The sequence below is a fragment of the Camelus dromedarius genome, chromosome 9 (assembly GCF_036321535.1).
Source record: "Camelus dromedarius isolate mCamDro1 chromosome 9, mCamDro1.pat, whole genome shotgun sequence".
Classification (NCBI taxonomy): domain Eukaryota; kingdom Metazoa; phylum Chordata; class Mammalia; order Artiodactyla; family Camelidae; genus Camelus; species Camelus dromedarius.
This window is the reverse complement of record NC_087444.1, coordinates 72242973-72364868: the sequence shown is the minus strand read 5'-3', so window position 1 is coordinate 72364868 and position 121896 is coordinate 72242973. Positions and strand designations below refer to the sequence as shown.

Sequence of the window (121896 nt, the reverse complement as noted above, 5' to 3'; positions counted from 1 at the left end):
TGAGTGTCCATGCTCTCAGTGTCTAGGACCAAATGTAGGAGTTTAACATGAGTTTGTGGCATGAATAGGACTTCAGACTAGAAGGGTGGGAGGGTGCAATGCTTTCTGAAGTAGGTGGTGTGAAGGCTGGGAGGATTTGAGAAAGGAGAGTTTCCAAGAGACCCAGGAAGGAGGTCCGCAAGGACACTCATGCCTGGGTAGTGGGTCTTTCAGATCCTGGGTAAATAATGTCCAGCTTGGCCTGGTCCCAATGCCTCAGGTCCTGCAAAATATCATCACAAGCTCTCAAAGCTCCTTTCCAAGCAGGTCTAGGGCTAGAGCTCGCAGTGATGGAATGATGAGGAATAGCTCACCATCAGGGGCCAGCAGCATCTGGAGCTGGTCTGGGGCCCAAATCATGCTCTTCAACAATAGTAGAGGGGCGGGAGGTACAGCTCAGTGGTAGAGCACATGCTTAGCATGCAGGAGGTCCTGGGTTCCATCTCCAGTACAACCTCCCGTTCAATCTTTAAGAAAGAAAATGACATATCATTCTAAGTGAAGTCAGTTAGAAAGAGAAAGAAAAATACCATATGATACTGCTTATATGTGGAATCTAAAAAAAGGAAACAAATTACAAAACAGAAACAGACTTACAGACATAGAGAACAAACTTATGGCTACAGGGGGAGGAAGGGGGTGGGAAGGGATAAATCAGGAATTCGAAATTTGCACCTCTTGGGGAGTGAAGGAAATGTTAGCTATCTTGATTGTGGTGGTGGTTTCATTGGTGTATACATCTATCAAAATTCACCAAATTGTACATCTGAAATGTATGTCATTTACTGTACAGGAATCGTACCATAATAAAGGTGTTTAAAAAAAAAGAAAATGACAATAACAACATTAATGATAGTAGTTAACTTTGAACATAAGATCTCATTTGATCTTCAGCACCCAAGGAGGTCTGAGCTCTGAGCTTTTATTATTCTTCCCATTTTATAGATTTTTATAGATGTGGAGACAGGCTCATGGAGGCTGTGACTTGCCTCAGGCCCCACAGCTGCTTCAGAAGGAAGCTTCTTCGATGATCACTATCTGTAGTCTTTGAGCAAGTGTGAACACCTGATAATGTTGTCAGAGAACAGGCCAGGTGCAGAAAGAATTAGAATTTTAATACAGCCAACAGGAGTAGGGAATCATAACTGATTCCCTTTAAGGAAGCAGCAGAGGAAGTCTGGTTAGGCCCTTGAGAGGCAGGCTTGCAACACCTGGCCTCCCCAGGTGGGGCCTCAAGCCATGAGACTTCCCCTGGTCGCCATAAGCTCCAGTTTTGCACATCTGGAGAATGGGTATAATAGCAGGGACCAACCTCACCAAGCAGTTATGAGGATTCCAGTGAAATCAGGCATATGTATTTGTCAAAACCCAGCAAATGTCACTCAAGGCTTGTGCATTTTGTGAGAAAAAGAGGACCCCACATACAAATATTGAACTTCCGATTCATAAATGCATAATGAAGTGTTTGGAGGCAAAGTGCACTGATATCTGCAACTGACTTATACGTTAAAAGACAGTGAATGGGTGGCTGGATAGAGAGATAAATGGATAGAAGTATGATGTAGAAATATGGTGAAATCATTGTAAGTTCTAGGTGGTGGACATATGGATGTCCACTGTAAACTTTTTTTTATGTTTGAAATTTTTCATAGTTAAAGGGAAATACTTGGTGAAAGCAAAATCATTAGCACAGTCATTAAACGGAATTATAATTCTTAATGGATGAATTGCAAATTGCATATCTAAGGGGAAGTGGATTACAATCTTAATATAATAATAGCCAGTAATTGATGCATGTGGGGTTCTGAACTGTGAACATTTATTTTAAAAATGATTAGCATGATTAAATAAATCACTCCATCTCATTTAAATCTTACACCAGTCACGTGAGGGATCTGCATTTTACATTCGAGAATTGAAGTTCTGAGAAGGGACAAAAGACCAGAATTTAGGGCAGGAAAAGAGTTCCAGGCTAAACTGATTTGCAGATGAGCCACCCGCGGATCACCCGCACTTTCTTGGCGATTCTCGCGCCGGAACTTTTGTAGTTTACGCACACCAACCCTCAACCTCAACGCCCCGCTCCCTTAGTACCCGCCCCGCTGGCCCCGCCCCTGGACAGAGCCATTCTTATTCTGCCTTCAATCGGGGTGACTTGGCCCTATCTCGGCCTAAGCCCTGCCGCTGGAGGGCTCTGAACCAATCGGCGTGGGCGGGTATGTCCCTGATCTCTCAAGCCTCGCCCCCGGGCTCTTTATCCAGGCAGCTTCCGCCAAAACGCCTCAGAGCCACGCGGCGCTCCATGAGGTCCGTTCTTGGCTAACAGCTGTTACCTCTCGGGATCCCGGACCGCCGCCGCCTTCGGCACCCAGGGGACTGGTTCTTCCCTCCCCGGCCCAGAAGCCTGGCTCCGCTCTTCCTGGAGCTCTGTCCTCCGGCCCCCAGACAGGCTCCCCAGCCTTCGGTTTCCAGGACCCAGGCACCCCGGGTCCCCGACGCCCGGATCAAGGAGTCCCGGATCTGCGCCACCGAGACATAACTAGCCTCTTGAAGACCTCCGCCTCCTTGACGTCTTCAGCCTTCCGGTGCCAAGGACCCCAGGTTCCAGCTTGAGAAACTTAACCCCGAGTGCCAAGAACCCCAGGTACTCCCACCTCCCAGCTTTTGAGCGCCAAACACAGCCTGGAAGAGTAGAGGAGCCCCAGCGTCCAGCCTAGTGAATTTCAAACACTCCAGCTTCCGAGAGCCAAGGAACCTAGGCTCTGTGAACTCACAACTCCAAGGAACCCTCCGAAGTTCCAGCCTCCAGGCTCCGTTAACTCAGTTCTAGGGAAAGTCAGCGTCCCGGGAAGGAGCCTTAAGCGCTCTTAAGCGCTCCTAAGCGCTCCTAAGCGCTCCCAGCTTCCAGGCGCTAAGGAACCCCGGGGCGATCATCATGGTGGCCGATTCACCTAAAGGAGACTCCAAAGCGTACGCGGCGGCGGCGCCCACCGCCAACGGTGCCTCGGCGTTGGTTCCTCTAGAGGACCCAGGCGCAGCAAAAGGCGGCAGCTGCGGCTCCCGGAATCAGGTGTGCCGCTGCCTTCGAGCCAACCTGCTGGTGCTGCTGACGGTGGTGGCGGTGGTCTTGGGCGTGGCGCTGGGGCTGGGGGTGTCGGGGGCCGGCGGCGCACTAGCGCTGGGCCCCGCACGCCTGGCTGCCTTCGCCTTCCCTGGCGAGTTGCTGCTGCGCCTCCTAAGGATGATCATCTTGCCGTTGGTGGTGTGCAGCCTGATCGGTGGCGCCGCCAGCCTGGACCCGAGCGCGCTCGGCCGTCTGGGCGCCTGGGCGCTGCTATTTTTCTTGGTCACCACAATACTAGCTTCTGCGCTCGGCGTGGGTTTGGCGCTCGCGCTGCAGCCGGGAGCCGCTTTCGCAGCTATCAACGCCTCGGTTGGAGCCTTCGGCTCGGTGCAAGAAGCCCCCAGCAAGGAGGTGCTCGATTCGTTCCTGGATCTTGTGAGGTCAGACCCTGCCCCCTCCGCGGAGGAATAGGGGGAAGGGGGTGCTTCAGCCACGTGGGGAGGGGACGTGTGTTAGAGTTGGCGGGAGTCTCCAAGTGGACTGGAGCGAGGTTTGGGGATATTCCTCAGGGCCTCAGGAAAACGGGGTGGAATAGTTGGGGGAGGTCTGGCCCCTTGAGGGTCAGGATACAGAGGGTGAGACAGACTCCTAGAGGAGGCTTCTTAAGGCAGGATCTTGCTACATAATTGGGACCCCACAGGAGGGCGATAGGCAAGGAAGTCTTATAGAGGGAGAAGGAATAAGGCTTGAGGGGTTGGGGGTACATAAGAGGGTCACTCCTGTGAGGGGAGAGGATCCAGAGGGGAACTTGGAAGGGGATCTGGGGTGGCTAAGAGCCCCAGGTTGGGGCTTCTGGATAAAGATTTAAGTCCAGTGTCTAGATAAAATTTGGGGAGCCCTGGATGAGGAGCAACTCCCAGACACTCTTCCCAGTCTCAGGGTTCCCGACACCACGTGTCACCCTGAAAAAGCCAGGTCCTTTTCTCAGCCTCCTTTCCTCACCCAGTTCAGCTGGGCTGGACCCTTTATATGTCCCTGGTAGTCTGTCCACCTCTGCAAACTTCATCCCATTTCCGACTCTGTCTGGTCCCCGGCCACCCTCCCCCACACTAGGCTGCCCAGAATGGGGGTAGATACTTTTCCTTCTGGCTTCTGCTCCCCTCCGCCAAAATGGCTCTCCCCGCTTCTAAGGAGGGCATTCTGCTGGGTCCAGATGGCCTTTCCTTTGAGGCTTACTGATTCAGTGTCTCCAGGTGGGTTGGGGACTTCCTGAAAGTAGGGGAAGGAAATGATATGTCATGGAACAGGGTTCCCCCAGCCTCTTGGGGCACCAGTGCAGGCTGAGATGGGAGACTCCAGGGAGGCTTGGTGTCCAGAAGTTACAGTGGGTGGGCACCTCCTGGATGAGGGAGATTAGCTGGGTCCTGACCCAGCCCTGGTTGTCCTAGGGGGTTACAGGGCAGACAGGCACACCCTCTCGAAGGCTGTTTGTGTGTACAGGCTATCCCCTTGTGCCAAAAGAGATGTCATTCTCTTGGCCAGCCACTTAATGACTTAGCTGGAACATCCCTCAGAGCCACACAGCTTTATAAGCAGCTGACACGCAGCTGGACACACTCAGCGACAGCTGTGGCATCTCACACTGACTCGCGAGCTTATACTAACACACACACACAGGAAACTAACACCTCTTTAGCACAAATAGCCACTCATAGATGGGCACATACATACTCACATACACACCAACCAGGCCACACACCACAGGGTTGCACATATCTGGACACTAAACCGCATCCCCCCAACCAGATACCAACCCTTGACAAACTGTTAACCAACCACCACTGACAGCTGTACACCCGCCACATTGGTCGAGCAGGGTGTTGAGGTTAGGATTATAGAGCCAGCTGGCTGGGTTCAAGTCCCAGCTCTGCCACTTCCTAGCCAGGCAGTTTTCTTCACCTTCAGTGCTTCAGTTTCCTTTCCTGTGAAATGGGGATAATGGTACATGGTCCTGAGGGCTGTTGCGGGGATTCAATGAGTTGATTTATTTAAAGCACTTAGCACAGCGCCGGGAGATACCTTTGCTGTTATTTTTGTCTCACCCCGAGACACACGGGGTCCTTGTCGCTCAGTGGGGATGAATGCACGCCACTGCACACGTAGTCACACTCAGACACCCTCATACGAAAGCCGCGTAAACACAGACGCACATTCATGACAACACAGCCATACTTGTGGCTTTCTTACTACCCCTTCCTGGCACACTCAGATCTTCCCCACACCCCGCCAGCCACCAGCCAGCCCTTTTCTGACGCCTCCAGGGGGAAGTAGCTGATGCAAGATGTCCAGGGTGTTAAGTGTGCTGCTGGGGTGGAGCTGAGGCCCCGTAGCCCTGCCCCGGCCTACCTTGGGAAGCTAACATTCCTCACCCTCAATCAACCTTCCCTTGAGGCTAGAACACGAGCCTCCTGGGACCCTAGGAGTCCAGCTCAGACTCCCCACACCTGGAAAGAGGTGCAGATCCAGGTCCATCTCTGCCAGGCCGAACCTGGCTGAGGCATTAGGGGGAGACACATTTGGGTACAAATGGGGCCTTCAAGTTTCTCCCCAACCAGAGGCAAACCCAGCCCCCCTGACCCCCCTGACCTCCTCCTGTGGTATCTAATACTCCCCCCATGTCTATCTCTGCAGAAATATCTTCCCCTCCAACCTGGTGTCCGCAGCCTTTCGCTCAGTGAGTCCTCGGGGGTGTCCCTCAGGGTGGAGGGTGGGCAGGGAGGGAGACGGCCAGTTGCAGCCCCTCGGTGCCTGATTTGGGGCAGTACCTGGAAAAACACACAGGCCCAGATATTTATGGGCAATATTGCAGGGTTCCTGGGTGACTTCTGAATGAAACCCATCCACGCCCCTCTGGAGTTCTAATTCTAGCTGTGTGACCCTTAGCAAATGCCTTTACCACTGTGTGCCTCAGCTTCCGCCTCTAGAAAATGGGGGTATGAATTATCCTACCACAGCAGGGTTGCCAGCGGGATAGAATGAGGTCACATTTAAGGGATGCTTAGGGCAGACTTGGAGCATCATCAGTGCCAGGATGGAGTTGGGGGAGCCTTGAAGACAGTTGATACTGACTCTTTCCAACCCCTCCTCCCCTCTGCAGTATGCTACCTCCTATAAGGAGATACCATTTGATGAAACCCTGGTGAAGGTAAGAGCAGTGGATGGGTGGTGGGGGCCCCACCCTATGGCCCATCCTCTTGATTTTTTCATTTTGTTCTTATCCCAGTCTTATCTGCCCTTGGGGTATTCTGACATTTGCTGTGCTATTTGTTTTAAACTCTCTGCAGCCCCTCCCCAATTCCTATCTTTTCTTCCTTTCTAGAATCTCCATTTTGCTCTCTCTTCTCCCTCCCCACAGCCACGCCTGGGTCCAGACTCTTCTTTTCCCCTTTTCCCCGACCCTAACTTGCCCTGGCCTCCTTCCTGATCTGCTCCAGGCCCCCCCCCCCCCCCCGCCCCAACCCCTACTTCAGCCTGGCAGCTCCAGTGGTCTTTTCAAAGCACGGACCTGACCCGGCCCCTCTCACGCCTAAAGCCCTGACATGCTCCCTGGTGCCCTTGGAAGAAAGCCCAGGCTCCTCACCACAGTCCACAGGGCCCTATGAGGTCCGGCCCCGCCCAGCTGCCCACCCAGCCTCATCTTGTGACTTTGCTCGGCCCATTCCACTCCAGCCACTGTGAATTTCTGTTCTTTGAGCACCTAAGTTAGAGTCATTTCTAGGTTGTCGCATATTGTTACCTCTCTCTAGAATCTTCTAGACCCCTCTTTTTATCTGATTTACTCTTACTGTTCTCCAGGTCTCAGCCCCTGCCTCCGGAAGCCCTCCCTGATTGCCCTCCAAGCTTGGCAGTACCACCCTCCTCAGTTCCTACATTCCCTTGGGTTCTCCCATTCTAGCCCTTCCCACTCTGGGTGGTCCTTGGTGACAGGTCTATTTCTCCTGGACCTGGACCTGGGAGGAAGGAGCCCGAAGAACTGTCTTATCACTGCTGGGTCCCAGCAGTGCCCAGGACAGGCCCTCGGTGACTGTATTGGTTGACTGATCGGCCCCTCCCGTCCCCATCTGTTCTTGCCCAAAGGTGCCTGTGGGGGGTGAAGTGGAGGGTATGAACATCCTAGGACTGGTGGTGTTTGCCATCGTCTTCGGCGTGGCCCTGCGGAAGCTGGGGCCTGAAGGAGAGCTGCTCATCCGTTTCTTCAACTCCTTCAATGACGCCACTATGGTGCTGGTCTCCTGGATCATGTGGTAGGTGGCGGGGTCTGGGGGTGTGGGGTGGGGCGACCCTCTGTCTGCTCCTTGGAGCCAGATGGCCTAAATTCAAACCCTGCGTCGACTCTTCCTTGGCTGAGGAACAAGTGACTTTGGACAAGTGACTTAACTCTCTCTGTGCCTCCATTTCCTCGTCTATAAAATGAGAACTGTATTCCATGAGAGCTAAGACTGAACTTGGAAGCTTCTTGATCCTATGGGAGGGTAGGACAGCTGAGTTGTGGCCACAGCCTGGCTAACGCATCTGTTTTCGAGATTTCAGTGTCATCAAATGTTTGCCTTTGGATTGACGATTAAAAATATTGCCTGCTTTATAGGGTTATCATGCAAATGAGACGAGTGACTAAGGCACAGGTAAAGCACTTAGAAAGTGCTTTAAATGTCTAGCACCTACTAGGCATTCACTTAATGTTAGCTATGATTATTACCATCATGTATGAGCTTTCTTAAATAACCTCAGATAAGACGAGAAAGAAAAAAAAAACAGGTACAGAAGCCTCTGGCTTCACCCTTGGCAACTCTGCCTGTCTCATCTCCACATGGTGTCACACTGATTCTCAGGACCCATCCTGGGTCTCGCAGGTCAGAAATCAGGAGATGGGTTAGGGCTGCTGTGTTTTTCACAAATCTCACCCCTCATCTGGTATAATCCCGGATTCTGGTGTAGCTGACGTCTGATAACTTGCTGGGTAGAACAAGGAGCACTTTGTCGCAGAGGCGGGGTGGTGTGTGGGGAAGACCAGGCTGTGCCACTGGGCAGCCTGGGTTCCCATCCCGGCGCTGCCACATCCTAGCTGTGTGCCTACGACAAGTGGCTTTCCCGCTGGACCTCGGTGTCCCCATCTGGAAAATGACGTTGATAGTACCAGGTACAGGCGAGTTAATATGTGTAAAGTTCTCGGGACAATGCCTGACCTATAGCATGCCTACAGTAAACAGACTTAGCTAATATTTATCAAGTACTTGTATCATTTCTGGGCATGTCACACTGGCCAGAACTTGGGCGTTTGGCCAGACCTAGCTGCACAGGTGGCTGGGAAATGGTACCTTCCTTCTGTTACTAAAGAGGAGAATGGATTTGAAGACAAGTCGCCGTAGCGATCAGGCAGTCAAGGAGGTGGTGTTGGGAGCCCTCCTGGCTGGGACCCTTGAGATCTTTACTCCAGGAGAAGATGATAATAATTCCAGCTGAAGTCTATAGATTGCTTATTGTGTACAAAAGGCTTTCAACTCCTTTCAACTGGCATCTCATTTCATCCTCCCAGCATTCCTATGAGGTTGGGAGCATTATGGTCTCTGTTTTACAAGCCTATTCAATTTTGTTTAATTCAGCAATGCCTGCCAAGAGGCTCAAAATAGGAGCTCCCTCATAGGGTTGTGGTGAAGTCACAGTCAGGCTCAGCTTCATACCTGGGAGTTGTCCTCAAGACATGAGCCATGGTCTTTATTTTTCATGATACAGTGAGAGACTGTATGGATTTAAGTCACACTAGCTGCTATAACAAACAAACCCAGAAAACGTACATGATATGCATGGTGGGTGTTTATTTCCTGATCATGTGTTAGGTCCCAGTCTGGTGGGTGAGTACTATTCCGTGTGGCTACGGAAGCACCCAGGCTTCTTTGATCTCCCAGCTGCACTATCTTCAAGGAAGTGCTGTGGGCGCCTCCTGACTTCAAGGGAGGCTGAGAAATGTGGTCAGGTCATGTGCTAAGCACCGTGCCTGGCCCTGGGTGCCCCTGTGATCAGTGGTGGCACTGTCTCTTGGGGAATTAGGTATGCTCCTGTGGGTATCATGTTCCTGGTGGCCGGCAAGATCGTAGAGATGGAGGACGTGGGGATGCTCTTCACCAGTCTTGGCAAATACATCCTCTGCTGCCTGCTCGGCCACACCATCCACGGGTTCCTGGTGCTGCCCTTCATCTACTTCCTCTTCACTCGCAAAAACCCCTACCGCTTCCTCTGGGGCATCATGACGCCGCTCGCCACTGCCTTCGGGACCTCCTCCAGGTGGGGCCTTGGGGCAGAGTTTTTAAATTTAAGGGACCTGGAGCAGGCATCAGATGTCTAAAGACCCCTGAAATGTTGTCTTTGGGGACATTGAATCTGGGTTGGGGCCATATGTACTTTCATAAGTTTCTCATAAGGCCCTGGACCCCCTCCCGCTGTTAGGAAACCACTGCCTTAGAGATCTATTTCTCCCTTCCTGAGACACCCCTCCCCGCCCCAAGGCCTGGCCTTGGGGGACTCTAGTGCTTTACCCTGGATCCAGTCACTCAAAGCTCCTTCCACCTCTCCTGGGTATTTTGTTCATCTCTGCTGGCCCTGTCCCCTCAGAACCCCACCCTCCCTATGGCAACATCCCCAAGAATATAGTCATCTTAGTCGAGGTCTATTATTAGTAGAGATTGGGAGGTCGTCAGTGAGACCTCAGACGTTCTGGAATTTAGGTATGAATTTTTGTGTGCATTTTGAGGAGTAGCAGTCAGTACTCTCCCGAGGGTTCAAAACGCCAGACATTTTGGAATGCCTCCATTTTGTGGGATCACTCTGGCTCCAGGAAGAGAAGGGCACGGAGAGCTGGGGAGGGCTGAGGGCCAAGGGGTGGGGGAGGGGAGGCCTAGGGATGTGGGAAGGGGGCGGGGTCTAGACTGATGGGCGGAGCTTGCAGAGGGTTGTGGCGCTGTGTGGGCAGGGCCAGGACCAGGGAATGACGGGGGTGGGGGTGGGGATAGATGGGGGCGTGGCTTGAGTGGTGAGTGGAGCCAGTGAGAGCTAGAGCTAACTGGGACTTCTGGTTCCTTGCAGCTCAGCCACTCTGCCGCTGATGATGAAGTGCGTAGAGGAGAAGAATGGCGTGGCCAAGCACATCAGCCGCTTCATTCTTCCCATCGGTGCCACTGTCAACATGGACGGAGCTGCGCTCTTCCAGTGTGTGGCTGCAGTGTTCATTGCACAGCTCAACCAGCAGTCATTGGACTTCGTGAAGATTATCACCATCCTGTGAGTGTGGGGTGGCTAAGGCTAGGACGCTCGATCTACCTGACCCCTCCCCTGAGAATGGACACATGCTGGGAGGAGCAGGTCCCTCTCCCTCCTGATAGCTTCTCCCACTCCTGAAGGGCCTCACCTGACCTTCTTTCTCCTCCCCTAGGGTCACCGCCACAGCATCCAGTGTGGGTGCAGCGGGCATCCCAGCTGGAGGTGTCCTCACTTTAGCCATCATCCTTGAGGCAGTCAACTTGCCGGTTCATGACATCTCCTTGATCTTGGCTGTGGATTGGCTAGTGTGAGTAGGGGTTCGGGGCTTCAGTGGGGCTCAGGGGTACTCCTGGGAGAAAGAGGATGAACAAGAGAGTCACTGAGAATCTCTGGGCAGAATAGGAAAGGAAAGAAGGAGTTCTAGAAGAAAGGAGATAGGACCTTGAGTGTTCCAATCAGAGGGAAGGCAGGAATCTTTGGGGTTCTAAGAGGAACCCCAGAAAGGTAGCATGTCCCAGTGGTTAACAGCAGACTCTTAGGCCAGGCTCAAATCCCAGAGCTACTGTTGCTAGCTATTATGACCTTGGGCAAGTACTCCTGTGTCTCAGTTTCTCCACCTGTAAAATGGAGAGAATAGTTTCTCCTTTAGGATTAGATGACTTAATCCATGCAGTTCTCTTAGAACAACTACTCAGAACAGTACGTATTAAGTGCTACATAATTGTTAGCTATTATGATGAAGCTGCTAAGAACATAAATAATTGGAAAAGTTTGGTTTCAGAAGTTAAGTAGAAAGTTACCGTGTGTCTCAGCAATACAATGCCTAGGTATAAACCCAAGAGAATAAAAAAACGGTCCACTAAGACTTGTGTATGAAGATTCACAGCAGCACTATTCATAATAGCAAACTGGTGGAATCAACTCAAATGCCCACATCAGCTGATGAATGCATAAACAAAATGTCATCTCTCCATCCAAAGGAATATTATTCTACAATTAAATGGAATAAAGCAGTGATACATACATCCTGTAACATGGATGATCCTTGAAAACATGCTGAGTGAAAGAAGCCAGACACAAAGGAACACACTGTATATGATTCCATTTATAACTGTTCAGAATAGGCAAATCTATAGACAGAAAGTAGATTAGTGGTTGCCTAGGGCTGGGAGGATGGGAGAAAATGAGGGATGACTGCTTAAGGGGGACGAGGGTTTCTTTCTGGAGTGATGAAGTCTTCTGGAATTAAATAGTGGGGATGGCTGCACAACTCTGAATAAATGAAAAATCACTAGGTTGTATGCTTTTAAAGGTGAATTTTACAGTATGTGAGTTACAGCATGATTTTTTATAAATGACACACAAACACATCCCCACAAAAAGTATAAAGAGGAAGGAAAATCCTTAGGGTTCCAGGGAGGAGAAAGGCCTGAGGGAGAACTTAGTATTTCAGACAAGATCAGGCACATTCTGGGTAGTACGGCTGTAGACGAGAATTTAGTATTTCAGAAGGAATAGGAGGCACCAATGGGTTTTCTGGGGCTCCAAGAAAAGGGAGGGATGAATTTTGAGGTTCTAGAAGGAACAAATCTTGTGTTTTGTTGGAAGAAGGATCATTAAGGGATCCAGGCGAGGAGAAGACCTTTGGGGTTCTAAGTCAGAGAAAACCTAATGGGACACTTTGGGATTTCAGGGAAAAGACAGTGGTTAGGGGGCTTCTGGGATTCTAGAGAAAAAGATCTTTTGAGGTTCTAGACGAAGGGATATTTGGGATCCTAGGAGAATGGAGGGGTGAGTTTCTGGGTCTAGGAGGAGTAGCACAGGGGCCTGACCCCTCCTTTCCCATTTATTTCCTTCTCTTTCCCCTTCAGGGACCGGTCCTGTACTGTCCTCAATGTGGAAGGTGATGCCTTTGGGGCGGGACTCCTTCAAAATTACGTGGATCGTACAGAGTGTCGTAGCTCAGTGCCCGAGCTGATCCAGGTGAAGAGTGAGACGCCCCTGCCTGTCCCCGCCGAGGAAGGCAACCCTCTCCTCAAACACTATCCGGGACCTGCTGGGGATGCTGACCCCTGTGAGAAGGAATCAGTCATGTAAATCCCAGTAGGACCGTCCCTGCTCTGACAGGAGGTGCTTTGGACATTGGAATCATACAGGGTGGGTGAACAGACAAACAGGGGCTCTTGGGGGAGCCCTGCACACACACTTGGGGAGCCACCAGCCTCAGCCTCTCTCCCTGACATCCGATGTGAGGGGCCTCGCTGCTGGGGTCTAAGCATATGCATGTATGTGTGAGTCTGTCCCCAAATCTCCCCAATCTTCGACTCCTGTCCCCACCTGAGGCTAGGAAACAGCAAGATGGAGTAGTGTCCTCCCCATCCCACCTTGTGAACCTGCCTGGCCTCCCTGTCTCGGGGCTCAGGGCATCATGGGAAATTCTGCCCTCTTTGAGCAGAAGGATGTTTTGACAGGTTGCTGGTTCCTTTGCTGGTTATTTTGGTGGCTGTAGCTCTAGCTCTGTATGTGTGTGTTCTGTGGCTCTCCATGGTACATTCCACCTTGTCCCCAGGCCATCTGTTCCCTCCACAGTAACAGAAACACTCCTAGGAAACTGAGGACAAATACTGGTTTCTCCAGAGGACATTTTTAGCAATAAAATGGTCACGTATATCTAATCAGATGTGTTTAAGAATTCAACTACAAGGGCTAGCCATGCAGAAAACAACAAACAACAACCCAAAAAACGTGATCAATTGGACTTCACTGAAATAAAATATCTGTTCATCAAAAAACACCATTGGGAACCACCATGAGATGGCACTCACTTATTGGAATGGTAACAAACAAAAACAATACAATGTAGGGATGAGGATGTGGAATCGTGGAATCGGGCCGAGCTCATGCACTGCTAGTGGGAATGCAAAATGGTCCAGTCACTTTGGAAATCACTGGGTAGTTTATAAGAGCTGGGCACTTTAACATCAAAGTGTACATTAAAGTATCTACTTACCATGGTGCTCAGGAGTCCTGCTCCTGAGTATTTATCCAAGAGAAATGAGACATTCTGTTCACACAAAAAGTGGTCCATAAGTGTTTATAGCTGCTCTCTGTAATTGCCAAAATTTATAAGTGAATCAATTGGATTAGCTGGTATAATTCATTCATTTGATGGAAGACTGCTTGACAAAAAAAGAAAGAAAAAGTATGGATATACTCAACTTGGATGTAGCTCACAGATAGTATTTTGAGTGAAAGGAGCCGGAAACAGTACAAGCAGGATAATTCTATTTATATGAAGGTCTAGAACAGGCGAAGCTGGTCTATGGTGAGGGAAATCAGAACCATGGTGACCTGTGAGGATTTATAGACTGGGAGAGGGCACAAGGGAACTTTCCACAGCAGCAAATGTTCTGTTTCAATAGAGCTGCTGCTGACCCAGATGTAAACATTCAATTAACTGGGGTACATAAGATGTGTGCACAATATACCCTATGCATGTGATCTTCCAGTAAAAAATTTTGTACAATCCATGACAAATTCATTTCCCACTGTAACCACCTCCGCGGGAAGGATCCCTTGATAGTTTAACTCTCCCTATCCTAGTAGCCCCAGTAATGACTTGCTCTTTTTTTTAACTCCCAAGTTTGTTGTTTGAATCAAAAACCTGCCATGGAGGGCGGGGAGATAGCTCGGTGGTAGTGTGTGCTTAGCGTGCACGAGGTCCTGGGTTCAATCCCCAGCATCTCTGTCAAGATAAATAAGAGCCTAATTACCTGCCCCCACCCAATAAGTAAATACATAAATAATTGGGAGGGGAGGGTAGAGCTCAGTGGTAGAGTGAGTGCTTAGCATGCACAAGGTTATGGGTTCAATCCCCAGTACCTCCATTAAAAATAGATAAATAAATAAACCTAATTACCCCCCCCATCGAAAAATAAATAAGCCTAAGGGGGAGGGTATAGCTCAGTGGTAGAGCGCATGCCTACTATGCACAAGGCGCTGGGGTCAATCCCCAGTACCTCTATTAAAAAAATAAACCTAATTACTATTACCCCCAAATAAATTAACCTAATTGCCTCCCCTCCCAAAAAAAATTCCCTGCAATTGTTTTCAGCCTTGAGTGCATCATGGATGCGGCCGACACCCGCTACAGCTCACCTGTCCTAACAGGTTCGTGTCTTGCATGCAGTTGAAGTGTGTTACATGTTACTGATACTATGTCCCCCTCCGTAGGTCTCTGTTGACTTCCGCCAGGTGCCTGGAAGCACCACCAATCTGGGGCCAATTAGAGATGCTATCTTGTAGCTCAAGCATCTTTTTGGGGGGTTTATTTAGTTACCACTCACGGTGGCTGTGTGGCAGAGAAATAGAATTCATATCTGATTCTGGGCAAAGTTCTTGGGCATTGCACACACAGCCACTAATGAGTTCGTTAAGTGTTGGAAAATTAAGTAATTGGTGTTTTCCATGCTTTCTATTATGCCAGAACCTGGTAGGTTGTTATGTAAGTGTTTAATAAGAGTGTTGAATGATATTTGGGGAAATTGGTTGGAGTTTTAGGATGGAGTTGGTGTACATTATTTTCCCCGCTTGAAATGGTGTATCCTCAATTTCCTATTTAATGCTTTTCTGGGGGAATGAATTAAATTTAGATTATGAGATATCTGTTTAAAGAGGTATGTATTACATCCACACTATTTTGCACGTACAATCTGTAGAGACGTTGTACGTACAAAGAATAGGTAACTGGTCCAAATTCCACCAAACAGTACTTACCCAATTTTTTTCTACTTTTAAAATGTGCTGAGCACATGCCACTAGTGCCTATAATGCTGGCCTAGGTCGTATAGAAAGACCGGAACCATCTTAAACCTCCTTGGTGTGCATAGGGCCTTAAGGGGCTCCCAGACCTGGTCCCTACTAGGCTGTGCCCTCCATGAGGGAGCCAGCTTTGTCCTGTTCACCGCTATACGCCCGGAGCATGGCCTCAGGCCTGGCACATAGTAGGTACTCAACATTTACAGAATGAATGAATTGGACTCCAGCTACAGAGCTGTCTCGTTATAAAAGGCTGTTACCCTGGTGCAGATCCTGCTTCTGCTACCTACCAGCTGTGTGACTTTGGGCGGGTGCTGCCAGATGTCCCCTCTGGCAACAATGGCTCTGTTACACCTCACCCAAAGGCCACTGATAAGAGCAGAAGAAAAAGCACCTGGGCGGCCACTGCCTGGAGCCCAGCCCCTACCTATCTCTCCCTTTCTCCCTGCCCCATCCACTCCTATTACTGGGACACCCCGCTTGCTCTTTTGAAGGAGCCAGGCTGGGGAGGGAGGGCTGGGGCTGGCCTTGGATTGGGCTTGGGCCTGGGTTCAAGCTCAGAGTGATGGGATGAGGGGGAGGCAGGGTAAGGACTCAGCTTTGTCTTCGAGTGACAGATTAGTGTTTCTAGGCCTGTGGGACCCTCTCTTCTGCTTTTTGGGAGTCAACCTTATTGAGGTGTTCATTTACATACAATAGACTGCATCCATCAAAGCAGATGATGGGGAAAATGTTAAAAATTTTAAAAAAAATTTTAAGTAAAAAAAAATCCAAAAAACCAAAAAACCCCCAAAAACAAAATGGAAAAAAGCAGACAGGATGACTTTTGACAGATACGTAGACTTGTGAAAAACCACTACCGCAATCAAAATACACAAGTCATTCTCTCTCTTCTAGAATTTCACTTTTGTGGAATCATATAGTAATGTAGTTTTTTTTTCCCCCTTTCTTTTGGTAGGGAAAGGTAATTAGGTTTATTTATTTATTTTAAACTGTTTTTAATGGAGGTACTGGGGATTGAACCCAGGACCTCATGTATGCTAAGCATGGACTCTACAACTGAGCTATACCCTCCCTCACAGTGTATAGCTTTTTGTGTCAGCTTTTACTCAGCATAATGCTTTTGAGATTTAGTCATGTTTTTACATGTATCAGCAGTTCATTCCTCCCCCTCCCCCCTTAATCTCTGGGGAGAATTCCCTGGTCTGGATGTGCAAGACATACAGTTCATGTCATGTGTTAATGGACCTTGGGTGGTTTCCAGTTTGGAGGTATCGTGCATAAAGGTGCATCTGTCAACATGTCTTTGCACGCCATCCACTTTTCGCAACAAATATTTTACAATGTCTGCAAAATATTTACTACTTGGTAAGCGCATCAGCCCATGCAACAGCCTATGGGACATGGAGCCCCTTTCCCTCCCACTGTGCCTAGTGTTAACCCCTGGGCTGCTGGGTCAGGGGGAGGATCAGGAGGTCCCCAGGGAGAGCCAGGAGGGTGCTAACAGGGGACTCCTGGTAGTGACCATTACCAACAGATTAATAACTGTAATTTAATATTTTTGTGTCTAGAGCACAGGCGTGGCCACACCAGTGCATGTGCTGGCTTGAATGTCAGCTCTGGGAAAGTCCTCTTGACTCTCTCAAAATGAAGTTCATGGGTAATATAACCCACTTGCACATGATATTAAAAATGGTCCCTTACTGTCCGAACTGAAAGAAAAAGGAGAAGTAAAAGGATAGTAATTTATAATACGCATTTCAAAATGCAGATGTGTGAGGCCACCTACCCTGAACCCAAGGAGGCAGCCAAACATTTACACCTCTAGTGCTGGCAGCTCCTGGCAACGCTGTAAACATGTGGTGGGAGGAGGTGTCGGATTACCAAGAACCAGGCGGAATGAAGTTTTCTGAAACTGTTGACAATCCTGGGCCAAGGTTTGAACAAAATACAGTACAAGCGTCCCTCGTTTTACATGGTAGTTGCACTTCCTAGAAAATTGAGAACCTATGAAAACCTTACAAAAAGGACTTTGTGTTTGCACGAGGAGAGAGTTAAGTTCTGGGCTCAGATCATTCTTAACCAGGTTTTTCCAACTAAGGCTAAAATTTCGCCAGTTTGCACTAGTTATGGATGTGCTGGTTAAAATATTGAAATACTTCTGGCTGGTTAATAGAACAAGAGTCATTTTAAAATGGTGAAAGTCAATAATACTACTGTAACAAACTAATTAGCTCAAGTTAATTGTGCTGGGTTTCCTGTCATCTCATTACTTAGTTGATAATATTGAATATACAAAACTGTCAGTCAATATTATAAGGGCTGGAAAAGTTTTAACATAATTGCTGTTAGTTCAGGAACAGCAGAGAGAAGAAAACACCAAAACACTGTGGTTGATGCCAAGAGAAATTTTTTATCTATTTAGTCTCAAGTCCCTAATGATTTTCAATTTAATAGGAAGTTGCCAGAAGTATTTGATGTGGTTCCCTTATGAAATCACAGCTAAGACAAGGTTATTTTAAATAAATATACAAACATATATATAGATAATGTTATTTATGTATATACATATACAGCTGTTTCAATCAAGAAATCACACCAACAATTTCTAAATGAAACAAAACCATTACAATAATTGAAGAATGATTTGAGGGGGTTAGGGGCATAGGTCAGTGGCAGAGCGCATGCTTAGCATGCACGAGGCCCTGGGTTCAATCCCCAGTACCTCCATTAAAAGAAAAAAAAGAATGATTTGAGCTTCAAGTTATGTTCTTGGCAACAACTTAAATATGTATAGATAGATAATTTTGATTATTTTGAGAATTTAAAAATATTTTTTAAAGTGATGCATACATTGATATATGTATTTATATTACCATACCAGTGGGAAAATATTTTGAACATCACTTATCCTACATGAATATTCAATGGGACATTTTAAAACTGTACGTGACAAGGGACACTGCTTCATTGTGGAGGTGCCCTGTATGTATTGTAAGACATCTCCATCCTTGGGCCATGCATTCTGAGAGCACTGTCTGATCACAGTGATAACCCAAATCATCTCCATGTTTCCAGAATGCTCCCTGGGAACCTAACAGACTGCAAGCCATTGGCAGGTTCAGTGGTTAAGAACAGAGTCTGTGTTATAAGAAGTCAGGATTGAATGTCTGAGCCTCAGTGGGAGGAAGTGGCAGCGCTGGGATTTGAACCCAGGCCTCTCCCACTTCAGAGCCTGTGGTCTCAAAGCCAGGTGCATAGACCCAAGGGCTCTGTGCCAGAAGTCATTGAGATGAGGCAGCTAAATGAAGACCTCTCTATTTCTTTTTAATTTTAAAGTGGAATAATTTAACCCTTATTACTAATATACAGAAAGAGTAGTACCTGGATATAGTTTATAAATAAATACATATATTGGAGGTACATGCCCAAACAGTATTTTCTCTTAGGTGCAAGATCACAAGAGGAAGGCCATCGCTTTACCTGCTAAGTGGTTTGGCTTCCCAAAGCCCGTCTACCATGACTAGGGAGGGGCATAGTGGACAACTTCAGTGCAGGCTCTAGACTGGCAGCCTGGGTTCAAGTCCCTGCTCTGACACTCTCCAAGCTGTCTGACCTTGGACTGGTGACTTTACCATCCTGGCCTCAGTTTCCCTATCTGTCAAATGAAAATAACAGCAGCTCTCACCTCGGAGGGTCCAGGCGAGGGATGTCAGTTACACCATATGAAACACTGAGACGATGCGTGATACACAGTAAGTGCACAGTAAGTGTGAGCTAGGGTTAGCGTTTAGCCCACCTTGTGAGTGGGCCAACAGGTGCAGAGACCTCAAATAATGAGGTACAACAGTTAAATGGAGTCGGGCTGGGATCCAGAATCTGATACTTAACCACATTGGCATCTCAGAGCTTTGAGCTTGTTTCCTTTTCTGCAGGTGGGGTTAAGAGCAGCATGCACCTCACAGGGCTCTCCCAGGAGGGAAGGAGGTTCTCTGAACGAAGGGAAGATAGTCATCCTGTCTGGCCAGGCGCAGGAGACTAGATAGAAGACCAGAGGCTCAAGAGACTGCGAAAGCCGTAAAGCAGCGGTCCCGGGTAACCGTCACCTGGGCCTCAAACTAGGGCAAAGACGCCCTCTAGTGGTAGAATCAACACCAACAGCCAAGTGTCCTGGGGCTCTTTGTGTGCTAGACACTGACGGCCCACACTGAATTCTGGAGGAAACCGAGGCACAGAGAAATTGGGACACTTGCCCAGGCCCACCTACCTAGTAAGTGGAAGAGCCGTGGCCTGAATCGCGACAGTCTGACCCCATAACCTACCCTCGTTCTCCCTCTCTTTCCAAAACTCTGTCCCAGCCCCGCAGTCCCAGTTCTGGAACGCTTGAGCACGGCGCGTCTTTGATGTCCAGGACTGTGCTGGGCCCTGCAAGGCGGCTTGGCATCCCTAGCCCGTCCACCAAATGCCAGCGGCACCAAGACAAAGGACAGTTCCCTGTGCTCGAATGTTCTCCCGACCCCAGGAGCAGGCGCTGGAGCTTCAGCTGCTTCCCGTTAAACTCAGGAGAGCCGGATTGGGGTACTCTGGGTTCTCAATGACCCCGGGGCCGAACTTGAGCTCCAGGAAGCGGCGGTAGTTGTTAGGCGCCTGCGCCACGAAGCCGGCAAAGGGCAGGGGCACGAGAGGCTGCAGGAAGTGTTCGGGGAACTCGACATCCTGCCGGTGGTCCAGCCACGTGTCCTTGGTCATGACCCCGTTTCGGGGGTAGAAGGGCCACAGGTCCACGTGCAAGTGGTTGCTCTCGCTGTACTGCACGCGGAAGAAGTCGCCCTCTACCGCCTTCTCCCACACGAAGCCGCGCTCGTCCACCATGGAGCCCGCCTCGGCGCCCCGCAGCTGCTCGCAGTTGCCCACGTCCTCCAGGTAGATGCCCAGGTCCACGTCGTAGTCCCACGGGATGATGTCCCCGTGGCGGGCCGCCCCCAGCAGCGAGCCGCCCTCCAGCCAGTAGCGCACGCCGGCGGCCTCCAGCACGCCCACCACGTAGCGGGCGGTCTCGCGCAGCGCGCGCAGGCAGCACGGGGGTGTCCAACGCTCCTCGTACAGGTAGGCCGGCGTGTCGCCCACCACTGTCCCGAAACAGCGTGGGGTCTCCTTGCTGCAGCCGAACCACTCGAGCCGCCCACTCTCCCAGCTCACCAGGCGGATGCCCAGCGCCCGCAGCAGCGCGGTCCGCCGCGCCCGCCCCTCGCGCTCCGCCTTCCAGCGCGCGTGGGCCGTGGCCAGAGGGGGCTGGCGCGCCGCCGCGAAGGGCAGGTCCAGCAGCTGCATGGTCCAGCCATGAAGCGCGGTCTGTAGGAAGAGGCCGGTACCCACCGGCCGGGCCAGGGGTGCTGAGAGGTTGAAGAGGTCCCGTGCGCGCAGGAGAAGCACGGCGTCTCCTTCCAGGGCATCGCAGCGGGATGCAGAGGGCGCCGGGCCGTAGCGGGCGGTCCACTCCCGCAGGCTGACGTTCAGGGCCAGGCACCGGGCAGGGTTGGCCGAGGCGACGGGGGCGGCTACCAGGCGTGAGCCTCCGGCTCGGAGCACCTCCACCATGCGCTCTAGCTGGCCAGGCGCCTCGGCCCTCGCCCCGTCGGGCACCAGGGCCACGTACTCTGTGGCCACGTAGGTCTCGGGGCGCGAGGCTGCGGCCGGCCGGTCTAGGGCAGGCTGGAGCAGCGCCAGGCGAACGTTGGGGATGCGGGGCAGGGCCAGGGGCGGGTAAGGGAGCGTGTCGGCTACCACCACTACCGGCTGGGCAGGGTCCAGCTGCAGGAAGGAGTCCACCAGCTCTGGCACCGCGTTGTCAAAGGCTTCGAACTCTCGCACCAGGACGGTGACGCGGGGGCCCGAGGCAGATACACGGCGGGAGCCCCGGGTCCGGGAATTCCTGGGCAGGTGTTGCAGCCACGAGACATAGAACAGCACCAAGAGGTTGAGGGTGATGGCGGCTGCCAGAGCAGCCTGGCAGCGGGTGAGCCGCATGGGGCTGTAGTCAGGCCCTAGCTGGGCTTCGCGGGTATCCTGGGGAGGGGGGAAGGAAAGGGGAGGCTGGAGCTGGTTGTCAGAAACTCCCCGACCCATCCTCAGCCTTGCCTCCCTCTCCTAGCCCTTTCCTTATTTGGTTTCAGTTCTGACTCTTCCTCCTCTGGGAAGCCCTCCTTAATCCCAGGCTGGGTCATGCAGCCCCCTCAGGGCTCCTTCAGCCCTCTGGGTCCCGCGGGTCTAGCCTACCATTCTAATTCATTACTGAGTAGGGACCAGTCTGTGTCCTCCCACTGGACTGTGAGACCCATGAGGGCAGGTCCTGAGCCTATCTTGGTCACTGTTGGTTCCCCAAGGCCACCCAGCACAAAGCCAGGCACACATTAGATGCTCAGGAAGTTTTTATCAAACGAATCATCTTCCCTTCTTCCTTGTTCAATACCACCCTTCTATTCACTGTCAACTTCTCATTCAGACTCAAATTCAGTTATAAATGCAAGGACCCCATTCCCAAGGCCAACTTGCACCTTCTTGACCATTCCCTGCTCCAGGAAGCCACCCCTGATCTCTCCCTCCCATACCCTGGCCCTGGGTCAGAGCCTTGGTCACCAGGACCCTCCTTGCTGCCTCCTTTTCAATTCCTCAAATCCTGGACCATCTAGCCATGTCTTTCCTGGTGGCCAGCCAGATGGTTTTGGTTTTGCAAGAAAAGCTAGAAATGTTTTTTTTTTAAGCTGGAATTATTCCAATTTTGTTCTGTTTTGTTTTGGGGGGGAGGTAATTAGGTTTATTTATTTATTTTTAAATGGAGGTACTGGGAATTGAACCCAGGATCTCGTGCATGCTAAGCATGTCCTCTACCCCTGTACTATGCCCTCCCCCCTAGAATTATTCCAATTTTTAATGTTGGCTGCTAGTTAATCTTTTTTTTTTTTAATGGGAAGGGTCAAATTCATAAAAACAGGGGCTGTGGGGAGGGAGAAATGGGGAGTTGTTGAATCAGTATAGCGTTTCGGTTTTGCAAGATGAAAAAGTTCTGGAGATTGCACAGTAACACGAATATACTTAACACTACTGAACTATACCCCTAAAAACTGTTAAGATGACAAAATTTTGTTATGTGTATTTTATAACAGTTAAAAGCTCATTTTTATTAAAGTCGTGTGGGCTGCAGCATCAAAAGAGGCTGTTATCAGTAGGGTGCCCCCCCACCTCTATTCATTGGCTACACTCCTAAACAACCCCCAGATGGCGCTATCTCCCTGTCCCCAGCAGAATTTAAAGATTTGGCTGGTCTCCAGTACGGAAGGAATCACTAACCTTGGGTTCTAAGCAGATACTCAGAAAAAGTTTCCCCATGAAGGATCTTCATAGGTTCCGCCTCTCCCTGAGAGGAGGACATCAGAGACCCAGCTAATCCTTCTACCTCCTAAATATTCTGACCCCCATCTCCAAACTTCCCCCTTCAACCTGGATCCACCCAGATCCCCACTTAGCCTCCCCCTGGTCTCCTTCATGGCAGCCAGAGGGGTCTTCATAAAGTACAAATCTGACATCTCCCTCCCTGCTCAGAATCTGCCATGGCTCCCCAGTGCCCCAGGGAGAAAAGTGTAAGTTTCTTACAACATCCCACAAGGCCTTGTGTGACCTGGCCCTTGCCTGCCCACCATTCCAGCCCCATCTCCTGCCATGCCTCCTCGAACTCTATGCCTCAGCCATCTTGGACTTTTCTTCAAACAGGTTTTATTTCTAAGCCTTTGCATATTCTGTTCCTTCTGCCTGGAAGAGTCTCCTCTTGAACATCCCTTCTCTTTATGCCTCTTTTCTCCTGGAGAACTCCTACTCATGCTCAGGCTTCAGCTCAGACGGCCCCTCCTCCAGGAAGCCCTCCCTGAACTGCAGGCTGGGTCAGAAGTCCCCTCTGGACTCCTGGAGTCCCTGCGCTGCCTGTTCTTATTTGGCACTGTCTGGGGCTGGGGCTGTCTGCTCCACTGGACTGTGAGACCCAAGAGGGGAGATCCAGGCTGTCTTTATCATCACTGTGTTCCCAGTACATGGCTGGGCACTGAAAATGCAATTGGTGAAAAGATGGTGACCAGAGGCAAGGCTTCTGTAAAGCCCACTCAGGTCCCCAGAGCCAAATTCTTTGCTGAGGCTGTGAGCCTGGGGCCCTGCCCCGGTCTGCCTGTCTCCTCTCTCTCTCCCACAAAGAATGCACTGCCACCCCTCTTCACCCATCCCAGGCCTGCTTGCCCTTCTCTGACCCAACTCAGATGTCACCTAAGAACCTGAGTTGCACTTTGAGGGCGACTTCTTATTCTTTAGTGCCTTGGGATTGCCTTCTGGACTGTAGATTGATCCCTCCTCCCTTCTGTCCTTCAACATCTATTTGGGGAACTCCTACAACATACCAGGCACTGTCCTAGGCATGGGAGACACGACAGTAGACACATAACACAGAGATCAACAATTCCCCTGACCCCCCATGCAACTCACGTTACTGTGGGGGGAGGAACTTTAGAACCACAGAATCTTCTGGGTCTTAAAAATCTTAGAACCTTAGTGCTTAGGTACACAGAAGCACAGAAGAGACCCTTAGATTCTAAAAGGACCATCCTCCTGCTTCACCTTTGTTCCTTACAGTCTGTTCCCCACTCAGAGCCCAGCGGGATCCTGTTAAACCCTGAATTAGATCCCGTCCTGCATCTGCTCAAACCTTCTGTGGCTCAAGACTCACTCAAAGGACAGGCCAAAGTCTTCACTGTGACCCACAAGGCCCCACATGATCCCCCATGTTCCTGTGCTCACTCACTCAGCAGCAGCCACATGGGCCACCAAACACCTGAGAGACTGCTGTTCCCTCTGCCTGGACACTCTCCCCCCAGGTTATCTGTATGGATCCTTCCTTGGCCTCCAGGTCTTTGCTCAAATGTCACCTGTCCACTACGCCCTTCCTTTGGCCACCCTCCTTAAAACTGCATCTCCCCATCACTCACATACTTCCTATGCCCCGTCCCTGTGTTGTTTTCCTCCCTTAGTAGTTATCATGTAGATTTCACTTGTTCTATTTATTGTTTGGTCTCTTTTGTTCCCTGCCATATATCCAGAACACAGCACACTACCTGGCACTCAGCAGGGGCTCAGTAAATTTGTGTGGGATGAATGATTGACTCCCATTATTCAGAGGGGGATCCTGGGGCTCAGAGAGAGAAAGGAAGCAGAAGCCAGGTCTCCACCCCCAGGCCCTGGCTCTCCCCACATGCTGTCTGGCCAATTCTGGGCCAGGAGGTAACCGACAGGACAGAGGGCAGAAACCAGTTTCTCAAAGATCAGCAGGTATCAGAACCAGATGAGGAGGTGGGGGGACCAGAGAAGGAAGAGTGAGGAATCATCCGGTACACTGACAAGGTCAGTCTTGGCTTTCCCAGCTGTAAGGGGCAAAACTCCTTCATTGGGACAAAGTGGATGAAATGATGATTTTGAAGGATAGTAATAGGATAATGTCAACAATTCTAGCCACTCATGACGTGCCAGACCCTGTTCTAAGCACTTTGCCAATATTAACTTGTTTAATCTTCACATTGTGAGCACCTTTAAAGATGAGGAAACTGAGGAACAGAAAGGTGAAGTCACTTGCTCAAGGTCACATAGCTGGGAACTGGTGGCCCCAGGAGTTGACCCTGCAAGCTGGCACCAGAGTTGTGCTTTCAACCAGTAAACTCTGCTGTCTCTCTTGGGTACACAAAGACAGCCCAACTCCCAGCCCATCTTCAGTGAGACAAGCCCTTTCCCCAGCCCTAACCTGACAGGTGCTTTCAGACTGGAATACCGCACACTGATTAATTAATTCAACTCATTAACTCAACAAACAGATATTTATTGTGTGCCCTCTGTGCCAGATTCTGTGTTCTGGGGACCCAGGATGACCCGGGCAGTCATTGGGCAGGCCTTCCAGAGGTGGGAAGACAGACAAAAACCACCCAAACAACTTACAGATACGGCAGAAAACCAGCAGGGGGCGTGAGAGAAAAAAGGTGGTCAGGGGAGGAGAGGGTAGTTAAGCTGAGACTGTCTCTCTATTGCCCACAAAACCATGTTAAGTTCACCCCGATTCATTTCAGGCCAGAGTTCACCTGGCCTGAGTCTCAGTTGCTGCATCTGTAGAATGGGAATGTGACGGGTAGAGAAAGTGAGTGATATGTGGAAAAACCTTTTGGGGACAAGGGCAGCTTCCACATGAGTGCTGGTGACACTGAGGGGCTTCTTACCTCCTAGGTTGCAGGCTGAAGGAGCTCCAGGGGGACAGTCCCAGCCCAGCTCAGCTGCACTTCTGAGGAAAGGAGAACCAGAAAACTCCAAATCAGCCAATTTCACACAATAGAGCACCATTTCATCTTACCTACAAAGTGGGAATGAGAAGGTCAGGGAATCATTTCTCTTTAAGTCCCATACGCTCAGGCACCACCTGAAGCATCTTATGAATGGGAGGTAAGGATGTCATAGGGATATAACCATCCCTTCTTTCATAAATGTGTACAGAAAGGTAGGGCTAGAAGTGACAGAAGGTGTTACCATGACAACCTCTTGCCTAGACACACTCCATCCTGAAACAATCCTAAACTGTCTTCAACCTTGGTGAGCCTGGTTCCTAGGGTCACTGGAAAGGGGACTGCCCCCATCACCAGAGCAACCAGGACTTTGCCTTGCCTGTTTCTCATCAACCTGGGGATGGTCCAGGCCTTGTAACCATAGTAACTACTCCTCAGCAGAGCATCTCCTCCTCTAAATAAAAACACCTGGTTGGTTTGGTCCCTGGACCTCCCACGATGGGAAAGGGGGAGATAGTTACCATGGTAATGCCAACTGGGTGGCTGGGGGAGGGGTTGGGAAAGAGGTTTCCCTCAGCAATCAGTGTCCTTGGGGCTGGGTTCCTTTCTACCTGAGTGCTAGGTGGAGTTGCCATAGTAACCAATGAGAGGAGGGGCAGAAAGGACCACCCAGGGACTTGGGTTACCTTGGCAACCTCCTCCTGGTGCTCGGCCAGGAGAGGTTTGGAGCTCCATAACCACAAAGATGGGGGAAGGGGGGGCTAAGGGTGTTCCAGACTGGGGAAGGTTACCATGACAACCGACCTGGGCCAGGAATCAGAAAGGATGAGGCCATTGCTGAAACCATCCCTGGTGGTCGCCCTTTCTCTCAAAGAATGATAGTGACTGTCGAGAGGAGGTATTTGGGTCTGGAGAGGGCTAGAATCTTTCTTTGGGGCGAAGCCGGAGGAGGAGGACCGAAGGCCTCCCCTCCCAAAGTCCCGCGCTTTCCAGGGGCGACCCTCTCTCCGGGCCTGGGTCGCGTTTGCCCTCCCTGGGGCGCGCGCTCCCGCCCCGCCCCTTTCAGCCCATCCCGCGCGCGCTTTCGGGGCCGACCCGGGTGGGCGAGGCGCGCGCCCGACTTCGTTCCCGTCACCGACCGCCCCGGTCCCCGCCGAGCGCGCGCGCGAGTGTTGGCGCGGCCGCGCAGGCGCGCGAGGCACAGCGGGCGCGCGGGCCGGCCCCGGGGCCTCCATGATGGAGGAGCGAGCGGCCGCCGTCGCCGCCGCCGCCGCCTCCTCCTGCCGCCCGCTCGGCTCCGGCGCGGGTCCCGGCCCGACGGGGGCGGCCCCGGTCTCTGCTTCTACCCCTGGACCCGGCCCGGCTGCTAAAGGAGGCGGCGGCGGAGGCAGCCCCGGTCCCACGGCGGGACCAGAGCCCCTGAGCCTACCCGGGATCCTACACTTTATCCAGCACGAGTGGGCGCGCTTCGAAGCAGAGAAGGCCCGCTGGGAGGCCGAGCGCGCCGAGTTGCAGGTGAGCGCCGCCCCGGGACCCCAGACCCCCAGCCCGGCCCGGCCCGGCCTCACCCGCCGCCGCCGCCGCCGCCATCTTGGAGCAATGGCCGCCGGGACGGCCGGGGGGGCGGGAGGGGACCGCGACCGGCCCGGAGCGAGAGTGAGGGGCCGTCCGAGGGGGGTCCTAAGGGCACCCGGGCGGCTCGTGGCTGGAGGGAGACCCCGGGGCAGGAGGGCCCGATCGCGGCTGCCGAGAGAAGGGACTCAGGGACCAGAACCGGCTGGAAGTGGGGAGTGGGAGTGATCTGACCGGCCGAAGGGTTGCTGAGAGAGTGGCCTCGAGGCCCCGAGGGGACCCCAAGAGAAGTCAGAAAAAGGGTGATGAGAGGGGTTGGAGGAGTCTTGTATGGGAGTGAGCAAAAAACTCGGAGGGTGCCCAGGGACTCCCGTTTCGTCCCCGACCAGGTGCGAGTTGGAGGTAGAACCGGATGGACACTGGGTGGGAGAGGGGGCTTCGAGGGGTGGGGGTACTTGGGACCCGCTGGGAGCGAGCGGGTCGGGGCGGGGAACCCGTGTGAGTAGGGAGAGGAAGTCGGGGAGCTCGGGACGGGTGTGTTTCGGAGCGTTTGGACCGGAGGGACTGAAAGATGGCTCTGTGAGGACCCTGGGGAAGAGAGCAAGGTCTGGGGGCGGGGATGGGCGCCAGTTGAAAGTGTGTGCCCTAACCTCTGAGGAGGAAACTTTGGGGAGCCCTAGCATGCGTCGCTATCGAGTGCAGGGAAGGGGTCTCGGGTGGAAGCATGGACGGGGCCAGGACGGGCACTCGGAGGCTGTGTTGGAAGCGCTTGAGAGCCGAAACTCTTTAGGGGTGTGAAGGAGTGGGGGCTACTGCCCTGAGATGGGAAATGTGTGGGATGTCAGGTGGAGAACCCCTAACTGGAGTCAGAAGTGGCAGCCAGACATGTCCAACTGTGGAGATGGGAGGTGGATGAAGATAGTGCGGAGGAATGGGGGTACCTGGAGGATGGCAGGGGAAGCATTTTATAAAGCAGGAAGGCACCCAGAGGAAGGATTCTGGCGGGGGTGGGGGGTGGAGGGAGGGTGGGATGCGTTTGTGGAAGTTTTTGGGAAGGGACCCTATGGTTTGGTTGCTTCGGAGAGGATTTGTGCTCTGGGATGATGTTTGAAAGAAGCTGAGGAGGTGGGCTGGGTTTTGTGACCTTGAGAAGTGTGGGTCAGCTTGCAGAATGTCCTGGGGAGCCTGGATAGCAGAGTTGTGAGGATTTAAAGGGGTCCAGGCATGGGCTGAGAGGAGTCTGAGGGTTCCCCAGGCTGAGGTATTATTAGCAGAAGTCAGTACCTGCTTCTAGCAGCCCATCTTTCCCCTTCTGATCTGCTGGTTCCTATCTAGTTGAAGTGGGAACCCAAATAAAATATCTGATTAGAATTTTGTCCTTAGGATGAATAAAGAAAGCAGCCTACAATTCTCCCTTGCCAATAGGGATCTTAGCTACATGATAGCTGAGGCTTGTGTTGGAGTGGGAGAAATCCTTATGTAAGTACCTCTCGCTTTTGTGTCCCATCTCTGCTTCTGGAGGTCTTTCTCAGGGGACATCTTATTAAATCTTCTCAGTACTCCATCGTGTAGGCAGGGCCAATGTCATTGCCCTCATTCTGCAATCGTGATAGCAGCTGCTGTTTATTGAGCACATATTATGTGCCAGGGACTGTATTAGGCACTTCACATACATGGTATCATTTAATCCTTGCAGCATTCGGGAGGGTGAGTGATATTATTCTCCCACCCCACCCCCCTTTTTAATAATCAGCAGAGGAAATGGAGACTTTGAGAAGGTCAGTGATTTATCTAGGATCACAGCCTGTGGGCGGCAGGGGTGGTCTGTGGGCTTTCAAGCCCATGCTCTATACCTCTCCGACGCCCAGGACAAATGAGATGCCTGTTGGAAGGAAACTCAGTGGCCTCCCCAGGATCATCCAAGTAATCAGAGCAGAGCAGGGATTGAATCTTGGTCTCTGGGACTTCATGCCAGTGCACCCTACAGCACCCACCACCCCATCTCCTCATTTTTGAGACAAGCAAGAGAAAAAACGTGTCTGTTCCCACACTTAGTGGCCCTTCTTGGAGTCTGAGAGGAAGTTGTGGATAGCACCTAGTTATGCTCTCCCTTGTCCAGGCTCCAGCATCACTTACTTTGTACTTCTGTTTTCTTTTTACCATAGTAAAAATTCAAAGATCTCTGAGGTGTCTGTGGGTATAAGTAAAAAAGGAAAGCCCCGCCACCCTGCTTCGTCCGTTTCCTCCCCTTCTCTCCTCCCTAATTGTTATTGCTTTAAAAGTAGTTCAGCTCTATGTGCATAATATACAAAATCATATTTCATGCATCATTTTGTGACTTTTCACATTCTCATGTGTCTTGATGTTCCTTTCATATCAGCATGAGAGCTCTTTCTCATTATTTTCGAAAACTACATTCTGCCGTTGTTTGTACCATAGCTCATTTAGTTTGAGCCCTCTTGGTGGATTTTTAGGTTGTTTCCAATTTTTGCCCGTCAAATGGCTGCAGTGAATATCTGTATATTCCCATGTGAGTATACAGCAGATTAGATGGGTGGAATGGTAGAATAGATGTATTTATAAAACGGTGATTAGTTCTGCCAAATTGCTCCACATTTACACTCCCAGCAGCACCTCTTTTTATGCACCTTTACTCAAACACTTATCACTTAGAGAGGTGTGACTTCTGTGACATCCTTTAAGGCCTGGACTGTGTCAGATTTTCCTGATAAACTCTGAATACCTTTTCTCCAAATAGCCGCCTTCAGCTGTTCCTGGCACAGGACCCACTGTGGCTCTGCAGTCAGTGCTCAATAAGTGTGTGGGAATGGCAGGAGAGACAGCCTCCCATGAGGTCCTTCCAGGAGATGCCCAAAGATTGGAGCGGGGAGGTGGCATAGACGCAGCCTGATGGTAAGCAGGACTTTGCCAGGTTGGTGTATTGCGAGAAGGAGATGATGCGGTTTCCGCCCTTCAGAAACTTCCAGGCTAATAGAGGAGGCTGGTCTGCACAGGAGGCGACAGAGAATGCTACACGTTCACATGCAGTTGAGTTTTCCATTGTGTGGCTCTGCCCACGATTTGCGGCACTTCTGGGAAGGGGAGCGAGTTCTTTGAGGACAAGAGGAACCTGGGGTGGGGGGTGGGGGACAGAATCTGGAGATGCAGCAAGTGAGCTGCCAGTGGAGAAGGTACAGAGCTGGCACCTCCCACCTGCAGCCTCACAAGGGGCCCTGAGGGGTCCATGGGGACTCAGCCCTGCCCGGAGCCACCAGAGCTTGGGAAGGAGGAGTACAGGACATGCAGGGCCAGATGGGACCGAAGCCCGCCCAGGGAGGGGGCTGGGACAGAAGGTTGGGATGCAGAGAGTCAGCAGTCCTGGAGGACTGAGATGCTGAGGCCCCTCGGGAAAGGTTTTCCAATGTCGCCTAGGTGGAAAAGGAACAGCCGGAGGAGAGGCGGCAGCCCTGTCTTGGAGTGGTTCCGGGGGCGTGTGTATTCCAACAGTCTGGCCAGAGGGAATGGCAGTGGTGGAGATGGTGGGTAGAGAACTTCCAGATCGCAGCCTTACCTGCTGGCCCACCACGTACTGGCAGATTGGGCAGCGGTGGCTGCTGGTGTTTGCAGGGTGGGAGGGACTGGTCACCGACACTTCCCCTTTCTGTGGTATTCCACCAGCTCAGGACACTTCAACCACCCCCATGTTTCTGGTTCTCTTTTCTCCCTTCTTTGCCAGAGGAACTGGGAAGGGGACCACAGAGCAGAATGGGCCGAGTGTGAGCCTCACATAGTCATCAGGAGAGGGGAGATCAGGGCTTAATGTGGGGGTAGGGAGATGAAGCGGAGAGGCCGAGCCAGTGCAAGGGCTGGGCGTGATCCTGGATTCAACAGATGAGGGTCACCGGGTATTATCAGTCCCACCTCCTCATCACCTTAACCCACTTAGCCCCCTCACTGCCTAATCCTAGTTTGGGCCACTGTCATTTCTCCCTGGGATTTCTGGAATTGCCTCCTTTGTGACTGGTTTCTCTGCTGGTTTAGCTCTCATTCCCCCACCCCAGCTATCAGTTCTCCACATTGTAGTTTGTGGAATTACCTCTGTAACATGTGACTCTGATTACATCTCGCCTTAGCTTGGAAAGAACCCTGCCATAGCTTCCCCTCTGCTCTTGGGATAAATTTCAAACTTGCTCACAGAGTCTGCGATCCTTTATCAGGCCTACAAGCTTCTTTGACTTTCCTCACTAACCCTTTTACACATTCTAATGTGGCCATGCTGGCCTTTTTAGAGTTCTTTAAGCCCGCCACCATGCAACTCTTATCTCTGTCTTCTGCCAGCTACACTCCATCCCTGTGGCTGGTCCCTCCTTCCATAACATCCTCTGCTCCCTCCCCAGGGCCCTGGTCACCATATATGTTAGTTGTCGCCTACTCTGCTCTTGCCTGCACTGGACTGAGAGCTCTGTGGGGACTGGAGGCACTCGTCTTCTCTATTACTTCCCCAGTGCCTCAGGCAGTTCCTGGCCTGTCACAGGCAGTCACCGGTGTTGGATGTTGAATGAATGTCGCTCAGCAGGCTGTACAGGGGCTGAGAAGCAGACGCTCACTAACAGAGAAGCCCAGAGGGCAGAATCACAGGAAGGTGGTAACTTGGGGCTTGTGTTTAGTGATCCACCCTTTCTTCCCCGCCGCTCCCCCGCTCCCCCGACCTAAAATGACTCACAGGCAGAGTAGATTGGGGTGACTGAGAAGGCACACGAAGGACAGAAATTCAAACTTCTGAGATGTTGATCACATGTGAGTCCACCTGTCTGGCCTTAGGTATTTATGTACATATGGGTTGATTTAAAGTGGAGAGAGAAAAACATCTTGGGCAGGGGGAGTCCCTTTTTCTCAATGGACAGATGGGGTTTGTTTCCCAAAGCATAACTGTGGTATGTATGTTGTTTGTTGTTTGTCCCACACTCTCTAGAATATAATAAACTCATCGTATTCAGTGGTGTATCCTCTGTCCATCTGATACATAGTTGGGGCTCAGTAAATATTTGTGGAGTAAATGAATGAATGAATGATCCTTTTGTCATACGTTAACGTATGTATATCCCTTTTTATTTTTTCAAAAGGAGGCCTACCATTGCCATTATGCCCATAGGTTAAATTCCTAGAAGTGGAGCTGCTGGGACAAAAGGAATGTGTGGTTAATATTTTTGTGGATGTGGCCAGATTGCCCACTGGAAGGGTTTGTCAGTTTATGGCTCCACCGACCATGTCTTGAGTGCGCCTGTTTCCTGGTCCCCGGCCCTGGCCAGTGCTCGTCATTACTTAGCACACGTTTGGTTCTCTGCTGACCTGAGGGAGAGACCTGGTCCCTGGAGCAGGACAGAGTTGATGGTAGGCCTGTGGGCAGCGGGCCATGGTGTGCTCTGAGTGCCAGGGGCAGATAGGTCAGGGCCCTTTGAGCCCCAAGGACAGGGAGAGGCATGTTTGTGGGCATCTGAGAGGCCATCAATGATGGACAGTTCTGGAGCAAGCCTTTGGGAAGGGGCACAGCCTGGACAAGGTGTCTAGGGTGACTGGGGGCTTCTGGTGGAGCTATTGAAGTTCTTCAGTAAGCACATGACATGGTAGTGTTGGCTCCAGGAAGACGCAGCTGCTGGTGGGTCAGAAGGCATCTCTGCTCGATGAGTCTAAGAAATAGGAGGTGGCCTTTATTAGCTCTTCTTCTGTGCTAGGCCTTGGACTGAAAAGGACTTAACACATGAGGGGCAGGTGCTCTGATGAGCCCCATTTTCTAGAAGAGGAAACAGGTGAGGAGAAGGCCAGAGACCTGCCTAAGAATGTGCAGCGCATAAGTGGCCAGGCCTGGAGCTTAGGCAGTCCCAGCCTGGAACAGAGGCGCACTTGGGGAGAAGCCAAGGATGAGCCCTGCACTCAGGGCTTTGGCACAGGACTTTCAGAACATGGTCAGAGTCCAAGATCCTGCCTCGAAGGCAGTTGGCCCGGTGTCTCCGAAAGACCTGTTGAGAAACCAGAGCAGACTGGGGCAGTGCATGCCAGCAGACAGTGTGAAGTGGTTGGCAGGGGTCCTGGGTCGTGTCTGTGGCACATCTCCCTCACCCTGGACAGACTCCAGTGGGACGGTTGGTCCCACCGTGGGGGTCGGGCAGTAAAGCCTTTGCATGCAGCGGGAGCTGAGCCGAGCCACCCACTCTTGTCCCTAAACTCCAGAAGTAGCTTCCTACGCCTCCCAGAGACAGATGCTCTGGTAGGAATAGTGCGATGCCACCTCCACCAGCAACCTCAGGGATAGCACCTGCCTGGGGCTGGGGGAGGAGGAACCCAGGGCTGTTAATGCCTACCTCCCCTGCCTTCATCCCTGATCCGACTTCCCCCGAAAAGGCGGGGACCAAGTTAGGCCCAAGCTGTCCTCATTTAATTTCAGGGCTTAAGGCCTTCTCTTCAGCTCTCCCATTGTGGGCGGCATGGAAACAGATCCAGCATATCTTCTCACCGCTCCATTAACCCCAGCTCTGGGTCTTCATGCCTGAAGTGGCTCCGCATGTCATTGCAGGGGTGGGGCTGCAGTTTATTGTCCCTGAGTGAGAGAGGGACACACATCAGTGAGCCTGAGCCCTGCTGTCTTCTTGTCTCCTTCTGTCCCGTCCCCCCCCCCCCCCCCCCCGCAGGCTCAGGTGGCCTTCCTCCAGGGAGAAAGGAAGGGGCAAGAGAATCTCAAGACCGACCTGGTGCGCCGGATCAAGATGTTAGAATACGCACTGAAGCAGGAGAGGTGAGCCCTGCTGTCCGTGGTCCTGCCTTCAAGGCAGGGCCAATGGGAGGTTTGGAGCTGGCAGTACTGCCTTCCAGCTGAGGGAGACTTGGGATCAAGCATTCTCTTCCCCATCACCCAGTTCTGCATGGCTCTAGGAGAGGAGGACACAGCAAGACGTAGTAGGTGGGATTCAGGGTAAACAACTAGTAACTGTATTCATAACACCAAATACCGGACATTCCTTGTCTCACTTGTCCCTTCCAGTAGGGTGAGGGCGAGAACTTCTTCAAGGGCTCTGGAGCTGGGATGGCAGCCCAGTTTGCCTGACTCCAAGGAGTGGGCTCTTCGCAGTGCCATCTGTGACGCCTCCTCCGCTGGGGCTGCTTCCTAATCGGGCAGCTCAGCGTCAGAGGCAGGAGAGCGGATAAGAGGGCAAACCTGGGATTTGGGATTCCTGAGACAAGGGCTGGCCCTGTCTACTCTCCTGTGTTTCTCATTTGTTAATTGTTTGTTCTTTTAGGGCCAAATATCATAAATTGAAATTCGGGACAGATCTGAACCCAGGGGAGAAGAAACCAGAACTGTCAGAACAAGGTACTCACCCCTCATCCTCCCTGCTTGCCTACCGCCCCCCTCCCCCGCCCCGAACAGAACCAAATGTGTTACAGGAGAGCGGAGATGGGCCACCTCTTTCTCTCTGCTCCCCAGAAAGCAGGGTGGGCCAGGCTGGGGCAGGGCGGGGTCTCACTCTCAGGGCCCTTCCTGTGGGCTGCTCTACCAGATACTGCTGGGTGCTCAGGGGACAGAGAGGGTGGGTGAAGAATCCTGGAAGTCCTGCCTGCTGTCCCTCTGTGACATAGACATAGACACATGAGGTCCCTGACAGTCTAAGCTCCTTGAAGGAGGCATTAGTTCACTGCAGGAGGCAGGGAAGGCTTTCCAGGTCCGGGGAGGAGTGTCCCAGAGCACCGGGACTTGGGGGGGGGTGTGAGCCAGGTGAGGGCCTGGGTGACCTGTGATCACTGTTCTTCATGTCGGACTTCTCCTGCCAGACTGTGAGTTCCACACGGGCAGGGATCTTTATTGACTGGGCATGTAATAGATGCCCCATAAATATTCAATGAATAAAATAAATAGATTATCTCATTTAATCCTCACAACAATCCCAAGAGTAGGGGCTATGATGATTAACTTCATTTCTCAGAAGAGGAAACTAAAGCTCAGATAGGTCACCTAACCTGCTCAGGGTCACACAGCTGGGAGTCGCTGAGCCAGACTTGAACCTAGTGAGTCTGCCCATTCTCTCAGAACTGAGCCTGTTTCCTGTGTGGGGAAATAACAGAACTAGATCTGGGTCTGAAAATAGTCTGGGACTGGTTTGGGGAGGTGTACAGAGGGGAGAGGGTAGGCTTCAAACACTCTCAAGAAGTGACTCTGTAGGACCTGTGACAGTGACTGACTGGGGTTTGAGGGTGAGGAGGATGGGGGAGGTGGTGGTGCGTGGTGGCGCTCTAAGCCTGCCTTCCTTCTCTCCACCCTCCAGTCTCCAATGGCCCTGTAGAGTCAGTCACCCTGGAGAACAGCCCGCTGGTGTGGAAGGAGGGGCGGCAGCTTCTCCGGCAGTGAGTGTACAGGGGAGGGGGGTGGGAGGGGGAGGGGAGACGCATTTGGCTTGGGATATAAGCCCGAAGACTCCAGTGCTTCCTGTCCCCACTGGGAACCCTGACCTATCAGGATCCCTGCTGGCTACAGCTGAGATGACCTGTCACCCTGTAGGGGGAGCCCTGCCTGGGGGAGTGAGGGAGGCAGATGTGGGGCCCCCACTCTCGGAAAGCAACTCCAAATGCCTCCATGCCATTTTTCCCCAAGGGTAATGTGAAATTACTTTTTATTAAAGAGACTTGGGTGTTTTAGAAAACTTGGGAAACATAAAAAATAAAAATCACTCATAATTCCATCACACAGGAATTTCATGCCCCTGTAAACATTTTGGCACATAGGTTATCTCGTTTGTGGATATGTATTTGTGCGTGCATGCGTGAGTGAGTGTGTGTGTGTGCGTGAGTGTGTGTGTATTTTATAGAGCAGGGGCTTCCCCTTCACAGTGTTTCGTAATGCATTGCTTTTGCTAAGTGTTGTGAACATCTTTCCACGTAAATTAGTTATGTTGCATCATTGAAAGACCTGTATGAAGTCTGTCACTGTAATCATAATCATAACTTCCTACGGTCAGTCTCTTCTTTTGTATTTCACTGAAAGTGTTTTTAATAGTGTGACAAACACCAGGAAGTTACCTGTCCATATGCTTGCTTTCCTTAAGCTAAATATCTGGAAGTGCAATCACTAGATTCAGGTGTGTGCAAACAGTGACCACTCACCCCACCCCCCACCAAGAATAATCGCCATAGGCTGCCTTTGCCAGGTTCCAGGTATGTGCCGGGCAGCGTGCTAAACATTTTGCACACGGGGGTTCCTCACATCGATCCCCATGTGGTATGGCTGATAGCATTTCCCTCATTTTCACAGATGAACAACCGAGGTGCAGAGAGGGTATCTGTGATCTGTCAGGTCACAGCTAATAGGCGGCGGGGAGGCCTCGGACACACACAGGCACCAGACATGGCAGGCAGGCAAAGGCAGATGCCGTCTGCTGCCTGGGCCCCCAGAGGGATGAGGACAGGGTCAACAAAAAAGACTCTAGCGGTGCCTCCTGAGGACCAGCAAGGGACTCTTGTCCCCTAGTCCTTTGAAGCCAAAGATACCGATTGTTGATTTTTTTTTCCTTTTTTTTAGCTTTTAGACTAGTCCCAGCTGGCTTTGGGTTTTTAAATTGCAGGAGTAATAAATGCTCATTTGTAAGAGTAGAGGAAATTGCAAAAGTTCCTGTTAATATCCCTAATCCCATTCTCCAGAGGTCACTGCTGTTAAACGTGTAGTGTGTATCCTTCTAGGCCTGATGGGAGCAGAGTACAAATGTGTGTGTGTGTGTGTGTGTGCACTCTATACTTAATGCATGTTTTTTTTTTAAATACCTGAACTGTAAGGAACACATAACAGTCTTCGGTAAGATGTTTATCATAGCCATCTCTCCTTGGCACTCTGCCTCATTTATCTTGTGCTTAGTGTCCCATCAGTAATTTGCTTCCATAGTCCTTGTCAGTGGCCATGTAGGTTGGCCCCTGGGTTTTGGCTCTCCCGTACGGTATGTCTACAAGCATCTGTGACAGCAAGGTGCCTGTGTATAAAGGCTCCCACTGGAAGTAGTCTCGGAAGTGAAACGGCAGGGTCCGGGAAATGCTTATTTAAACTTTTGGTGTATAGTCTTAAGTTGCTTCTCCAAAAGGACTGTCACAGTTTGCATCTGCCCCCGCAGTGTATCAGGAAGCTGGGAGGCACCTAACTCGCACTGGTTCTGCCTCCCTGCAGGTACCTGGAAGAGGTAGGCTACACGGACACCATCCTGGACATGCGGTCCAAGCGTGTGCGGTCCCTACTGGGCCGATCGCTGGAACTCAACGGGGCTGTGGAGCCCAGTGAAGGGGGCCCCAGGGCCACGCCGGGCCCCGGGGGACTCAGTGGTGGCGAGTCGCTGCTCGTGAAACAGATCGAGGAGCAGATCAAGAGGTGAGCCCTGGAGCCTGGTGGGTGCACCCCTCTGTGCCTCTTCCCTCCTGATAAAGGCTGGTGTCAGAAAGTCAGCATTTGGGGCTGTGGTCTGGTGAGGCTGAAATGGCAGGAGTCACATTAAATAGGGCCTCATGGGCCACGATAAGGAGCTGGAATTCTACTCTCTAAGAATTGTGGGAAGCCAGTGGTTTTGAGCAGGGGTGCGACATCACCTGATATACTTGGTCTCCTTCGAGAAGGAGGGCTGGTGGAGGGCCAGGGAGGCTGGTTAGGAGACTCTTGCAAATGTCAGGGAAGAGAGGATGGACATGCGTGGTAGAGGGGGCATACCTCTAGTTCACTAGCACCTGGGACTCGGCAGTCACTGGGGCAGGGAGTATAGATGGTGCAGAGAGGAGGTCTGAGGGCTGAGCCCATCTAGGGGCCCGGGAGGGGAGCAGCACTGGAGGCCTGTCCGAGGCAGCTAGTGTCGTGAGAGGAAATGCAGGGAATAGTGTCCGGCCACTGAGCTGGGACACTGCACAAATAGGAGGCCGGGAAGTGAGAACTGTATTGGCAACTCGGAGGAAAGCTCTCTCTCCCGGGGCTGCAACCATACACCTGCGCAGTTGACAACTCTCTAGAGCATCAGCCAGTGGCAGAAAAGGAGGATGTTTGCATTTATCTGAACTTCGAATTCTGTTCCCCTTTCTATCCTGGTGTCAGGTTTGGCAAATACCTCCTTGGCTAAAACCTGTCATCTCGTAGGAGCCAGTAGTGTGGACAGTAGTGTGGACGCGGACACTGGAGCGCTGGCTGTCAGCGGGGCGGGTGTGGGCTCACCCATGGCCGGGCAGGTGGTCAGGGGCCCGAGTGTTCATAAAGGGACCGGTTCCTCTTTCCTGCTGAGTGTTTCCCTGCCGCTCGCCTGGCCTGCGCTGTGGTTTGACCGGGCTGTGGGAATGGGGCGGCTGAGTCAGGGGCACTTTCTCGCCTGGCTCCCCTTCTGACTCAGCACAAGCGGGGAGATGTGTAGTCAGGGCTGGGGGCTCGTCCTCTGGAACTCGGGGGGTGGGTCAGAGCTCAGTAGGGAGTTAGGTGCAGTCTGGGGTCCCAGTGAGGGTTCAGGCTGTAGGGAGCATCTGTCAGCCAGAGGCTGGGCTTGGAGCCTTGGGTATGATCAGAGTTGAGGCTCCTCTGGGGTCCAGGTGGCTCTGCCCCTCCTCTCAGAGCTGTGTCCAGGCTCTGGCCACCAAGCCTTGGCACCCTCCCATCTGAGCTTTGTCACCTGGCAGGACTAACGCTCCCTCTGCACCCCTGTCGTGGGCAGGAATGCGGCAGGCAAAGACGGCAAAGAGCGCTTGGGCGGCTCGGTGCTGGAGCAGATCCCCTTCCTGCAGAACTGCGAGGATGAGGACAGTGACGAGGATGACGAGTTGGATGGCGTGCAGCACAAGAAGCAGCGTGTGAAGGTGAGCTCGGGAGCCAGCGGGGCGCCCTCCTAGCCCTGCTCCGAGGAGTGAACCAGCACCAGAGCGCTCCTGCGAGCGCTCTCGGGGCTACTCTAGGGCCTGGTCTGTCCATGGCCTGATCACATCTCTTCCCAGAGTCCCCATCTCCTATCCAGCCACGCCGTTGCCTTAGTAACCTTCAGAGGTGCCTAGAACTATCCTGTCAGGGCCACCTCTTCTCCACCTGCACCCTGTCACTCTCTCCATCCTCCCGTCTTCGACTCAGATGTTCCCGAGAGGCCGTTCTAAGCTAGGCCAGCCCTCCCACAGTGCTTTCTCCTTCAGGCTAGCCTGACCACAGTCACACTTGGAAATTTTTTGACATAGCTCTGGCTCTCTGTCTCCCGAAGTAGATTATGAGCTCTGTGAGGCAGAGGCGATGTGGGTCTTTTACTGTTCTCTCCCCAGCACCCTGAATTCAGCCTGAGTAGGGGCTACGGCTCCACCTGGAGCAGGTTGTAGGGCTTGGTGGGGGACTTCATAGGATGTAAGTGTCTGGTCTGCTGTTGGTGTCAGGACCCAGGCCCAGGGACACTGCCCACTGACTATAGAGTCCAGATCTCCTCAACTGGGCCTGAGACCTGGCTCCCACCACATCTCACCCCGCTTCTTAACTGCCAGAGCCACTGTGCTGTCCTTAGGCATGGCGTGGTCTCTTCTGGCCAGTGAACATCAGTCTTGGCCTTCGTGGGCCAAACTCTCTGCTGGCCGCAAGGATATAGAAACATAGAGTCCGGTACCGACGTGGAGGGGCTTGTGGCCAGCGGTGGGCTTAAAGGGAGTCACAGGCAGAGAGATGTGCCACAGAGGAGGCAGGGACTTGTGCCCATGTAGGAGGGCCTGTGGGAGGCAGCCTCAGGAGCTTTCCTTAAGCCGGCCTTCCCCCCCAAACTTTGTCCCTCCCTCCTCAGACTCACTTCACACACTCCCTCCTCCAGGAAGCCATCTCTGACTCGTCCTTGCTCCCCTCCCCTCAACAGGGACAGGAGCCCCCTGCTGGCTCCCCCATCCTGACCCAGACCACTCAGGGTCCTTCCTGTCTGGTGTAAGGTCTGCCCGTGAGGGATCAGGTCAGTCCCAGCCTCCATTCTGTCTCCAGTGTCCCCAACGTGGCTCAGCACAGGGTCCCAGGAAGATTAGGTTCTCAGTGAACACACCGAGTGGAGTGGAACACAGAGCCAGAACACTGGAATTGGGGTTACAGGAAATGCGGGGTGTCTCTGAGTCTGGAGTTTCTGATGCTGTCCCTGGTCCAGAACACCTGGTTCCTCTGCCCCCTGTTGGGATTGTCACTCCTTTTTCGGGTCTCACCTCAGCCTTCTATGGGAAACCTTCCTACTCCTCTGCTCCTCCTGTTAGAAATTATCACGACACTCTAGGCCTTTGCATCTGTCACTGCGTCTGCCCCACGTGCCCTGTGAGGTGGCTCATTATATAGGGGTCTCACATCTCCCCAGGCCCTCTGTCTCCACACATCTGGCCTTCAGTGACCAGACTGTGACTCCCAGAGTGGCCGCTGGCCTGGCTGTGTAACTTTGGGCCCATGATTTTGTCTTGTTTTCAGTCTCAGGGCTAATAGTCCCTGTCTCTGAGTTGTTGAGAAATTAATTAATTAAAATGAGTTTGCACATGGAGAGCCCGTGGCTGCCACTCTGGGTGCTCGGCAGTGGCAGCGTGAGCAGTGCATGGCGGTGGCCTGGCACTAACAGCCTGGACAGTGATGGTGGAACAGCCCCGCACAAGGCCTGTCTCATGGACCCTTCAGAGCACCTGATACAGTTCCACACCCCTGTAGAGCTCTGACCCCCGCCTTTGCCTCTCTGGGCATGCTGTCTAAACCTTGACCTAGGTCTTCTCCAGGAAAGGAAGAGAAAGACACCCACGTCCCATCCCTCTGGGCCTCCCATGCAGGCCAGAGGCTGTCCCTTCAAGGATGTCTTAGTGGGGTTGTCTTCAAATTTGGACCCTCCAGACCCAGCTCGGGAGCCTGTGGGAGGGGGTCAGCCCCACCCTTGAGGAATTCACAGGCTGACTGAGGCTGGGCCCAGGCAGGGAACACTTAGGAGGGAGAGGGCTTCCTGGAAGAGGTGGTACTTTTGTCCACTGGTCTCAGAATCCCAGTGCTGAGAGTCCCAGTCTTAAGCCAGCACTTAAGGCAGAAGTCAGACATCAAAACTGTCTGAAAATTTCAGAACTCCCTTAAGCCATTTAAGTGCAGTCTTTGTGGTTCTAAAGACACAGCACCCTGATGACACTGTAAAATGCAGTGGTGCTTACACCACGAGGGGTGAACAGTGTCACTTCATAAGGGTGGGTATCAAAGGTGTCCGAGTGGGGAAACGCAGATGCGAGGCTGCTCCTGAGTTCACATGTCTGGGATGGGGTCCCGGCTTGTGAACTGAGGAAAACAAGATGCCTTATTTGGCTCTTACCCCTGGTGAAGACCAACCGTGGGAAACTCGGCAAACACAGCATTCACTTGCCCAGCATTCTGTTTCTCAGAATGGAGGAACCGAGGTGTCGTCTCTCATTCTAAAAGTAGCTGCTGCTTGTTATATAAGAAAACAAAAACTCAGCTGATATAGGAAGTTACAAGGAAGACTTAGAAAACCCCAGAGAACCTCATGGCCTAGAGCTGTCTTAGTGTATATGGAACGGCTTGAACCTGGTATAAGGGGCAAGGGGTTGCCCTCTGCTCAGCCTCAGTTTCCTCATTTGTAATGAGAACTATTCAGGGGGTCATGAAATCATGTGTGACGCTAATTCAGTGCACTGAATAACGCGTAGAGGTGGGCACAGGGCGTTTATTATTACTGTTATACCTGTGAGTCTGTTCTTACTTTAATTGTGTGACTCCCTACGCTCATGTACACCCATAAACACAGATATATCTTCCCTTGCCCCTGAGTCAGGCTGTTGCCTTATCTGATGTTCTTTCATGAGAAGTGCTGTGGTGGGTGTGGGGGATGGGGGTTGGGGCAGGAGCCAGAACAGCCTAAGCAAAAGCCAGGAGGAGGGCCCTTGCCTGTGGGGGTCACAGCTGGAGGTGGAGGAAGTGGAATGGGACTGGAGCCCGGCACTGCCCCCTCCCTAGTGAGGAGCAGCCCCAGAGGCGCCCAGCAGGGGGAGCTCGGCGTCAAAGTTTGGGCTTGGGGCCCGACGCTGTGGAGGGGCGGAGGTCAGGAATCCCACCTCTGTTCGTGGACACCTGGCAGGCATGGGCTCTTGGCAGGAGCCCCTGACCTCTATCTGGTTTTCTTCATGCCCCAGCTGCCCTCCAAGGCCCTGGTGCCTGAAATGGAGGACGAAGATGAGGAGGACGACTCAGAGGATGCCATCAACGAATTTGATTTTCTGGGCTCAGGAGAAGATGGGGAGGGCTCTCCAGACCCTCGGCGGTGCGCTGGGGAGGGGACCCACCATGAACTGGGTGAGTTGAGGGCTTTCTGGCCAGCCTTCCTCATCGCGGGCACACAGCTGCCTGCAGCTGCTTCCTGCCCCAGGGTCTCCACCGGACGGATACGCTTCCTGAGAGGAGGGTGGCTGGGGAGAGTAGGAGGCCTGCGCCATGGTGGCCAGGCCCTCTCCCCTTCCCTGGAAAGTCCCTGTGGGGACACAGGCAGGCCCAGCTCTTCCTGAGACAGGGCCTCCAGCCCTCCAGTCGAGTGGCCAGTTCTTGGTGGACCTCAGGGAGGTAACAGGATGCAGAGCGGGGAGGCCGATGGGGCAGGACTGCTGCTTCTTCCTGTCCTGTGACTCTGAGGTCCGAGGCCCTCAGAGGTCACGTAGGATGGCTGGGGACTGAGGCCCCAGCAGGGGCAGCCCATGGAGGGTCTCATTTCGGTCTGTCTCCTCTGCCTGTCCCCCACCCCAACCCCTGGCCCAGGGCTTCCCAGCCTCCCCACAGTTGCAGGAGAGGCTTTCGGTGGTGGGGAAGGCATCCTGCACGTGGCTGAGTTGAACTGGTGACTGTTGCCCTGTTCTTTGTCCCTGCAGAAAGCCGGCGGGTCAAACTCCAGGGAATTTTGGCCGACCTTCGGGATGTGGATGGGCTGCCACCCAAAGTGACTGGCCCGCCTCCTGGCACACCACAGCCCCGGCCACACGAAGGTAAGAGGCCCCTCCATCCTGGTCCAGTCCTGAGGGGCCCATGGCAGAGGGAGGCTGCAGAGCTAAGCCCAGGGCTTCTGTGTCCTCAGGTCGAGGCCCAGCCTCTAGTCTGCAGCCTCCCTGTCCCAAAAGTTCGTCTGTCTGTCTCCCTCTCTTTTTGTCTGTCCTGCCCTGTCTGTCTGTCTGTCTCTCTCTCTTTCTTTCCAGCTGTGATTCTTGATCTTGTTCTCTCCCTGTCTCTTTCTCACTCCTTATCTCTCTCTCTGCCTCTCTCTGTCTTTCTCTCTCTCTCCCTGCCCCTCTCTGCTCCCCCCTCCCCTCCCCCTACCAGGTTCCTTTGGCTTCTCCTCAGACGTTTTCATCATGGACACTATCGGGGGCGGGGAGGTGAGCCTGGGGGACTTGGCAGATCTCACCGTCACCAACGACAACGACCTCAGCTGTGATGTAAGTTCTTGGGGTGCCCCATCCCCAACAGGCCCCCACTGGGTGCCCTGCACAGTGCCAGGACTGGCTCGGCTCTGGTTGTGTGCCTGGCCTGTGCTCAGCCCCTCACACATGAGGACGACGTGAGATCATCTGACAGCTCAGCCTGTGTCACAGAGGGGTGCGACGCAGACAGATGGTGGGACTTGGCCTGGGTCACTGAGGTGCCTGGCCTAGAAGACTCCGGAGCCTGTGTTTTAATCACGCTGCCAGGCTCCTTCTCTAGGCGATGCTCCCTCCCACCTGGGGCTTACATGCACCTTGAGCTCAGGACCCGACATGGGTAGGAGGCAGGGATGAAGGGGGCGCTGAGTCAAAATACAGTATCAGAGGAGGGGGTGCTGGGTCAGCAGCTGGGCCAGTAAGAAAGTCTGTGTAGGAGGTGGGCATTGAGCCAACTGTTGAAGGGAAGGCGACCTCAAGCCACAAAATAAAACAAAAAGTTGGGCCAATCTGATATGCATGGAGGCTGGTGGGGCAATTGGGCTGGAATGAAGGGAGACCTTCAGGCCAGTGTCCTGAGCCTGGAACCCGTGGCCAGGCCTCTGGCTATCTGGGAATCTGAAAGAGGCGTATATGAGCGTTTTCCTCTGGTGGAGCACTTACCACAGCTTCTAGCGGGATTGCAGGTGGTTGGTGTTCCTAGCAGGGTTGGGGCGCTGCTGCGGGGTGCTGGGAAGTGAGGCTGGGCGGAGGGTTTGAGCAGGGAGTGTGCTGTAGTCCCCTCTGCTCTCCCAGAGACATGACACCTGGGGGGCAGTGTGTGGGTGTGAGGGTAGATCCTCTGGCCCTAAACAGCTGTGGCAGAAGTGAGGACCTTGGTGGACAGCCCAGATGAAGGGGTTCCTCAGGAGTGCTCCCTGCCTTGGGGCAGGGCCCTGAGGCTTGCCTGGCCATCTGCTCCTCTCCTCTCCTGAGTGGCCCTCCCCGAGTCCCCCACCTGGGGAGCGACACCCACCAGAATCTGTGTGGCATCTCTGGGGTTGATTCTACTCCCCAGCTTCTCCCTACTGTGTGCGCTTGTCCCCCTCTCCACTCCCCAGCGTCTGGTCTCAGTGTCTGACCTGTCCCTGAGAGACTTCCCTCGGGACCTCTTCCCACCTCTCTGTCTGCAGCCACTTCTGTCTTTCCTGGTCCGGCCCCCTCATGGGGTGGCCAGAACAAGCAGTGTCATTTCCCTGCTCTAAACCCTTCCCTGGCTACCCTGTTGTTGAGGAAGGATGCACATTCTTAGTGTGGGCCACCATGTGGCTCTGGCTGACTTTCCGGGCCTCTCCTCCTGCCATTCTATCCCTTGCTTCCTGAATCCCAGGCCTCCTCTCAGGCTCGGGATCCACTCTTGCTGCCTTGGCCTCAGGGACTTTGCACATGCAGTATTTGTCCTCAATCCCCTCCCCTTATCTGGTTAAGTCTTACTGGCTTGTCACTTACTCAGGAAAGTGTTTCAGACCCCTGCAGAGGAGGGTGGGCACCTGGTGCCTCCTCTCAGCACATTTGTAATTCACGGCGCTGCTCCTAGTTTATAGTTTGTAATCCTCTGCACTATCAAGATGATCTGATCGTCTCCCCCAGGCTTCCTCTGAGTTGTGAGATCCCCAGAAGCTAGCACAGTCCCTATACACGGCAGGAACTTGCTGAGGGAGGGGGAGGATGCTTCAGGCAAGGAGGAAGTGGGAGAGGGCCTGGGCTGGGGGCCAGTCTGTAAGGGGCTCCGTGTGGAGCTGGGTGTGGAGCTGGATGTGGAGCGAGAGCTCACGGCCCTGGGTATTGTTGTCTGTGGAGAGCAGACACTGAGGCAGCTCCCCTACCCCAGCTGTCTGACAGCAAAGATGCCTTTAAGAAGACCTGGAACCCCAAATTCACCCTGCGCTCACACTACGATGGCATCCGCTCCCTGGCTTTCCACCACAGCCAGTCGGCGTTGCTCACCGCTTCTGAGGACGGCACGCTCAAGCTCTGGAACCTGCAGAAGGCGGTCACGGCCAAGAAGTGAGAGCCACAGCCCCAGTGTAGGGGGGGTGGGGGCTTCTGGGCGCAGGGGGTCAGGGTGACAAAGGGCTCCCGGTGACATCGGCTCCTCTGCCTCCCCACAGGAATGCCGCGTTGGACGTGGAACCTATCCATGCCTTCCGGGCTCACAGGTAGGCAAGTGCCCCAAGGTGGACTGACCCCTGGCCCTCTCACAGCCATCCCAGGGGGCCAAGGCAGGAGGCCAGGCAGCAGGAGGGCTCCGAATCCCCGTGACCCTCTGTACACTCCCCTGCCGTGCTCCTGGAGCTGGTTCTCAGCACAGCCCTTGGAGGAGGACAGGAACAGGCCATTTGCCCCAGGAGCACAACCAGAGGTCCTCAGGCTGAATTCCTTTTGGCCATTCTTGAAAAATGCCAGTGGAGCACTTCAAGGTCCCTTGGAGGGGCTGGGGGAGGGGCGAGCCCGGAGCCGTTTATCTGCCCTCTTCACCCACCTCGATGTCCTCCAGGGGCCCCGTGTTGGCAGTAGCTGTGGGCAGCAACAGTGAGTACTGTTACAGTGGTGGGGCAGATGCCCGCATCCACAGCTGGAAGATTCCAGACCTCAACATGGACCCCTATGATGGTTACGGTGAGGACAGCTCCCTCCCCTGGCCTTCCTTTTCCCCCACCATCCATCCCATCATCCCACCAGTGGTTCCACCAACACCTCTGGCATTTGCCCAGGCCTGACACTGCGGGTGCTGGGGCGGGGATGTCGAGGGCTCCCAGCCTGGTGATGTGTGGGACAGCGTGATTCAGCGCATGACTGAGGTCGAACAAAATGAGGCAGGAGGTGGCAGAGAGGGAGGGTTTCCCAGAGGAGCTGATTGGGGTTGGGCTTTGGGGCCATGGACCAGCCCAGGCAGAGGCGTGGTGAGCCCGGTGGTGCTTGGCGCTCTGCTCCGCCTGTGTCTCTACATGGCTGAGCAGAGATGCGGGTTAGGGGGAGGTGGAACAGAGGGGACGGGAGCAGTTATCTGAGCCACGTTGTAGGGAGTTTGTGCTTCATACTTGAAGATTAGGTAGAGAAGTGACCAGACTCGCTGCTTCTGTTCAGTGTCTGCCCCCACCCCGACCTCTGACACTTCTTTTGATGACCCCTTTGGTCACAAACATGGCTCTGTGTCTGTGCTGCGGCCTGTCATGGCAGAGTTTAGAGGTCTGCATCTCCCTTCAGGGACTGTATACTGTTTTCTGAGGAATAGTCACACCCTGTCAGAAGTCATGGGTCAGTGCCAGGCAGTATCTGCTCTGGGCCAAGCAAGCTGTCACACCTCGGGTGTCAGCAGGGCCAGACCAGAGTACTCTGTGTGGACTCGAGTGACCCAGGAGGGGAATGACCAAGGGCTTTGGAGAGACTGGGCAAGGCTGTGCACTTGAGCAGAAAAGTGTGGGGACCAAGGGTGGGGCCACCTGCAAGGGCCAGGCTGCAAAGGGTCTCAGGGCCACAGAGCTACCTTTGTTTCTTGTCTCCTTAAGTAAGTCCTAAAAATTCTACGGAACAGCGGCTTTGTGCCAGGCACTGTCTCAGGCCGGGGGGATGACAGGGAACAGGGTCCTGCCTTCTGTAGCTTCCACTCTGGGCGCCTTCAGAGCCCTGACACCCTTGCGGCCCAGCCTGTGGTCGGAGCGGGAGCGCCTCTGGGGCGTGAGGATTTGGTGCGAACCTGGGTGAAGAGGTGACTTGAGTGTAGAGCCGGTGGCCCCAGGCTGTCCACCCTGGGGCCAGCAGCTCTGACGCAGCCCTTTCCTCCCTCCGGCGGATCCAGACCCGAGCGTGTTGAGCCACGTCCTGGAGGGCCATGGGGATGCTGTGTGGGGCCTGGCCTTCAGTCCCACCTCCCAGCGCTTGGCCTCCTGCTCTGCCGATGGCACAGTCCGCATCTGGGACCCCAGCAGCGGCAGCCCAACCTGCCTCTGTACCTTCTCCACAGCCAGTGGTGAGTAGAGGGACGAGGAGGTAGTGGGGACCCTGACACCTCGCACGGGGGCCATCCAGAGCTGGAGGCCCCAGGGGAGGGACAGCTCCTGTCCCCCACCCCCAGGGTAGGACTGGGGCTGTCAGGTAGCCTTCCCTCCTCTCTGCCTTCAGATCACGGGATCCCAACCTCAGTGGCCTTTACCAGCACCGAGTCTGCCCACATCGTGGCATCCTTCCGCTCTGGCGACACCGTCCTGTATGACGTGGAAGCTGGCAATGCCCTCCTTACACTGGACTCCCGGGGGAACAGCGGTAAGGGGTCCTTGGGGCCAGGGGCTCGGGTCTGAATGTCTCCAGGGTCCCAGTTCCTCCTGTGGCTTTGGTGACCTGATGCCCCGTCAGCGGAAGGTGGCTCCCCTTTGGGGACTCTGAGCAGAAAGGAGTTAGGGTCTCGGTCACTGCCCTTACGAATAGCACGAGGCACTCGCAAGGGCTGCAGGGAGACACTCTGAGGGACTGCTTGGGGGAGCGGATAGGCCGTCTTCATGTTTGCTATCCCTCTGTTCCACCCAAGGCAGCGCCCGGTGTCTACTGCACAGATGAAGTGCAGGGCCTAGGGAAGGCAGCGGCTGGGGTGCCCAGCCCTGTGCGACATCTAGGCAGAGGATAGATGTGGGACCGTGGTTCTCCTCTTGTCTTTGTCCTGGTCTCTCTGACCTCCTCACCCTTGACCTCTTCCCCTCCCTCTTTTTCCTCCCAGGCCCAACCCAGATCAACCAGGTGGTGAGTCACCCGAACCAGCCCCTCACCATCACCGCCCATGATGACAGAGGCATCCGCTTCCTGGACAACCGGACAGGTGAGACCCAGCGTTCCTGGTGCCCTCACTCACTTGTGTTCGTGAGGGGCAGGGGTAGACCAGGCTCCGAAGCACAACTCCTGGTGTCCACATTGGAGGCTCTCGGTGTCCCCCTGAGTCCTCCCTTCACCTTCCCAGGCAAGGTGCAGAGTTGGGAAGTAACCTGCCGCCCACCCTCTCTCCCTGCAGGGAAATCTGTGCACTCAATGGTTGCCCACCTGGATGCAGTCACCTGCCTAGCTGTGGACCCCAGTGGCGTGTTCCTGATGTCAGGAAGTAAGTCGGGAGCTTCCTGGCTCCTAAGGAGCAAGCAAGGGCATGTGCCTTCCTCTCCTGCTGGGGAGAGGAAGAAGAGACTTGGGCCCTGGTCCCGAGGGAGTGTCCTGGGGGCCTCCTGAGTTGGGGAGTTGGTGGGAGTGTTGTCACAGCAGGGCTGGGAGCCTCTCCATGGCTGGAATAACTGGTCGTCATAGTGGGGACAGCAAAGCACTGTGCACTCAGAGTGCCCCGAGGCCCTTGCCTACAGTATCTCATTTAATTTGAATAATCCTATGAGGTTGGTGCTGTCATCCTCATTGTACAGATGTGGAAACTGAGGCTAGAGAAGTCACTTCACTTGGTCAGCAAAGTGATATTGAATATCTAACTCAATCACCACAAGGGATTTTAGCTTTTGGCGCCACCTGCTCTCTGTGGATAAAGGCACTGAGCCCCAGTGACTACTTCTCAGAGGGATGGGGTGGGACTTGGGCAGGTGGAAAAGGGGCTGCAGCTCCCCTGGGGGTGAAGGGCGTGCACTGGCAGTCACAGAGGCCTGACCAGCTGAGGCTGCCGTTGGGTAGAGCTTTCTCTCACTTCTGCTGCCCAGCGTCATACCTTGCTTGGGGTGTCAGCCAGCCAGCTCACGAGCACACAGAGGCGCGGCAGTGGTGGTAGAGGGTGTGGGCCCCCAGGACAGTAGCGGCTGCCTCCGAGGAGGACAGCCCAGCGAGCAGATGGTGGTGAGGTCAAGCCCAAGCAGAGAAGACTCAGGACAGGGCCCAGGTCCCCCCAGAAAGGGACAAATAGAACCAGCCTCCCTCGCAGCCTGCTGGATCCTGGTAATGCGTGTCAGGCCACCTCCCCATAGTGGCTCGTGGCCCTGGGCCCCGCCCAGTCTGCTCCCCACTCTCACCTCCTTCCTCCCGCCCCCACCAGGCTGCCCATCCTCAGGATTTTCCCCTGGCTGTCCCCGCTGCCTGGAAGGCTCTTCCCCTGCCGTACCCCCATGGCCACACGGTCCTCTCACTGACCGACTTGTGCTCACAGCACTTGTTGGGTCTGTCTTGTTTACTCTGTCTCCCACACTGGAGTGTCAGCACCACAGGGGCAGGGAGATTCGCCTGTTTTGTTCACTGCCCCCGCACCCAGCACACAGCAGGAGCTTAGTAAATACTAGGTGGCTGCATGATAGCCTGGACAGAAGGGCTGTCCTTCCTGTTGGGCGTCTGGAGGTGACCTGGCAGAAGATCGAGCCCCCACCTGCCTCTGAGTCCTTTGGGTGAGGCCGGGTTAGGGGCACAGGTCTGAGTAAGGAGCCGGGGGACCCGGTGCTGCTGGGTGACAGCCCCTTCTGCTCCCACACCTGCACAGGCCATGACTGCTCCCTGCGTCTCTGGAGCCTGGACAACAAAACATGCGTTCAGGAGATCACGGCCCACCGCAAGAAGCACGAGGAGGCCATCCACGCTGTTGCCTGCCACCCCAGCAAGGCCCTCATTGCCAGCGCGGGTGCTGATGCCCTGGCCAAGGTCTTCGTATGATGCCCACCTGGCCCCGCCCAGGCCGCCACGCTGGCTGGGAAGTGGGGCCAGGCAGGTGGGACTGAGGTGAGTGGCCAGACAGGAGGGAGGCTTGGCCTCGGAAGGAGGAAACCCCCTGCATTCTCACCCCTGATGGGGCCCTCAAATACACCCCTTCGCCTGCATTTCCAGAGGACTCCATGTCCTGAAATCCTAGTTGGGATGCCCTGTGAGAATTGCCAGGGTAGCCCCTGGGCATTCAGAGGAGGGGCTGAGGCCTGGAGGGGCCCAGAGCTGCCTGACCTTTTGCACCCTGGAGGTCGTGGTCCAGTCTCCCCTCCCTTCTGTCTCCCATAGGTGACTCCCAGCCTCAGTCTGGAGGCCCGGAGGCCCGGCCTCTCCCTGCCTGCCTTGGAGCCTGGTGGTGCTAACGGCCCTTTCCTCAGGAGGCCCTCCCCATGGCCTGCCCTTCCCCGAGCACCCAGCCAGGGAGTGGCCTCCTTCAGGAATCTTCCTCCAGGATGGCCTCTGGGAATTTTCTCTTCACCCTGACACTCACTCCAGGTCTCTGAGTTACCTTCTCGGGGGCCACACAACCAGGGCTGGGTGTCCTTGGGGATCAGCTTTTCCAAGACGCCAGAAGGTGCCAGGTTCTCTCTTTGAACCCCTGACCCCTCCTCTCCACCTCCAGGGACCTGGGTGGGAGCCGTGCTGGGAGGGGCCCTGGAGCCAGTGGGAGCCGGGTCATCATCAGTGGGAGTGCTGGGCCTCGCCCACCCCAGAAGTGTGCCCAGTGAACTCCCCTCCCCTCCAGTTCCCTCAATGCAGCTTTCCAGACACTACCCAACATCTCCAGGGCCAGTAACTGCCTGAGGAGCAGGTGATGCCCTTGGGGGAGGAGCCCACCCCTACCTCCCCAAACACTTCTCCAAGGGCAGCCCCCCAGACCCCCATGGGGTCACCCATGGGGAGAGATGGACTTCTCTTGTCCCTCCCTGGGGCATGGAGGGTGGAGTGGGGTCCCCCCAGTCCCCCATAACTCCCTGTATATCTGTATAAATAAATGGGATTTTAATGGAGCCCCACCCCTACCCATGTTGTTATCACTGTGTGATAGTCTGTCAGTCTCCCTTCCAGGCCCTCCACTCTCTTCCTCTATTTATTTCACTCTTTTTTGGTTCCACCCTGTGCCCTCTGGCCCCCTTCCAGGTTCCTGTTTATAAGCCCCATCCCCTCTGCCCTGGACTTGTATGTGAAACTTGTCTTAATAAACCCTTTGGAGTAAGATGGGTGGCAGTGCTGACTGTCGAGGGGACTGGGGACTTTCGGGGAGGAGTAGCTGGCTCTGCCAGGGTGGGTGGAGCTTGGAGAGGGGATATGATGGGTTGGGGTTTTGTGGTAGGGTGCAGGGACCAGAAGGGCCCAGAGCTCGGGTGGAGTGTGGGTGGAGGGACGGAAGTGAGGGCACAGGACCGAATCTCCCTGTGCCCCTCCTTTCTGTCCCTAAGCGCTCCCTCCCCAGGGGATACAGCAGCAGAGCCCTGACTAGCAGATGATGTGATGTGACAGTTCAGCTCAAGACTCGTTGATCCCCCGCTCTGCCACTTGTGATGATTGGTGGTGAGGCCAGAGTTCCAACCTAGAGTCCTTGTCACTCCCTTCCTCCCCTCCCCACACCTGTGCCTGCAGGGAGAGTGGATGCAAATACCTGACCCCTCACTGCAGGCACCCTGAGGACTCCATCCCCTTCCTGCTCCAAGGTGGCTGAATCGCAGTGGTCAGCTGTGCACTTAGCAAGAGCCAGACCCCTGTGCTGAGTTCTTCACATGCCGCCTCACTAGGTCCTCACCACCTCAGAAGTGGGGAGTGGAGCATTACGCATGTGTTATGGAGGATGGGAGGCGGGGGCTCGAGGAGCTTGCTCAAAGCCCAGCAGGTCATCAGACTTTGTTCCCAGCCCCTTGTGAATTTGCTTCAGGTGTCCCTCCCTGGGCCTCAGCATCCTCTGTAAAACAGGTGTGACAGCATTGCCCACCTCCTGGGTTGTCGAGGGCTGGATGGTTGTCCACTCGTCTGGACAAAGGGTGTGGGTGGGCTGATGGCCATCAACCACCAACAGGGGCCCAGCTACGGGCACCACCCTGCCTCGCTCCCCCCTCATCCTTCTGGGCTCTGCGCAGCTTCCCCAGGTGGTGGTTTAGGTTTTCGCTCCAGCCTCAGACTTCCTTCCCCAGCCCCAGTCAGCCCCCGGATGTGGTGACGGAATCGCTACTGTACCGACCTCAGCTGCCCCCAACAGCCCTTCACCAGGAAGGGGGGGTTCATCTTGAGGTCCTCATCTTCAACAAGTCCTGCTTGTCTGGAGCCCAGGTGGCCATGGCATATCGCTATTGGGATGCCTTTGGGGCTCAACCAGGCCTTGGCCTCTCAAAGCAGGGTGGGTGGCAGCAACTCCCTTGGTGACTTGGACAAGTCACTTTGCCTCTCTGAGGGTTCAGCTTCCTGTATGTAAACTAAATGGTAGCCACTCTCTTATCAACTGGGGAGGAGAAATCAAGTTTGAATTGCTCCTGAATGGGCTGGAAGAGATATTTTATGACAGGTCTGGCACATAGTAGGCCCTCAGTCAATACCTACTGAATGACCATACCTACCCATAAACACCTGAGTGCTTGAGGTGCCCACCCCTTTATCTCAGCACATTATAGTCACAACTGAACAGCCATTACTGAACTTCTGCTGTGTCCCAGGCACCCTTCCACAATCTCATTAATCCCCACAAAGGCCTTCTGGGGTCAGTCCTATTATCGTCCCATCTGATAGCTAGAGAAACATGCTCAGAGAGGGAAGCCACCAACCTAAAGTCACACAGAGAAACACGTGCCCACTTCCCCAGGAGAAAAACGTGCTCTCCGTCTATGAAGTGGTGTGGGTGTGTGGTCCTGCCTGGTTGCTATGGCCCTTCCCTTCACCCCCAGGCCTTTCTTTCTTTGGCGCTTCACCATCCTAAGGACTGGGGTGGAGTGAGGAGCTGATGGACACTACAGCCCTTCTCCAACTGCCCTGTGCCTGGCTCTCCCAGTACAAGTAACCCAGCCCTGGCCCCTCCAGTTTTCTCCTCGCACTTTGGCCAAGGTTGCTGAAGACAGACCCGAGGCTAGGACCTCTACCCATCTGGATCCCTCGGTCTTCCCACCTGTGGAATGGGCTGGGGCGTGGGGCAGGCGGGTGCGAAGCCAGGACTACGCTCTGGGAAGAGGGGGAGGCCCAGCCCAGAGACCAGGCCGGACCTGACACCATCTCCCACCCTTTCCCCTGCGGTGGGCGCCGGATGCAGGCCCGGGGAGACGGCCCCCCTCCTTAAAGGGCCAGGCACCTCCTCAGCCCCGGCCTCGCGACCTGTAGTGGGGGAGAGGGTGGCTCGCCCGTCCCTCTCCAGCTCAGGGAAACGTCAACTTTCCCGACTTGGGTGTACTGGGGGGAGAAACCTGTCTAGCCTCCCTACCCCGCATCTCCTATCCCAGGTCCCCAAACCCGGGCCAGGGAGGTGCCGCCCACTACTCGAAGGCACTGGGCCGGCCCGGGTCTTCCGCCCCCGGCCCCTCAGCAGGCTCCGCCCCCTCTGACGTCACCGAGGCCGGCGCCGATTGGCCGACGGCGCCGTCGCTCCGGACACTTCCTCCTGGGCCGCTGCCGCCGAGTTAAACTTTGGAGGGGGAAAAAATAGCCGCGGGTGCCAGGCGCCCGGCCACCCTCCCTTGACCCCCCGCCACCCCACTACCGCCGGTAACACCCCCTTCTCCGCGGCCCCCGACCGAATTTTTCTCCAACTTCCGAGACCCGTGAGATTCCCTCCTTAGCACCCCGGCCTCGGAATCCCTTTGCCCATCCCCGGGCCCGCCGTCTGATCCCCGGGATCCATCCACTCGATCCCCAGGATCCACCCACTCGATACCCGACTCAAAGACTGCTGCTCTCCACCCCCAAGGTCTGGTGAATACCTCGGGCCCCTTTCTTAAATGGATCCTCTTCTTAGAGCCACTAGATTCTTGGCTCCCCCTGCTCCCTTTCCTATCCCGTCTTTCTCCAGGAGTCCTGTGGATCCTGGGCTCTTCTGAGCCCTGTGACCCCCACCTACTAGGTTTTCTTTGATATCTTGGAATCTCCCATTCGCTGGGTCCCCTAAACTATTAGATTTCTCCTTTCTGATCCTCTGTGATCCCTGATTCCTGGGTGGGAGTCTGATCTACTAGATTCCTTTTCTCTAATTTCCCAGGGTCCCACCATCCTTGAGTCCCCTCAGCCTGCCAGGTTTCTCTTCTCGGATCCCCGGGATCCCCGCGATCCCACCACCAGCTTACAATCCACCACCAGTGATCCGAGCCTCCCTGCCCAGGCTCCTCCAGCCGGATCCCGGGTGGGCGCCGGGCGGCCGGTCCTGGGCCTCGCCCTATGGCCGCGGCCCCCTCCCATGGCGCCGGGCTCCCGGGCTCTCCCGGGCCGGGGTCTCCTCCACCCTCTGGCGGCTTGGAACTTCAGTCGCCACCACCGCTGCTGCCCCATGTCCCGGCTCCGGGCTCGGGCGTCTCCTTCCACATCCAGATAGGACTAACTCGCGAGTTTGTGCTGTTGCCCACCGCCTCCGAGCTGGCCCATGTGAAGCAGCTGGCTTGCTCCATCGTGGACCAGAAGGTGAGGACACATCCAGCTTGGGGAGAGGTCTGGAGGTGGGAGGCTCTGGCAGAGGTGACCTCCAGCGCGGCATGATGGTGGGGGGAGAGAGAGCCTAAGCCTTGGGCAACTGGTGGGTGGAGGTGGGGCACTGGCCCGCAGTTGCCTCCTCACCTCACTACCCGTTTCAGGAGGCCTGGTCGGGGTGGGGTGCCCCAGAGGCCTCCCCAAATTGCATGTCCCTGCATGTTTTGTTTCCTGCAGACTGCAGGGAGGAAGGGAGGGGCTGGGCAGGTGTAGAAGCCGAGAGGAGGGGGCAGGTGGGGGCGGCAGAAGTGGGGGAACCTCCCCACCCAGGCCCATCCGCTGCCTCCCATTTGGTGGAAACAGTAGAAATTGAAGCCGGGTTGGCCATGGCGATTGGGTGACATGTGTAGCTGTGGGTGCCTGCATTAGCTGCCGGGGGCAAGTGAGGTCTCAGAGTCCAGTCTCTGTCCTCCTCCAGGCCTGAGGTGTGTGTGGAGGGGCCGGTACCTCTTCGCAATCCCCAGAGGTTCTGAGGTCTATGTCCCCTCTTCTGATCAGAGTGTCCCCACCCTTCAGTTCTGATGCTGGCCTGTGAAAACGGGCCTTCTCCAACCCCGCCCCACTCTTAGCTTTGGGTGCCAGGGTCATCGGGGGCCTGGGGGTCATGGCAAGGGGGAATCAGGTGGGACTCAGTGCTTGAATCCTAGAATGTTAAAAATTACAATAGTGGGCTTTTCTATTGTAGGAATTTTGAACTGTAAAAATTGTTGGACTATGCAACTGCTAGGTAATTGAACTCCTCTGATATTAAAATGTTCAAATGTTAGAACCTAGGCTGTTGAAATTCTAAAACAGAAACATGTTGCAGTATTAGATTCCCTCATTGTTGGAATTCTAGAGCATTAAAATGTTAGTTTTTTTGTTTGTTTTGGGGTGTTTTTTGGGGGGTAATTGGGTTTTGTGGGGGGTTTTTTTTGATGGAGGTACTGGGGATTGAACCCAGGACCTTGTGCATACTAAGCACATGCTCTGCCATTGAGCTATACCCTCCTCCCCTAACATGTTAGCATTTTGGAATGCTGGGTTGTTGAAACCCCTTAATGGTAAGATGTTCAGATATTAGAATCCTAGTTTGTCAGATTCCTAGAACATTAAAAATATTAAATTACTGCTAATCTAGGTTGTTAAAATCCTAAAACAAATGGATGATGACAATTTGTTGGAATCTAGACGATATAATTCTATAATGTGAACGTGTTGGAATCCCCAAATATCCAAATTCTAGAATCTTCTCAGACTCCTGGAAATGAGTTCTTTGGGCTTCAGAGGAAACACTAGGAACTGGGCCAACTCCCCCATTTTACAGACAAGGAAACTGCTTAGAGAAAGACCTCCCAGGCAGTCCTGGGCACCTGTGGACCCTCTCCCCGCAACAAAAGCAGACAGAGCTTTCTGTGCCATCCCCCCAAACCTCAAAACCAGCAGGCCCAGCTCCCACACCCAACTCAACCTGCTCCTTGGGAAAACAGGCTGAGGAGGAGGGGAGATTGTCCCCTGGGTGAAATTCTTTGTTCGATGCTCAAATCCTCAGCCTTCCCCCTCAGGCCTCACCCCAGTTTTATTTTCTGCCCTCCTTGTCCAGGTGTGGTCGGGCCCCTTTCCTTCCTTCCAGATGCTCCACCTGGGCGGTTTCACTTTCTGTTCTACCAGGTTTCATTTCCTGCCTTTCGTCCCCAAGTTGGGGACAGGGACACCTGGGTCCTCGGGACCTTGGGTGGGGGGCACCCTGCCTACCTTCAGCTCCCTTGAGTTCTAGCCTTTCCGTAAGCACCCCCCCACCCCCCAACCAGGAGTCCTAAATCCTCTCCTTCCAGCTGGCCCAGCCCCACTGCTGGGCCTGGAGCCAGGTAACAGGGACAACAATAGATCTAGGAAAGAAGCTGGGGGGAGTGAGAGGTGGGGGCAGATGATGGAAGGGGTGCTCACTCAGCTCCCCCCACCCCCAGAAGATTCTAGGTGCCCACGCTCCTGGAGCCACTCTCCCTCCACCCACCCAGTTCTCTAGTCCTGCTACCAAAGCCGACGAACTCCAGCCAGTGTTCTGTCCCAGCACACCTGGGGCCCTGGCACCCTAGCCCACTCTAGCTGGGCTTGGGAGGAAGCAGGCAGGAAGCGAGGGGCTGCGGGGTCTCTGAGTTTCCGGGGGAAACAGCGGCTCTGCCCCAGGAGGGTTCCAGACCGCTGCCTAAGGCAGCTTTGAACTTTTCCGTCACCACCTCCCTCTCCCGCCCCTCAGTTCCCCGAGTGTGGCTTCTATGGCCTTTATGACAAGATCCTGCTCTTCAAACATGATCCCACGTCGGCCAACCTTCTGCAGTTGGTGAGATCCACCAGCGACATCCAGGAGGGCGACCTGGTGGAGGTGGTGCTGTCGGGTGAGAGGCCCAGGCCACCTAGGGGTGAAGGGAAGGGGGCCTGGTGGAGGGCATCGGGAGGAGAGGGAGGGGAGGGGAGGTGAGCCCAGAAACTTGGTTCTTAAAGGTAGGGGCCAGCGGCTGTAAGCCCTGGCTGCAAATTAGAATCACCTCGGGAGCTTTTTGCTCTGGAATGGGCAGATGTATTGTGATCATGCGCATCGTGGGATTTACACAGCCCTGAACATAAACAGTCCACGACAACGTGGATAAATCTCACACACCTAATGCTGAGAGACAAGCTAGACATCAGACTGCATACTGTATCCATATATGAAGCATGAAGATGGATACAATTACGCTATTTTGTTAGAAGCCACTAGAATGGGTGCCTTTGAAGAAGCTGGTTGGACGGATGGGGGTGGGCACAGTGATCTAAACTTCCCTTTACCCATCAGAGCTAGTAACACAGTGTATACAGTTCGACCATTCTTTGAGCTGTGCACTTCTGATGTGTTCTTTTCTAGACCTATGTTACACTTTGATATACAGTTAAAAGTATTCTGCTGCCTGTGTCTCCTCTCGATGAAATGCTAAATTAAATAAGACTCTGCCGCCTGTGATGAAACCTGGGCACCTGTATTTTCAACCAGAATCTAGCCCCCTCAACTGGCCTTTCCCATTTTATTGATGGGCAAGCTCTCAGCACTTAGAGGAATCTATAGCCCTTGGTTCCTTCAGGAGGGTGGGGGGTGGGAGGTACCTGCCTTACTCATGGCTGTATGTCCTCCCCTTCCCCTTGCCTCCCTCCCCTTCCCCCTGCCTCCTGCCCCTACCCTGACTACTGCAATGTAAAATTTGTTGAATGGATGGATGACAATTAGAAGTTTGGATTTACGTCCCTGGTGAACTTATTTTCAGGTTTTAAATACTGTCTTAGAGGCTTGTGATCCTTGGATTTTTATCTTCATCCTGATCTCTCCCCTAGATCCAAGTCTGGTTCATGTAGCTATCTCCCTGACACTTTTACTGGGCACCTCTAGGCATCTCAGAGATGGCCTGTCCAAGACAGAAATCTTGATTTTTCCCTTTCTCAGTCTGCTCTTCCTACAGTCTTCCCAAGCTTGGTGAAGGGTATCACCATTCACCCAGGTGCTCATGCCCCAAACCTTGGGCCATTCTTGACGGCTCTGTTTCTTTCACCCCTTCACTTGGTCCTTCATCAAACCTACTGGGTTTACCTTTATCCATTTCTTACGACCTCCACAGGTCCAAGCCACCATCACATCCTGCCTAGACTATTGCAGTAGCACGTAAGTCAGATCATGCCACGCCACTGCTCAGAATCCTCCCGTGGCTCCCCATTACCCTTGGAACAAAATGCAAACTCCTCAACATGGTCTCAAGGCTGTTCTGAACCTGGCTCCTGCCAAATTCCCCGAATTCACCTCTTAACACTGCCCTTCTTACTTTCTTTGTCCCAGCCATCTTGTCTGTCTCTGAGCTCCCTCCCACCACAGGGCCTTTGCACTTGCTGTTCTCTCCACCCCTGACCCAATCCCAGATTTTCATAGCTAGGACCTTCTTGTTATTTGGATCTCAGCTTGAATGCCATTTCCTCCATAGCCTGAAATTTCCTTGTTTCTTTATGTTTTTATGTTTCTTGTTTCTCTCCCCAGTAGAATGTCAGCTCTCTGAGAGTGGGCTATAAATCTATCTTGTGCAGAGCTTTATCCTGAGTGTGTAAACAGTGCTTGGTACATAGAAGAACGTTGCATAATACCAAGGAAAATGGTTAACACTAGACTGAAATTTGGGCGGGGAGTTGGGGGTGAGGAGAGGAACGAGAGTTAGTCCAAAGATGAAACTTTTAAAATAATAGCTAACATTTATTGAGCATTTTCTATGTACCAGGTACTGTTTTAAGAACTTTCCATTTATTCATTTAACCTGTAAGAAAGAACTATAAAGGGATATTATCATACTAGGCATTTCTTAGATTCCTGCCTGGCTCATACCCTTACCTTTTTAAGGCCTTTGTCTTAATGGCACCTTCTCAACGAGGCCTTCCCTAACCACCTATTTAAAACTGTACCTCTTGCATCTTCCCTATCTCCTTTCCGTGCTTATTTGTTCTCCTAAGCACTTACTGACTTCTCACCTACAGTATATTTTCTTACTCAACAATTTCAGAGAGGCAGTAAGTACCATGCTAAAAACACGCACTCTCTAGCCACACTGGCCTGGGTTCAATTCTGAGTTGCTAGCTGTGACACCTTGGGCAAAATGCCTAAACTCTCCGTGCTGCAGTCTTCTCTTGAAAATGGGGATAATAATAGGATGTACTTCACTCTTGAGCGGGCTAAATTTGTTAATATCAAAAAGTACTCAGAGCAGTGCCTGGCACAGAGTAGCTGCTACACTGGGTGATTGTTAAATAGGAATCTTTTTTTTTTTTTCTATCTCCCTCACTAGAGGCCAGGCAGAGATTTTGTCTGTTTTGTTCTATATGGTGTCCTTACCCCTTAGAACAATGCCCAGTAAATATTTGTTGGATTCACTTTTAAGGGTGAGAAAAGCGAGACACATAGGTGTTTGTTTTTTTCTCTTGATGACTCGGCTATTCCCCAGGTCCAGGTAGATCAGAAACTGAGGGTGGGACGCAAGCATCTGTGGGTTGTTTTTTGTTTTTAATTGTGATGAAATATTTGTAACATAAAATTACGATCTTAACCATTTTTAAGTCTACTGTTCAGGAGGGTTAATTACGTTCACATTGTTGTGCAACCAACCTCCAGAACTGTTTTCATCTTGCAAAACTGGAACTCTGTACCCATTAAACAACTCCCCATTCCTCCTCCCCCCAGTACCTGGCATAAGCACCTAAATGTTTTGCCCAGTGGTAGAGCAGGGATTTGAACCCAGGTAGAACGTAGTATGTGAGTAAAGGATTGAAGGAAAGATGAAACCTTGTAGCTGGGAGGACTGTGAGGAACCTGGGAAGGCGGAGGCTCAAATAGCCTCCGCGGGCCCCGGGCTCCACCATCCGCCCCTCCCTGCTGCCTGCAGCCTCGGCCACGTTCGAGGACTTCCAGATCCGCCCGCACGCCCTCACGGTGCACTCCTACCGAGCGCCTGCCTTCTGCGACCACTGCGGAGAGATGCTCTTCGGCCTAGTGCGCCAGGGCCTCAAGTGTGATGGTGAGAAGCGGGGAGGCTGGAGTGGGGGGGAGGGGGGCGGGGCCAAGACGTAGGACGCGGGCATGAGGGCGGGGCCGGGGTGGAGCTCAGGGCCAGGAGGTGGGGCTCTGGGAGAGAGGTGACCGCCCAGAGGCAGGGCTTGGGGGAGGAACTGGAGGTGGGAACAAGTGGCAGGGCTAGGGTGGAGGGCGGGGTCTGGGTGGGGCTCAGTTCGGGGTGGAGGCTTTGGTGTGGACCTCCGACCGAGAGGTAAGGGGCAGAGCTTGGAGAAAAGGGGTGATGGGGAAGAGGGCGGAGCCTGTATCAGTCAGGAATCAACCAGAGAAACAAAGCCAGCAGGGAGGCATATATTAAAGGATTTTTGGAAGGAACTGGCTTACAGGATTGTGGGCACTGGCAACTCTGAAATCCTCAGGGCAGCCAGTCAGGAAGGGCAGGCTGGAACTCTCAGGCAGGAGCGGAAGCTGGAAGCTGCCACCCACAGGTGGATTTCTCCATCTGGGAAACCTCAACTCTGCTCTTTAAACCTTTGAATTGATTGAAACAAACCCACTCTGATTAACTACGATAATCGCCCCTCACTTAGAGTCACTAATTATGGGTTTGAATCACATCTCCAGATACTTTTGCAGTAACACGTAGATTAATATTTGAATACCTGGGGTTGCTAGCCTAGCCAAGCGACACGTGAAGCTGACCATCAGAGTCCACCTCTTGTCAGCTCGGCACTTCTGTTGGCTAGGGCTGTCAGAACAAAGTACCCACAGGCTGGGTGGTGTAAACAATGGAAATTTATTTCTCATGGTTCTGGAGGCTGGAAAGTCCAAGATCTGGGTTCTCATAGGGTGTGGTTCCTGGTGAGGGCCCTCTCCATAGCTTACAGATGGCTGCCATCTGATTGTGTGCTCATGTGGTGCATGGAGTGAGCATGATCTTTCATGTCTCTTTTATAAGGACCCCAGCCCCGTTGATCAGGGCCCCATCCTTACGGTCTCATTTAACCTTAATGACCTCCTTAAGGGCCCCATCTCCAAATACAGTCACATTGAGGATTAGGGCTTCAGCGTATGGGTTTGGGGAGAACACAGATATTCAGTCCATAACAAGCATCCATGCACATCTCCCTAAATTCTTTGGAAAATAAAGGAACACATTGTGTTCCTTTGAGGCAAGATGTCTCAGGGTTAAGCCCAAGTGTCAGCATCTGCAGGTTAACTGTTTCCGTCTTTAATGCTTCTGAGCGTGAACACCGAGATCACACCTCCCCTGTGGATGAAAGCCGCACACCCACCTCAGCTCAGCTCTACCTACAGCAAATGAGAACCATCTGTTCTACAATGATTGGCACCCCCATTGTTTGTTCAGTGCACCCCTCTCTTAGAGGCATATTCTCAGATGTTCCATTGTCTCAGGATCTCCAGTTTTGTGGCTGTCAGGCTCATATAGAAATTCGGAGTCTCTGATACCCTTTGTTCCGGATGACCCACAGCATCATCTAGGATTGTTATCATGTGGCCCTTGTGTCATTATTTAAGGCATTATTTAAATATACTTGTGGCATTATTTAAGAACTCTAGCGATAATAGCTATATCAGGCCTGCAAAAGAAACCCAACTTAGTACATTCAAAGCTGCTATCACTATGGCCATCGTCCACATGCCATAACCAACTCTTGATGTCTTGGTATATGTAACCTTTGTCATGGCGCAACCCCGGTGTCCTCAAGTTCTAATGGCCATTCTCCAAATGGACTTCATTGGCTCAGCCTCACAGAGGATGGTCCAAGTTCATATGGTTCCAAAAGAGGCCCAAATACCTGTCCTTAATGCCACTGATGCCTTCCTACAGGAGTTTGAGTCTACCCTGATACTCATACCAGGAGTCAGAGATGAGATTCTGAAGTTCTGTGAAGCATATGAGTGACTCAAAACTGGGAAATGGTTTTCCTGGACGCAAAGGCTCTTTGCAGTTCTGAAGCTCTTCTCGTCTCACCAACAGCGTTCCCCAAGCTTGTCTCTGCAATGGCCCATCATGCAATTGAGACGGTGCCTAAGATGAACTACTGTGATAGAAAGTCTCTAACAGGTGGTCTGCCAGAAGACAGGCTTCATGAGGTGTCCAAGAGAAGCTTCCAAAGGCTAGAGCAACATTCTGTACTCCAGAACAGAGAGCCATCTTGGAATCATTTGAAATCACCGGAGATGTATTGGAGAAGCGTTCAGGAAGTCCAGCAGGAAATGACAAGCTTATCCTGGCTCTGTCATTCAAGGATTAAAAATAGAAAAGAAAAGAAATAACAAAGTCACAGTTTTACCTAATATGATACTGCAGCCCTGAGTACCACCAAAAATGCGCTAACCCTTTCCCCAGAAGATGATGTCCTTGGGCGATGTTCATTCTTCTCCTTTGATCTCCTGTAACTTAAAAATCATGATGTAAGTTATTGTTAATATCGTATGTTAGGTGATAAGAGGGTAAAAAAAGGAAGAAAATAAAAATATTTAGTAGACACATGTTCATAACAGCGTAAGGAAGAAATACTTATAACTAGGACAGTCCTCATGTCTGCAGCTGGCACATGGTTGTGGCTTCCTTCCTGCCACCACCGGATCCATATTCCCTTTGCCCTCAGCCAGCATCTCACCCTCTTGTGGTGCTTTGCCTGGTGGGGTGGCCCAAACCTTCATTCCCGAAGGCTCTTGGCCATTTAGCAGATCTGCCTGAATTGGGTTTTGCAGGTTTTTGTTAACATTAATCACACTATGAAGAGGCATCCTGAGGGATCTGTTCCAGTTCCTCAGAAAAGGAGAGGTGGGTAGAGCTTCGGCGCCCAAATTGGAGGCTATGTCTCTGACCATCTCTGGCGCCCCCTACAGGCTGCGGACTGAACTACCACAAGCGCTGCGCCTTCAGCATCCCCAACAACTGTAGTGGGGCCCGCAAGCGACGCCTGTCGTCCACGTCATTGGCCAGTGGCCATTCGGTGCGCCTCAGCACCTCTGAGTCCCTGCCCTGCATGGCTGATGAGCTGGTGAGGAGCTGGGGGAGTGGGGAGGGTTGGGGAGGGTTGGAGGCTGGGGAGTGGCGGGGCCCAGGGACCAGGGCAATGCTCTGAGGTGTTCCTTTCTCCCTCACTGTCTGATAGAGCCGTAGCACCACCGAACTCATCCCTCGCCGCCCACCCTCATCGTCCTCTTCCTCTTCTGCCTCATCCTACACGGGTCGCCCCATCGAGCTGGACAAGATGCTGCTCTCCAAGGTCAAGGTGCCACACACCTTCCTCATCCACAGCTACACGCGGCCCACCGTCTGCCAGGCTTGCAAGAAACTCCTCAAAGGCCTCTTTCGCCAGGGCCTGCAGTGCAAAGGTAGGCGGGGAGCCCCCACGTTGGGGGCTGGGGTGGGAAGGGACAGAGTCAGAACACCAGAACCCCACCCACAGCCACACACACACACACACACACTCTCAGAGGCTTAGGGTCTCAGCTGGGCTTGTGGCAGGACACAGAATTTATGTTCTGATCCTTAGAAGCACAGGGCCTCAGAACGGGGTGCGTCCAGAATCCTGGCATTCTAGAACCTTTGGAATTCTGGAATCCTAGCACCTTGGAATCCTGGCACCTTAGAAATCTAGATTCTGGGAATGGATATAGCTCAGTGGTAGAATGCATGCTTAGTATGGGTTCAATCTCCAGTACCTAGATAAGGAAGGAAGGAAGGAAGCAAGCAAGCAAGCAATCTAGATTCGTATGTCACTTAGGATGGAATTCTTAAACTGTAGAACTTGAGAATTCTTGAGTCAGAGAACCTTGGAAACATAAGTTTCAAGAATTCTGGATCACAGGATTCAGCAAGAAGAATCAGAACTTTACTTTCATAAATCTTAGAACTATCAAACTATGGATTCTCAGAATATTAGAACTTTAAAATCATAGGATTTGAGAGTAATAGAAACCTAAAAGCAACAAAATTGAGTCTTAGAAGTCTAGAATCATATAGCCTTGGAACCATCAAATCCTAGAGTCCTAGAAATCTATGATCCCAGAACTTTGAATGATCGAATTCTGGAATACCAGAAGTCTAGATCCATAAAAAGTTAGAGTCATCAAATTCAAGAATTCATCAGAAAAATCAAATTCTAGAATTGTAGATGTTTAGAGCTAAAGAGTCATAGAAACATAAACTTCTAGAATCTTGGATATACAGAATCCTAAAACTTTGGAACTATCAGATTCTAGAGGCTGATTCAAAGTCTACAATCAAAGAACTGTAGAGTCACCAAATACTAGCGTTTAGATATATCTTAAAATCTCAGATATCAAAGAATCTTAGCAATCTAGAATCATAGAACTGTAGAATCACAGATGTGTAGAGTTCTAGAAACTTGAACATCAAACTCTGTAGTCTTGGAAATCTAGAATCATAGGACCTTAGAAAAATAAGTTTTCACATAATTAGTCTCAGATCTTTGATGTATAGCATCCCAAAACTTTGGAATCATCAAAATATAAAGCAATGATTCTCAACCAAGGACAATTTTGCCCAAGGAAGGAATGTTTGGCAATGCTTGGAAACACTTTTGTTTGTCAGATGGGGCTGGTGCTATGGACATCTGGTGCTTAGAGGTCAAAGACGCAGCTCAAAGTCCTGTGAAGTAGAGAACAGCCTCCCACAATAAAAAAATTGTCATAGTGCCAAAGGTTGGGAAACCTGCCCTCAGGAGTCTGAAGTCTAGAATCATAGCATGTTAGGTGCTATTACATTCTAGAATTGTAGAAGTCTAAGGTGATGGACATTTACACTGTCAGAACTCTAGACCCTTAGGGTCATAGGGGTGTAAATCACAGACACTGCATTTGGCTTCTATTTAATTGAGCCTCCCCATAACTGGGAACTATGATTTCAAGAGAGGAACAACCAGGGAAGGGTCACTTAGCTTTCCTGCCCCAAACAGCCAGAGCAAACTCTTTTGAGACTAGGGGGGCTAGGGGTCGAGTCAACCCTTAGAGGTGACCTCTTTCTTCCCTCTCCCACCTGTCTCCCTTTTCCCTGTCCTCCTGCCAGACTGCAAGTTCAACTGTCACAAACGCTGCGCCACCCGCGTCCCTAATGACTGTCTGGGGGAGGCACTCATCAACGGAGGTAAGAGGCTGGGGGCTGAGCGGGAAAGGCGGGCAGGGCTGGGCGGAGGCCCCTCTGATGCCCCGGTCCCCCCAGATGTGCCGATGGAGGAGGCCAGCGATTTCAGCGAGGCGGACAAGAGCTCCCTGACCGATGAGTCAGATGACTCCGGTTTCGTCCCAGGCTCCCACTCAGAAAATGCCCTCCATGCCAGTGAGGAGGAAGAAGGCGAGGGAGGCAAGGCGCAGAGGTACCCAGGGCCCCCTCTGGCGAAGGCCCTCCCCCATCCCCACGATGGCTTGATGTCACCCAGTACTGAGAAATTTCCCCAGATTCCTGAGGCGAACCTTTTCAAGTACCCAAACTTTACTTGTTTAATTGAACTGGTCTTCCTGATTGACCTTTTCAAAAAGTTTTAATAGAACCGTATTTTAATTTATATTGTACTTCTTTTTTTGGAACTGGTAATACAGTCATTCAAAAGGTATGTTGTTAACCTCTTCCACTTCCCTGTCTCCCAGCTGCCCAGCCCCCTGTCCCCAGAGGATACCACTGAGATTGGGTCCTGGTGGGTCCTTCCAAAAACAGTCTGTATGGCAAAGTGACAGTACAAAGAGTGAGCAGAAATGTGGACTCTGGACCCAGATGACTGTATGGCCTTAGGCAAGAGATTAACCTCACTGGCCTCAGTTTCCTCATCAGTAAAACGGGGATAAAGTAGTATCTACCTTATAGGGTTGTTGTGAGGATGGAATGAATGAATACAAATCAAGTACCTAAAACAGTGGCTGGTACGCAGTGAGTGATACAGTTTTTAACTCTCATTTCAGAGCACTAAAATCTTAAAAAGGAAGGCAAAATATCCATTTTCTTTCAATCACTTTAGCCTCGGATTGACTTGTGTGGCCTTAAGTAAGGCCCTTCTCCTTTGGGTGCCACAGTCTACCCATCTGTAAAATGGGAAAAGGAAAATATCCCCAAAGACCTGACAGGCAGTGGCTTTCTTCTGGCATGGAAGCTCAGAAAAATAATCATTTTTACTTAATTACACTTTTTTTTTAAATTTTATTTTTCATCGAAGTATAGTTGATTTACAATGTTAGTTTCAGATGTACAGCAAAGTGATTCATTTATATATCTGAATATATATAGTCAGTTATATATGTATATAGAAAATATACATATATTTTCAGATTCTTTTCCCTTATAGTTTATTACAAGAAATTGAATATAGTTCCCACACATTTTTTTTTTAATGGAGGTATTGGCGATTGAATCCAGGACCTCGTACACTCTAAGCATGCACTCTACCACTGAGCTATACCTTCCCCCTGATTACACATTTTAAATTAGAACTGGAATTCATATCCAACTCCATGAGAATGTGAGTTCAGGTGCTTGAGGACAAGGAAATTCATCTGTCTTCCAAGTGCCTAGGACAAAGCCCCGCTTCCTCTGTGAGTGTGAGATCACTGTACCAAGGAGGCAGGAAGGCAGCAGGGGTAAAAGCACAGGATGCTATACTGTAGGTCCTTGTTGTTTATCTACATTATATATAGTAGTGTGTATTTATTAATCTTAATTCCTAATTTATCTCTCCCCCTAGAAAAATGTTAATACAGTATTAATTAATACATTGTATTAATACAGTAATACATGTAGAAATAGACATACATGTGTGGACTGTAACCTGTGGAATTCAACAACCATCAATTTAAACTAAATTTGTTTTGGAAGTAAATTCTTTTCATAAGGACCATAAGGATCATTATACCCATTTCTAGGTTAGAAGACTGAGGCTCATGGGCTTTGGCCAATAATAAATAAAGGAGAGGAGCTGAGACTTCGCCCCAGGGGGCCAGGGCAGTGTAAACATGGGGCAGAGGTTCTGCCACTTCTGGGGGACATCGATAAATACTTAATGAGCACAGTGGTACTAGACTCCAAGCACACAGCTGTGAACAAAACAGGTAAAACTCTGGCCTCATAGAGCAGACACTTTAGTTGGGGAGACAGCTAACAAATGCATTCATATAGGGATGGGGGTTTGGCTCAGCGGTAGAGTGCATGCTTGGCATGCACGAGGTCCTAGATTCAATCCCCAGTGCCTCAGATAAGGGGAAAAAAACAAAACAAACAAAAAGTGCATCCATAGCATCAGCTATTGATAACCACTGTCTGCGTCCATACCGCCCCATCTCATCTGATCTTCAAAGCAAAGCAGGGTTGGGCCTGGTTAGGACTTGGATGGGAGATTTTGATAACTGCTATCAAAAATAAAATTTTAAAAGTTGCGAGGGGATAGAGAAGGGGGACATGTTATCTTAGGGTCATTAAAGCACCTTCTGTGAGGAGGTATATTTGAAGAGATCTGAGGGAGGGGAGGGAAGGAGCCATGTGGAAAATATCTGGGGACAGAACCTACCAAGTAGAGGGAATAGCAAGTGCAAAGACCCTGAGGTAGGATCAAGCATGTTCCAGGAATAACAAGGAGCCTGGTGTGGCTGAAGCAGTGACTGTGAGGGGAAAAGGATGGGAGATGAGGTCAGAGGGAGTATAGGTGTGCAGGTCACAATAGTCACCGAAACTTTCTTACTAGTGCCACCAGACCCTAGCCTCCTAGAACCTCAGAGGTTCTCCCAGGTCTTTCCTGAGAGTGTTTAGTAACAGAATTGTAGGCTTTCAGAGTTGGACCTTGAGGGACAGGGACTTGGAGGGGAAGGCTGTTGGGAGAGGTGGACTATTTCACAGATGAGGAAACTGAGTCTCAGGCAAAGAGAAGTGGCCAGGGCCACCCAAGTCCAGGTCTAGCATAGGATCAAGAGGTTGCTGGTTCTGGAGTTGGTCAAGTCACCTAATTTCTCTTGGCCTTCATTTCCTCACTGTAGTAATAGCATGTGCACTGGTGAGACAAATGAGGCACAGAGAGGTTGAGCCACTTGCCCAGTGTCACAGCTGACTCCACAATTGATGGGCTCAATACTAATTAGCACTTATTGGAGGCCCACTGTGTGCCAAGCACTGTGCTAAGCTAAGAAATGTTTCCCCTCTGACAGCAACCCCCTTAGTGCTGGAGAAACTAAGGCATGAAGAGATTGGGTAATTTGCCAGGGAGCCTGACTTCGGAACCTAGCCTCTTAATGTGGCCCTCCCAAGAGTCCCCTTCCTCATTATGAGAAATCTGGAAACCACAGGGGGAAAGAGTGTGGCCAAAAACCCCTTGGCTGCTCAGAGATGCTCCCTGTGCCCCACCCCAACCCCGTGGCCCCAGGCGCTATGGTTATTCTCTGCTTGTAATCTCTTACACCTCCCTCTCCCCAACCCTTAGCTCCCTGGGGTACATCCCCCTAATGAGGGTGGTGCAGTCGGTGCGACACACAACACGGAAATCCAGCACAACGCTGCGCGAGGGTTGGGTGGTTCATTACAGCAACAAGGACACACTGGTGAGTAGGTGGGGCGGGGCCACGCGGGGGCGGAGCTAAAATTGAGGCGGGGCTGGTTGGAGTCAGGGATGGGTGGGGTCATGCTGGAGGCAGAGCTAGAATTAGAGGGGTTGAATATGGCAATGAAGGAGGCAGGGCAGGATTTAAAGGGAGGGGCAGGATTAGGGTTAGGGGCGGGGCTTGGGTGGGATTAGAACTGGAGCCCTAACGGTGTTGGGGGGCAACGGTGTTGGAGGGCGGACTCACTCTCTCAAGTACCTCTCCCAACAGAGGAAACGGCACTACTGGCGTCTAGACTGCAAGTGCATCACGCTCTTCCAGAACAACACGACCAACAGATACTACAAGGTAGGTCTTCTGGCTCCCAGATTCCCCCAGACCTCCTGTCTTGGTCCACTGTCTTCTCCCCTCCTCTCCCAGTTGCTTCGGCCAAATACCTGCGAATCACACCCTCTGCCCACCCCCTGCTTCCCCGCTTCCATCCCATCAGCAAGTGCCACCCACCCGGACGCCCTACCCTGTGTTTGATCCTGGCTCCATCACTTTCTAGCTGGGGGACCCAGGCAAGTTTCCTCACTTCTCTGCACCCCGCATCTTGTAAAAAGCTTCAAAGAATAATCCTCGCCTCAGGGCTGTTGCCAGAATTCAAAGAGATAATCTACACAAAGGGATTAGTTTAGGGCCAGGCATATGTTAAGCTCCATTCAACTCCCAATAATTATAAGCGTGTTAGCACTATTACTTTATAATTCACTTATTAAATTATTTCTTTATATTCGTCACCACCTCCCACACCAGCGCTGTGTTCCAGCCAGTCTCCGTGGGCCTTTGCTTCTGCCCTCGCCCTCAGAATCTTTTCCAATGTAACAGCCAAAAGAGTCAATTAAAACCGTTGCAACATTCCAATGGCTCCCACTGCCCTTAGAATAAAATCCAGGTGCCTGCCTCGCTTGTTCACCTGCTCTTGAGCATCTTCCTTACACTTCCTATGGCTGCTTCCTTCTCATCCTTCCCATCTTCCTCACACCATGCTGTCTAAAGTAGCATCCCATTAAGTCATCTCTGCCTCCAGGTTTTATTTGCTACATAAGAGTTTCTCTTTCTCATTCTTTCATTTTTCTTCCTCCCTTCCTTTTCCTTTCAACACTTTTCCAGGCTCACTCTTTTTCCTCCCCATGTACCTTCTCTCCTACCCAGGCCCCCTCTGCCTCCTTCCTGATCTCCTGTGTCAGTCCCATCCTCTTCCATCTGCCCTCCATGCACAGCCAGAAAGACCTGCCCCCCTCCTTGCTCCATATCCTTCCATGGTTCCCCAGGGCCCTGGAGACAAAGCCCAGGCTCCTCCCTGTGGTCCATGAGGCCCTGCATGGCCTGGCTGTAGCCTGATGCCTTTATTTATTCATCAAATGTGACACACCTACTGTGTGCTAGGCACTATCCATGTAATGGGAATATGGCATGTCCCATGAACACAAGCCTTTTCTACCTCAGGGCCTTTGCATGTGCTCCTCCCAACCGCCTTATTCCTCCACCAGCTGGCTTCTTACCTTTCTGATTTCTGCTTCAATGTAGCTTCTGACAGGAGCCTTTTCCTGATCACTCCATTCAAAGCAGGCCCTTCCCACTGACACTGGATTATGTGTGCTCTTCTGAGTAAGTGGGGAGCCCCAGGATCTGCCTGAGCCCTCACCCGTACTGGCTCTGTGTCCTGCCAGGAAATTCCACTGTCCGAAATCCTCACTGTGGAGCCTGCCCAGAACTTCAGCCTCGTGCCACCAGGCACCAACCCACACTGCTTCGAGATTGTCACTGCCAATGCCACCTACTTTGTGGGCGAAACTCCTGGAGGGGCCCCAGGAGGGCCCAGCGGGCATGGGGCTGAGGCCACCCGGGGCTGGGAAACAGCCATCCGTCAGGCCCTGATGCCCGTCATCCTCCAGGATGCACCCAGCGCCCCAGGCCATGCACCCCACAGTAAGTCCCCCAGCCCCAGTCCCTGGGAGGATGGGTCTCGGAGGGCTTGGGTGGGGTCCTGGGGAAGGGAAGAGCCAGGGAGAAGGTAGGGAATGACAGAGTGGAGAATGAGAATGTGGCTTCTGGACTAGCAGGCCAGGGTCCAAATCATGAAGCCCCCAGACCTGACGTGGCCTTGAGCATGTCACTTCTCTTTTCTGAATCTTGCTTGTCCTGAGTGGTAATGATGCCTCTGAATTGTGAGTTCAGACTTTTTAACTCATGCTCCTCTGTGCCTGGCCTGTGCTAGATAGTGCTGGGGGCACAGCTGTGACCAAGACAGCCCAGGACCTGCCCTTATGGGGCTCACAGTCTAGTAAGGGAGGCAGACCTGTCCCCAGACAGTAATAATACAGAGTAGGCAGGGCTGGGACAGGAGAGCCGAGGACTCTGGGAACTCAGAGGGGGTCCCAGCCTGGGTGTCCAGGAGGGCTTCCTGGAGGAGGCAACATTGGAGCTGAGACATGGAAGCTGAGGAGAGGTGAAATGAAGGGAAAGGAAATGGGAAATCCTTTCAGGCAGAGGCAAAGGATGATCAGAGTCTCAGGTTCCTGCCTTGTGGAGCTCATAATCTTGGGTGAGTGACAGACATTCATCAGATCATCCTGGGTGAATGACAAGTGGGACATAGAAATGTGGTGGAGGAAACTGACATGGCCCCAGGAGTGACATTTGAGCTGAGACTGAGTGATGAGGAGGATATAACTAAGTCCAGAATAAGGGGAAGGGCAGAGCAGAGACCCAGAGATAGGAGTATCCGAGGCCCCGCAGGGAGGCCAGCGTGGCGGGAATACCCAAGAACATGACAGGGGTAAAGTCAAAGAGGTCAGGGGCCAGACCCTGCCTGTTAAGCCATGTAAGGGGTTTGAGCTTCCTCCAGAGGGCGCTGGGGAGCCATGGCAGGATTTTGAGCAAGGGAAGGATGGGGGTCTGGGTTGTGCTGGGTCCCTCTGGCTTCCCTGTGGAGGGTGAATAGAAGAGAATGGAGTGCAGCAGGGTGACCATGGAGGAGGCTGAGGGGCAAGGACCACCCAGAAGTTCCTCAGGGAGGGGACAGATGTTCAAATGACAGAAGGATCAAGATTTTGGGAATGCCTGGCTCTGGTTGGGGCACATTCAGGTAAGATGCTGGGGTCAGTTTGGAGTTTCCCACTGAGCCTCAATTTCCTCCTCTGGAAAATGGGATCATCACACCTCCCTTGGTGCTAAGATCACAGAGTGAAATGCCCTGTGAACTCCTTTAGGACATCGCTTTTTGAGCCCCCTCAGCACATCTCGTTTCCTCTCCTCACTGGACTGAGGAGGGAGGTGCTTTTATTGTTCTCATTTTTCTTGATGAGAAAACTGAGGTTCATAGTGGACAAGTCACTCAGTAGCCTGAAGTTGCACGTTGGTCTGGCTCCAGAGGCTGCCTCTGGAGTTAAGGGTGAAAGTGATCCTGAGCCTGGGATCCGCTTACCTCCACCTCTACCTCTCCCCAGGACAAGCTTCTCTGAGTATCTCTGTGTCTAACAGCCAGATCCAAGAGAATGTGGTGAGACCCCACCCACACCCACGCCCCCAAGGATGTACTCCCTCTCCCCCTCCCAAACAGCCTCCCAGCTCTCCTGCCCTCCCCAGTCTCCTTGACCGCTCCCATCTCCATTTGCACCCCTGACCCTTCCTATCCCCACCCTTCAGGACATCGCCACTGTCTACCAGATCTTCCCGGACGAGGTGCTGGGCTCAGGCCAGTTTGGAGTGGTCTATGGTGGTAAGAACACATCAAGAGCTAACCCAGGGGTGGAGGAGGGTAGAACTCAGTGGTAGAGTACATGCCTAGCACACACAAGATCCTGGGTTCAATCCTCAGTACCTCCATTAAAAAAAAAAATGAACCTAATTACCTACCCCCCCAAAAAAACAAAACAAACAAAAAAAGAGCTAACTCAGAAAGGGGTCTTGGGGATTTCTGGGCTCTGGACCTTCCCTTCTGTTTGGCCACATGCTTACCTCCTTTTCTAGTGATTAGAAAGCGAGATCCTGGGGGCAGGTGGTTGCAGGCTCAGCTTTTCTCCCTGGGAAAGGCCAGTGACTTTCTCCCGGTTTTGATAGGGAGGGTGGATTCTGCACCTTTTGGCCACAGAGCGGGGTGCTAGATTCTGATTTGTTACAAATCTAGTTTCCCATGTTTAAGATTCCTCTCCTAGGAGCTCTGTCTTTCCTTTCTTTCATTCCCCCTTTATTCCCAGGGCCCCCCACCCCTCACATCTCTCCTGGGGCCCATTAGATGGCTTTTCACCCACCTCTACCCAGCTCTGGCTGTGGTGGTGGTGGTGGGGGTTCCTCTTGCCAGGACTAGAAGGTTCTACTCCCCTTACCCCCTACCTCCTGTATCCCCTGCCCAGGAAAGCACCGGAAGACAGGCCGGGATGTAGCAGTAAAGGTCATCGACAAACTGCGTTTCCCCACCAAGCAGGAGAGCCAACTCCGGAATGAAGTGGCCATTCTGCAGGTGACCCCGGGGTCTGTGGCCCAGCTCTGTTCCCCACCACCCCAATCCCAGTAGAGGCCTTCCTTTCCCACTTCCTCCTTTGAGGGGCCAACTGATCCAGTCTAGGGGTGGTCAGGGAAGGCTTCCTAGAGGAGGCAGTGTGCATGTTGAGAATGAAGGGATGGGGAAGGTGTTCTGAGCAGAGCGAGCAGCCCATGCAAAGGTCTGGAGGTGAGAGGGAATGTGACGTCTTCTAGGAACTTGAAGGCGTTCAAGATTATTAGATGGTTTATGTGTAGATAGGTGATGGCAGCTAGGCTAGAGAACAGAGTGGGGCCATACCCTGTGGGCTTTCTCCTGAGGGTACTGGGGAGCCATGAAGGATTGTGAGCAAGGAAGGAACAGAGTCATGTTTGCACTTTAGAACTATCCCTCTGGCTGCCTTTGGAGGGTAGGGAGGAGGCTGAATGGGGACTTGGGTGGGAGAGATTTGGTTCAGCTAGGAAAGGGCTGGGAGAAGAGGAAGGAGGCCCAGATTTAAAAGCTAGAGATATACGAAGCTCCTTCCCATTTCTCCAGGCTTGCCCTCTCGCTCCCTTGACCCTGGGGTTTTACCAGCATTTCATGATAAAAAGATCTTTATGTTCACTGGGCGGTGCAGGAGGGGTGCTTCTGTCTGGGCTTGTGGAAGCCTCTTCCCCTCCCCCAATGCCACCCCCAGGGAAGGAGCAGGCTACCCTCCGGGGAAATCCTTCTTCCTGTTTGTCATCCATCTGCTCCCGTGGCTTGCCTCTGGGGTCTCAAGTTCGTGGGTGACCTGGGTCCTGACCCCACCCCACCCACCTCAGAGTCTGCGGCACCCGGGGATCGTCAACCTGGAGTGCATGTTTGAGACGCCGGAGAAAGTGTTCGTGGTGATGGAGAAGCTGCATGGGGACATGCTGGAGATGATCCTCTCCAGTGAGAAGGGCCGGCTGCCTGAGCGCCTCACCAAGTTCCTCATCACCCAGGTGAGCCCTCCCTGCCCATCACCCTGCCCACCTTCCCGCCCACTACCAGCCTCCACTCCTCGCAGCCCACCTGCCCTGCAAGAGGCCCTGTGTGCCCTGAAAGTCAGGCAGACTCTGGCTGGTACTCATAATAGCAGATAATAGAAAACGTAATAATAGAGTAATAATAACAATCAGAAAAGAATTAGAGTAATAACTTTAAAATAATAATAGAGCAATAATAGAACAGTTAAGAGTAATAATAGTAGAGTAATAACAATAGAAACAGAATAGGATAATAAGTAAAAAAGTAACAGTAATAACTTATTATTATAGGAAAATAATAAATGATTATTATTTTATATTTTTTATTACTTTGTATAGTGAGTCAGCCTCCTGGGGCCTGCTTTATTCATGTAGAAAAAGGGGAGGGGAGAGAGGCCTTTCTCTGGGGAGTGCATTCATTTATTCACTTATTAGATTGTTCAGCAAGCACTGCCTGAACCCCTGCCCGTGCCTGGCCCCATACTGGACAGTGCCAAGGACACAGTGGTGACTGAGATAGGCCCAGCCCTGGACAGTGATCACTCAGAGTGGGCAGGGCTGGGATGGGGGCTGCTGATAATAATGATAAATAATGTGATCACTAACCTTTAGTGAGCGCTTACTGTGTGCCTCACTGCTGTAGTTCATTTAGTCTTCATAGCACCCTATGTGGTGGTGGCCATTATTACTCCCATTGTACTGAGGCTCAGAGACTAAGTAACTCGCCCAGAGTCCCACAGCGGGTGGGATTTAAGCCTCAGAACTGTGCTTTTAACTAGTAAAGTCAAACTAACTTGTGTTACCTGTGTATGTGCGCACGTGAGTGCATTTTACTTGGTTTCGCATCACATAGAACACTGTATGTTGTTCCGCTTCTTACTTCCTTCACTTTAATAGTGCTTCTGGAAGACTTTTCTATTTCAGTATATAGTTAGCAGAACTTCCTCTTTTTCTTAATTGCATCGCATGGCAGATATTACCAAATTCCCCAGTTGCTGAGCATATAAGTAGTTTTTACTATTCTACTACTACAAACCACATCCTGTGAACATTTGACAGTCCCTGGTGGGAGAATTTCAGTAGAACATGTTTCAAATAGTAGACTCCCGAGTTAAAGGAAATGTACTTTACATTTTTTTAAAAAAGATGTTGCTCAGTTATTCTCTAAAACCCCTTTCAGTCTTTGTTCTCACCAACTGAGTTTGAGGGTGTCGATTTTCTCACTCCTTACTAACCATGGATAATATACCCATCAGTCTTATAGGTGGAAAAACATTATTTCATGTGGCTTCATTTGGTGGTTGAAAAACCATGGATGATGTTGAGCCTCTTTTCACATGTTTATTGGCCTCTGCTTTATGTAATTTTTGCCCATTTTTCAATTGGATTATTCTTATTTAATTGTGAGTGCCATTTGTATGTGAAGGACACTGGATCTTTGTCACTTGTGTCGTTCAGGTCTTTTATCCCAGTATTTGTGTTCCTCTTCATTTTCTTCATGGCATTGCATTTTCTGGGTTTCACAGCCTTCCTAGAAAGACCTTCTTACTTGGCTGGTACCACACCTGATTCCGGGATGTGTTCTCTGTTGGTTGCAAAGTCCCCTGTGTTGGCTTCCTTTCTCAGGCCCAGTACCCTTGCTCTCCCAAGCTGTGTGCCTTTGTCAGGCTGGCTTGCGGTGTGGGGACAGAAACCCACTGAGGCAGGCTCATCCAGACTTCAGGTGGAGAGGGAAAAACTGCCTGCCTTCAGCAACCGAGGTGGTTCCTTTTTTTCCCTTATCTTTCATCTCTTCCTCTCTTTTTTGCCTGTGTTCTTCTGTCTTTCTCTCTGCAGATGTCTGCTTTCTGCCTCTTGCCTGCCTCACCCCAAGTCCTGTGCTAAGCCCTTTACCTCATAAACCTGTGTAGGCTCCACAAGCACCTGTGAGGTAGGTATTACTCTAACCCCCATCTTACAGAGGAGGAAAACTGAGGTGGAGGGAGGTTCCCGGGTCTCATCCATCACACAGCATGGCAGCAATTTAACTGAGGTTTGCTTCTGGATCTGTCTGGCTTCTAATCTGCCCTCTTTCTTCACCCTATTTACTTAGCATTGGGAAAATCAACAAAATGAAGATCTGGGGGTGGGGCATAGCTCGGTGATAGAGCACATGCTTAACATGCACAAGGTCCTGGGTTCAATCCCCAGTACCTCCATTTAATTAATTAATTGATTAATTAATTAATTAATTAATTAACCAACCTAATTGCCTCCCCCATCCAACAACAATAACAACAACAAAACAAACAAACAAAAAACGGAAGATGTGTAGAGGATGTCCATACACATCTTTGGATCTCAGTCTCCCTGTCTGTAGAATGAGGAACTTGGACCTCAGCAGAAGCTTTCTAATAGCATTTCCATACTTGAAAGTCACCCAGAGAAAACAATGAGAAACACATATATTGCAGTTCTAAGATACAGATTACAGCTTCATGCTTCCATCTGTCTGTATGTGCAGTACATTTGATATTTTGTTTAGGTGACACAGAATTGAGGAAAATCATGGTTCCCACAGATAAGTGGCTACAAATGATAATAGTTTTTTTAAAATTAATTAATTAATTAATTTTGTGGCAGGAGAGGTAGTTAGGTCTATTTATTTATTTATAGAGGAGGTACTGGGGATTGAACCCAGGACCTCATACATGTTAAGCATGCACTCTACCGCTTGAGCTATACCCTCTCCCCAATAGTTTTTTTTTTTTTAAATCAGCTCACCTTGCTGTCATAGAATACTCTTGAACTAACAGATACAGCAGGAAAAGCTTTATTTGAAACACACACAGAAATATATTCACCAACAGGCTATCACAAAATTACTAACCAAAAACAGCAACAATAATAGCTCACATGGAGTGCTTGCTCTGTGCCAGACACTGCCTGAAGCACTTTATATGCCTCAATTCATTTAAAGCTCACTTCCACCCATGAGGAGTTATTACCCCCATTTTACAGGTGAGTAAACAGACCCAGAGAGGTAAAGTGACTTGCCCAAGGCAGCAGGCTGGGAAGTGGGGAGCCAGAGTTGCTACCCTGGTAGGCTGGCTCTAGAATCCCCCAGCTCTTAAGGGTGTTACATTTGATTTATAACATGTCGTATGGGTATTGTTTGTATTGTTTCATATTTCAGTGTTTTAATGGATGAAAAATACATTTTAAAAAAATCGAATCGCACAATAGTACCTCCATGATCATAGCTCTTTTCATTAGGATCCACATGCCAGAGGGTCTCAGGATCTTCCCAAACCCTCAGGATCTTCCAGTTCAGCCTTCCTAAAATCATATATCCAACTGCTATCTCTGGTGGAAATGGTCCTGGGGTTTTGAGATTCTTCTTTGGTGCTCCAGTGCCTTTCCTAGCACTGGTGGACATCTTTAGGATACTGAGAGGGGCATGGATGGGTTTCGGAGGGCTGGCTGCTGAAGGTGGAATCTGGGGTGGGGACCTTTCAAACTTTCTTACCAGAACCATTTCCTCCCCTCAGATCTTGGTGGCTTTGAGACACCTTCACTTCAAGAACATTGTCCACTGTGACTTGAAACCGGAAAACGTGTTACTGGCATCAGCCGACCCATTTCCTCAGGTCAGATATGTCCCCTCCTGATGTGGGGAAATCCATCCAACACTGGTGGGGGTGGGGGTGGGGATTGTATTAATCAAGATGCTTAATCAAACACAGAGACTCAAGATAACAGTGCCTTGTTTTTCACTCGTGTAGGGTCCAGCATAAGCATTTTGAGGCTGAAAAAGCAGTTCCAGGGTGCTGGGGACCACAGCTCCTGCTGTCTTGTTCTGGCCTCTCCATGGTGTTGCCTGGTCTTCATGGTCCAGGATGTCCTTCCATCGTGAAAAGATAATAGGGGAGAAAGGATAGAGGGGAGGGAGGAAGGAAACGAGGGAGAGGAAATTGACACACCTCTTTCCTTCCCTGAGGCAATACTTTCAAGTTGCACAGGGCACTTCTCACATCTCATTGGCTGGGGCTTGATTATGTGTTCATGGCTGGCAGCAAGGGAATCTGGGAAATGTAGTTTCATTCTGGGTGGTCATGCGGCCTGTTAAAGTCAGGATTTTTATTAAGGGGAGAAGCAGAGAACAGATATTGGGGGGCAACTGGTGGTTTCTTCTGTGGGTTGGTTAGGAAAACAGTTTTGATGAGAACCCCTTTGGGGGAGAGCCAGATGAGCAAGGCAGATGATTATCACAGCTACAATTTACTACTTGCCTACTGTGTTTAAGGGCCTTTAGTTACAGCTTCTCATTTAGACTATCCACATCCCTGTGAAATTTTTTCTTTATTATCTGTGTTTTTCAATCATTTCGTTCATTCCATTTTAAAAGTTCATTTTAGTCATCAACTAAAAATTATTATGTGCCTACTATGTGCCAAGATCCATGCTAGGGCATTTGGAACTGTGGTAAGTAAAGACATCCCCATTTCTCTGCCCACAGTTTACAGCTGAGGGTGATTTGGCCCCCCAGGGGACATTTGACAATGTTGGAGATATTTTTGGTTGTCACAACTCTTTGGTGGTGGGGGGTTGCTACTGGCATTTCGGAATGCTGAACATCCTATAGTGCACAGGACAGCCCCATAACAAAGGATTATCTTTCCCCAATGTCAATAGTGCTGGGCATGAGAAATCCTAATTTAGAGCAATAATACCCAACTAGAAATATAATATGAACCATATCTACAATTTTACATTTTCTGATAGCCACATTTTAAAAAGTAAAAAGAAACTGGTGAAATTAATTTTAATAATATACTTTATCCTAGTATATCTAAATAATACCTTTCTAACATGTAATCAACATAAACATTAATAAAATATTCTTTAATTCAGGTATAAAATTTCCATCAGAAATACTTAATTTTGTACTTAGAGTTTATCAAATTAACAGTCGGAAAAGAAAACTGACACACTCGAGTTATTCCAAGCATATTCACAAGTTTTCCAATAACTAAATCCAGGATCCCTTTTAAAATGCAAATTAATTAAAATTAAATAAAAAATAGTGGGGAGGGTGTAGCTCAATGGTAGAGTGTGTGCTTGGCATGCAAAAGGTCATGGGTTTAATCCCCAGTACCTACTTCCATTAAAATAAAGAAATAAACAAACCTAATAATTCCCCCCCAAAAACAAAATAATAATAATTTAAAAATATAATAATAATAAAATAATAATAATAATAATAAATAATAATAATAATAAAATAAATAAATAATAGTTGCTCAGTTGCACTTGCCACATTCAAGAGCTCAGCAACCACATGTGGCCAGTGACCACCATATTAGACAGCACAGATCACAGAGGGAAGAGCAAGTGTTGATCAAATTTGTCACGGAAATGTAAGTACATCTGTGATGAGTTCTGTGACACAGTTCCATGAGCTCATGTAACTGTATAACCCAGTTGGAGAGTCAGAAAAAACCTATCTGAAGAAAGAGTAGTTTTGGGGAGGGATAAGTGTTCCAGGCAGTTGGAACACCCTATGCAAAGGCCCTGTGATGGAAAGAACTGTACTTCTGGTTTTTTTAACAGCTTTTTTGAGATATAATTCACATATTATTATACAATTCACCAATTTAGAGTATACAGTTTAGTAGCTTTTAGTGTATTCAGAGTTGTGTAACAACAATCAATTTTAGAACATTTTCATCACTGCAAAGGAAACCTCATCCCTCTTAGCCATCATCCTCCAATCTCACCATCCCCCCGCCCCCAACCACTAATCTACTTTCTGTGGATTTGCCTATTCTGGGCATTTCATATAAACGGAATAAACAATACATATAAATGGCATATGCAATAATATGATGTGTGGTCCTTTGTAACTGGCTTCTTTGAGTTAATGTTTTCAAGGTTCATTTATGTTGTAGCATGTGTCAGTATTTCATGTCTTCTTATGGTTGAATACTATTCATTGTAAGGTCGGTAGAAGTGTTTTGAGTAGGGGAGGGATAGTATGTGAATAGAAGTGGCAGCTGCCTGTGGGCTGCTAGGCCGCAGACAGGACCTTGAACCCAGGTCTTGTCTTGCCAGCTCTAAAACCTCTTCATGACCCTAGACTGCCTCCAACAAAGGCAAGGTACTTTCACACCCGTTACTGTCTGGATACCATGGTCAGTGTTTTACAAGCTGGGTCCCATTTAACCCCCAGGGAAACCTGAGAGGCAGCTGTTGTTAACATCCCCAATCCAGATAACAAAACTGGGGCTGGGAGAAGTTAGGTCCCTCCACTGAGATCACCAAGGCTTGCTGTGTGCCCACCGCTGCTCCTGACACTTTCCACGTATTTGCTCTTTCAATCCATATAGCTTCCCTTTAAGGTAGGGACTTTAGCATGTCTCCATTATGCAAAAAAGGAAACAGAGGCAAGAGGAGGTTGAGACTTGTTCCACGTAACAGAGGTATAGTGGCAGGGAGCCCTCACTGCATGCCAGGCATTTATTGTCCTGTGAGCTTTAGACAGATGGACTCATGCAGTCCTCACTACAGCCCTATGAGATAGGCGCTAGTATGCTTCTCCTCCTCAAAGATGAGGAAACAGAGGCACAGAAAGAGGAAGTCACTTGCCCAGAGCCACCCAGCTAGTGAGAAGAGGAGCCTGGATTCGAACCCGCCTGTGATTTTGTCTGGAATATCGTGGTGGGGACACACTTGGGGAGGGGTGGAAGGGGCGGCCCCTACACCCACTCAGACCCTCCACCCCTCGCCTCTGCAGGTGAAGCTGTGTGACTTTGGCTTCGCACGCATCATCGGTGAGAAGTCGTTCCGGCGCTCGGTGGTGGGCACGCCGGCCTACCTGGCGCCCGAGGTGCTGCTCAACCAGGGCTACAACCGCTCGCTGGACATGTGGTCAGTGGGCGTGATCATGTACGTGAGCTTAAGCGGCACGTTCCCCTTCAATGAGGACGAGGACATCAAGGACCAGATCCAGAATGCTGCCTTCATGTACCCTGCCTGCCCTTGGAGCCTCATCTCCGCGGGAGGTGTGTGGGACTCCGTTTACTCCTGTGCACAGAGGCTGGGCCTGTGGTGGGGGTGGGGTGGGAAGTGGGCGGAGCCGCAGGAGGATGGGCTCTGAAAAAGCCTGGAGCATGGGTGGAGTCTAGTGATGGGGCCGGGACAGGAGTGACTTTGAACGTGAATGGATGTATGTGAGGGAGCCTGTGTGGAGAAGGCCTGTCCTCAGAGGGGTTTACACAGTGAGGCCTTCTTTCGCGGCTTATGATCAAGGAGGGAGCCTTGGATGAATGCTGGTTTGTCTTGAATGCCTGACACTCGATGAGCCTCCTTTTCGTAAAGAACAGGCCTCCATCTTTGAGCCTTCTGCAGGGAACCGGTGACTGGCATCTTATTGTTTTGACCCATTTTATTTTTGTGGATATGGCAAGTGATGTTTGAATTTCCCTTGACTAGGGTGATGTAAAGTTACCATTTTATGTAATTCATTTTCACCTTAAAATTATATTGGAGGGGGCGGTAATAGCTTAGTGACAGAGTACATGCTTAGCATGCATGAAGTCATGGGTTCAATCCCCAGCACCTCCACTTAAAAAAAAAAAAGTAAATTGGATAAAAAGAGTGAATTGATTTAAAACAAAAATGTACCAATTTTTACAGGGTTTATGTACATAGTTCAAATTTTTGTATATACAAAAGTGTCTAAAGTGAAAATTCTCTCTTACTCTTTTTTCTGCCATTCTTCCCAAAGGCAATGACTATTACGAGTCTCTTTTTATATACATGTGAGCTGATATGTGGGCATATATTTTCTTATTTCCCCTTTTACATAGATGGCAGTGTATTATACACAATGTTTTCCAACTTCCTTTGTCCATATCCCAGTAAGCTTGGGTAAATGAGTTGGCTTAAAGAAAAATACTAAGTGAAGAATAGCACAGGTGTACCTGTGTGTACCTGTGTGTGACAAAACTTAGGAAGGTGACATAGGAATGAAGAAACTGAGGTAGAGACTTGGTGAAGAGATGTAGGATCTCATGTGTGTGCCGCGCGAGGGAGCGGGTAGATAAATGTAATTTAATGAGGAAATGGATGGGTGAGTGATTAGTGCAGGTGAGGCTTCCAGTCCACCTGGGTCAGTGCAGAAGGACGCCTGGAAAACAGGCAGGTAGGCTGGGGTGGTCTGTTGGAGGAGGGGTGGTCCCTCACCCTGCAGGTCTTGAGCTGTCTCCTTTCTGTGCAGCCATCGACCTCATCAACAACCTGCTGCAGGTGAAGATGCGCAAGCGCTACAGCGTGGACAAGTCTCTCAGCCACCCCTGGTTACAGGTGATGCAGGGGGCGGGGCTGAGAGCGAAGCGGGAGGGGCTGGCCCATTGGCTGGGTTAGAGGAAGAGGTGGAACCAGATCTCTTATTGGCTGCGCAGGTAGTGATGGATGTAGGTACATTTTCCGAAGATAGGGATCGTGGCTGAGCCTCCCATTGGCTGGCTGTAGAAGGGGGTGGAACTAATTGGAGGGATGGGTTGTGAAGGGTGTGGCTTCATCTTCCTTGGTACCCGGCTTCTCACTGGCAGCGCACTATTGGCTACCTTGGTGCGGCACAGAACTAACCCCTGTTCTCCTGGGCCCAGGAATACCAGACGTGGCTGGACCTCCGAGAGCTGGAGGGGAAGATGGGCGAGCGGTACATCACGCATGAGAGTGACGACACGCGCTGGGAGCAGTTTGTGGCAGAGCACCCACTGCCCGGGCCGGGGCTGCCAGCCGACGGGGAGCTTGGTGGGATCTTCCCACCCCAGGACCACGAGATGCAGGGGCTAGCGGAGCGCATCAGCCTCCTCTGAGGCCTGGTGATCCCGCCCCAGCTGCCTTGTGGTGCTGTCCTCCCGCCTTCGAAGAGCGGCCCTTCTCACCATCCCAGCGATGAACTGTTCTAGGGGAAGCAGCTTCCTGCCCAAACTGGATGGGACACGCCCCGAGGGAGGGGCATGGCGGGGTGGGGTCGGGGCCGGGGTTAATTTACAAAATTAATTCCCCAGCAATTAAAATGGGCTCATCTCTGGCCCCATGGCCTTGTTCTTTGGCCACACTGTACTCTCCTTAGTTTGTTGTTCAACAAGATGGAGTTCACCTGGAAAGAAGATGGGATGGAGGAGGGATGGGGGGCATTGAAGGAAGAGGAGTATTGGAAGGAGGACTACCCGGGTTAAACATATATAGAGAGGGAGGACTGCCAGGAGTGAAGACTAGAAAGGGGAGCAGTATGGAGAGCATAACGAAGAGAGGGAAGAGTAATGGAGGAGAGATGGAAAGAGTACGATTGCAGGGTGAGGGATTTAGAGAAAAGCAAACGATCTCATAGCTTAATGGCTTATTTTTTATTTGGTGTTGTTGCTACTAACCACCACTATTAATAATAATAACAAGGCAGTTAGCACAAGTCTGGTCCACAGTAGAAAGCTGATAGTTAATAGTATTGTCTTAAATTGATGTGGTATCTTCTCTACACAGTGAATGCACTCATTTGCTGGTTCATCCATTTGTCACACGGCACAGGTGTTGCTGGGGACACGGTGGTGATGGAGACAGCCTAGGTCCCATCTTCAGGGGGTTCACTGTCCAGTTGGGAGACAGACATGATCCAGAGTGGAGCCGGCTGGAATGGGAGAGCCCAAGAGGGTGGGGCAGCCTAGAGCAAGCCTGGGGGTCTGTGGAGGCAGCTCTTCTGTGCTGGCTTCTTAAGCTTCACCTTGGCCCTGAGGTTATAGGCAGAGGGAACCTCTTTCCTTTGATCCCTGCCCTCCAGTTCCCTAGCTCCCCGTTGTTCCTGGACTTTTGGCCCTGCAGCTGAAGGCAAGTGATGAAAGCATGCACTTGAACAAGTTCTGTTTACATCCTGGTTATGCTCGGACTTATACATTACAGTTAAAGATTTTCCTGAGCCCCATAAAAATACGGCGGTATTTAGCAGCCAATTTAGGCTAGGTACCGGGAGCTTACTCTCCCTGTCTTCTCAATTTATTATCAATTAGACCATCTGCTGGTCGGTTCCAGAGTTGCAGCTTTTAATTGGAAAAAGCTAAATGAACCTCAGTCAATGAGGATCTCCAAATGAGCCAGAACACCTCCGAGGCATCATCTGAGACAACGCTATTGGGGAATGTCTTAGACTCCATCCTGAATGCCTCTCCTTCTAAAGCTGGTCTTGGGAGGGGGAACGTATAGCTCAGGGGTAGAGCGCAGGCTTAGCATGCATGAGGTCCTGGGCTTAATCCCCAGTACCTCCATTAACAACAACAACGACAACAAAAAAGATTGGTCTGAAGTCCAGGAGTGTAGACTACTCAGGCCCAATCCTTGACAATCACATTGCTTCTATCTTGGCCACTAGTTTGGTTAACATCCCGAGACCAGAAATTAGAGACAAGATCAAAAACATAATGTTAACTGGCAAAATGCTTTGATTACAAATTCCAAAAGAGCCCAACATCATGAGGATGCAGATAAAACCAAATCTACACAACCCAATTTAAGGTCCTACTACTTAAACAATTAGAGACCAAAAGGAAAAAAAGAAAAAGAAAAAGAAAAAGAAAATCCTAGAGGGAGCGGGGATAGCTTGGTGGTAGAATGTGTGCTAAGCATTCACAAGGTCCTGGGTTCTATTCCCAGTACCTCCATCTAAATAGATAGATAGATAGATAGATAGATAGATAGATAGATAGATAGATAACTTAATTAACCCCCCGCCAAAAGGAATTTTTAAAAATCCATCCTATCGCCGTCAAAAAACCACAAAACCTAATCTTGATAGAGACACCTATAGATACTGTAAAGAAAAGGGACATTGGACTTGAGACTGCCCAGCTTTAAAATACAAAAAGGAATTTGAGCCTGAGATTTGGTCTCCCCAGTGACTCCCAGCAGACTTTCTCCTTTGTGTCCAGAAATACCCCTCAACCCACAGAGGGAAATGCCCATCCTCACTGATGGGCAATCTACCACCAGTTTTGTAGATACAGGGGCCACTCCCACCCTCTTAAGTATCTTACAGTCCTCCCAGCCCTCTCCTCCCTCAGTACCCAGCAATGATTTCCATGAGATGCCACACTGTTTACCCTTGTCTAAGCCACTCTCCATCTCATTAGGCCCCTTACTAAGCAGTTTCTTCCTCAAACTACTCCAATAAATCTTTCAGCAAGGGATATTCTGTCAGTTGGGAACATTAAGATTTCAGATTCACAGGTGAGCCTGTCTCTCACAGTCCCTGACTGCAACAACTGTCCATCTTAGATCATTCATCTTCCTCACCCCCAGCCCTCTAAAATAACCATCAACCTCTCCCCTAGGGCCATAGATTCAAGATATGCTGACCCAAGTTCCCGATTCTCTTTGGGCCTCCAACTCAACATACATAGGGTGCATCTTGGAGGCTGAGCCTCTGAAAGTGGAAAGCGATTTTTCCCATGCGCCCCTCCTGAAACCACCTCAACAAGTCTGACACCAGAGGCCCACTAAGGCCTCAACCCATTCACTATTCAAGGCCTCCGGACACCCCCCCTCCAGCCCCTGCAACACTTCCATATTGTCTGTCAAGAACCCCAAACTTACTGCTGGGGTACTGGCTAGTCCAAGACCTCTAGGCCATAAATAAGACAGTCAAACCTTGGTTCCTGAGAGTTCCACTCCAAACACCATCCTGGCCTCTCTCTACCTTCCAACACCATCTACTGTACTGTGTGAACCCACATCTCCACCTTCTTTCACATGCCTCTACTGTGATTCACAATCCCTTTTGGTTTTCACCTGGGAAAGTCAACACTACTCAGGGACAGGTATGTCTCAAGGATTCCCTGAAGCTCCTGTGTGCTTTTCTCAGACTTTCAGTGTAAGCCAGAACTTTGGTTTTCCCTCGCGCTTCCTCTCTAATCACCTTCCCGTCTGCCCTCTTCATCCAACAGCTCACTCCCTGACACGCAATATCTACTCCAGGTCCTGGCTCAGAGGGATGCAAGGTATCTGGGGACAAATTAAAGCTTTGACAGTCACAAGTACACTATTTAGGGTATGACGTTGCACCTGAAGGTAAAACCTTATCGGCAGAATGCATTTACCCCATCATTAATTTCATCTTCACCCAAGACTAATACTCAATTCCAATGGTTTCTGGGTCTGTTGTGGGTTGAATTGTGTTCCCCTCCAATATATACATATATGTCTTATCCACTAGTATCTGGGAATGTGACCGGATTTTGGAAATAGGATTGTTGCAGATGGATTCAGCGTTGTTCCACATACCCCTCTCCAAGACCCCTCCCAACTCAGTGCTCGATTGTTACAGGAAGCTCTCCCTATCTCACCATCTATGAATCAGGATTCACATGCTTCTTCCTCAGCTTCCATAATGGCCCCTTCATGGGACTCAGTCTCTGTAATCACTGAACTTCTACGCAATAAATGACACCGTAACAACTCTAATGGCAGGAACCACCTCCTCATTGAACTCAACCAGGGTTTTCCAGAGATCAAAATATTACTAATCCCAAGTCAACTGATGCCGCCAAGAATTTCTCTTTGTATCAGTGGCATCGTGCCTCTTGTGACTCATCTCATGATCCTGCATCTTCTCCTTGATTTTCCACCTTTAATCAACCTTTGTTTTCTGATCACTCAAATAAACAAGGCAATTACTTCCATGAGTCTTGAATTGTCCCCTGATGATGGATAATTTACATGTGGAGACTTTGCAGTCCTGATCAGCATTTCAATTTCCCTTTTGTCAATACCTAAACTTCATGCTTTCTCCTGTCCAGCCCTGACTCCTCATAAACATAAGAGACCTGTCAAATCCTGCAGAGGCTGACAATCATGCGAACACAAGATTCAGGATGCCCGTGATCTCCTTTTTTCATTAGAACCCACAGAAACCTTGGAACAGGAAACCAAATGCTGGGGAGTAAACTCCAAGTATTTAATATGGACCCTGACCATGTTTGGGCAACTCTTGGACCCAGGTTAGGGGCTTCCAGGGGAGAGACTTGTGGGTTGCGGAACTCTCCAGACACCATCGTCATCCACATCAACAGGCCAACAAGGAAATCCACAAAATTGCTACCGCTGTTCTGACTTCACCAGCCAAGGATCTCTCCTCACCTCCTACTTGGAACTCTCAACTAGCTGCCCTCTGGTCTCAAATCTTGATTTTATTCCCTTATTCAACTATTAATAAATTCTCTCTTTATTTATCTTCCTAGGAATATTCATCTTCAAATGGCTGGTGACCAGAACCCTAAATCAGCTCCAGATCCAGCATTTTACATAACAAATGGTTCTGTGGGTCTTGCACAAACAGCAGGGATCAAAACCAATCCTGACATCACCCCAGACACTAACTACTAAGAAAATCTTGTTTGAGAGAGAGCTCTCCATATCCGCTTTCATTATTGTTGGTAAATTAAGGCAGTTTAAGGACAGTCTCAGTCCATCTTAAACAAGAGGAAGATTGAGTAAAGTTTGTCTCTACTAAAATCCAGCTCATTATTCTCCTTAGGACTCTTTAAATGATTTTTTACTTATTTATTAGACCCTTCTCTGGCTCTTTATACATGGAAGGCACTGCTTCAAGCACTTGACAAACATCTCACTTAATCGTCGTAACAACTCTGAGACAGGCAATAATGCGACCTCCTTTATACAGCTAAGGAAATTAAGGCATAGAGAGGTTAAGCACGTTTCCCAAGGTCACACAGCTAGAAAGTGGCAAACCTGGGGCTCACCCCAGGCATTCTGGTTCCGGAATCTGCTCTCAGTCACTAAAGCTGTTTTTCCAACTCAGGGCCAGAAGGTCACTTGGTGCACGGAGGATCATAAAAAACGGAGGGTCCTCGTCTTCTGGGCTCTGGTTTTCAGGGAGTCAAGGTCTATATGAGACAATGATATGAATATTGGCGCTAGATCTTGAAAATTGTAGGGACGTACGCTCGGCGTAGTGACACAGGCTGGCCGCCTGAGGGGGCGCCAGCCCCGCTCGCGGAGCCCGGAGAGGGAGGACGGAACCTTGGAAACGAATGTCAGGCTCAGACTCTTATGAACCACAGAACGTTGAGAACAGAGCATCTTAGAAGCCAGAGAACAAAGCCTCTTAGAACGTAGAACAAAGGCCTCTGGAATCGTAGAACGGTGAGCGCAAAGCCTCGCAGCATCTGAGAGACAAAAGAAGCTTAGATTCTGTTCCGGTGGAATCATAAAATCTTACACCCAGGGTCTTGTAATTCCAGAATTTGGGACATGATCGATCTTAGACTCTTAGAAGTAAGATTGGCTATCTAATTTGAAAGGCCCAGTGCAACATGAAAATGCAGGGCACCTTGTTCACAAAATAAGAATTTCAAGACAATAACATCAGAGTGTTAAACCAAGCTCGGTGACCCTTCTAGCAGGTCGTATGCCAGCGAAGCCGGCCCCACTTAGAAAAATAATTTTAGGGGAGGATGTCGGTCTTAGTTGGCCTGGCCCTCTAGTTTTACAGTTGAGTATCTAGGAAGGCTTCGTGGAAGAGGAGGCAAAATCAGAACTCTCTCTTATCCCTTCTGCCCCCGGCGCAGCCTCCGAAGCTGAGAGTTACGAAGGGTGAGGGGAAGGAGCAGCTGCCAAAACGTCACGTGGACCCATTCTCTATTTATAGATTACCCCTGCCCCTCTCACGGGACAGTCCAATAGTAGTCAGAGCTCTCCCGCAAGGGGGCGGAACCATCTGCTGGAGCTGGGAGACATGGACCAATGACATTGGGGAAAGGGCGGACTTGTTTCATTGTGACGCGTGGGGGCGTGGCCAGGACCCAAAGGACGGTGTGAGAGGGGGCGTGGCGAGGCGGCCAGTCAGCCGGGCGAGTAGGCAGTTGTGAGCATGCGTAGCGTTGGGGGCGCGGGTGCACAGCAAGTGTCTTCGTAAGGGAGCGTACCAGCCAATAGGCGACGGTTGCTCTGTCGCCGGGGGCGTGGCCATGCAGATAAGGCTCGGGTGGGCGGCCCAATGGGCGGGCTCCTATGCAGATGAGACGGTGACAGCCGGGCCAGCGGGCGGGCGGGCAGGCGGGTTGTTGGGGCGGGGAGGTGGGACCGGGAGAGGGGTGGCCGCGGGGCCCGGCCGGGCTGGGGCGGGGGGCCGCAGCCATGATCCGGGCCTTCTCGTTCCCGGTGAGCCCCGAGCGGGGTAGGCTGCGGGGCTGGCTAGAGGGCAGCCTGGCCGGGCTCTGCGAGTTACACTGGCTCCGAGAGAGGCAGGAGTACCGCGTGCAGCAGGCGCTGCGGCTGGCCCAGCCCGGAATGGGGGGCGCCGAGGCCGAGGACGAGGAGGACGCCGACGAGGACGAAGATGCGGCGGCGGCGCGCCGGGCCGCAGCGGCTCTGGAAGAGCAGCTGGTGAGGGGCCGCCTGTCCGTCCGTCCCTCTGCCCGCCTCTGTGTCTGTCTGTCTGTCTGTCTCGGTTGGATGCTCAGACACCCGTCCGGGTGGGGGAGGGAGGCGGGGGAAAGGAGAGGGGGTGGGGCTGGAGAGTCTGGGCGGCGGGAGGGATCAGGCCTCCCCGCCCCCAAACTGGGGAAGGGGACTGCGTCGCCTCCGCCAGACGCTGGTGTGATGCACAGGCCCATTCCATACACCCCTTCCCCAAAGAAAATCCATCTGGGCGCCAAGTATGTGTCAAGCCCGCGCTGAGTATTTGGCAGGCGTTGTCTTCTTGCAGCTTGGGGGCTAGAGGGTGATAGTTCCCATTTCACAGAGAAAAAACCTGAGGCTCAGGGAGGGCAAGCGACTCACCCAAGGTCACACAGCGGAATCCACACATCTCCCCCTTCGGGCCTCCATACCAAGGCTCCTGTCTTCCCTAAGTCCTGGTGTGCTTGGAGATCTCAAGAGGGGGCGGGGTGGGGGGAGGGGATCCTGGGGCCTCCTGAGGGAGGGATTACTGCTGAGAGGAGACTCACTGTCCCTTAGGACCCCACGGTGATCTTGACCGTCTGGTGACACTTTCCCTCCTTTCCTACCTGGCCCCAGCCCTGGCCTCACCCAAGAGGTGGCAGACTGAGGGAGTATGGGGGTCTGACTTCTAGACTCCCTGGGAGCTCTGGTGGTGGAAGATGAGGCAGAGGTCTCCAGAATAACTTAAGGAGCATCACCCCTCTCTATGTCATTTCTTAATTCTCCCAACCTCTTCTTGGGTCTTTTCTCCTACATTCTTTCCCCCTACTGCCACAGCTCTGTGACTTTCTGTGTGTGTCTCTGGCTTTTTCAACCCTCTGTCTCCCTGGTCTTCCTTTGCATTTCTGCATCTCTCTCATTCTGCCCCAAGTCTCTGTCCCTCTCTCTTCCCATCCCCCTAGCCTGCCAGGCCCCAGACCCTGGCTCCACTGGCTGATCCCATCCCCAAGCCTGTGTGTGGCCAGAGCTTCCCGTTTGGGGAAACCTGAGCCGAGGTTGGGGGAAGGGGGCTCTCCCTGCCGCTGACCTCAACTGCCCCCTCCCCAGATGGGGAATGGGGAGAAAGGCTGAAGCCAGACTCTGGGGCTGCATGCCCAGCCCCTCCCCCCGGCCGGGAGAGGGACCCTGCACATTCTTCTCTGGAAACAGAAACAGCTGTGGGAGGCCCCACCCCCTCCCAAAGTTAGAGACGCATTGTGGGGGACTTCACCAGCTCACCCCACCCCAAGCTGGCCAGGCTTAGGAAGGCACCTCCCACCCCTCGGAGGAAAGGGAGAAGGCACTGGAATGGGCCAGCAGTGTCCTGCCTCCCTGTCCCTCAGCCTCTCCCTCTCTCTGCCTCAGTCTTCCCCTTCTCTGCCCCTCTGTCTACCCCCTAGTCCTCAGTATCCCCGCCATGAGGTGGTAGTGGAGAGGCCTCTTTCCCCCACAATCTCCAGGCAAAGCTCCGTCCCAGCGTCAGGGAGGAGGCGGTGGCAGGCAACGGGAGGGAGACAGCGCCACTGAGGGAGGAGCAGAGAAGCGCTAAATATAAACTCCTCTGGTGTTGAGGGTTCCTGGGTCCTTCCGAATTGGGGGTGGGGGCCTTCTCTAATCCCTGAGCCTCTGTCGTGTGATGCTTACCCCTCTCACTCCTCCACCCGCCCCCACCCAGGAATACACTCCCTTTGAAGCAAGAAAGACTGAAGCCAGAGTTGATTAGTTTCTAATAGGAAAGATGGGGATGCAGGTAAAGATTGGGGTATCTCGGAGAAAAGCAGCAAGAATCCTGAATGAGGGTAGGAATCGTGTTCTCTTCCACCAAGGAAAATGGTCCCTTTCCAGCAAGAAGGACTTAAGTTAGACTTGTGGAGGAATTTCCTACAGAGATAAAGGGAAATGGATACAGACAAGGAGTATGTGAATTGGGGGAGCAAAGGTCTGGGAAAGTCTGGGCACAGAGGTCTCCAGGAGTCTGAACCACATTCATGTTAAACCTGCCTGAGCTGGATGGCCTCAGACCCACTTGCAGAAGGGCTTGCAAAAAAAAAGGATGAGGGGCATTGTGGGTAGGCAGGGAGCCAGATTCAGGCCAAGTATCTTCTGGTCTTTTAAAGATTCATCCCCTTACAGCTGGAAGGAATGAGGTCAGACTTACAAATTGGGGGTTGTAGACTGGAGGGGTGTTGGGGGTTCCAGGCACAGGGGAGGAGGAGGCCTCTGTTGTCTCTCTCCCCAACTCCTGCTCTTCCCTGCAGTGGAGGAACTGAGATTAGACCAGGAGAACTTACCGGAAAACCCATGTTTTTACATTTACTTTTAATTACACAAGTAAAACATGATTTTCTATTTTCCTTGTTAGCAATTCGTGGCTTTCATGTAATGATAAAAGCCAGCATTTATTAAGTGCTTAAAAGGAACTGCTGTTTAAACTCATTTAATCCTCACAGCAACCCCTTAGCAGAGGGAGTTGAATGATGCCCATGTTACAGATGAGGAAATCGAGGCCCAGGGAGTTGAAGTAACCTGCTTAAGGTGACACAACTGGGAAGTGGCTGTGTGAACCTTAACAATTTGACTCCAAGCCAGGCCTCCCTAAACACTTCATCCTACCATCTAGTCCCCTCATTCCTCCTTGACCCCCTAAATGCACACTCTCCCCTGTGATCACCACCGTTGTCACCCTGGTGTGAGTCCTGCATCTATCTGCAGAAACAGTTTACACACCAAGAAATGTAGAGTTTTACTTTTGACAAATTCCAGTTTCTTGGATGAGGTCCCAGAGACCATGGCAGTGGTTCTCAAATTGTGACCCACTGGATTAGCAGCATCTCATGGGAACTTGTTAGAAATGCAAATTCTCAGGCTCCCACCTGGAATCAGAAGCTCTGGAGGCCGGACCCAGTAATTTAGGTCTTAACACGGCCCCCAGGTAGTGCTGACTCACCTTTACACATTTGGCACTTTTCTTTTTCCACTTGGCGATATATCTTGGTGATGGTTCTATATAGAAATTGCCTCACTCCATTTTAACTGCTGTATTGTATTCTACTGTATTCCTTCCTTCCTTCCTTCCTTTGACACTTCCTGAACACCTACTTTGTGCGAGGTGATTTTCTAGGCACTGGGGTGGGGTGGGGGTGGGGTGGGGGTAAGGGATGGCACAGCCGTGTACAAAACAGACAAAAATCTCTGCCCTCCTGGGGCTGGAGCTGACATTCTAGTGAGAAAGATAATAAATAAATGACAGCCTGATAGGTCCTTTTAAGTCAGGAGGTCATTACTGCTATGTAAGGAAGAAAGCGGGGCAACCCAAGTGCAGAATGATCGAGAGCTATTTTGGAAAGAGTGGTCAGGGAAGGGAGCATGTAAAGATCTGAATGAAGCAAGGGAGTGAGCCAGGAGGATATGTCGGGAAACATCCTACAGAGGAAGGAGCATGCGCGGCAGGTTCAGGAAACAGCAAACAACCAGGAGGCTAGTGTGGCTAAAGCAGAGCAAGGGCACGGATTAGTGGGGGACAGGACGTGGGGTATATGGGTGACCCTTGATGTTTTTTAGCCACCCCTGATGCTGCAGTTTGGCTGCATTCCTGGGCTCTGCTCAAAGATGACACCACCCTGAGCATCTCTGTACACCCAGGGCAGGCGCCCAGGGTGGAGAATTTGTTGACTTTCCTCCCGTAAACAAGCCCAGATGGGGGCTTCTGTTCTGGGGGGAGGGGTGAGGACTGGGGCTCAGGAGAGCAGCCACGGGAGTAGGAAGCTGAGGGTAGGGGGAGTGTCTTCGGGGGAGCCGGCCAGTCTTTCTGCCCTAAATAGGCAAGGCTGGGCGTCTGCCCTCTCAGCCCCTCCCCCCTCCTCCCCTCCCTCCCTCTTGCCGCCTGCCGTCCAGACAAGCCGCTTTTGTCTGAGGGTCAACCGTCAGCCTGAGGCTGCCGCCACCTCTGGCCTCACCCAGATCCATGTGAGACTAGGATCCAAGTCCTAGTGTCTTGGAGACCCCATCTTGTTGTTTCAGCCCCTACTCCCACCACCAGCCACTCCCCTTAAAGGGTTTTCACCCTCATTTATTCACACCTGATAGGAAATGGTCTTTCCCTGCAGCAAGAAGGATCCAGTGTAGACTCAAGAGAAATTTCTTACGGGAAAGAGGGGCTGTGGCAGATGCTGGGGACTTCTGGGTGGGAATGGAGCAAGGGCAGGAGGAGGATGTGATCCCTGCTTGGGGCAAAGGAACCTCCTGGGGCTCGCTGCTGCAGTACCACTAAGGCTAGACTCAAAGAAGGACTTTCCAGTAGGCACCAGGGGATTCTTTCTTTGAGAGGAGGAACAAAGACTTATATGAGTTATGGTCAGCCTATTTTATCCAAATGAGGGAAAGAGTCAGTCTGTAGCAGGAAAGACTTGTGGGATATTTGCAAAAGGACCTTCCCTTGATGATAAGGGGCAGAGGGGAGAGATGGGAGCATCTGCGAAGGGAGAACCAAGGACCAGTAGAAGGCAGACCAATGGATGGCTAAGAGATCTGCTAGTCCTGAACACCAATTTTTAGCAGTGAACTGCCCTTACAGCAAGAAGACCTGAAGTGACACTTAAAGCAGGACATTCTCATAGGGGTTATGGGGCCATAAGCACCAGATGGAGGGAACAGCTGATGGGGAGGGAACAAGTGATAGGGCCTTCCGAAGCCTTATCGCTCACACCTAAGAGGGAATGAGGTGGCTGCAGCACGAGGGACTGGAGTTAGACAGCCAGAAGGACTTTCTAAAGGGTGAAGGAACAGAGAACTTGAGGCAGATCCTGGAAGCAGTACTAGGGTACTGCTTTTACCTTTTCAAAATCAGAACCTCACTGTCAAAGCAAAGCTCTGCCCATGAACTCCTAGAATAAGGGACCAGTTGGCAGATGACTGGGCGGGGGTGGGGAGGTGTCTTCTGACCATCTTGCTCTCCCCATCTCCTCAGGAGGCCTTGCCTGGGCTCATCTGGGACCTGGGCCAGCAGCTGGGAGACCTGAGCCTGGAGTCTGGAGGCCTGGAACAGGAGAGCGGGCGCAGCTCAGGTGAGCATGGTTACAGGTAGTGGGGTCTGCCTGGACATCCCAATTTTTCCCACTGTCTCCTGTGTCTCAGGCTCTCCTCTCTCTGCCTCTTGATCTCCTTTCCGCACACCTGGTTTCCCCTTCCAGGCCCCTCTGATTGTCTCCCCTTTTCTTTGGAATCTAGGCTTCTATGAAGACCCCAGCTCTACAGGAGGTCCAGACTCACCACCCTCGACCTTCTGTGGGGACAGTGGCTTCTCTGGATCTGGCTCCTATGGACGCTTGGGTCCCTCTGAACCCCGGGGCATCTATGCCAGTGAGAGGCCCAAGTCCCTAGGTAAGGTGGGTGGTGTTGGACCCCGAGAGTCAGGGAATGGACAGTAAGAGGATGCTTTTGAGCACAAGCAGCTGAGTCAGACCGACCTGGATTCGAATTCTGGCTGTGACAGTCCCTTTTTCTGTGATTTTGAGCATGTTGCTTCTTTTTTGCGCCTTTGTTTCTGTGTCTATTAAAATGGGATTAAGAACAATACTTACTTCACAGGGAAGTTTTGACTCTGCCCTAAGGCACTGAACTTGGCATATGGTAGCCATTCAGTAAACAGAAGTTGCTGTTTCTGAGTCCCTTCCATGTGCTATCCTAGCACATATCCTAGGGAGAGGGATACAGCAGTAAAGAAATCCCTGACTTCAGGAAGCTGACATTCTAGTGGGAGAAATAGATAATATACAAGATAAGTAAGTAAAATATATAGGATATTAGATACCGACATGTACCATGAAAAGAAAATTAGGGAAAGGGACAAGGGTGTGCCCCTTTGAGTTGGAGAGAGAATTGCACTTTTATAAAATCCGGCCAGGGAGGGCGTCACTGAGACTGTAACATTTGAGTGGTGCTCTGAAGCAGGTAAGGGAGTGGGCCAAGCAGGTATCCTGAGGGAAGAGCGGTCCAAGCAATGAGAACCGCAAGTACAAAGGCCCTGAGGCTGGAGTGTGACTGGCTTGTGCATCGGGAGGTCGGTGTAGCTAGAGACCTATGAACATAGAGGAGAAGGGTTAGTGTTGGAGGTCAGAGACGCAGAGGCAGGAAGGACCATGCAGGGTCTTGTGGGCCACTGTGAAGTTCTGTCATGAACCTGGTATGAGGGAAGGGGTGAGAGCAGGGTTTTGATGGGAGTGGGAGAGTAGAGGAGGCGGTAGGCAGTCTGCCCTTCCTAGGCTCATTGAGAAAGGGCTTTGAGAGCTTCTCCACTCTCTTCCTTTTTTTGCCTTCCTCCCCTAGGAGACGCCAGTCCCAGCGCACACGAAGCGGTGGGCGCTCGGGCAGCTGTGCCGCGGTCCTTCTCTGCGCCCTACCCAACAGCAGCGGGGTCTGCGGGCCCGGAGGCCTGCTCCTCGGCGGAGCGACGAGCCCGTGCGGGGCCCTTCCTGACGCCCAGCCCCCTGCACGCCGTGGCGCTGCGCAGCCCGCGGCCGTGCGGCCGTCCTCCCGCGGACTCGCCAGACGCAGCGGGCGTGGGGCGGCCCCTGGACGGCTACATCTCGGCGCTCCTGCGCAGGCGCCGCCGCCGGGGGGCGGGCCAGCCCCGGACCAGTCCCGGGGGCGCGGACGGGGGCCCGCGGCGCCAGAACAGCGTGCGCCAGCGGCCACCCGACGCGTCCCCGCCCCCCGGAGGCGCGCGGCCCGCGCCCGAGCCCCCGGTGGAGCGCGCGGGGGTCCGTTCCGCCAGCCCGGCTCCTTTGGGCCGCTCTTGGGCCTCGCCGTGGGAGTCGGAGGTGGCCCCCGAGCCCTCCGCGCCGCCCGCTATCCCCTCACCCCCCGACAGCCCGGTCGAGGGCCGCCTGGTGAAGGCGCAGTACATCCCGGGAGCTCAGGCCGCCACACGCGGCCTCCCGGGCCGCGCGGCGCGCCGCAAAGCGCCCCCACTGACCCGGGGCCGCAGTGTGGAGCAGTCCCCACCCCGGGAGCGTCCCCGAGCCGCGGGCCGCCGCGGACGCATGACCGAGGCCACAGGCCGCCGGGGCTCGCCCAGGGCTCGCAAGGCCGCGCGCTCCCAGTCTGAGACCAGCCTTTTAGGCCGCGCCGCCGCGGTTCCTCCAGGCCCCCCCAAGTACCCCACAGCTGAACGAGAAGAGCCTCGGCCGCCGCGGCCTCGCCGTGGTCCGGCACCCACGCTCGCGGCTCAGGCTGCAGGGTCCTGCCGCCGCTGGCGCTCCACGGCCGAGATCGACGCCGCCGATGGGCGCCGAGGCCGTCCCCGCGGCCCCACCGCCCGAGCCCCGGCCCCTGGCCCATCCCCGTCAGCTCCTCAGCGCCGTCTGCTCTACGGCTGCGCAGGCAGCGACTCGGAGTGCTCGGCTGGGCGTCTGGGGCCCCTCGGACGCCGGGGGCCGACAGGCGGCGTCGGAGGCGGCTACGGGGAGAGTGAATCGAGCGCCAGTGAGGCGGAGTCTCCTGCCTTCAGCTCCGCATCCAGCGACTCTGATGGCAGCGGTGGCCTCGTGTGGCCGCAGCAGCTAGTGGCAGCCACCGCGGCCTCTGGGCCAGCGGCTGGTGCAGGTGGAGGGGCGCCCGCGGGTCCTGCCAAAGTCTTTGTGAAGATCAAGGCTTCCCATGCGCTCAAGAAAAAGATACTGCGTTTCCGTTCGGGTTCTCTCAAGGTCATGACTACAGTGTGAGTTTAGAGGTTTGCTTGGGCTCCTCCTTCATGGCCTCTGCACCACCACACCCTCAATCACTGACCCTTCTACACCTCCCTTTTCCAAAGACCACCATTTTCTCTGCTTCCAAAGACCCTTTCTCACTGCCCCATCCACTGCAGTCTTAGTTAAAAAGGCTCCCCCTCCACCACAGGGAGGAATGGGGGAGGAGCCCTGTTTGACCCAGTTCAGCTGCTGGGTGTGCGGCTCTTGGGCAAGAAAGCTCCCTCTCTGTGGGCCTCACTTTCTTCATCTGTACTGTGGGTGTACTATGGTATGCAGAAGGGATAATTCAGTTTGAATTTCCCCATTTTTGTTTTTTTAGACACTTAGTCTGTTTTTTTCCCCTTCATTTCTCTCACTGAGCCCTCTTATTCCTCCTTTCCTTGCGCAGATATGGCCCCCCTCCTCATTCACAAAGTGCCCCCTTCCATGTCCCTGGACCCTTAGGAAATCCCCTTGGCACCGCAGTAGAAGACTCTGTCTGACCCAGATGGTGCCTGCGGAGTGCCCTGGGAAGGGAAGGAGCACTGACTTTGGGGTTCTGAGGGTCAAGTAGGAATTGGTAACACCTAGAAAGACTCTTTCACCTCCGTCCCTGGACAATTATGGATGATTGGGAGGTAGAAGAGGGGCAGTAAGATGGCTTCTATCTCGTGGCACCCACTGTGAGAGGGAGTAGGGGGAGCCCAGGATGACCCTCAGCTGTTCCAGTTAAGTATTTTTTCTTTTTTTAAAATTACTGTATTTATTATGACGATGGTGACTCCCCAGTGCACAGGGGGGCCAGAATCTGTGTGTTTCTCTAGCCTCTTTGTAAATAAATGCACAGTGTTACATATGTGGTGGACTCTCCTTCTGTACTCAAATGGGCTTTTCCTTGGGACTAATATTTATTGAGCAACTACTGTTTGCTTTGGATATGGTGGTGTCCAGAACCAGATGGCGGATCCCAGGGTGGGTCTCAGTAGCATTTCTTACCATGTGTTTGCATACATATATTAATCTTAGTAACTATATAAATATACAGAACTATATATATGCATATGCATATAGTTATACTCTGTATATGTGAAACTATATATTTACATAATTTGAACTATATGTACATGTTGTTTTTTAGTTTCTGTTGTTGGTATCTGTGCCTGGAGATTTCTTTATGGAAAGGATTTTCATTAAGAATTGACTTTTTTTGAGGGTTTACTACTATTTAGCTTTTCTATTTCTTCTTATGTCCATTTTACTAAGTCGAATTCTTTGAGGACTTTGTTCATTTCATCTAAATTTAGATGATATATTTTCCTATCACTGTAGTAGCTGTGTAAGATTCCATGGGATGGGGGAGACCCATGATCTAACCCTACAGTCAGCTCTTCAATTCCTTTGCTATTTCAGACCTTACTGCAGTTATGTCCTTGTACATGCCTCTTTGTGCATGTATATATTTCTGTAGGATCCTCTCCTAGAAATAGAATGGCTTGGTCATTATAATACGATCATTAAAAATTTTTTTTAATTGACACAGTCACACTTCCTTCCACTAAGACTACCCTCAGCTGACATTTCCAACAGCAATTTCTGAGATGCCCATTTTTCCACCCCTTCACCAAACAACAGATGCTATGAATCATTTTCATTTTGCCAATCTAGGGGGGAAAACGGTGTTCCGTTTTAATTAGCATGTCTCTCTCCCTATTTTCTTGTGGTGACACAACATTTTGGATGCTTATTGGCCCACTTGTAATTGCCTGTTCACACCTTTTGCCCATTTTTCGATTGGGGAAGCCCAATCATTATACTAACTTCATAGTTGGGTAAATAGAGACTCAGAGAAGGACTATTGTTTGCCCTGGTCACACAGCAAGAGGAAGCCCATACTAGGACCCAACCCCCACCTGACTCTACAGTCTGAAGAATGGGTATTTGTTACTGCTGCTTTGACCTGTGTTTCTACATGGGTGGGTCCACCTCTCTGTCCCTTTGAGCTCTGAGGGAGCAGGGACCAGTTCTGCTGTACTCATCCGTGTCTCTAGTGCCCACTAAGGCACTGGGGTTACAGTAAGGAACAAAACAGAAAAAAAGTCCCTGCTCTGTGGAGCTCCCATTCTGGTAGATGTGGGTGGTGGTGTGTGTGAATAAACATACATTTTCCTTTAGAGTAACAATAAACAGAAGTTACGTTAAAAAAGACTGCTTGGGTGACATCTGAACAGAGACTTGGACGAAGTGGGAGAGTGAAGCTTGTGGATATCATGGGGGAGAACACCCCAGGTAGAGAGGTCAGCTAGTGCAAAGGCCCTGAGGCCTAAATGGTGCCTGATGTGTTGGCAAAATAGCTAGAAGCCAGCATATCTGGAGCAGTGAGTGAGGGGGAGAGAGGGGGTGACGGGGGCAGAGGGCCGTTGGGACCCCTACATTACATGGGGCCTCGTGAGCCATGATGAGGAATTTCATTTTTACTCCTAGAGAGGTGATTTTACTTCTAGGGAGAATTCTGAGCAGAAAAAGGACTTAGGTGTTTTGGGAGGATGAGGGGGTTAACAGCTCTATTGAAATATAATTCCCTACCATAAAATTCACCCAAACAAAACATACAGTTCAATGACTTTCGTTTCAAAAAAATTTTTTTCCTTGTAATGAGAACTTTTAAGATTTACTCTCTTAGCAGCTTTCAAATGTGCAATGCAGTAGTGACAACTATAGTCACCATGTTGTACATTACACCCTATGCCTTATTTTATAACTGGAAATTTGCTTTTGACCCCTGTCACCCATTTTGCCCATCCCCCCCAAACCCCCTGGCAACCATCAATCTGTTCTCTGCACCTATGACTTCAATTTTGGTTTTGTTTTTAGATTCTACATATAAGTGAGACCGTACAATATTTGTCTTTCTGTGGCTGACTTATTTCACTTGTCCATCCATGTTGTTGCAAGGCAAGATTTCCTTCTTCTTTACAGCTGAATAATATTCCATTATATTTAAATTTTCTTTATTCACTATCGATGGGCACTTAAGTTGCTTCTGTATCTTGGCTATTGTAAATAATGCTTCAATGAACATAAGGTTATATATATCCTTTCAAATTAGTGTTTTCATTCTCTTCAGATAAATGCTCAGTAGTGGAATTGCTGGATCTTAGGGTAGTTCTGTTTTTAATTTTTTGAGGAAACTCCTTACTGTTTTCCATAATGGCTGCACCAATTTACATTCCTACCAATAGTGCATGAGGGTTCCTTTTTCTCCACATCCTTGCAAACACTTGTTATGTCCTGTCTTTTTGATAATAGCCATTCTAACAGGGGTGAGGTGATAATTCACTGTTGTTTTGATTTACATTTTCCTGGTGATTAGTGATGTTGAGCACCTTTTCACGTACCTATTGGCCATCTGTATGTCTTCTTTGAAAAAATGTCTATTTAGATCCTCTGCCCATTTTGTTATCAGTTTTTTTTTTTTTTTTTTTTTTTTGCTATGGCTCTCTTTATATATTTGGGATATTAATTTCTTATCCTGTATATGGCTGGCAAATATTTTCTCCCATTCTGTATGTTGCCCTTTAATTTTGTTGCTGGTTTACTTTGTTGTGCAGAAGCTTTTAATTTGGGTAGTCCCACTTGTTTATTATCACTTTTGTTGCCTTTGCTTTTAGTGTCAAATCCAAAAAATCATCTCCAAGACCCATGTCAAGGAGCTTACCACCTATGTTTTCTTCTGGGATTTTTATGGTTTCAGGTCTTAGGTTCAAGTATTTAAACCATTTTGAGTTAATTTTTGTGAATGTTGTGAGATAGAGATCCAGTTTCATTCTTTTGTATGTCGCTGTCCAGTTTTCCAAACACCATTTATTGAAGAGACTATCTTTCCTCTATTGTATATTCATAGCTCCTTTGTTGTGAATTAATTGACCACACATGTGTAGGTTTATGTTGGGTTCTCTATTCTGTTCCATTGATCTGTGTCTGTTTTTGCACCTGTACCAGACTGTTTTAATTACTATAGCTTTGTAATGTATGTAATATTCAGGGTCTTTTGTGGTTCCATACAAATTTTAGGACTATTTGTTCTCCTTCTGTGAAAAATGCCTTTGCAATTTTAATAGGAATTGCACTGAATCTGTAGATTTCTTTGGATAGTATGGACATTTAAACAATATTAATTCTACTAATTTATGAACATAGGATGTTTTTCCATTTATTTATGTCTTCTTCAATGTCTTTCATTGGGGGGGTAATTAGGTTGTACTTATTTATTTAAAGGAGGTACTGAGGATTGAACCAAGGACCTCATACTTGCTAGGCATGCACTCTACCACTGAGCTATACCCTCCCACCCATCAGTGTATTATCAATGTGACTATACTATCACTACAGTAAATTTCAGAACGTTTCTATCACTCCATGTAGAAACTCTGCACCCCTTACCTGTCATCTTCCAGCCTCCTCAACTCCTGGCAACCACTAATCTACTTTTGTCTCTATAAGTTGCCTGTTCTAGACATATAAATGAAATCATGCAGTATGTGGTCTTTTGTAACTGCTTCTTTCACTTAACATGTTTTCAAAGTTCATCCATGTTGTAGCTTGGGTCAGCACTTGATTTCTTTTTACTGCCCAATGCTATTCCACTGTTTGGATAGACCACATTAAGTTTATCCATTCATCAGCTGATGGACAATTGGGTTGTTTCCACTTTGGTTCTATTGCAAATAATGCTGCTGCTGTGAAAATTCACTTACAAGGTTTTGTGTGAACATTTGTTGTTGTTGTTGTTGTTGTTGTTTTCCTCTTAGGTAGATAGTTAAGAGTGGAATTGCTGGGTCATCTGGTAACTCAGTTTAATCTTTTGAGGAGCTACCAGACTGTTTTCTAAAGTGGCAGCACCATTTAACACTTCCATCAGCAGTGTATGAGGGTTCCGGTTTCTCCACCTTCTCGCTAACACTTACTATTATTACCCGGGGACTTTGTTTTAAACAAGCTCCCTCTGGCTGTTCTGTGGGGAATAGGCTGAGGGAGACAGAGGTAGAGGCTGGAAACCCAGTGAGGAACGACTGTAATAGTCCGAGCTGGAGAGCATGATGCCTGGACCAGAGTGGGGGCAGCAGGGGAAGTGAGAAGTGGCTGGATTGTGGACAGACTCTGAAGATGGAGTAAATGGGATTTGTTGCTAGATCAACTGTGGGGTGTGAGAAAGGTAGAAGGAGGCAAGACTGACTCCAAAGATTTACTATCAACTGAGATGGAGTGGTAAGGAGACTGCGGTAGGAGTGGGTTTGGTGGGTGCAGTCAGGGGCTCAGTTTTGGACCACTGACTTTGAGATACGCCAGACATTCATGTGGAAATGTCCAGTAGAGATTGGGTATTCCGTTCTAGAATTATTGTTGGCGCTCATTGGACGTTTCTTGAATAATTAAAGTCAGAACTGAATCAATGGGGACCATCGCCATGAGGCTAGTGGATTCCTGTGCAGCACAGGGCAGGATTGAACATCCGGAGACTAAGGTTATGCTAGGGTAGAAAGACGGCTGAGATCCGCAACTCGGAAGAGAAATGGAGGTTACTCTGGGTTCAAGCAGTGTCCGCCTGTCCATCTCCCCCGCCCCCAGCCTCTGGCAGCCGTCAGAGAGGGAGGGGCGATTGGGTCGTCACCCTGTCTTCCCCCGCTCTAAGCTGTGTTTCCTCCTTGGGGGCCGCCTGCGCCAAAAATGCTGATGGAAACCAGCTGCGGGAGGCGCCGAGGTTCGGCGTACGCCCAGGCCCCTCCCCGGCGCCGGCCGACCCCGCTAAGGGAGGGGGACTGGGGCGCCCTAGCTCCCCTCTGCTCTTCCGCAGCCGGGCCCCGGGCCCTGGCACGTCCGGCGCGCCTGATGCTTTCCAGATGTGAGCCTGGTTTCCCTCCCCCACCTGGCCCAGTGGTTCCCGCCGGATAGGGGGAAGGGGAGCCAGGGTCCGATATGCCCCATCAAATCGCGACCAGGGACCCAGGCCGGTGTCTTGTTTCCCTGTCCAGGCGGTAAAAATCGAATTGGAATGGGCTGACTGCGGTAGAGATGCTCCTCTCTCCACCTCGTCTTCTTCCCAGGGCTCGGGCTCCGCCCCTCCCGCAGCCCTCTCGTGTGGCGAGGTCCTGAGAGAGTCCCAAGACCCGCCCCTCACGGCAAGCCCTGCCCGTGCCACGCCCCTAGCAACCCGCCCGACACGCCCCCTAAACTCCGCCCCGAGCCGCCACGCCCCCTTGGCCGCCCCGAGCTCACGCCCCTGGGACCCGCCTCTGCGGGACCCGCCTCTGCAGGACCCGCCTCCGCCGTCGGGTCCCCGGCAGAGGGCGCGGTCTGCGGTGTCTGTCTCTCCACCCGGCTCTGTGTCTCTGAGTGTTTGTGTTTCTCGTTCCCTCTTTCTGACTGTACTTTTCTGTCTGTGTGTCTCTCCTGTACCTACATGTCATTATGTCCCTGTCTCTCTCTGCAACCGTCTGCCTGTTTCGGCCTCTTTTAGTCCCTAGGTCGCTATCTCTCCAAATTGCCGTCTGTGTCCCTATCTCTCTCTCTGCCTCTCTCAGTCTCTCCCTGAGTCTCCCTCCTCGTGTTTCTGATTTTTGTGTCCCATTTCATTTTCCGTGTCTTTCCCTAGTCTGCATCCCCGCCGCGGGGGCGCCTTGCCCTCCTGGTTTCCACCTCCTCCTACGACTTTGGAGCCGGCTGGGTGGGCGGCTTGGCGGAGCACGGGCACCCCCGTGTGGCCGGCAGGGGACTGTCAGGAGAGAACAGCGGGCTGAGTGTGTGCGTAGCTATTGCAGACACTGTGGGTGTCCATGGGTGACACTAGGAGATGGTGTGACGCCGAGACTCACTATGTGAGTGTGTACTACTGCGATATCGCGCGTGACGCCAAAGGTTGCGTGTGACTGTGTGACCTTGTGAGATTTTATGTGACAACCAGAAACTGGGTGCAACTGTGTGAAATGTAACACCAAGAGGTTGTGTATGACTGTGTATGTGAAATGACAGATGACCTGTAGGCGACTGCGTGTGACACCGTGAGGTTGGGTATGCCTGAGACACTATTTGGGGGACTGTTTGTGACATCAAGAGACTATGTGTGGGTGAGAGGTTGTGTTTGACAGTGTGTGACACGGCGAGACCAGGAGAGTTATGCGTGTCACATGGGCAGATGATGTGTGAGCGAGGGTGAGAATGAATGGGTGTGATCCACCAAGAAATGGCATGAGAAGGAGGTGTGAGAGGCCTGGGGGGGGGGAGGACTGGGAGTGACAGAGTGACCTTGTGAGTGTGAGACAGGATATGTCCGTCACACTGATGATGGGTAAGAAACTGAGTGTGTGTAACACAGATCACGTGGGACATTGAGAGACTGACCCAAGGTCATGACAGTGCGTGAGAGTGTGCAACTGTCCAGAGCACCCGGATGGGTATACGAGAGAGATCTCAAGTAAGTAGTGTGTAACACTGGAAGGTTGTGGTGTGAGGGTGACAGTGGTGGGTGATACAGACGATGTGAGCTCGGCAAGACACCATGAGATCTGTGTTTGACACTGTGCAGAACTGTGTTTGTATGCTTGACACTCAGAGACAGTCTGTCTGACTGGTTGTGTGAGATGTCGTGGGTGATGATGGGCCACACTCGGAGAGATTGTGAGGGACCGTGTGGCATTTTGAGAGACCGTGTGACTATGGTGCTGTGGGAGGTTGTGTGTTAAACACAGGTGGTTCAGAAAACAGTGTGGCAGCATAGGGTGACACAGCGAGATTTGGTGCTTCTCTGTGCAAGGGACTGTGAGGGTGAGTCTGTGTGCTGAGAGTGTCGTTTGTGATGGGGTGACAGTGAGGCGGTGGGTGTGACAGGGTGGCAGGGCATGTCATGGAGTGAGAGGCTGTGTGGGACACACAGAGATTTGTGTCACTGTGGAATAAATACAGCAGAGCATTGGGCACATCTTTAGAGACTGTCTTTACCTTTGAGTGTGTGTGAGTATGTGTGTGTGTGAGAGAGAGAGACAGAGATATAGACAGAGACAGAGATTGAGAGGGGAGACCGAGAGAGACAGAGGAAAGGAGAGAGACACAGAGAACAGGAGTGACATAGACACAAGGAGAGAGACACAGAAACAGAAAGACAAAGGGGGACAGACAGATATGATGAGAGGACCTAGACAGACCCGAGGCGGTCAGGGTGATGGAGATGGTGGTGGCAGTGGCAGGAGGAGGCGGGTCCTCAGGGGCTGTGCCCCGGGAGAGGGGGTGGGGCGGGGCTGCGGGGGACCCAGACGCTGCCTCCCAGCCTCTGCCACTGGCCCGCCATCCCAGCTCTGGGCAGCAACAGGTAGGAGGCTCTGGTCCTGGCCCCAACAGCTCGACAAATTATCCCTCTGCCCCATCCTGTCACAGTCCGTCTGCCTGGGAATGAATGAATGAGTGAGTGAGTGAGTGAGTGAATGACTTTCTACTTCTGCATCTCCATCAGCCTGTCTCTCCTTCTGTCCTTCCATTTACCCATCTCTGTCTCCCTTCATCACTCCATCTCTCCTGCCCCTCCATTTCCTTCTCTCTGTTCCTTCTGTCCTCTGTCCATTTATCCCCTTTGTGCCTCTCTCTCCTCCGTCACTGCCCCTCCCTCTACCGCTCCCTTTTTCCTTCTGTCTATCCTCTACCACCTCCATCACTCCATCCCTCCCCAACTCTTCCATCTTCCCTTCTTTTTTTTCCATCTTCCCTTCTCTATCCTCCCTCTGTCCCTTTGTCTCTTCTGTGCTTCTCTCCTCCTGAATCACTCTGTACAATTCTTTACCCCTCTGTTTCCCTCTCTCTGCCCCCTCCATCATGTCATCCCTTCCCCATCTCTCCATCTTTCTATCCTTCCTCAGTCTCTTTATTTCCCTCTGTGCCTGTCTCTCTGTCCCTTCGTCTTTTCCTCTGCCCCTCTGTTTGTCCCTCTCTCCATCCTCTGCCCTACTCCCAGTCATGGCTGGGTGGCCCCCCTCTCCAGTGCTCTCTCCGGCTGTTAATGAGCGGAGAAGCCTTTGAGGTGGCCAGGGCTGGGGTGGGGGGCTCCCTGAGGGGGGCGGAGGGGGCAGCTGCTGCCAAAGCCCTAATGAGGCCCCCTCTGCGCCCCTCCCGCAGCGATCTTAATTCCTTGTTCTCCCTGGAGCCACCGCTAATTGGCCTTGGGAGGGGCCCCCTCCTGCCTCATGCTCTATCCCTGGGAGGTGAGGACACCTGGATCCCTGGATCCTGATCCAACACCTGTGGCCCTGTCCTTCTGTCCCTCCCTTCACCTGTCTCTCAGCCTCCCATCTGTGCTTTCCTCCTGCCTTCCCTCTCCTCTCTCTGTTCCTCCTCCTACCTGCCTCGAGGTACCCCATCTGTGCACCCCTCCATCCCTCCTCTTGCCCCTCTCCTCCCTGTTCATCTGCCTCCCTTTCAGCCGGCTTTTTGGTTCCCCGTCTGTGCGAGTCTTCATCTCTCCCCTTTTCTTCTGTTTTCCTGTCCCTCCCTCCACCTGTTTCTGGGCACCCCATTCGTGGGCCCTTCTACGCACGCCCCTGTTACTGGGTCCCACCACCAACGCCACCTCTATCTAGGGAATCAGCTTTGCCCTAGCCTACCCCTCAGCCCCGACTCCCAGCTTTTAACCCTTTCCCCGCAGCAGCCATGTCCAACAACATGGCCAAGATCGCGGAGGCCCGGAAGACGGTGGAACAGCTGAAGCTGGAGGTGAACATCGACCGCATGAAGGTGCTGGGTCGGCGTAGGGAGGAAGGCAGGGGCCCCGGGATTGGGGTCTGGACTGGGCAGTGTTGGGAGTGGGGCCGGGAGCTGAGAGGTGATGAGGAGATCCCCTTAGATCCTCTTAGGAAACAGACTGGACCCGGAGAGCTGGGGTGCCTAGACAAGGGGGCGGAACCGAATAAGGGGTGGGGCGTGGCCAGGCTGGGTAACGGAAGGGGCCTGGACAAAGGGGCAGGGTCTGGTAATGGGCGGGGGCCCGACCCGGGGCGGGTCCGGGTAATGGAGGGGCAGGCAAGGGGCTGGGCGTGGACTTCACCCGATGCCCGCAGGTGTCGCAGGCTGCGGCCGAGCTCCTGGCCTTCTGCGAGACTCACGCCAAAGACGACCCGCTGATGACGCCGGTACCTGCCGCAGAGAACCCTTTCCGTGACAAGCGCCTCTTCTGCGTCCTTCTCTGAGCCCTCCCGACAGTATACCCTCCCCTGCCAAAGTATGAACCCAATAAACGTGGTGACTGTGGTGGTGCCTGTGCTTTCGGGGAAACTGAGATACGCGTGGAGCTTGGGGCCACCGTCTGGGAGCCTGTGTCCCTTCTCATCTCTTCTAAGTGTGTGTGGAGTGTCGGGGTGGGGTGTTGGGTGTGTGGATGGGGATGGGGATGGGGTACCCTGGATATGAGCACTCTGAGCTCTGGCCTCAAAAGAATGTTCCACGATCCTGAATTTATTTAATCGTCCCAACAGCCCCAGCTGGCTACTTGTATGACATGCATTTTACAGATGAGGAAACTGAGCCAAAGGAGGTCCCTTACTCAAAGTCACAAGCTAGGAGATAACGGGATGAAGTCTGGACTCTGGCACCCCCTGAACCTCTAAGTTGGCATCCCTTCTCTCCTCCTGCCTGGTTTGGAGGTTCTTTGAATCCCCAGTGTCCACCTTTCTCATCCCCTGAATGATTCCCCTCCCTTTTTTCACCTCTGATCCTCCCTGCCACAGGCCCACTTCTGTCCTGAAGCATTGAACTTTTTCTCTGTTCTTATTCGTTTTCCCAAACACTCCTGGCTCTGTGCTGGATGAAAGTGGGGACACAGCCATGACTGAGACAGCCCTGGCCCTGGGCTCCTGGGGCTCGGAATCCAGGGCGGGAAACAGACCTGTCCCCAGATAGTGAGAATTCGGAGTGGGCAGGGCTGGGATGGGAGAGTTCAGAGAGAGTGCTTGACTCAGCTTGAGGGTCAGGGAGGGCTTCCTGGAGGGGGAGGACATCTGAGATGGGATGTGACATGGTGGTAATAAAACTTGGGGACCCAGAGAAGAAAGAAGTGTGGCTACAGGGAGGGAGAGGAGACAAATTAGTGTGTACATTCCTTCCTTCAACAATTATTTTCTTTGTTCTGGGGATGTGGGTGACTGTGGCAGCCCTGCTTCCTGTCCTGTTTTCCCACATCATACACAGGTGGTCTGCATGACATATATAGCCTGCAGTTAAATAGGAGTACTTGACTGCTTGACATAAAAATACATGTTTCTGGCTTCTTCCGGATTGGAAGGTCTGGGTGTCCTCAGACTTGTCCAACCCCGCAGGGTGACCAGAGCTGTGAGATGGGCCCTGGGCTTTCCAGCTTGCCAAAGTCCCCACCAAACCCTATTGTCACCTGGTTAAGGAGGCTCAGGATTAGTTACTACTTATCACAGCTGTGCCAGGGGCTTCTTACAGTGGAATGAAGAGAAAGGTTAAATATCTTGAACCTGTGTCTCTGCTGAAAACAAAGAATGCAGACTGAGTGAATGCGGATTTGGTTAATTACTTTTCCTGGTCGGTCTGAGGGCCACTGAGTTTACGACCCCTTCTCTCTCCTTGCTCCCTCTTGTCTTGGGCCTGCACCCCTGGATCTGTATGGAGATGGCTCACTGGGCCTCGCCTCCCCAGAGCGGGGCTGTGTCTTTGTCCTGGCAAGTGCCCCATTATTTGCACTGGATTAGGGTCCCCTGGGCTCCAACTCTGAGCTTCCTGTTGAATTGAGGCAGGAGAAGCTGTAATTACATCTCCCTCCTGCCTCCCACCTCTCAGTTGGCTCCGGCCTGGTTGCATCATGTCTGTGGGAGCCCCTGGGGAGTTGGGGGACAGAGAGAGCCAAGGATGAGCTGTGGGGGGGCAGGAGGAGGGATGCTGCAAGGGAAGTTGCCAGAAAGATTCCAGAATTTCAGAGATCCAGCATCCTTGCATCTTAGAACCCTGAAATACCAAGGAATCTAGAATCTCTGGACCTCAGAGGGCTGGGATTCTGCAGTCTGGAACCCCATGGGGCCAGGATGCTGGGGTCCTGCCCGATTGTCCAGCTAGGATTCTGGAGTCCAGCACTTCAGGAGTATAAGGTTTTCTTGAGCCTGGACTGTTGGGATTTAGACTCTTCAGCCCTGGGATCTTAGAGCTCGTCTTGGGGAATGGAAGCTGGAGAGAAGCAAATGGGACTGGCTGGCCTGGTGGGTGACAAGGGGTGGGAGGAAATGTCTGCCCGGAGGAGGAAGGGGGCTGGGTGAGCGTGCACTCAGACTGAGGCTGGGAGGGAGCAGAAGCCAGAAGGGACAGAGCAGGTCCCTGGTGACCAGCCTCCAAACTGGCTTAATCTCATTAGCGGATATGACTCTGCAGCACCAGCTTCTGGTTCCCCGCTGCTCTTTCCTGCCACCCCCAGCTGGGGTCAGACCCAGGCTGGAGTCAGCAGAGAGGTGGACCCCTGGGGAAAAGCTTGCTCCCAGCAGTTCCCTCCCCCTTCACCCCAAACCCCAGGGCTGGGGGCTGCCCCCCCAGCTGTCTTCCCTCTGCATCCCAGTGCTCAGGAGTTGGGTTTCACAAGTCCCATCTCCCTTAATTCTCATGGTAGCCCTTGAAAGGGCTCCACTTACCCCCATTTTCCAGGCACAGAAAACTGGCACAAAGAGGTGATGTCACCTGGCCAGTTGGGGCTTGAGGTCAGAGTGGGAGGAGCCAAAGGATGACTATTCAGGAGGGGCTGGAGGTGTTGAAGGACAGAAGTGAGGGTATCCCAGGTGAAGGGCATAGCCCAGGCAAAGGCAGGGCAGAGTTGACAGAGAAGGGACACCAGGAGCAGGCGAAGGAAGCTCACTTTCACCACTCACCTGTCACTGGCTGTGTGACTCTAGGAAAATGACTTCCCCTATCGAAGCCCTGATGGTCTTCATCACATAGCTGCCTTGCCCTTGTTGGGATGCTGCATGAAGGTTAGAGACGGAATTCACCCTGCCTCCAGGAAGCCCTCAAATTGCTGTTGGGGTTGTTATTCGTTCAAGGAGCCCTCATCCACTCAAGGTGTGCAGAGGGCTGGGGATGCAGAGGGGCTCAGAGGGCACCACCCAATGGCCAGAGGGAGGCAAGGGCCATTTTGGGGTGGAGAAAAGGGAGGTGGGCAGAGAAAACTGGCCTCCAGCTTCAGGGGGCTGGGACCTGCTAAGGAGGAATGGGTCAGGATGGATAAACAGCGGCTTTTCACAGCAGGGAGTGGGCACAGATGACAGGCAGGCCTGTCAGGCATGAGCAGCTGGTGGCGCATGTGTGGGATATGAGGTGGGGCCATCTTCCTCCCAAGGCAGGATCAGGACGGAAACCAGGGAGTCAGCAGAGGGTCAGGCCCAGGGCAGGCTGGCATCTTATGTCAGCAGCACATCCAGATGCAGGCCTGGGCTGGTGGTTGGAGGCACTGGCTGGCAGGCCATCCAGGTCCCATTTCCTGGCCTGCTTGGTACTTGCCCTCTTGAGGACACCCACGCAGATGGAATGACTCAGCAGAGGGCCTGCCCAGACTCCAGTTAGAACCTTCCACTCCCATCACAGGTCGCAGGCCACTTGGGACCATGCCCCACTGGATGGTGCCCTCCCAGCCCCTCTGCACCCCCAGCCCTCCAAACACCTTGAATGGATGAGGGCTCCTTGTTGGGGTTATTCAACAACCCCAACAGCAATTTGAGGGCTTTCTGGAGGCAGGCAGGGTGAATTTTATCTCTAACCTTCACATAACATCCCAACAAGGGCAAGGCAGTCACGTGATGAAGACTATCAGGGCTTTGACAGGGGAAGTCATTTTCCCAGCGTCACACGGCCAGTGGCTGGTGAGTGGTGGATGTGAGCTTCCAGACCCACTCTCTTTCCACTGCACCGGGCCACCCCTCCACATACAGACACATGTGGGCAGTCACAGCCCCAAAGAAACATGTGGGCCCCCAACAGACACACACGAACACACCAATAGATACAGATGCACAAAGAGACTTAAGAGGAAAGAATGACCACCCACTGGTGCGCACACACACACACACACACACACACACACACACGCTCATCATGCTAATACGATGCTCACTTAGGTCATACAAACCCACATCTGAAGTTCACACATCCGCAGGCCCTAGCCTACCCCATCCTGGGTGCCCATTTCCCCTCGCCCTCTGGTGCTGTATGTCCATTTCCAGTCACCTCTGGGCTGTCCTGCCTCTTCTGTTCACCGCCCCAGGGTCCCTCTGGGGAAGAGGCCCAAGTCCTGTTTTTTAGCGGTGCGCGGCAGGGGGAAGGTGCTGACTCACCCACCCAGAGCTGTTCCTTCCCCCAGCTCTTCCCAGCCCTGGAAGCCACCCCACCCCCTAGCCCAGCCAAGTCAGGGTGACCTTTCACCCCAGGGCACCTGGGTGGAAGCAGAACCCTTGGTGACCCCTGCAGTGGGCTCGGCCCATGGGAAGGAGGCTGAGGGGGTGGAATCCCCAGAAGGTGAGAGTGTCCAACACTGGCATAGACCCCGGGACCCTTAGTTTTCTCATAAAGAATGAGTAACAGTCACCACCTCTCTGACCTGTTCTGGAGCACAGAATCAATGTCAGGGTTGCAAGGGCTCCCAGCCCCCAGGGGCAAAGGTGGGGCAACTGAGGCCTTGTGTGTGTGGTGGGGGGAAGGTGCATGTCTGAGGACCCACTAGGCACATGAGCAGCACGCCCAGCACGGACTTCCTCAGTGCTTTACAGTGCCTGGTGGGGACAGGAAGCCAGTGGGAGGGAGGCTCTGGGAACCAGAGCTCCCCGCCCTCTACACACCCTAGCAACTCCCCTGATGCTGAGACAGGACGCACGCCTGCCAGGCATCATCATTCATTAATATGATAGAACTTCCTGAGTTCCCTCTGGTCTGCCTGGGGACTGCAGAGCATGAGGGGGAGACCACGTGGTCAGGAGGCCTGAGATCCTCACACAGGCAGCCCCCAGAGCAGGGCTGAGTGGTCGCTCTCGGAATACTTGGTGTGGCTGGAGCTGGGGCATCCATCCTGGTGGAAGCTGGCAATGCCAGCTGGGCATGACTGATAGGGAGACGGGAAAGGTGAGAGGATGAGGGAATTGTGGTCATGAGGGAGGAGAATGGGTATGGAGAGGGAAAGCCTAAAGCTGCCCAATGTCCATCCCTTGGGGTTGGGAGCATCCTTCCTGGCCTTGGATGTGATCCAACATCAGCACAGGCTCTCTCCTTGGTATAAAGAGGGCTCTGGGATGGGTCACTGGCCATGGTCAGCCACCAGGCCCAGGAAGCCGATATCATCCCAATAGACAGATGAGGAAACTGAGGTCCACTGGCTTCCCACCCTGGCCTGGGACCATCACACACCAAGGAGGTGGTCAAATTGGGACAGAAACTCCAGTCAAATGGAGTGAGACCCTGACTTTATAATTAAACTGCCTTCCTGAAACCTAAGGGGTGTCTGAGAGGGTCCCCAAGTTCTCATCTGAGCCTTAGGGGTGGAGAGGCCACATGGGAAGCCATCGACTCAGAAGGAACAAGGGTCGGTAACCTCTGTGCTGGCAGCTGGGAAATACAGGTCAGCCACACTGGCCGGAGGGTAGCAGCCACGTGGCTAGGGGTATGTTTGTGGAGGGGTGGGAAAAATTAAAGAACAGTGATGTTGGAGCCCTGGATGGCTGTCTGTGGCCAAAATATTATTCTTTGAAGTCAAGATCACAAGAGCTTGGCCTGGAGCCTGGGAGTGCTGGGTGAGAGGCAAGAGGGTCAGACGGGGCTCCCCTTCGAAAAGCAAGTCCTGGGGATGCTGTTCCCTACCAGGGGATGCCAAATCCCTCTTTCCTCACCTCACTCCCTTCCCAGGGCTCTGCCAGTTGGGTAAGCGTGAGAGCTGGGAGCCCAAGGACTGGCATTCTTTTCTTGGGCAAAGCCACCTCTTCCCCCAGGCTTGTGGAACAAGTGAATTGTGTCCAGGGAACAGAAATCTCAGTTGTGCCTGGAAAACACTACATCAGGGAGGAATTTCCTGGTCATTTCTCAATCTCTGGGCAATGTCCTAACCCTGGGGTCTGCGCCCAGAATAGATGCCAGAGGCCACCCCAGACAGCCTTACGGACTGGTCGGCTATGTCCCTCAGGTCCTGTCTGGGTCCCCACTGGTGAGGGAGTATGATGACTCAGGTGATCTCCACCCTGGGCCACTGGGTGATTCTGGGAAGGGAGGAGGGCGGCAGAGATCTGAGTGTGGGGAGGTGGCAGGTGGTTCAGGACACAGGGAGGGGAGGCAGAGGCGAGAGATGGATGAACTGGGCAAGGGGGATGGAGGGAGAGCGCCAGGGAAGGAGGGAGGGCGCCAAGGGGCCTCTGGAGAAAGCAGGGGGGAGGGAAGGCGGGGCAGAGAGGAAATGAAAAAGCCGGGGCTAGATGGGTGGGGAGGGAGGGAGAGGGAGGGAAGTAGGGAGAAGCTGACACACTGAGACGGACCCAGAGAGCAAGACTCCAGAGAAGGAGCAAGGGGACAGAGGAGGGAGTAAGAGAGACTGCAGAGGTGCGGTGAGGAGGGGTTGGGAAAGCTGAAATGCAGAGAAGAGTGTAGCAGGCTGTGAGTGGGGAGAGAGAGAGAGGGAGGGAGAGGCAGAGGGGCTGGGCAAGGGAACGAACAGAGACAGAGAAGGAAAGAACTAGGGACGCAGGGACGGAACAGAGAGACAGATGTGAGCAAGGAAAGAAGTAGGGGAGATTGAGACTGAAGAAGGCAGAGGGGAGAGAAATAGACAGAAATAGACGCACATACCAGAACTGCAGTTTGACTGAGACACCGCCTACCCCTACCCCAGCTGCAACGAGGACCCAGGACGGCGGTGGTGGGCGTCACAGGGGCAGACCGGGCTCCTCCTCCCCCTACTCCAACCCCAGGGACCCTTCCAGTCCCGGCCGCAGAGGCTGGGGATGGCGGATTCGTGCCGGAACCTCACGTACGTGCAGGACTCGGCGGGCCCGGCCACCAGCACCCTGATGTTTGTGGCGGGCGTGGTGGGCAATGGGCTGGCGCTGGGCATTTTGGGGGCGCGACGGCGATCACGCCCCTCGGCTTTCGCGGTGCTGGTCACTGGGCTGGCGGTCACTGACCTGCTGGGCACGTGCTTCCTGAGCCCGGCAGTGTTCGTGGCCTACGCCCGCAACAGCTCACTGCTGGGCCTGGCCCTGGGCCGCCCGACGCTGTGCGACGCCTTCGCCTTCGCCATGACCTTCTTCGGCCTGGCCTCCACGCTCATCCTCTTCGCCATGGCCGTGGAGCGCTGCCTGGCCCTCAGCCACCCCTACCTCTACGCCCAGCTGGACGGGCCGCGCCGCGCCCGCCTGGCGCTGCCGGCCATCTACGCCTTCTGCACTGTCTTCTGCTCGCTGCCCCTGCTGGGCCTGGGCCAACACCAGCAGTACTGCCCGGGAAGCTGGTGCTTCATCCGCATGCGCTCGGCCGAGCTGGGTGGCTGTGCCTTCTCTCTGGCCTATGCCAGCCTCGTGGCCCTGCTGGTGGCCGCCATCATCCTCTGCAACGGCTCCGTCACCCTCAGCCTCTGCCGCATGTACCGCCAGCAGAGGCGCCACCAGGGTTCGCTGGTCCCAGGTCCCCGGACTGGCGAGGATGAGGTTGATCACCTGATTCTGCTGGCCCTCATGACCGGCATCATGACTGTGTGCTCCCTGCCTCTCACGGTGAGTCCCCTCTGCAGCTCGGGTGGGCAGTGGGGAGCAGGGTGGGTTCTGGCTCTGTCCTCCATCGGTTGTGCCCATTTCACAGATGGGGAAACTGAGGCTTAAAGAGGTCAGAGGCTTTGTCCAGGGTCAGACAACTCCAGACTTTCCTGAGAAGTCTCTCCCCACTTGCTTCTGCCCCCATTTGATTCTTCCTGACCCTTGTCTCCCCGCTTTCTCATCTTCAGCCCACCCCCTCCAATTCAACCCCCCACCAACCTCCCCTACCCCTGTAGTGATAATAAGGTCACCATTCACTGAGCACTTGCTCTCTGTCCACCCTCAATGGTTTAGAAATGATTTAGATATTCTTTCTCCCATAATTTCCAGAATGACCTTATACATCCATTCCACCAGCATTTAGCAAGAAATGGGGACAAATTTCCTGTCATTTTACAGGTGAAGGGTGAAGATGTCTCTTGCCCATGATTTCACAGAGGCAGGTCTGAACCCTGTGCTCCTCTGATTCGAGTCTGATCTCCCCACGACTGACCACAGTCCCCACTTCCCCATCCATGTATCTGCCCTTGGAATCTCCTGGCCTCGCCCCTTTCCTGTAGGAACTCTTGACCTGCCTCTCCCAAATTGTGGCAGGGCCAGCCCTGGTACCCTGGTATCCAGTTATCCTGTCTTTGCTCTGGGCCTCATTTTCTCTTCCTGGAAAATGCAAGCGCTGGGCTAGGTTTGAGGGTCAGCAAACCTTTTGGGGGTTATGGATGACTCAGAGACTGGACGCACGCAGGCACAACCCTGGGACTCGGCCCCAAAGCCCCATCTCTTTCCTTCTAGGGCTCTGCTGACTGTTTCCTGGGGCTTTCTCTCCCTCTGCTCCCAGGATGCACTTGGTACTTAGTTTTCATCTTATTTCCTTCCCTTTCCGACAGGCCACCCCCACCCCATTTCTGCCAGTGTGCAAGTGAGGGGAGGGGAGCAAGAGTGGGGAGAGGCGTGTGGGTGGGGGCAGACTCCTGGGTGCTTCTTGATGCCATCCTCTTGTCCTCAGATCCGCGGCTTCACCCAGGCCATTGCCCCAGACAGCAGTGAGACGTGGGACCTCCGCGCCTTCCGCTTCAATGCCTTCAACCCCATCCTCGACCCCTGGGTCTTCATCATTTTCCGCAAGGCTGTCTTCCAGCGGCTCAAGCTCTGGTTCTGTTGTCTGGCCCTGAGGCCTGCTCAAGATCCCTCACAGGCAGCTGTCTCCCAGCCTGCCTTGGGAAGGAAGGACTCAAGGGCCCCCACGACTCTCGGTGGGAAGGAGGGGAGCTGGGTGCCTTTGTCAGCTTGGGGTGAGGGGCAGGGGCCACCCTTGCCAGTTGCACAGCCATCCAGCAGCACCGTGGGAATGCCGTCCAAAGTGGGGTCCAAGGCTGCCTGCTCCCTCTGCTGACATCTGCCCCATGATCTCCTGCCCTGTCTTCCGGGAGCAGGAGCCAGAAATTCAGGGACATGACTGATGGCTGCGAGTGAACAAGCCAAGAGATGGATCCTGGAGTCCTGCCTGCCAGAACCCTGACCCCCTGGATTCAGGGGGTGATCAGCTGCTATTTCTCCTTCAGGGTGGCCACGATGTGGGAGAGGGATAGGGAACAATAAAAAGAACAGTTCTCTCAAAATATCCAGTGGCCTGGCCGGCCTGGACTGGCCCTTGTTAGCCCATCCATCTCACTGTCTAAATATTTAGAAGGCAGAACAGTTCCCAGCAGCTTCTGTGTGCTCAGGTCTGCTCTGGTTAGAGTTCTGGCTCTGATCCTCATTCATTCAAGGTGCCCTGGTCACCCACCCCCACTCCCCTGGGGGAGTGGCTGCCCTCCCCCAGCCCACTCCCAGAGCCACCCTTTCTCCGCCTCCTGGGTACAGGGATTCCCTGACAAGCTCCCTCCTCCTCTTACTTCTGATTCCCCATCGGACTGGGGAGCCCTGTTCCCCCCAGGGGAGCTGGGAGGAAGGGGAGACTGTTGCATTGTGGATGACACCACTGGACAGATGCCTGGGAAAGGAAACTACATGGCTTGGTGGGTTGCAAGATGTGGCTGGTGGGGCCATGGGTGGCTGGGGAGCTGGAGAAGCTGGAGGATGACTGAATGGGAGGTATGGAACCCAGGGATGGCCCAAGAACTCAGACCTAAGTCCTGTGTCCGTCCCTCAATAAATAACTGCCTCCTCATAGAGCCTGACCTCACCTCTTGTGTCCTTGGAGCCCTCACAAAAATCTCATTCATTCATTCAACAAATAGTGGGTGCTGACTCTACCAGGTGTAGGGGACTCAGACCAGTCTCAGCCCTACCCTGGATTCCTTGGGGGATTTCTAGCCTTCAATCTTCCCTTCTGACTGCTGGGGTGATTTCCAGCCACCCACACCTCCCCACTTCTCCTTGCCATCCCCTGCCCTCAGGCACAGAGCCAAGGGTTTTCGGGAGTGAGAAGGGTAAAGGAAGACTTGCTTCTTCAGGTGGTTGGTGGGTGGTAGAGAAAGGGAAAGCCCCCAGACTCCTCCCAGCCCCAATTCCCCTTTCTCACTTGCTTCAGGGTTAAAACAAGAAATCTGCCCCTGGGGACAGGCAGAGAAGTAGGTGAGGCTCGAGCTCCCTGTAAAGACAATAGCAGTGGCCAAAGTGAGTCCTTCTCCACTGCAAGGCTGGAATCAAAGTCCAGAGAGGGCCTTGGTCACGCGCTGCCAGGTCACACAGCGAGGAGAAAGCGCAGCCTGCCGGGTGGAGCTGGTCTGTCTTTCTGCTTCCTTGACCCAGATCACTGTGGGGCAGGTGAATTTTCCTTTCTGTGACTTGGTCTCCCGTTGCTTAGAATGGTGATCAGAATTTCACGCTTAGTTTACGAGGTTGTGCCGAGGATGAAACGATTCCCCTGGAAAGCAGTGTGGCGCAGGGCCCAGGGTAAAGCCCACGAGACATGTTACTGTTATTGCCCTTGTTGTTGTTGCGACTGTGTCTTTGGCATCTGGGCAAAAGTGGTTTGAAAACAAAACAACACCTTTCTCCATTGTTTTGACATTTGTTTTTCCTTCCAGTCACTATGTTTCATTTGAAGGGGTGTCTGCAAGAATTAAAAATAGGTCAAGATGACTGCTTCATGGGCATGGGGTTTCCTTTTGGGGTGATGAAAATGTTCTGGAACTAGATAGTGGTGGTTCACAGCATTGTGCATGGACTAAATGTCACTGACTTGTACCCTTTAAAATGGTTGAAATGGTAAATTTTATGTTATGGGTATTTTACCACAATAAAAAGGAAAAAAAAACTCATGTCGTTATGGAAAACAATTGAGGAAGTTGGGAAATTTTTATAGCAGACTTGTCAGAATAATACTATATTGTTTGAATTTAAGAAGGAGAATGTTGACTTGTATATTAAGACAAGACTGAAAAAAAAAGAGAGAGATCAAGAAACATCAGGTGGGGTCCGGCCTTTGTTACCATACCCAGCCCAGCCTCAGTGGCAACCGGCCTGAGGTACTCCTGGAGGATGGTGCACAGAGCAGGTGGAGGGGCTGCATTTTGGGCAGGAGTCCAGAGAGCTAGGGGCGGGGCTGCCTGTCCAGGCAGGACCCGGGGGCGCTGCCCCAGAAGGTGGGTGGGTTCTAGCCTGTTAGCACTCGCTGGCTGGGCTTTGGAACCCACAGCATCCTCATTTGAGGTGGAGGTCATTATCAGTCCTATCAAGGATTAAGCTGGTTTTCTGCTGGCTTTTCCCCACTGGGCCTCACATCTCAGGGGCCTGCCCCCTCCTCTGCATCCCACTGTTTTTCTCAGATTCCCACCAGCTCTGGCCTGGAGGTCTACACCGCTTGCTAGGGCGGGGGTTTTCACACAACTCTCGCCCCCTCTGCCCACACCCCCTGCAGGCTGATTGGAGAGCTCCTCTCTCTCCCAGCTGGTTCTGGATCCCTGACTGCCCACGTAGCCTCTCCTCTGTCTGCCATGGTTCTGTCTGGAGGTCCTGTCGCCGAGCTCCAAGGGCTCCTACTGCCTGAGGCTAAGGGCCAATTCCCATGCTCCCTGCTCAGCTGAGGTTTCCCCAAACAGTTGATGACCTTTCGGGCCTCCACTTCTTTGCTCACTGAGCTCACCCTTCCTGTAAGAGTATTTCCTCTTCTCCATCTGTCAAAACACCCTTGCCCTTCAAGGGCCTGCTTAGGCTCTTCCTCCTCCTTGAAGACTTAATCACTCCTTTCTTTGGTGCCCTCAGTGGGGCTCCATGATGGCCGTCCCTGCAGTCTGCTGTAGCTCAGACTTTTTTGTTCATTCTTATTGAGGGCTTATTGTATATCAGGTTAGTCCCCCTGATGGTGGGGACAGGGCATTGGCCTTGCTTTCCTGGGGCTCACAGTTCAGAGTAGGCAGGGCTGGGGGTTGGTGGAGTCTAGGGGGACATCAGGGAGGGCTTCTTGGAGGAGGAGATGCCTGAGCCAGGACCTAAGGATTGGAAGAAAGTGAGCCAAGTAAAGAAGAGGGTTTCTGTTGTGCTTACAGCTTCGACTCTGGCCTCTGATGACTTTTTTCCTTTGCCTCTTGTTCATTCCTTAATTCAACAGCCATTCCCTTGAGCCTGCTCTGGGCTCAAGGCTGCTCAGTGCTTGCTGGGAAGATAGCAGTAACAGACACCGCCTTAGCCCTACCTCGCTCACAATCCAGTGGGGTGACAATTTAATAATCACAGAAGATGTATTATAATAAGGAGCAAAAATACAAATTTACAAGCTGTGAAATATACCAAGAACACAGTGTAAGGGAGGCGCCTGCCCTAGTCTGGGGTTGGGGTCAAGAAGTGACACATTGGAAACAGGTCTGTCTCCCTTGAGACTTTATGTACTTTTGACTTCATTTCTTCACTCACTTCTGACTTTGGAGCACCAGGCTTGGCCCATAGATGAAGCACACACACCTGTACACACCCTGGCGGGTCTCTAGGAGTCTCCGATCTTCTTGGGCCGTCTGTAGTTACTGCCCCACCTGCTGGCCACACTGGGAATGACAATTAGAAGTGGTCCCAGAGCCACTGCCTTCGACAGCATCCCACTCCGCTGGAGGAAGTGAGGGGTACCTGGATTTCCCTCCCGTGGGCCCTGTTTGGGCAATTCCTGACGTGTTCCCTGGTCTAGCCACTTTCTTAGAACAGGCTCTGAGCTGACCCCGCAGATCTGTGAGCCTGAATTGGAAATGACTTCCTCTCCGTCAGCCCCCTCCCAGTGCCTGCCCCGTGTCCATTAGAAGCTCAGAGTGCCTTCTATGTGTCTTTGATTTTAAAGAATGTGAAAGAGAAGTCATGATTTTTTAAATAATGCAGCCTGTCTGGGAGTAGTCGTCTTTCAAAAGATGGGGCCCAAGGAGGGAAATAAACGAGGAGCAGTAGGCAAGTGCAGGAAATTCAATGTGGTGGTTAAGAGTGGGCATTTGGGATGCAAATAATCTGGGGTTCCCAGTCCCAGCCCAGCCACTTCCAAGAAGCGTGGTGTAAGAGGCTTTACCTGCCCGGGCCTCCATTCCTTTCTTGTCAGCTCTTGATAATTTATCTCGTGCTCACCTGCCCACCAGGGCGCACACACGTCATAAATGGGGATAGAATTTTATTAGGACTTCACACTGGCCTGGGTGAGAATTAAATTGGATGATGTCTAGAAAGTGCCTGGTGCAACCCTCTGAGGGGGATATTTTTATGATTCTCCTTTTAGAGATGATTATTATTCTCCATTTTGTAGACTGGTAAACTGAGGCACAAAGAAGTGCAGTCACTGCTTCAATATTACCAGGTGGGAAGTGACAGAGGTGGGACCTGAGGCTCAGGAAATGTACAGACAGGGCAGAGAGTGGTCACACTGGGTTTGGAGCCCGATTCTGAGTCACCAAAATCTGTCTTCTTCTCAACTAGAAGACCAGAACTTTCCACAGGTATCCTGGCTGCTTCCTGGCTGCTAAGAGGGCCACTTCCATCTCGGACCCCACCACGGTGACCCCAGCCTCAGCCAGGCCTTCCCACTGCTCTCTCTGGCCTACCTGAAGTCATCTTTTTTGAAGGGGAAAATTTTTTAAAAAAGACCATTTCCTCTAAAGGCAGGCAGCTGAGAGCATGGACTCCTTGGGCCAGATCTGGTTAAAATTCAAGCTGTGCCACTTTCTGCTTCATCACCTTGGAGTAGTGTCTTCCCTTCTCTAGGCCTCAGTTACCTAGTCTGCAAAATGGGGACTGATAACATCCAGCTCAAACGGTTGCTTGAATGAGTCAATGAGATCGTGGGTTCAGAGCT

At 52.2% G+C, this 121896-nt stretch overlaps 7 protein-coding genes and 1 non-coding gene across 16 annotated transcripts; 6 read left to right on the top strand and 2 right to left on the bottom strand.

Moving 5' to 3' along the window:
- Positions 1–2306: 2306 nt before the first annotated feature.
- Positions 2307–13208, top strand: SLC1A5 (solute carrier family 1 member 5). The gene is given in 9 exon segments (XM_010997713.3): positions 2307–3543; positions 5795–5837; positions 6261–6308; positions 7241–7407; positions 9209–9442; positions 10241–10435; positions 10587–10721; positions 12286–12454; positions 12456–13208. Coding segments are annotated over 9 exon segments (1626 nt in total). The 5' UTR covers positions 2307–2974; the 3' UTR covers positions 12522–13208.
- Positions 13209–17132: 3924 nt separating this feature from the next.
- On the bottom strand, positions 17133–27184 carry FKRP (fukutin related protein). The gene is made up of 3 exons (XM_031458949.2): positions 27156–27184; positions 25528–25589; positions 17133–21298 (listed from the first exon to the last, which is right to left on the bottom strand). Exon 3 carries the CDS (start codon positions 21257–21259, stop codon positions 19772–19774), a length of 1488 nt encoding a protein of 495 aa, XP_031314809.2. The 5' UTR covers positions 21260–21298; positions 25528–25589; positions 27156–27184; the 3' UTR covers positions 17133–19771.
- Positions 26804–51504, top strand: STRN4 (striatin 4). 3 transcript variants are annotated; one of them, XM_064489437.1, is made up of 18 exons: positions 26804–27102; positions 33846–33949; positions 34452–34525; positions 35475–35553; positions 37358–37555; positions 38868–39009; positions 42319–42478; positions 43045–43158; positions 43511–43605; positions 45458–45633; positions 45738–45785; positions 46124–46245; positions 47426–47596; positions 47749–47889; positions 48338–48436; positions 48626–48712; positions 50069–50304; positions 50575–51504. In XM_064489437.1, the coding sequence occupies exons 1-17, from the start codon at positions 26821–26823 to the stop codon at positions 50236–50238; spliced, it is 2262 nt and encodes a 753-aa protein (XP_064345507.1). In that variant the 5' UTR covers positions 26804–26820; the 3' UTR covers positions 50239–50304; positions 50575–51504. The 3 variants fall into 3 exon arrangements, with proteins under 3 accessions (XP_064345507.1, XP_064345506.1, XP_064345508.1); XM_064489436.1 differs by having other exon boundaries at positions 43490–43605; XM_064489438.1 differs by lacking the exon at positions 26804–27102 and adding an exon at positions 30054–30072 and having other exon boundaries at positions 43490–43605.
- Positions 51505–53924: 2420 nt separating this feature from the next.
- PRKD2 (protein kinase D2) lies at positions 53925–83705 on the top strand. 2 transcript variants are annotated; one of them, XM_031458946.2, is made up of 19 exons: positions 53925–54205; positions 54494–54909; positions 57212–57350; positions 60399–60530; positions 63407–63561; positions 63676–63898; positions 65595–65672; positions 65748–65901; positions 68980–69097; positions 69368–69445; positions 70813–71071; positions 72592–72644; positions 72791–72863; positions 73498–73604; positions 74432–74593; positions 78148–78246; positions 81393–81660; positions 82878–82963; positions 83269–83705. In XM_031458946.2, exons 2-19 carry the CDS (start codon positions 54670–54672, stop codon positions 83479–83481), a joined length of 2637 nt encoding a protein of 878 aa, XP_031314806.1. In that variant the 5' UTR covers positions 53925–54205; positions 54494–54669; the 3' UTR covers positions 83482–83705. The 2 variants fall into 2 exon arrangements, with proteins under 2 accessions (XP_031314806.1, XP_031314805.1); XM_031458945.2 differs by having other exon boundaries at positions 53925–54909.
- Positions 55894–55966, bottom strand: TRNAT-AGU (transfer RNA threonine (anticodon AGU)). The gene has a single exon. It is a non-coding gene; the product is annotated as a tRNA-Thr (tRNA).
- A 6029-nt stretch (positions 83706–89734) lies between the features above and the next one.
- DACT3 (dishevelled binding antagonist of beta catenin 3) lies at positions 89735–98677 on the top strand. Its single transcript, XM_031458944.2, has 4 exons — positions 89735–90058; positions 95061–95157; positions 95321–95473; positions 96419–98677. Exons 1-4 carry the CDS (start codon positions 89810–89812, stop codon positions 97813–97815), a joined length of 1896 nt encoding a protein of 631 aa, XP_031314804.2. The 5' UTR covers positions 89735–89809; the 3' UTR covers positions 97816–98677.
- Positions 98678–104157: 5480 nt separating this feature from the next.
- GNG8 (G protein subunit gamma 8) lies at positions 104158–108105 on the top strand. Of its 5 annotated transcripts, none has more exons than XM_031458941.2 (4): positions 106128–106180; positions 106978–107063; positions 107507–107592; positions 107916–108105. In XM_031458941.2, the coding sequence occupies exons 3-4, from the start codon at positions 107509–107511 to the stop codon at positions 108042–108044; spliced, it is 213 nt and encodes a 70-aa protein (XP_031314801.1). In that variant the 5' UTR covers positions 106128–106180; positions 106978–107063; positions 107507–107508; the 3' UTR covers positions 108045–108105. The 5 variants fall into 5 exon arrangements, with proteins under 5 accessions (XP_031314803.1, XP_031314802.1, XP_031314796.1 ...); XM_031458940.2 differs by having other exon boundaries at positions 107504–107592; XM_031458943.2 differs by lacking the exons at positions 106128–106180; positions 106978–107063 and adding an exon at positions 104158–104693.
- Positions 108106–114333: 6228 nt separating this feature from the next.
- On the top strand, positions 114334–118895 carry PTGIR (prostaglandin I2 receptor). Of its 2 annotated transcripts, none has more exons than XM_010997707.3 (3): positions 114334–114408; positions 114716–115595; positions 116638–118895. In XM_010997707.3, the coding sequence occupies exons 2-3, from the start codon at positions 114828–114830 to the stop codon at positions 117022–117024; spliced, it is 1155 nt and encodes a 384-aa protein (XP_010996009.1). In that variant the 5' UTR covers positions 114334–114408; positions 114716–114827; the 3' UTR covers positions 117025–118895. The 2 variants fall into 2 exon arrangements, with proteins under 2 accessions (XP_010996009.1, XP_010996008.1); XM_010997706.3 differs by having other exon boundaries at positions 114334–114426.
- Positions 118896–121896: the final 3001 nt, after the last annotated feature.

Bases quoted from the DNA above. Each gene is read 5' to 3' on its own strand.
- GNG8 (XM_031458936.2), top strand. From the start codon at position 105,832: ATGTGTGTGTGTGAGAGAGAGAGACAGAGATATAGACAGAGACAGAGA. The intron at 106,181-107,503 runs GTAGGAGGCTCT...CTTTCCCCGCAG, and splicing joins CCAGCTCTGGGCAGCAACAG to CAGCCATGTCCAACAACATG. The intron at 107,593-107,915 runs GTGCTGGGTCGG...CGATGCCCGCAG, and splicing joins TGAACATCGACCGCATGAAG to GTGTCGCAGGCTGCGGCCGA.
- DACT3 (XM_031458944.2), top strand. From the start codon at position 89,810: ATGATCCGGGCCTTCTCGTTCCCGGTGAGCCCCGAGCGGGGTAGGCTG. The intron at 95,158-95,320 runs GTGAGCATGGTT...TTTGGAATCTAG, and splicing joins GGAGAGCGGGCGCAGCTCAG to GCTTCTATGAAGACCCCAGC. The intron at 95,474-96,418 runs GTAAGGTGGGTG...TTCCTCCCCTAG, and splicing joins TGAGAGGCCCAAGTCCCTAG to GAGACGCCAGTCCCAGCGCA.
- PRKD2 (XM_031458946.2), top strand. From the start codon at position 54,670: ATGGCCGCGGCCCCCTCCCATGGCGCCGGGCTCCCGGGCTCTCCCGGG. The intron at 57,351-60,398 runs GTGAGAGGCCCA...TGCTGCCTGCAG, and splicing joins GGTGGAGGTGGTGCTGTCGG to CCTCGGCCACGTTCGAGGAC. The intron at 72,864-73,497 runs GTAAGAACACAT...TCCCCTGCCCAG, and splicing joins GTTTGGAGTGGTCTATGGTG to GAAAGCACCGGAAGACAGGC.
- STRN4 (XM_064489436.1), top strand. From the start codon at position 26,821: ATGATGGAGGAGCGAGCGGCCGCCGTCGCCGCCGCCGCCGCCTCCTCC. The intron at 34,526-35,474 runs GTACTCACCCCT...TCCACCCTCCAG, and splicing joins ACCAGAACTGTCAGAACAAG to TCTCCAATGGCCCTGTAGAG. The intron at 39,010-42,318 runs GTGAGCTCGGGA...TTCATGCCCCAG, and splicing joins ACAAGAAGCAGCGTGTGAAG to CTGCCCTCCAAGGCCCTGGT.
- PTGIR (XM_010997707.3), top strand. From the start codon at position 114,828: ATGGCGGATTCGTGCCGGAACCTCACGTACGTGCAGGACTCGGCGGGC. The intron at 115,596-116,637 runs GTGAGTCCCCTC...TCTTGTCCTCAG, and splicing joins TGTGCTCCCTGCCTCTCACG to ATCCGCGGCTTCACCCAGGC.
- FKRP (XM_031458949.2), bottom strand. From the start codon at position 21,259: ATGCGGCTCACCCGCTGCCAGGCTGCTCTGGCAGCCGCCATCACCCTC.